The sequence below is a fragment of the Oncorhynchus mykiss genome, chromosome 19 (genome assembly GCF_013265735.2).
Source record: "Oncorhynchus mykiss isolate Arlee chromosome 19, USDA_OmykA_1.1, whole genome shotgun sequence".
NCBI lineage: Eukaryota > Metazoa > Chordata > Actinopteri > Salmoniformes > Salmonidae > Oncorhynchus > Oncorhynchus mykiss.
Window position 1 is genome coordinate 31641268 of NC_048583.1, and position 144179 is coordinate 31785446.

General features: G+C 43.8%; 3 protein-coding genes across 8 annotated transcripts in view; 1 reads left to right on the top strand and 2 right to left on the bottom strand.

Annotated features, from left to right (window-relative positions):
- Positions 1-12394: 12394 nt before the first annotated feature.
- setd3 (SET domain containing 3, actin histidine methyltransferase) lies at positions 12395-76340 on the bottom strand. 4 transcript variants are annotated; one of them, XM_036954643.1, is made up of 13 exons: positions 76135-76340; positions 55286-55395; positions 55007-55099; positions 49808-49956; positions 47251-47323; positions 40777-41033; positions 23807-23865; positions 23005-23119; positions 22307-22381; positions 20639-20805; positions 17111-17196; positions 16217-16374; positions 12395-16078 (listed from the first exon to the last, which is right to left on the bottom strand). In XM_036954643.1, exons 2-13 carry the CDS (start codon positions 55386-55388, stop codon positions 15410-15412), a joined length of 2004 nt encoding a protein of 667 aa, XP_036810538.1. In that variant the 5' UTR covers positions 55389-55395; positions 76135-76340; the 3' UTR covers positions 12395-15409. The 4 variants fall into 4 exon arrangements, with proteins under 4 accessions (XP_036810538.1, XP_021429584.2, XP_021429586.2 ...); XM_021573909.2 differs by having other exon boundaries at positions 16217-16377; XM_021573911.2 differs by having other exon boundaries at positions 16217-16377; positions 55286-55418; positions 76135-76284.
- A 222-nt stretch (positions 76341-76562) lies between these two features.
- LOC110497653 (cyclin-K) lies at positions 76563-83462 on the top strand. 2 transcript variants are annotated; one of them, XM_021573913.2, is made up of 10 exons: positions 76563-77120; positions 77374-77455; positions 77715-77846; positions 78103-78208; positions 78632-78689; positions 78926-79095; positions 79895-80112; positions 80244-80277; positions 80417-80488; positions 81592-83462. In XM_021573913.2, exons 1-10 carry the CDS (start codon positions 76924-76926, stop codon positions 82191-82193), a joined length of 1671 nt encoding a protein of 556 aa, XP_021429588.2. In that variant the 5' UTR covers positions 76563-76923; the 3' UTR covers positions 82194-83462. The 2 variants fall into 2 exon arrangements, with proteins under 2 accessions (XP_021429588.2, XP_021429587.2); XM_021573912.2 differs by having other exon boundaries at positions 76584-77120; positions 78605-78689.
- An 8282-nt stretch (positions 83463-91744) lies between these two features.
- Positions 91745-144179, bottom strand: part of ccdc85ca (coiled-coil domain containing 85C, a) — a 57797-nt gene continuing 5362 nt past the window's right edge. Inside the window, exons 2-5 of one of the 2 annotated variants that reach the window (XM_036954646.1) lie at positions 112158-112237; positions 109957-110061; positions 96052-96243; positions 91745-94471 (exon numbers count right to left, since the gene is read on the bottom strand). In XM_036954646.1, the coding sequence (XP_036810541.1) occupies positions 94382-94471; positions 96052-96243; positions 109957-110061; positions 112158-112237 (467 nt within the window). In that variant the 3' untranslated portion in view covers positions 91745-94381. Of the gene's footprint in view, positions 94472-96051; positions 96244-109956; positions 110065-112157; positions 112238-144179 lie in introns of both variants that reach the window. The other variant, XM_036954644.1, reaches the window with a different exon arrangement.

Below are 144179 nucleotides of genomic sequence, written 5' to 3' on the forward strand. Positions count from 1 at the left end.
GATGCTATATGATTACAGTGAAACTATACATCTCTCTCTCTCTCTCTCTCTCTCTCTCTCTCTCTCTCTACTTCTCCCTCTGTGATGCTATATGATTACAGTGAAACTATACATCTTTCTCTCTCTACTTCTCCCTCTGTGATGCTATATGATTACAGTGAAACTAACTCTCTCCCTCCAAGCACTGTGGCGGTCAAGACATTTTGTTAGCCAGTGATTGTCAAGCAAATAACTGCCGGTCTCATGGTAGTTGACCGTCAATGAACAAGAACACATTTAGCATCTCTTTCCATGCATTGCCTACAAGCCGCTGATCAATGTGAAAAAGTCTCATTTAATACACTGTCACAATAAAACCATTCTGTATTTTAGACGGGTCTAAAGAAACATGATATGAAGAAAATGTAGTGGATTTCAGGAGAACAGAAGAGCATCCTCTGAGTTGTCCTTATGGAAGGCCCTGATGTGGCTATGTCATATGGCTGTAGGCTCCACTAGTTCATCTAGCAAACAAGATTTGTTTAGAATTCTGTGGCATTATTTTTTTTATTATTTGATAGTATGAAGAATACAATTGAACATAGCTGAATAAAATTAGAAAGGATATTTTCTCCTTTTAAAATGATAAACTTGGATTAGCTAACACAACCTGCCATTGGAACACAGGAGTGATTGGTTGCTGATAATGGGCTTCTGTACACCTATGTAGATATTCCATTAAATATCAGCCGTTTCCAACTACAATAGTCATTTACAACATTAACAATGTCTACACTGTATTCCTGATCAATTTGATGTTATAATGGACAAAAAAAATATGCTTTTCTTTCAAAAACGAGGACATTTCTAAGAGACCACAAACTTTTGAACGGTAGTATACATCAATTCTTATTAGCCAATGCCCGTCAAGTGATCGGGTTCTTCTCACAGGCATTTCAGCTAAGTAGGCTACAAGTGAAGACAGACACATTGGGGACGCAAAATTTGCCACTGATGGAATACCGAGGTGTATATTGTTAGAAGACGTATCCATATTCAGCATACTTTGTGTCAGCTAACAATATTTATTTAAATTTTAAGAGCAGCAATGAGCACACAGCAGTAAGTGCAACTGTTCCAAAATGCATTCAATTAGCGGGAAAATACTGTTCTCAAAAGTGATCGCAAATACAATTATGCATGTATGCTTTATTACATAGGTGCATTTTTATGGTGTAAATTATCTTCCCCAAACTTGAAACTCTGCGCCCTCTTTGTATCCCATATAGGCTCTACACCGGTTGTAAAGCGGATTAATATGCTTAATTTTAAGAAGTTATTTGGTCACGTTAGTTGTGATACAAAACATATAGGCCTATCTGCTAGGCTACAGGGCTACAGGTGTGCCCTGTTTCTTGTGTTACTGTACACACTGCAAATCATTCACAAGTGATAATACCCCATTGTCACCCATCAGACTATTCTTAATTTAAATGTTGTCTTTACATACGCTAAATAATATATGTGTGTAATTCGTTTTGATTTAGAATAGACCGTTATCATGTGCCTGTCTCGTAACAGGTGCATGGGAAGAAAAAAAATATGTAATCGATGCACTTAAATAGTGAATGAAGAACGCTTTTCCCATGGTTTATTTTCATGCCAGCCAGGTAGGCTATACTCCTGTTGTAAAGCGAAGCAATGTGCTTAATATTAGGAACGTTGATAAATAAATATAGTAGGCTTAACCTATAGAAAGATGATGGTATCCTCCTCTTTTTAAGAGGCCATCACTGTTTTTTCATGCAATTGCATAGCCTACAGAAATTTTGCACAACATTACCTCATGGGCTCTCATGAAGTGCTTGATTTGATTTTCGAAAACATTTGTAGTCAGAGTGATTAGAGGGACAATAGAGTGCTGAGTACAAGTCAGATAGCAAGTTTGGTAGCCTACTAATGACCATCAGCAGCATCAGAGCTTGGAGAAGCCTAATTACTGTGAATAAACGGTCACATGGAATTTGACTGCAATTATGACTCGTGACCGCCAGTATGGCGCTAATACGTTCACTGTAACAGCCACACTCCTTCCCTCCCTCTCCGGGAAACTTTATTGGCATGGGAAACATTGCCAAAGCAAATGAAAAAACAACAAACACTCTTGCTGTCTCTGCTATGCCTCAGTGACTGTAACACCACTAATTAAAGCTCTTTGACTCCACCGCTGCCCTCTCCTGGTCAAATAAACCCTTCTGGTGAGTTCACAGTCCTCTCTCCTTCAAGAGAATAGAATAGGACCAAATATATGAACATAACAAATGTGTGAATATACCAAATGAATAGACACAGACATGGGCTCATAGGCATACCCACACACACACACACACACACACACACACACACACACACAGCAAGTTTATTAGAGTCCCCATCCAGCTCTGTTAGTTTACTGTTGGTCCCATGCCTCTCCTACTGAGCAGCAGAGGTAACACTGTACTGTATGTTCCCATAGAAAAGGTTATGATTCAGCCCATATGAAAGCACAGTTAAATATTAATGACATAGTGAATAATAGATGGGTTGTGCATGTGTGTGTGTGTACAGTTCAGCAGCCTGCCTGGTAAAGTAGTCCTTAATCAAGCAATAATGAGTGCTAGGCTATATGTCAACAGGGCCTTGTAATGCTGCCATATCAGCAAGTAGATAATGGGAGAGAATTAGGATCACTTAGATCCAATTCAAATATTCAATGAAGACACTGTAGCGAGAGTGGTTTGGCTTCGATTGTCATAACCTCAATCAGGGTGTGAACTTGCGGTCCTCTCCAGTCCCTCCCTGGGCGATCGCCTCTAGTCTGTCCGTCCAGCCGAGCGTACTCCTCTGGCTGCAGAGCGTCGGCCCTCTCCACTCCTTGTCCTCTCCCTGTCCCTGCTCGTCACTCTGCTAGAAGTAAAGAGACGACAAAATCACCTCATATCAGGTCTGATCCCCTCACATCTCCACTCCTCACTCCACACACACACACACACACACACACACACACACAGCTGGGCCTGGACGGTGTGCTGGGACGTTACGGGGCCAGGCCCACGGTAAAAGGCCAGCGCTGTCCTGGTGTCCCTTCTCATCTCCATCAGTCCCCAACCCTGGTCCCTGACCTAGAAACCACAGACCTGGCTGCCACCACCGTACAGCACCGTGTATATGTGTTTGTTTGTGTGTGTTCGTGCGCATGTGTGTTTGTGCGCGTGTGCACGTGCTCTCCTCTCTTCCCTCCTGCCCAAACCCCCACCCCCCAACTTTCTGTCACCGCTGCCCCTCTGACCTGTTCGGGGGCGAATCGAAACGCTATACGAGTTACCGTGGTGACAGGCGATGGTCATGGCTGCTCAGGTGGACGGAGAGTAGCGGGGGGGAAGGGGATGTGTATGTGTGTTGGGGGCCGAGGAGGAGACGAGATGGCTTGTGGCACGGTGGCTCTCCTGCCTGCCCAGCAGCCTGACTGTCAGGCCCAATGTCTGCACCAGAGGAGAGGGATGGAGGAACTGGAGAGAGAGGGAGAAGCAGTAGAGGATAGGTAACACGGGAGGGATGGAGGTCAAAGAAGGGATGAAGAGCGAAGGTGATGGAAGGTTGGGAAGATTGGAGGAAGGTGGAAAGGATAGAGCGATGGAGTGGGGGGGGGGGGGGGTAACAGAGGATACCAGGTCTACCAACCTGACATCAACCCCTCTGGGCAAATTCCGACCACAAGCCTATGATCACTCCTCTGTCCCCTCTCTCTCGTTCTCTTTTAATACCTATCTCTCTATTTTACAGGGCATTAAGGCAGCATGGCCTCTGGAGAAGCCCTCTCAGGGGAAGGCTGTGGCCTTGTTAAGAGTGGACACTAAGACACTAAGCCTCCAGGAGCTCCATGTGGACCTGTCTGACACGCATCCTGAGAGAGAGAGGGGAAAGAGAGGCATATAAAATACATACGCATTCACACACACACACACAAATACACACGCAAACCGAAACACACAAGCGTACACACACACGCAAACTGATACACACGGGTAGATACACACACTCATAGTCACACAAGCCCATGCACACACAAACAGAAACACACACATAGAAACAAAAGAAATACACAGAAACACACAGAGTAGAGAATAGGGAGCCCAAATAGTGTTTACATTTAGATACATGGTTTTCTTGGTCCAAACATCACTCTGCTCGACAGACCAAGACTAAATTCAGTTTTATTTACAAGAGGAGAGAGATTACACTTCTGTTATTGCAGAAACACAGAGGGGAAAAACCTCCACAGATGCGCACACACACACACACACAAATGATATTACAGCAAGCCTGCATCAGATACGATGAAGTATTTCCAGGGGATCTCGAAGCAACAAAGTCTATAAACTATATAATGCCATCAATAAAAACATGGAGGAGCGTTTTAAGAGCATTAGAAAAGTTTGATCTGCTCGGGCGAAGCCTCCAGGGACTTCAGGAGCTGGAATTATTTATCAAAATGAAATGTCATATTAGTTTGTCTCTTTCTAATTAGATTTGGGCTTTCATAGTGGGTTTGTTTTTCATCTTGGTGGCAGTTTCAGTTGGACGAGAGCAGGGATATGTAGATTACACACACTAATGTTATGTAATGTGGAAGATATACATTAAAACCATGTTTCTGCTTAAAACAGTAATGTACTTTAGGCAAAAACTAGAATCAACGCTGTTTCCACGTCATTTCAACAACAACAAATGTGATATGATGACGTTGAATCAATGTTGACAACTGATTAGATTTGCAAAAAGTAAGTAAGGGAATTTCCAACTTTTGACCTAAATCCAAATACATGGTGATTGTTTTTGTTGATTTCGCGCTGAATTTACGTTAGTTGACAACGGAACAAAATCTAAATTAGAACTGACGTCTGTACCCAGTGGGTATTATGCCATTGTGACAATCATAGAACCAGATACCCTCGTAGGAGGTCCATCTGACCACACACGCAACCCATATCTCACAGAGAGGACAGCTCCTCATGGCTAGCCCTGTGTGTGGTACAGGAAGCACCATTACAAACACCAGCTCACCAGATCCATCAAACACCAACACCGCCAACCACCACAGTCACATGCAAAGAAAGGACACCCTGATGTGTGTGTGTGTGTGTATATATATATATATATGTATATGTGTGTGTGCACGTGGTTGTATGCCATACCACAGGATGTCGCTAGCAACTGAAATGGGGAGAACGCGCTCGCGGTAATGGCTGGAGCGGAATACGTGGAATGGTATCAAACACATCAAACACATGGTCTTTGATGCCATCCCAGTGGCGCCGTTCCGGCCATTATTACGAGCCATTCTCCCCTCAGCAGCCTCCTGGGATGCGTACATTATGTGCGTGTACCTGCGCGCGTGACAGGGGACGGTGGCGACGGTAAGGGCAGACACAGATGTCCTTTGAGTGCAGACACACCTTGTTAAGGGTATTAGGATCAACACAGTGATTGATCTACGTGTCAGGTGCCTAAGTGGAGCGCTGGAGCCGTCCCTACACAACCTCATTTTACTCTACAGGGTCAATTAAGACCCGGGAAGGGAGAGTTGGAGAGGAGGGAGGGATAGGGGAAAGAGGGGTCCAGACAGGTGACGCAAGAATGACAAACACACTTGAAACACTGAGGAGTACTTTGTTGTTTTCAGGTGCCAGTAACCACACAAGGAGAGAAAAAGAGACAGACAGAGAGACAGACAGTGAGACAGAGAGAGAGAGACAGACAGAGAGACAGAGAGACAGAGAGCGTGAGAGAAGGACAGCGCTCACTATGACAACACTAACGCAACTGGACTGACAAAGGTGGTTTTAGATGGGCTAATGAACTATCTTAACCATGACAGTCCCTCAGTGATAGCAGTTCCCACAGTCATTTCTCTCGGTGATTTCCTTCCGTGTTTCCTTTCCATGGCTGTGCAGCAGAGTCCGCTTCACAGACACACTTGTCACTCCCATACATCTCTATTCACAGACCCACAGCGAGCCTGTGATGTATTGAGTAGTAGAGTGTGTCTGGTGGATGTTAAATATAGATGCTACTGGATGAGAGCGTAACGTAGCTGAGAAAGCCTGATGAATGTTAGATTGGACAGGATATTGGCCCCTACTTATTCCATCGCTATTAGACTAATAGACCTTCATTTGATACTGATCACCCCTTCTATTCCATTCCATCACCAGCACTTCCACGCTACACACAATGGGGAAACAAGAGTTGAAATAGAATATAATGCAAAATAGAATAGAATAGAACGTAGAAATGCACCGTTAACCAACAGTGGACGTAATGGCCCCATTACAGAGGGAAACATTAAACAAGACTTTTCTTCTGGTTGCTCTGAGGTTTATTCTACCGGCTACTAAACTAGAAACATCTGCAAAAGCCTGATCCAAAGAAAAGCCTGATCCAAAGAAAAGCCTGATCCAAAGAAAAGCCTGATCCAAAGAAAAGCCTGATCCAAAGAAAAGCCTGAAGACAGAAGTTAGTCTACAGTTACGTTGGTCTACAGTTACGTTGGTCTACAGTAACATTAGTCTACACTACCGTTGGTCTACAGTAATGTTGGTCTACACTACCGTTGGTCTACACTACAGTTGGTCTACACTACCGTTGGTCTACACTACCGTTTGTTTACAGTTATGTTAGTCTACAGTAACGTTAGTCTACAGTAACGTTAGTCTACAGTAACGTTAGTCTACAGTTACGTTAGTCTACAGTAACGTTTGTCTACAGTTATGTTAGTCTACAGTAACGTTTGTCTACAGTTACGTTAGTCTACAGTAACGTTTGTCTACAGTTACGTTAGTCTACAGTAACGTTTGCCTACAGTTATGTTAGCCTATAGTTATGTTAGTCTCTCCTCTGCATGCATGCAGCCCAATGCAGAGAGAATTCTCCATCAACACAAACAAATGAGCCTTCTCTTCTGGGCAGGTGGGAGCTCTCCTCCTCCTCCTCTCCCCTTTCTCCTTGAAAGGAAGGATGGCAGGGCCTGGATAGGGTTAACCCATTCACCCCTCTTCTCTTCCTCCTCTCGCCTGCCTTTCCCTTTCTCTATCTATCCCCCTCACTCCCTGCATCCATTTGCAAATGATCTCGCTTGTCTGCATATTGTCACTTACAGCCTGCCCGGCCATTCATCAGCTGTCGGCTTGCCGTGCGCTCTCCCCACCCGCTCTCCCTCTTCTCCCTTCCCCCCTCCTCTCCAGCCGCGCTCCTTGTGCCCAACACATTTATTTGTTCCTTCTCTGACCTGGAGAATAGGGGTCTCTCTCTCTCTCACAGTCACACTCTCCTTAGGTACTCCTCCCCTCTCCATCGTGTGTTTCTGGGGCACAGCTCAACCCGATAATGGAGAAGGAGCAATCTTGAAAAACAAAAAAAGGAAAGGATGAGAGGACAACTGTGAGAGTCAGTCCACCTATCCTGGTTGAATGTTGAGATTATTTTGTTGGCCCCCCCTCCATACCCTCTCCTACAGCCCGCTCGTTTTCCTGTGAGAGGGTGTCTCACTGTTGGGGGAGGGGGGGGGGGGGGGTCTGTGGAGGGTGTACAGACAGATGACCTGAGTATGTTTCTGTCGGGGTAGGTGGGGCGGGGGTGCGGGGAAGCACGGCAGAGGGAGAGACGTCACACACTCTGGATTTATGGGCCCTTATCAGCATGCCATTTGCATCTGTGTTCAGCTGAGTTGCACAGGCCCATTTTCTCTAGCCCTCCATCTCTTTTCATCTGCTCTCTCTCTCAGTATCCATCTCACTCTCTCTGTCTCCATCTCTATCTCTCTCTCAATCTCACCCTGACTCCCCCTCTCTGCTCATTCAATTCAATTTCAATTTAAGGGCTTTATTGGCATGGGAAACATGTTTACATTGCCAAAGTAAGTGAAATATATTTTTTAAGAAGTGAAATAAACAATTTACAGTAAACATTACTCACAAAAGTTCCAAAATAATATTAGACAAATGTCATGTCTATATACAGTGTTGTAATGATGTGCAAATAGTTAAAGTACAAAAGGTAAAATAAATCAACATAAATATAGGTTGTATTTACAATGATGGCAACCAGTGAGGAACAACCCTTTTCTTGTGGCAACAGGTCACAAATCTTGTTGCTTTTGATGGCTCACTGTGGTTTTTCACCCAGTAGATATGAGAGTATAGCAAAATTGGATTTGTTTTCAAATTCTTGTGGGTCTCTAATCTGAGGGAAATATGTGTCTCTAATATGGTCATACATTTGGCAGGAGTTTAGGAAGTGCAGCTCAGTTCCACCTCATTTTGTGGGCAGCGTGCACATCGCCTGTCTTCTGCTGAGAGCCAGGTCTGCCTTTGGCGGCCTTTCTCAATAGCAAAGCTATGCTCACTGAGTATGTACATAGTCAAAGACGTCCTTAATTTTGGGTCATTCACAGTGGTCAGGTATTCTGCCGTTTGCATCTGCGTTCAGCTGAGTCGCACAGGCCCATTTTCTCTAGCCCGCCATTTCTTTTCATCTGCTCTGTTTTTTTGTAGTAAATTCTTTAATGTTTTTAGTAAATTCTTTCCAATGTGTCAAGTATTTATCTTTTTGTTTTCTCACGATTTGGTTGCGTCTAATTGGGTAGCTGTGCTGGGGCTCTGTTTGTGTTTGTGAACAGAGCCCCAGGACCAGCGTGCTTTGGGGGCTCTCATTCTCATCCGTCTTCCATCTCTCTACCTCTGTCCCCCGTGCCCATTTTGTCACCCTCTCTGTTCGTATCCTTGTTTATTTTCTAATTCTCTTTCTCTATAGTCATACCACCAACACCACACTCACTGCCCCTTACTTCTGTGTGACTCCCCTCCCCCTCTAACCATTCCCACTGCATTAGCAAAGACAATGCATCTATTATACATGCAGTGGTTTCACTGTTGTAAAATAACTAATTCCAGTGAGGGGGGGGGGGGGGGGGGTCATCCCATGGATCATTAAGCTATTTGATTTGGAATTATAGGACCCCTGTATGTAAACTATTTTATTTTAACATTATTTGATACAAATATTGAATTTGGCCTTTACTACTATAGCCCACAGAAACGCATAGAATAGCACATTCATAAATGCCCCAAACATTTATTTTAAAAAAGTAAATAAATCATAAGGAATAAAGTTCAGACTTTTACTCAAGTATTATTTTACTGGGTGACTTTCACTTGAGTCATCTTCTACTTAGGGATCTTTTCTTTTCCTCAACTATGACAACTGGGTACTTTTTCCACCACGGCTGAACCCGAAAAGATGTTTACGTTAATTAGGTTGATGCATGGGTGCGTCAGCAGACTCTGAAGGACTAAATGCAGCTTGCTGTGGAGGAATACCAAATCAGCTCCAACTCCTGCAACTTGGGAGGGTGGCCCTTCATTCCACCAGAGAGGGAGCATAGGGTTGCTTGCATGTGTGTGAGCTTTTCCGTGTCCATGTAACAGAAGGACACACGGTGTATCTTGATATCACTTCCTCTCTTCCTCCACCTTGTTCAATTCATTCCTGGAATCCCCAAGTTGCCCCTTCTCTCCATCCCGATTTATCTGTGTTCATACAACGAACACCGTAGGGGTGAATCCTGCTACTGTAGTAGGTATCATCTCACCTGTTTAAATCTTAAAACAGGAAAGAGAGCGGGAAAACGTACCCACCCACTCTCCCTCTTCTTGCATTTCAGGCACTCCGCTCCCTCTCTCCCACACATTATTCACACCCTTTTCACCTCACAATCCTCTGCTTGCCAATCACTTTCTCCACATGTCACTTCCATAAGGCAGGCAGATGGAGACCCAAACCGGGCCGGTCACGCTAGGCCAGAGTCCCTCCAACCCCCCCTCTTTAATAATAAATGGACACTTCCATTATGAGCTCTGATGCTGCCTTCAGGCTCAGGCAGGCTCACTCATGCTACGGGATGGGGGGGGGGTTGGGTTGCGTCGTTCCAGAGTTTGGGATGAGGTGAAGGAGGGATGAGCGGTAGGGGATAGCACCAAACTATCCCCCACCACATTTTATTTGACATGAAAATAGAGCTCTTTGGCCACACACACCAGTGGTGGGTTTGGCGTCAAAAAAACATAATTACATGCGGAAAAGTACCTCATACCTCCTGCAAAACGTGGTGGTGGATGTTTGATGTTATGGCGCCATTTTGCTCCCACTGGTCCTGGGGCCCTTAAAGGTCAACAGCATCATGAATTTGACCGAGTACCAGGACATTTTACACAAAAACCTAGTTGCCTCTGCCAGGTGGCTGAAACTTGGCTGCAAGTTGATCTTCCTGCAAAATAATAACCCCAAGCATACATAAAATAAAAAATAAAAAGATTCAAAGAAATGGTTAATTGACCACAAAAATCAACATTTTGCAATGGACATCTCAGTGTACGGACTTGAACCCCATTGAAAACCTGTGGATTGAATTGAAGAGGGCAGTCCAAGTGCAGACAAACGATATCAAGGATCTGGAAAGATTCTGTACGGAGGAATGGTCTAAGATCCCTCCCAATGTGTTCTCCAACTCATAAAACCTTTTAGAAAAGGCTGTGTGATGCAGTACTGAAAACAGGAAAGCCAATCATCTTTAGCCCTATATTTGAGTTTTATTATCACTTAATACAATCTCTTTCTCTGAGCAATTGTATTAGTATAAAATACTACAATTTCCCCAGTTCTAGAGCATACAATACAGCTCAGCTCATCTTTATCAAGGGTGCCAATCATTTGGGACGAGGTTGGGGTGGGTTAAGGGAGTCTAAGCCACAAGACAATACATTTATGCTGTTCTCTCACAGAGCTCCATCGGTAACCCTTACATATAGTAGTTATTTTTTATTGTATTACTATTTTTTTTTTTTAAACTCTGCATTGTTGGTTAAGGGCTCGTAAGTTAACATTTCACTTTTAGGTGTATTCGGCGTGTGATAAATACAATTTGAACACGTAGCTACTGTAAAACACTGTGTGAGACAATTACCTACAGGTTAACCTCTAGTCAAACTGTACCGGTAAGCGTGGACAGACAGCGGTTGATAAGCAGTAGTGGAACTGGTTACAGAAGCGCTGTGGGCTGAGCAGTCGCTTGTGCTTTTAGCACGGTACAATCCTATCATCTCTTACTCATGTGGTCGCAATAGACTCACAACCCTGAGTGCAAACAGTAAACCGGTTTCCGCCGTGGAGTCAATTGTCTGTGTGCGGTGATACTGTAACATACAAGCAATGTCTCAAGTGTGAGTGTGTGTGAATGTGCATGCCTGAGTGTTGAGTGTCTGTGTTCTTGTGTCCGTCTGTATGAATGCATGCATGCGTTTGTGTATGGGTGAGTGAGTGCGTTTGTCACACTGGGCTCTGAAAAAGTGATGGAATTAGGGCCCGCCACCTGCGACATTTGAACTATGACCTCTGCCCCGAGTCAGCTGATCAGGACCCTGGAAAAAAGGCTTTCCACTGGCCCTCTGATAACCCAGATACGTGAACACAGGCAGAACCCGTTACTGCAGCACACAGCCCTCTACTGTACACCAGCCATGTTACACTGTAGGACATTTAGCACGTTTCAACTCCGTGTTTCAAACGTTCTCTTAAAATTGCACTGATGACATGCTCCCTACACATGACCCCATTATCCCCAACCACAGCAATCACCTGATCCCCCCCCTCCTATCCTTCACCACCCATCCAAAACCTCCATCTCTTCTTCTCCCACCCCCACCTCAGACCAGGACACAGGAGGCTATTGGTAAATAAACACTTGCATGACAATGGGCCCTAGCGTTGGGCTGGGCTGTGGTGGCTGCCATTGTATATTTATAGGGAGTTGAGTTCATAATTCATGGCGAAGGATTACTTTGGAGTCGATGGTCCCAGGCCTTCTATCCTCTCACGCTCTCCTCCTCATGCTTGCTTCCCCCTGCTCTCCCACTACAGTAAGCTACTGACACAGAGAGCACTAACAATACTGGACATGTGCAGGACTGCCGCTCTCTCCGCTGCCCACCCCCATTATAATAATATATTCAAGGATTAAAAGGGGGGTTTTATCTTGGAGCTCCCATGCATTATGAATGGGGAATTTCAAAATTTAATTGCCCCGAATTAAATGATTCAAGATAATGTTTCTTTTATAAATTCGTAATAGGTCCAGGGGGCAGAGAGGGGGGGGGGGGAAATACATTAAATAAAACTTCCCTCCCCAACAAAGGAAAAGAGAAAGAGAGTGGGGGAAAAAAAGGGATGCTGACCTTGTGCCCCTGGAGGAGTGAGTGTAAGGGCTGTTTGGAGAAGAGAGCAGGAGGAGGAGAGAAAGAAAGAACAGGGCTGTACACGAATAGGAGGTGAGAAATTAGAGTCACTTTAATCTGTGGCGCTTCCATGTGGACAGTTTCATGACTATTCTGTGTTGTCCATCGCAACCTTCTGTCACCATCACACGGGACCAACCTCAAACTACTGCAATGTGGTGAGCTGGACTGATCCTAGATCTGTATGTTGTACAGTGTAAGAAGTATTGTGCCAACTTGTCACTGTACTTACACTGCGTTTAAGGTAAAGGTTAGGGTAGTCTCGTAGGGACATCCTTTCAAACCTGGTCTTGTTGCCAGAATGTGAGAAGCCTTGGTTCCCCGAGACTAGAGTTGCTGTCATGTACAGTAACAATGAATCATTTCAACAGTTACACTGTACTTACAATAATCATCATATGGTCACGAGAACCCTGCAAAAGTCTAAACGTTACCACCAACTATCACTGTCAGAGGAGTTAGCTAAAGCACAGAGTACAGATCTTGGACCAGGCTTGTAAAGGTAGCCCGAGTGCTCATCTGTTTGTGCCATCATGCCAACTCCTTGTCACTCATTGGCTTGACAATGACAGCAATGGGGTTGGGCAAGAGCACAAACAGACCTGGGACCAGGCGAAGAGGCGAGCTGGTGAGGACTTTGTGGCTAGATAGAACAGGGTGCTGAGAATTGCTTGGAGAGTGTGATTGGTTAAATCAGTAGGAAGAATTCTCAGTAACTGTACACTACACTAACTGGAAACAATCTTTAGAGAAGCAGCAGGTAAAGACTGGTAGAGAATCGTACAAAATGGCAAGTAGTGGTAGTAGTCCAGTGGGAGTCAATCAAAATACAGGAACAAACCCGTCCATGATGAGAGGTCGGAGTGCGACAAAGCACAGTATGCAGCAGGAAACAAGGTGATACTTCAACAAAGGTAGAAAACGAGCCCCTTTTATAGTTGCGTTATACAGCAGAATAGACTTCGGAGCAACTCTCGTTTTGCAGTTGGTAACAGCATGAACAGATAGACAAATTAGAATTAAGTAGCGCGAGCTAACACTTTGGAGAAAGGCGAAAATAAACTGCTTGTGCATGGCCTATTAAAAATGGCCGCTCAAATCCGTCCGTCCGTCCGTCCGTCCGTCCGTCCGTCGCGCGGGAGAGACGAGTATGCAGCCGCCAATGAATTAGCTCCCTGTGCCGACATGAACCGCTGTCTGCTAACAGATGAAATGACAATAACAGCTACTGTACTGGAGTTACGGGGTTATTTAAGAGCTTAGGCATCTAACGGAGAGAGAGCTAAACTCCACATCATGTTTCGATAGCCATTTATTGGCTAACACAAAAAACTAACTAAGCTGAACATAGAGCAGATGTCAATACAGACAAAAAAAAAAAACTAAGCTGAACATAGAGCAGATGTCAATACAGACAAAAAAAACAAACTAAGCTGAACATAGAGCAGATGTCAATACAGACAAAAAAAACTAACTAAGCTGAACATAGAGCAGATGTCAATACAGACAAAAAAAAACATACGTTGAAAATTTGCGATTGGATCAGAGACCTCTTTATTAACGGGTTGTTTGTCTCGTTTCTGGTGTGGAGGGAGGAGTAACAAAAATAGTTTGCACCGTTTCAGGATGTCGAACTACAAAACCAGCATCTAAGTGAAATGAGCAGAAGTCCTTTGTGTGAACCACGTCTTGTCGTGTCTCGCTGAAGGTTCGACTTCGTCACCATTCTGAATTATGGCTCTCATAATATGGACTAGCGTTAGTCATATTCTTCATCACAACAGAAACTCATCCTTGGGTGATTCAATTTGCAACTTGAAGAGCTGAGGTACATTCATAATAAAGTTTTAAATGAAGAAAAAAAAAAAGAAGACCCAAATCACCTGATTTTAGCCATCAAATTTCACTCAATCAACACACATATTATCCTTTCCATTACATTTCAAATGGTACTTCATACTCTTGAGTAAAGAAATAAAATACTGATTGTTCCCAGAAGAAGTGCACAGGACATTTTGTGCCAGCAGTTTCCTTCAGTTGTATTTAAAAAGCTATTGAGTAAAACCAGGAAGTGCAGCGCGAGAAGAGAGAGAGGGGAAGTGATGATCTCAAACAGAGAACAAAGAGCCAGAGAAAAAGATTGTGAAATTATACTAGGTGTGTATTAAAAGGTGCAATATGCAGAAATCGCTGCGCCATTTCCTGGTTTCAAAAATTCAGTAATTTCAGTTTGTAACAAAACAAACCGCTGTGAAATATCTTATCAATAACCCCAAAAATTGTATTTGTACTAAAGCGAAAGTAAAAGACTCAAAAACTAAACTTAAGAATAGGAAACATAGAAATAGCGTACATAGAACTGATCTAACACTTCTTAAACTTACTATCAATGAAAATGACAGATCTAAAAATCCCATTGCTATGTGAATTTGGTCAGGTTTCCCAAAAAGTAACACATATTGCAGCGTTAAGATAAACTACAGTAATAAACTGACAGAGGTAAAGGGTTAGGATGAGATTTTGGCTTGCTCGAGACTAAATTAAATACAATTCAAATCTAATTTCTTTCCTTCTGTTCAACCTACAGTAGTGGAACTGAAACCAGGGTCGTCCCCTGCCATTGTTGATCCCTACCGTTCTCTCACAGCTTGTATGTGAATAAAGTCAATGTAAACCAGTAAAGCACTGTTCAAACCTCAACAACAAAAAGCCAGTTTTTCATGTAAATGACAAACTTCTAATGCTCAGACAGAAGGCCGATGGGGGAGACACTGACTGGCAGTGTGCAAGCAGTCGGGAGCGGTTGGTAGGTAGAAAGGCACTAATAACAAAGCCATGGAAGGAGGGACGAACCAACGAAATGGACAGATAGTGAAAAGTTCTACCATTTAAAAATTCAAATTCTGTTTTTTATTTTTTATTCTTAGCTCCTTTATTTCTGAGTCACTTTAGAGAGACAAAAATAAAGAAATAGAAAAGGGCTGACTGACTGGCTGACTGCTGCTCTTCTTCTGCAATAACGGTTAGCTAGATGATGATTCCATCTATTCAATGTTGACTTTGGGCTCGTCTCCAGTTCGTTCCGCACTCAGGTCCAAGTCCACTCCCAGTGAGAGAGAAGCAGTAGCCTCGTCTCCGTTCCTGGTTTGGCCTTCCTGTTCCTGGGTGGTTGCAGGGACAGCAGTGTCAGGCATGGTGGAGTTAGCATCCACATTATCCCCCTCCTGAGCAGGGCTAGTGTCCTGGGCTTGGCTAACACTTCGGCCTGCGTCTGAGGAGATCGGGCTAGCGTCTCCAACCTGCAGGACTGGGCTAGCGTCCGTACCATTCCCGTTGACCACCACCTTCCCACCATCCCCGTTGACTATGAGGGGGGCTAGATCCCTGGCTGCGCCCCCGTGTCCCAGCTGCTGTACCTGAGCCAACACCTGCTCCACCGCTGCCTGATCGTCTCCCTCCTCGTCCTCCTCCTCTAGTTTCCTCAGGATGATTGGCAGTTTGTCGTCGGCTTCGGCATTCTCCAGCAGGGCGATGTCGCTCTCCTCATAGCGGGGCAGCGGAGCGCCCTCCTCCTGCTGCTGCTGGAAGTGCAGGCGCTTGGCCTTGCCGCTGGCCACCACCTTCTCTAGGATCTGCTTCTCAGCCAGGCGCAGCTGGATGGCAACGCGGGAGTGGAGAGAGAGGCCGGGCTTCTCCAACGCACACTGGTCATCCTGGAGGACAGGGAGGTGGGGCGACATTGGGCAGAGGGTAAGCAAGTGAGGTAGAGGGGAAGGGAGGGGAGACAAAGTGAGTCAGCAAAGAGAGAAAATAAAACAATATGGCGGGTGAGCCATGTTGTCCTTACTGACCTGGGAGCTGGTCTTGTAGGTCTGGAGCAGCAGGGCAGCCCTGGTCTCCAGGAAAGTCCACAGTTTGATCTCATTGTCCCAGCTCACAGGGAACTCGGTGTTTCCCAGGGTGAAGATCTTATTGATGGCATGTTCTCCTACCAGGTAGTCCTTCAGCTCTTCTGTGGCGAAGAGGGGTTAAAATGGCAGCGAACCAGAATGTCAGGACCAATACGATTACGCAGAGGAAACAACATCCAGCTCAACTCATCTGGTCTTTAGAGCTAAACATATAACAATGTTTTTTTTATTTTTTATTTTAAGACGTCAATTAAGCTTGGTGACATTAATTAAAACCTTGAACATTAGAGTTAAGATAAAGGGCTGTTATTCTACAGGCCGAGTCTCCAGGTATTTAAACCGGTAGCCAACTGCTGTCTTCGCAATCTGCCTTTCGATTGGAGCAATTACATAAGGCTTGATTACCCCTGAGAGGGAGACATGAAAGGATCGGAGGTTGAGTGCCTAATGTGTTCACACGCCACACACACACCTGAGACAATAGTATATATATATATATATATATATATATATATCTGTGTGGCCTGAGGTAGAGGAGGCCTGTCTCCTACAGAAGCTGTAGTATGCTAGCCAGGCCAGGGTTCAAATACAATTTCAAATCGTTCAAATACTTTGAGCATTTGCTTTAGCCTGCCTGGAGAGCTACACGGGTAACCTCGATCAAGTCAAGTATTTGTATTATTTCAAACTGGATTTCACGTCCAGGTATCACTCTTAACCTCTCCTCGGCCGTTGCTTGCATCGTGCCTTAGCGTGCGACAGGCCTCGTGACCGTGCGGGGATCCATAGGCAAGGTCCCGAATCGATGCTAGCATTTACGCTTGCGGGTCTTACCCTCGGTCATACAGAAGACTCTGAGGAAGGCCAACAGCTGGGCAGAGATTGGAGGATCGCTGCAGTGCAGGGCAAAGATACTAGACCTGATGAGAGTGGAGAGAGAGGAAAGAAAAAGTGAAAGAGAGACTGTACAGTCACAGCAACTTCTCTATTTCCCATTACACACACACACACACACACACACACACACACAAGGCTCTGTCAGAGCTTCAATCTGCGTTTGTTGCTCAGCAGAAAGCCTTAGTTGAACTGAAATTGGTACTTAATGCAGGTAAAACCAAGTACATGTTATTTTCCAAATCACATAAAAAGCTATCTGATGATTTACGTATTTTGAAAGGTGCCCTCATTGAGGCTGTCCCCACCTAGAAATATCTGCGCGTCTGGATTGAGGAAAAGCTACGTTTCAAAAAAACATGCTGGCGAGTTAGTAAAGAAAATGTATTCAAAATTGGCTTCTTCTTTAGGAAGAGGTCTCACTTTTCGTTAAACAGCAGAAAAATAATTATTCAGTTAACATTCATTCCGGTTATTGACTATGGCGATAATCTATATCAGTGGTCGCCAACCGGTCGATCGCGAATGACTGGTCGATCTTCAAGACATTCCTAGTCGAACACCAAATATTTCTGTAGAAAAACCAACGAACGATAAAGGCGTGCGCTTCTTTTTTTTAAATCATGTTGAGTTGTTGCCGGTAGGTGCACTTGATTCGAAAGTCCTGCGCATCGGGTAAGCAAAGTGTTCCCATGAGACAAACTCCGCCTACCAGCAAATCGGTGACTAAAGAGAGTGCACCAACTGCGCTGCCCAATCGAATAGCTCAAATCACCGTGGCTACAGATCTTCCGTGACCCTGGCCACAGCCAAGTTTAATAGGCTACTAGCCTACGTAAGATTTAATAACTTTTAAAATCATGACCACAGAGAGACTGTTAATGAATACAGCAACAAGATGCTGTTTTTATGAGTGAGTTCATGTTTAAGTTTAAGTTATATATTCAGCACTGTCACTGTTCTTATTCAACACTATATTTTGTTATATGCTCGGGCTGCAGCTGCAACGAATGAGTAGCCAAGTATCGACAGCCCTGCCCTTTTATGATTATTAGCAGCTCGTCGTGACCATTTTAATATGAAGGAATATTTCACTTTCTCTGGTCATAGGAACAACATGAATTTGTGCCTGAGGCAGATGCGGTGCGACTCGACTTTCGCCATCAGGTGGAAGACGGTGTCCCCTCTCTCTGGTCAGTCTCACCGGAGGAAAGGAAGGAGAGAGCAGGTGGAAGACGGTGTCCCCACTCTGGTCAGTCTCACCGGAGGAAAGGAAGGAGAGAGCAGGTGGAAGACGGTGTCCCCTCTCTCTGATCAGTCTCACCGGAGGAAAGGAAGGAGAGAGCAGGTGGAAGACGGTATCCCCTCTCTCTGATCAGTCTCACCGGAGGAAAGGATGGAGAGAGCAGGTGGAAGACGGTGTCCCCTCTCTCTGATCAGTCTCACCGGAGGAAAGGATGGAGAGAGCGGTTGAGAAAAATCTCTTTAAACGGCCAATCCGACTCTGGCATCCTTCTAGAGCTCAGACTTCTCGACCTGAAGATCACGGACGTGGTGATTCGACCTCGTTGACCATCAGATGCAGGTACCGTCAGTCCGGTAAAATAAAATGGTTCATTATTTAAATTCATGCTACAGTGCCTCACAAGTGCTAAACCAACTGATCTATTTTGTTATCAACGCTCGAGTTTTGAAATATAATATGGTCTGATTAACAATATTGGCAGGCCAATCATATAGCCAATATGCTGTGATTATGTACTAGGCCTGCTGCCCAAACCTCATTCCCACAAACCTGTTTGAGGTTAATGTACATAGAAAATATCTGAGCAGTAGATATCAGCTTGCTTTCTGACTGCGAAAGTGACCTTGACTCAGAAAAGGTTGGTGACCACTGCTCTATGTGAAAGCAGCGGTCACTGTATTGAAGCCATTGGACGCCGTTTATCATAGCGCTTTATTACGGCCGATGTGTACAGAACAGAACTTTGCATTTTGTATGAGAATGTGGGCTGGCCCTCGTGGTCTCGTAGATCGCTGCGTTGCACTGTTTTCGGTCTATGAAGCCCTCTTGCATAAACTTCCCCCAACCTTACCTCATTGTGAACCTATAGATGTACGGGCTACCGGACCGGTGCTCAGGGAGGGCGAACTCTGCACATCTATCTCCACTGGGTTGGGTAGATCTGCTTTTCGTTTCACGTGTGGTGTGATAGACAATGTACTTTAAAATTGAAGGAGTTGGTGCCTCCAGGGCATTTCGGATGGTTATTAGGGTACCTTTCACTGAATAAAGTGTCTGTTTATTATTGGGTTTGGCTTTTTGTGTACATGTCGTTTATACTAGTGTGTTTTAAGGTGTATATAAATGTGTAGTTGAATGAGTTTATTGTATATTGCGGCGCTATACGGGGCTCATCTGGAAAAGAGACCTGGGTCTCAGCATCGACTCCCTGTCAAAATAAAAGGTTCAAATACAAAACTCACAAAGACAAAAACGTCCACAGTGATCCCCGTATGGCGCGACGCATATAAAACCCTGACCCGTAGGTTAAACTCAGTGACGGGGCTTGGCAGGTACAGTTTGTGTTAATGGAGGTTAGTGGCCCATGGCGAACTCAGATGTTTAGTATAGCCGCCACTGGTCCATGGTTAACCAAGACCCACTCACATTTAGCATCAGCTGAGTGGAGGGCAAACCCTGATCCCCCGAGGCATCTTTAACATACACTTAATCAATTACAAGTAAAATCTTTCATTACCGCGGGATATTCCTGGTGTTTTAACCGTGCCGCTTGTAACGGAGAGAGAGAGAGAGAGGGGAGAGAGAGAATATAAGAGGCAGAAAGAGAGAGAAGGGAGGGAGGGAGGTACCACTTGGGCAGGCTAGGCTGGCGGGTCGGTGTGGGCGCTGGTTCCTGTTCCGGCCCAGCAGAAAACGTTGCAGTGTTGTCTCAGAGTAGGCCTCTATACCATGTGGGGGGGTGCGTTTTTCGACCCACAGCGGGCTCTGGTCAAAAGTAATGACCGCATTAAAGGAATGTTAAACCCCTTCCTGGATGGCCTAAAGACAGGAAGCACTCCAGGAGCACGGTTGGCCAGCCCTGGAATAGTGCACCATTTGTGATGCAGCCTTCATGTCACAGTGCAGCTGTTGTTTTCAGAGTAAATTCTCCTCTCCTGTATGTAGTGTTGTGATAGCGATGGGCAGAGAGAGAAGTAATGTAATAGTAATGCTGCGAGACTAGAGCCTCGGTAATGTGTTTGCAGTGTAATAATGGTCGGCCATGTCCTGCCAATTGTCACATTGATCAATTCACTGAAATTCTGGAAAATATTGCCCTCCTGAAATTACCCGTCTCTGACATAATGGAGAGAGATAATTTGTTTTCTCTCGCGCCACCCCCTCCTTCTCCCTCCATCCCGCCGAGGGAATGCCTGTGTGCGTGCGCGAGCCTCTCTACTTACGAGGGGATGCCAGCGCGAGCCAGCACCTCCGCCTTCATGGCGTACAGCCGTTCACTCTTGGACACGCCCAGTTTGATCTTGACCCTGTCGTGGGCGTTCTCCTGGAAGAAGAAGCCGTTGTGGATCACAAACTCAGCGTTGGACCGCGTCCCATAGAATATGTAAATCTGAGGACAGACGAGAGAACAGTCACTCACCATTAAAAGGGGAAGTTCAGTATTTTACAACTTAATGTTAGATGTTTTTTCTCCCTGAAAACAGGAAAAACTGTATATATAATTTTTTTTTTTTTTAAACTGCCACTACAAACGTTAGTATTTCATTGGCTGGCAGCTGAAGTCAGCTGAACTTCCCCTTTATCATCCGATTCGAACTCAACCTCTAGAAGGTTCCTGTAGATTGGATCATTTGGATGTAAGCAATGTGGTGAACATTCCACCCACTATTCCTCTGTACCATTTTCCATCATAATCATGTTATCATTTCTGATCTAGTGGAAGCTACACATGGGCACAGAGAATCCCCACACCACTCCACTCGCGGACGGCTCCAACATATTACATCCACATTTACAGATAGCAGAAGGAGTGTGAGAGGTAAAGGAGAGCGAGAGACGGGGCAGGGGATAGAGAGGAGGAGTGATAAAGCTTAGGAGGGAATGTAGCTTAGTGGTTTGTGTGTCTGTGAGCTCAGGCAGGTTCCACGTCCAAAAAAATGGCACCCTATTCCCTATATAGTGCACAACTTTTTTTTTTATTTTTTACCAGGAACCATAGTGCTCTGGTCAAAAGTAGTACACTAGATAGGGAATAGGGTGCTATTTCAGACACATCCTCTGTGAGCTCTGGGGCACTTCGGCCGGACGGTGACATCTGCCGGAGGAATCATAGGATCAAGAGGCTCGACTCCCCATCACCCCCCCACCACACACACACACTTCGCTGTCTCTAAATCTTATCAAATAATTCCCATTCTAAAAAGAGAGAGGTGGAGATGGGGAGGAGAGGGAGCTGTAGAAGTTGGTGGAGTCCCGATTATCCACCCCTCTCCCAAAGCACAGATTTAACAACTGTGGAAACTCCCTCCAGCCAATAAGTGAGGCATGGCCCAGCTAACTCACACCCAGCCTGACCTTCTCCCGCTACCTGACATACTTAAAACAATACCTTTATTTAAACTAGGCAAGTCAGTTAAGAACAAATTCGTATTTACAATATTTACAAAACCCTCCCCTCACCCGGACGACGCTGGGCCAATTGTGCGCCACCCTATGAGACTCCCGACCACGGCCTGTTGCGATACAGCCCGGGATCGAACCAGGGCCTGTAGTGACGCCTCTAGTACTGAGATGCAGAGCCTTAAACCGCTGCGCCACTCGAGAGACATAACATCAACACTGGACACCAGTCAGTCATCCAGTCAGGAACCAACCACCTTTAAATTGATATACACATCCATGATGCAATTGGATCGTACGCTTTGTACATAACCCATAATAACTCAACATTATGTACAGGACAAATATGTAAAGTAGGTAAGCCTTGTTCAAGGCAGTACGGCCCACAGGATCCTGTCCCATCTCCTGTTTCTTGTCGCGTGAGGTACATCCCCCTGGACAGGACGCTAGTTTTGTATCGTAGCTAAAGAGTAAACGGCGCTCAGACCCACCTGGTCGTTCTCTTTGTAGTCCTGCAGAGCCACACACTCACACCGGTCATCCTCCAGGTTGTAACCAGTGGTGATCTGTGACACACACACACACAACAGGCAAATTGCAGTTCACGGATTGATTAGTGACAGTACAGATCGCCACGGACACACTGCAACATCATTTACAGATCGCCACGGACACACTGCAACATCATTTACAGATTGCCACGGGCACACTCCAACATCATTTACAGATCGCCACGGACACACTGCAACATCATTTACAGATCGCCACGGACACACTGCAACATCATTTACAGATCGCCACGGGCACACTCCAACATAATTTACAGATCGCCACGGACACACTGCAACATCATTTACAGATCGCCACGGGCACACTCCAACATCATTTACAAACTAAACATGTGTTTAGTGAGTCCACCAGATCAGGTAGTAGAGATGGCCAGGGATGTGCGTGAATTTGACCATTTTCCTGTCCTACTAAGCATTCAAAGTGTAACGAGTACTTCTGGGTGTCAGGGAAAATGTACGAAGCAAGAAGTTCTCTTTAGGCATGTAGTGAAGTACAAAATAAATCGTAAAGTACAGACACCCCCCCAAAAAAATACTCAAGTAGTACTTGAAAGTATTTTTACTTTCCACCACTGCGTTTCAGCCGTGTTAGTGTATAATAGCGTGTTTGTAGTACTCACCAGACCGTTGGTATGGTTACACATGTCCCAGAGGGGGATGAGGGCGAGGGTGACGCGGCTACCGTCCTCTGTAGGAATCTGGTTCTGACGGGTCATCACCGAGGAAACCGCCCATCTATAGGGGTCAAAGGTCACGGTCAGCCAATTATCACATCAGCAACCAGACCCACTTTCCTGGACTAACCAATCACAACAAGGGCCCTGTGATTTCCTGAATAGCTGTTGGTTAGAGCCTCAGGTGGTCGGGACATTAGTCCTAAAATCATAACCTTAACTTTAGTAACATTTGAAGTGCGCGAAACTAAGTGTTTGTCCTAGTGACCACGGTTGTGGAGGTACAGTAGGCGATTGAACAGTAACATCATCTTGATTATTAATTGAAGACCAGGGCATCCAATAGACTTTAATCTGTGATCTTGTTATAATGATGTTGAGGAATGCGGGGAGAGCAGTCATTCTAAAAACGACATTCCAAACTGGGCTAACAGCGGTTCCTCCAAAAAGCCTTTGGAGCCACGGTGACAAGATAACACACGCCGTCCCAGGTCTGCGTCACACTCAACACAAATGGGAAGATGAAAAGAGGCCGCCGATAAATGATTCCCTCAAAACGAAAGAGCGAGGAGAATAAACGCTCCGTTTAAAAAATCCTGGACGCCGGCAGTTGTTCTACATTCTCAGACTGTCTAACAGGCACGGACGGACATGCGCCGCGCGCACACAAAAAGTGGGGTGGAGGGCAAGCATTTCAAAATTAGGCCGACGCGGGCACACACACACACACACACACACACACACCAACCTGTAGTCGTCGTACGTAAAGGCGTCCTTCAAGGGCAGTTTACTGGTGGTCGGATGAGTCTGGAAATGAAAGGTTAGGAGGAGAGAAAAAGAAGGACAGACGGAAGATGGGAGAAGAGAGAGAACACAAAAAATTAAAATCATAAATCAGTGTGGAATTTGGTTATGCAGCTGATACTAACGAGAGTGTGTTAGTGGTGTGTGTAAATGTGTGTGAGGGGTGTGTTATTGAGCGCCATGCGTGTGTCTGTTAGAGGGGTGCGCACGCGCGCATGTGTTAGCGTCCACGGTGCAAGCTAGGATCAGGATGGCGTTAGCCCCCCATACATCACTGTCAACTTAATTTGTTGTGCCCAGCAGCCGTCATAAATCTGCTTCATCAATTTGGGTGACAGAGAGCCACCAGTGACACAGGAATCTACATTTAAAGCCACACACTGGACGCCTCCAAGGGCTCATTTACAACCTAGCAGGAGCTAGAGGGAGGGGGACTAGCACACTTCACGCCTAGAAAGACAGCGCGCGCGAGCAGAGAGAGAGAGCGCGAGTAGAGAGAGAGAGCGCGAGCAGAGAGAGAGAGAGAGAGAGAGCGCGAGCAGAGAGAGAGAGAGAGAGAGCGCGAGCAGAGAGAGAGAGAGAGAGAGAGAGAGAGAGAGCGAGCGCGAACAGAGAGAGAGAGCGAGCGCGAACAGAGAGAGAGAGCGAGCGCGAACAGAGAGAGAGAGCGAGCGCGAACAGAGAGAGAGAGAGAGCGCGAACAGAGAGCGAGCGCGAACAGAGAGCGAGCGCGAACAGAGAGCGAGCGCGAACAGAGAGCGAGCGCGAACAGAGAGCGAGCGCGAACAGAGAGCGAGCGCGAACAGAGAGCGCAGAGAGAGAGAGCGCAGAGAGAGAGAGAGCACAGAGAGAGAGCACAGAGAAAGAGAGCGAGCAGAGGGAGCAGAGAGAGGGAGCGCGAGCAAGCTTCGACAATGTACAGACTCAGTGAGCATTGCCTTGCTATTGAGAAAGGCCGCCGTGGGCAGACCTGGCTCAACAGAAGACAAGCTATTTGCACACTGCCCACAAAATGAGGTGGAAACTGAGCTGCACTTCCAAACCTCCTACACAAAGAATTAGAAAACAAACCCAATTTTGATAAACTCCCATATCTACTGGGTGAAATACCACAGTGTGCCATCACAGCAGCAAGATTTGTGACCTGTTGCCACAAGAAAAAGGGCAACCAGTGAAGAACAAACACCATTGTAATTCCAACCTATATTTATTTTCCCTGTTGTACTTTTAACTATTTGCACATCGTTACAACACTCTATATAGACATGACATTTCAAATGTCTATATTATTTTGGAACTTCTGTGAGTGTAATGTTAACTGTTCATTTTATTGTTTATTTCACTTCTGTTTATTATCTACTTCACTTGCTTTGGCAATGCAAACATATGTTTCCCCATGCCAATAAAGCCCCTTGAGATAAATTGAGCGAGCGAGGGGGCAGAGAGAGCGAGCGAGGGGGCAGAGAGCGAGCGAGGGGGCAGAGAGCGAGCGAGGGGGCAGAGAGCGAGCGAGGGGGCAGAGAGCGAGCGAGGGGGCAGAGAGCGTAGCACCGGGGTCTATTAACGGTGCTTCTTGAAGCTCTTTCTCCTGCCCCCAACATGCAAAGGGAGCTGCAGTAAAAATAGACTCGAGTTCAGTAGGAAACCCAGAGTAAGACATTGTAGCGAAGGCTCTCGCTCGGTTACACACACAACCACCTCGTGGTGTACGTGTGGTGGTAGGTCATTAACACAACGTGTCTGACTGATCGGCCCGTTTACCCATCGGTCTCTTCAAAGTAGTATTCCGTGGATTATAATAGGGAGTGTTGAGGGAGTTGACATACACAGGCTAGGCTGGTTAAGGTAAGAGCGGTCACATCATCTTTCTCCCACTGGGCGGATGGCTGGTGTGGCAGGGTGGGTGCGTGTAATAGAGACAGTCTGGCAGTGACACTGATTCATCCCTACAGTAAAGTGAGGAGAATCACGCTCACTGGGCCACATGACGCGCACTGTCCAACCCTAACCTACAACCCCCCCCCCCCCAGTACCTCAAATAAGCCTAAAGTTCAATAGAAGGTGCTACTTTAACTCTTAGACACTCAGACGAGGGGTTGACAGGGTGTTCCCAAATATTGAGGCACGGTGATGGGATAACACCCCAGCAGCTCCCTCTTCCTCCCCCCACCCTGGTTGTGACTGAGAGGTAGGGGTGCGGAGGAGCAGTGTTGAGCCTCGTCCTGCTCCGACATCCATTAAAAGATAAGAGTCTCGGCTGGCGGATGGATCCTAGCGGAGAGGAGGGGCGTCGTCGAGCCCAGCAGCCATACCTGATCCCAGGCTGGGGCCTGTCTGCTGCCTGACTGTGGACGTGACATGGAAGGGCAGGAGAGGAAGAGGAGAAGCACACATTGATCGGGCACTGCGCCAACCGGTGTATTTACACGTATAGCCTTTCAAAGGGGTTGGGATCCAACCTGAAGTAAATGTAGCAGATATTTGCCTTGTAGATTTTTTTGCCTTCGTCCAAGATGAAAAAGTTACCAGAATGGTAAATCCCGACCGTTGTGAATGTAAATAAAGAACATTTTTCCCGCCATGTTGCAGTGTATGACGGCGGGATGCGCCCCACACGGCGTGGGTCTCCATCGTTCTCATTTGACTCGTCAGAGAGGGAGAGAAGGTTAGACAGATGGATACCTGGAGCGCCTCAGAGAGGAAGGGAAACGACACCACCGGGACACTAAACCATTTCTCATCTCACACACACACACACGCTCCAAGGTTACTTTGCATTCGCTGCATACAGAGGTCACCTTATGAGATCCGCACACACAAAACTACAAACACACACACACACACACAGTCCCCACTGGAAGGGAGAGGCACTCTGCTATGCTTCACTTAGAAAGACATGTAGAACTGACTGACTGTGTGTGTGGATCACAAGGAAGGGGGGCTGGGATGGACTGGACAGGGAGGGAGAGAAGAGGTTTTTTTTTGTCAGTCTCCAAGCCACTCAACATGTACGGAAGGTACAATCAGGTCAATTCAATTCAAAGCCAATGCGACAAGCTAATTTTCCAGCCCGGTCATCTGCGGCCGGCCCGCTTTAGAAAAACAGAGAGAGGCTGACGTTGACAGTAGTCATTACACTGACACCAGCCCCCAACCTGAACAGAGGACAGGAGAGAGGAATGAGAGACGGGGGAGGGGGGCAGAAGAGGGATGAGTGAGGGAAGAAGGAGTAGAGGAGAGCAAAGGAGAGGGAAAGGATGAAGAGGTGCGGCAAAGATGACAAAATAATGAAAGAGTGAGCGTGGAGAGGGGGTGAAAGGAGACAGTGGAGAAGAGAGGAAATGTGGCCAGGACACACACACACACACACACACACACACCAAGCCAACCGAGAAGGAGAGTTCACAAAGTTAGGAGGAGACATCTCAACACATCACCTTACTTTCACTGTTCAACACCACGGCCATGAGGTGTCTGGGCTTCCGGCACAACTCCATCACCCCACAAAAGGAATAACATATTAGAGATGCTGCTGTTCCCCCACATGTTCTTTTACAATAATTAGAGTAATTTACATTTCTTGTTTTTTTCCCCCAGTTTTTCTGTTTCCTGATGTTTGCTTATTAAAGTCTTTGGGTTTTAGCAGCAGTATATAACACCTATATGCTATTATTATAACATGGGCGGGAAAACAACTATGCTCATGGCATCAGTATTACATTCTACTATTTTACCTTCATATCACCATATACAACCCACCACTACCACCTTGTGGTCATTGTTGGTACTGTCTTTATATAGAGGCGACTAGGGGTGTAATCTTTAGTCCAAACTGTTGCTAACGTAAAACATTTTGCAATGAAAACTAGAGTTTCTATTGGTCAGATTCAGTTAAGACCCTCCCTGTTTTGTTCCGTTTACCTCTGTTTGGTTCCTAGTGACGACACTCCTGCTGTCAAGACCACAAAACAAAACATTTGTCAAATAGCAGCCACTTTATAATTCACTATTCTCCTTAATTCAGTCAAATGCATGAAAGCAGTTGCTAAGCTACACTACTGTCTTGCTAGCACAGACTGGAATATGTTCCGGAATACATCCGATGGCATGGAGGAGTGTGTCGATGAAGTAGTCCCCATAGTGACCGTACATACATAAACCAGAAGCCATGGATTACAGGCAACATCCCCACTGAGCTAAAGAGTAGAGCTGCCTCTTTCAAGGACTGGGACACTAACCCACACGCTTAAAATAAATCCCGCTATGCACTCCGACAAACCAATCAACAGATGTGGCAGGGCTTGCAAACCATTACAGACTACAAAGGGAAACCCAGCCACGAGCTGCCCAGTGACACGAGCCTACCAGGCAAACAACACTTAAGCATGCATGAGTGCACCAGCTGTTCCGGACGACTATGTGATCATGGTCTCAATAGCCGATGCGAGTAACACCTTTAAAAAGGTGAACAACTGGCAAGTGTCTTCACTGACATTTTCAACCTGTCCCTGACAGAGTCTGTAATACCAACATGTCTCAAGCAGACCACCATAGTCCCTGTGCCCAAGGTAACCTACCTAAATGACTACCGACACCTAGTACTCACATCTCTAGCCATGAAGTGCTTTGAGAGGCCAGAAACCCTAGACCCACTCCAATTTGAAGACCGCACCAACAGATCAAAAGATGATGGAATCTCTATTGCACTCCACACTGTCCTTTCCCTCCAGGACAAAAGGAACACCTACATGAGAATGCTGTTCATTGACTACAGCTCAGGGTTCAACACCATAGTGCCCACGAAGCTCGTCACTAAGCTAAGGAACCTGGGACTAAACACCTCCCTCTGCAACTGGATCCAGGACTTTAACGGGCCGCCCCCCAGGGTGTAAGGCTAGGTAACACCACATATGCCACGCTGATCCTCAACACGGGGGCCCCTCAAGGGTGCATGCTTAGTCCCCTCCTGTACTCCCTGTTCACCCACGACTCCGTGGCCAAGCATAACTTCATGATGAGGTTTGAGTCTTCCATCAAAACAACAGTGGGTGGGCCTGATAACCGACAACGATGACACAGCCTATAGGGAGGTCAGAGACCTGGCAGCGTGGTGCCAGGACAACAACCTCTCCCTCAGTGTATCAAGACAAAGGAGCTGATCATGGACTACAGGAAAAGGAGGATCGAGCACACCCCCATTCACATCGACGGGGCTGTCATGGAGCAGTTTGAGAGCTTCAAGTTCATTGGTGTCCACATCACCAACAAACTAACATGGTCCAAACACACCAAGACAGTCGTGAAGAGGGCACGACAACACCTATTCCCCCTCGGCAGACTGAAAAGATTAGGCATGGGTCGTCAGGTCCTCAAAAAGTTCTACAGCTGCTCCATCGAGCAGTTGCCTGGTATGGCAACTACTCGGCATCCGACCGCAAGGTGCTACAGAGGGTCGTGCATATGGCCCTAGTCAGACCGTTCTCTCTGCTACCACATGGCAAGCGGTGCCGGAGAGCCATGTCTAGCTCCAAAAGGCTCCTTAACACCTTGTACCCCCAAGCCATAAGACTGCTGAACAGTTAATCAAATGGCCACCCAGACTATTTGCATAAACCCCCCCCCCCCCGTCTGCTTTATGCTGCTGCTACTCGCTGTTTATCATCTATGCATAATGACTTTACCCCTACCTACATGTACATATTACCTCAACATGTACCCCCGCACATTGACTCGCTACAGGTACCCTCTGTATATATAGCCTCGTCCTTGTTATTTTATTGTGTGACATCTTTTTTTACTTTTAGTTTATTCAGTAAATATGATCTTAACTCTTCTTTTTCTTAATGCTGCATTGTTGGTTAAGGGCTCGTAAAGTAAGCATTTCACAAAAAAAGGTCTCCACCTGCTGTATTCGGCGCATGTGACAAATACAATTCTACTTTTGATTTGAGCCACCCACCTTCAACTGAGAACTAAGAAACATTTCATCAAAAACATGTCAACACACCAGTCCAGATGAGCCAAGAGACAATGACAAACGCCAACTATTGCCATGATGAATATTTCATATTGAGGTCTCATCTCGACAGTAATGTGAAATGCGAATGTTTTTTCCTCTTCTCTAATTGAGTTATTTAAATGACAGAAACAAAAGCGCTCGAACTAAAGAAAGTGAAAATAATTTAGAGAAATTTAATTTTTTTATTGCTCCTCCAGTCCCTTTGCTAAGAAAGGGGACGACAGAACCTAAAGAGAGTCGTCTGGTCCACGAGCCCAAATGTCACCCTACACAGTGCACTACTATTGACCAGCGCCCTATGGCTCTAATGCGTTTGAGACGCAGCCCTAGTCATCATTGGTTTGATCAAAAGGGAGAGCTGGAATGAATACCTCATCATGTCAGTTAATAACTTTAAATTAGCATACTGGGAGAGAGATTTGCATCACAATATCTGCCTTGCGTTTCTTCGATTTCATAATAAAACTGTAATCACGTCGTCTCTCCGTCTTCTTCTCTGAAGCTACCTACAGCTGTCTACAGATAAACCTTTCAAACCTAACGGCTAGAGAGGAGCGGTACCGGTATTAACCCCTAAGTAGTCGACCATTCAACCATTATGAATTTTATATCTACAGTAGGAAGCCTGTATTTTATCATGCCACTCATGTGGACATTTCAGTCATAGGTTGCTTGAGAACGTTGTGAATGACACCGACTCTCCCCCCAAAATGTGAATAAAGATCATAAAAATGTGTTGTATATATTGTGGTAAATATCACATGTTACGGTACTCACCCACAAAGACAGTCTGTATCCCAAATGGCACCGTATTCTCTATAGTCACTACTTTCACCAAAAGATGTACACAATATAGTGAAGTGCAATAGTAGTGCATCCACCAATCACACAGGAGCTGTTTTCAGTTCAGACTAAGAGCTTTAGGAGAAGAAACAGCTCCTCCTGTTGGTAATGCGATGGTCATACAGGACAGGAACCGCCCATGCCTGCCCCTCTCTCTCTGTGTCATTAGCAGCTTATCAGGTCCTCTGAAATTGGGTGCAAGAGTCGATTCTGAAGCTGCTCTCCTCATTTCCCTACAGCTGGGAGCCTCTTCAAACCCAATCCCTCTCGCCGGGCACCCACTGACAGACAGGTGGACGTGCAAAGACCGAGAGATGGAAGGACAGAGAGATGTAAGGACGGGAAAGAAGAGAGAGATAGGGGCAGACAGAGAGAGACCTGACTGACTTTTAACAAGAGCCAAAACAAACCCAGCACAGAGATTTACTCTGTACCTGGCTTCAAGGTGAACTTTATACAGCTGTAGCAATAGCTCTTTCTTTAGGAGATCAATCAAGGCTTTGGATCTGCGAGTTTGACGACACTAAGAACTGGGATCTGAATTGAAGGTTCCAAAGTTCACATGAACACCGTCTGGCACAAAAATATATCACAGAAAGAGTCAGAATTGTTAGAAATAATTCTGTGGGAAAGTTAACCTGAGCATGCCCAAATTAAAGGTAGTCATCTGAAAATTAAACCATGTTTATAATTATCCTTAAGGTCTATATGGAGTTAAGGCTTTACTTGAAAAGTTTAAGTAGGAAATTGGAAGAATTTCAGCTTCAAAACAGCTTCAGTAAATCACATTTCATGGCTTTTTGAAAATAGTTCACAGAATTTGTTTCGCTACTCACAGCTGTCGTCCCCCAGTGTCCATTATGAAGAAAAAGTGTATTGCGTTGTATTTGCGTGTTCTACTTTCCTGTAGAAATAGGGGGTGACTGGGACAGGCAATTTTAACATCCATATTTTCTTGTTTTTTTTGTTTTTTTTTTGGGGGGGGGGGGGGGGGGGGGGGGGCTAAAACATGCACCTTACAGGGCTCCCGAGTGGCGCAGCAGTCTAAGATACTGAATCTCAGTGCAAGAGGTGTTAATACAGTCACTTGTTCCAGGCTGCTTCACATCCGGCCGTGATTGGGAGTCCCATAGGGCGCCGTATAATTGGCCCAGCATCGTCAGGGTTTGGCCGTCACTTGTTCTCAACTGACTTTCCTAGTTAAATAAAAGGTTAAATACAAAATAAACTAGGCCTACTATATTTATTTCTCAACTGTCCTAATATTAAACACATCGCTTATATTTACAACAGGAGTATAGCCGACCTGTATGGCATGAAAATGAACCACGTGAAAAAATTGTCCTCATTTACTATTTAAAGTGCAAAGATGACATGTATTTTTCCCCACTGCCCCTGTTTCGATACAGGTGCGTGATAATGGTCCACATACAGTGGGGAGAGCAAGTATTTGATGCCGATTTTGCAGGTTTTCCTACTTACAAAGCAAATAGAGGTCTGTAATTTGTATCATTATAGGTACACTTCAACTGTGAAAGACGGAATCTAAAACAAAAATCCAGAAAATCACATTGTATGATTTTTAAGTAATCAATTTGAATGTTATTGCATGACATAAGTATTTGATACATCAGAAAAGCAGAACTTCATATTTGGTACAGAAACCTTTGTCTGCAATTACAGAGATCATACATTTCCTGTAGTTCTTGACCAGGTTTGCACAAACTGCAGCAGGGATTTTGGCCCACTCCTCCATACAGACCTTCAGGTTTCGGGGCTGTCGCTGGGCAATACAGACTTTCAGCTCCCTCCAAATATTTTCTATTGGGTTCAGGTCTGGAGACTGCCTAGGCTACTCCAGGACCTTGAGATGCTTCTTACGGAGCCACTCCTTAGTTGCCCTGGCTTTGTGTTTTGGGTCGTTGTCATGCTGGAAGACCAAGCCACAACCCATCTTCAATGCTCTTACTGAGGGAAGGAGGTTGTTGGCCAAGATCTCGCGATACATGACCCCATCCATCCTCCTCTCAATACGGTGCAGTCGTCCTGTCCCCTTTGCAGAAAAGCATCCCCAAAGAATGATGTTTCCACCTCCATGCTTCACGGTTGGGATGGTGTTCTTGGGGTTGTACTCATCCTTCTATTTCTCCAAACACGGCGAGTGGAGTTTAGACCAAAAAGCTATATTTTTGTCTCATCAGACCACATGACCTTCTCCCATTCCTCCTCTGGATCATCCAGATGGTCATTGGCAAACTTCAGACGGGCCTGGACATGCGCTGGCTTGAGCAGGGGGACCTTGCGTGCGCTGCAAGATTTTAATCCATGACGGCATAGTGTGTTACTAATGGTTTTCTTTGAGACTGTGGTCCCAGCTCTCTTCAGGTCATTGACCAGGTCCTGTCGTGTAGTTCTGGGCTGATCCCTCACCTTCCTCATGATCATTGATGCCCCACGAGGTGAGATCTTGCATGGAGCCCCAGACCGAGGGTGATTGACCGTCATCTTGAACTTCTTCCATTTTCTAATATTTGCGGCAACTGTTGTTGCCTTCTCACCAAGCTGGTTGTCTATTGTCCTGTAGCCCATCCCAGCCTTGTGCAGGTCTATAATTTTATCCCTGATGTCCTTACACAGCTCTCTGGTCTTGGACATTGTGGAGAGGTTGGAGTCCGTTTGATTGAGTGTGTGGACAGGTGTCTTTTATACAGGTAACGAGTTCAAACAGGTGCAGTTAATACAGGTAATGAGTGGAGAACAGGAGGGCTTCTTAAAGAAAAACTAACAGGTCTGTCAGAGCCAGAATTCTTACTGGTCGGTAGGTGATCAAATATTTATGTCATGCAATAAAATGTTAATTAATTACTTAAAAATCATGTGATTTTCTGGATTTTTGTTTTAGATTCCGTCTCTCACAGTTGAAGTGTACCTATGATATAAATTACAGACCTCTACATGCTTTGTAAGTAGGGAAAACCTGAAAAATCGGCAGTGTATCAAATACTTGTTCTCCCCACTGTATTATTTATACATAAACACAAGATTAAATTTAAGAATAGTCTGATGGGTGACAATATTAACTAAAGTGGCCAAATAACTTCTTAAAATTAAGCACATGAATGCACTTTACAAGGTGTATAGAGCTTAACTGGTATACATAAGCAGCGCGTGAGTTTGGGGAAGATCATTTTCACCATAGAAATACACCCTTATCATAAAAACATTACATGCATTATTGCATTTGCGGTCAATTTTGATAATGGTGTTTTCTGCTAATGGAACATTTGAGCTTATAGCCAGCCTACTGCCATGTGTGAGCATTGCTGCGCTTATGTGAAGAAATGGCCTAATCGTTTTTCAACATTTTAAGCTAAAAGTTCTGATCTGTTGCATTAGCCTCATTGCGTAATTTTTTTTTTTATTGATGCTAGTGGTTGTATTAATTTGGGATCTATCGCATCCCACAACTGTCCCAGACTATGTTTGGAATATTTATTTCTCGCACAGAATAGGGTGACTTTTATACTATGGGGAACAGTAGATTAACATTGGCTAGTGCTTTTGCTGTTCCTAAGGCCTACTCATCTCGTTGGCTGACGAAAACTAAAGATGGACAGTTCTTCAAATATCGTCAAGATGCACCTCCGAATTGGATAAGGACGCGCACAGTTGTGTCCCCGATGTGTCGGTCTTCACTTGTAGCCTGTGAGAAAGACCCAATCACGTGATGGCCATGTGAGTGAGATATGATTCGGAGCGCTCAGCATTCAGGGAGAAGGGCACAACGGCCACAAAAGGCATGGATTTTTTTAGGGTGCATTACGGCTACATAAAATGATATAAAATTCTAGGCATTATCAAGTGCTTGTCAAATTGTGAATGAGAGACTGATGAAGTGTGTACAGCCTGCGCAAAAAACAAAGCAGAGCTCATACCTTTCAAGCGACTTTTTTCAAATCATTAGTCTCAAAATGCAGCCTTACAATGTATTAAACATCTAAACGTAAAGCTCAACGTTTGTAGAACACCTAAAGTTACATTAAGTCTAAATTAAGCATATAGGAGTACCGATTTGTGTTAACCGCTCAACACAGAACAGCCGTAAGTGCGCACTCCCCCAAATCGATTGGAGAAAAAAATCCTTTATATTTTATTCAGGCTGGTACAGGTACATTGATTTTTTTTTTGTTGACTTTTTAAAATGTAGAGGTTCCAAACTTCTGCATCAGTGACTTGTAGGCTGTGTGGAAGCCAGGACATGCTAAATATGTTTATGTTAATTAACTGTCAATTACCGTGAGACAGTTATTTGCTTGATAATCACCAGCTGACAAAATTGTGACCCGCCACAGCCCTAACTGTTTCTTAGATAGAAAGACGAGAAGAGTGTTTAGAAACAATATGTGAAAAGTCCAAGTGTCTTTTTCAAATTTACTCCTCAGTCTACCCATGGCAAACACACACACAGAAGAGAATGTCTACACACAACATACGTTTCAAGATTTTTGCAAAGTCAGCAGCAGAAGTTGTGCAAAGCCCGTACAGGCAGGCAGTATCGCATCCTACTTCCTGATCAACAGTTGTTGCAATCTCAGGGTCATGGGAGTGTTGCACAATGTTGCAATCATGAACAAAGCTTTGTTGTAGGTGCAATGAAACACAACTTTTACTAGAATATCCCAAATGACAACGCATGGACAGAGCCCTCCCACTCACCTGGGATGACCTTGTAGGAGTCTATAGAAAAACTACTTAGAATAGGACTTTCTTTAGCAAGCCTGTGTGTGTGTGTGTGTGTGTGTGTGTGTGTGTGTGTGTGTCAGATTCTGCTGGACATTTGACCAGCAGCATTTTAATTTAATGAGTTATGAGAAATGAAATGAGAAATGAAATGAAGAATGACAAATCATTTTACTCATCTTAACAGAACATGTAACTCGAGGATGCAACGCATCGAGGATGCGATAGATCCCAAATGAATACAACAACTAGCATCAATAAAAAATAAATTACGCAATGAGGCTAATGCAACAGATCAGAACTTTTAGCTTAAAATGTTGAAAAACGATTGGGCTATTTCTTCACATAAGCGCAGCAATGCTCACACATGGCAGTAAGCTCAAATGTTCCATTAGCAGAAAACACCATTATCAAAATTGACCGCAAATGCAATTATGCATGTAATGCTTTTATGATAAGGGTGTTCTTACCGAATTCCGATTTGCACTTTGAAGATGCCACATTTACTTTTCCTCAGGCAACAAGACGAGTAATGAACATCAAAAATTCTCTAGCCGATGTCAATCTAACATACATAGTTTACCTATTCTAAATGGTCAGTTTTCATTCTGGGTGAGAAATAGCCAATTCCGATGGCACGATAGACCTCAAATTCATACAACCAGTAGGCTACAGTACATTAAAAAGCAATGAGGCTGATGCAACTGACCAGAACGATAAGATAAACATTTGTAAACTATTATTTCTTCACATCATAAGCACAGCAATGCACACAAGGCAGTAGCCTACACTTGAATGTTCATTCCATAATGCAATTAGTGGGAATATACCGTTCTCAAAAGCACACCGCACATGCCAGCAGTTTCACCTGACAGATTACATTCTTTTTTTTTAAAGAAGGGAGATCTAAAGTTGCTACAAATGTCATGGGTTGATAATATGACTAGGATTGGGCCTTTTGGCTACTGGACAATGAAAGAAAGTTTAAGGAAAAAAATATATATTTATAAAACAAGGGCGGGACTGGAAAAAATGTGCGCATGTCTCTAACTGAACAAAAAAATAAATGCAAAATGCAACAATTTCTAAGATTTTACAGTTATAGTTATAGTTCATAAGAAAATCAGTCAATTGAAATGAATAAATTTGCCCCTAATCTATGGATTTCACAACTAGGAATAAAGATGTGAATCTGTTAAAAAAATAAAATGGGGGCGTTGGTCAGAAACCCAGTCAGTATCTGGTGTGACCACCATTTACATCACAAAGTGCGATGCATCTCCTTCGCATAGAGTTGATCAGGCTGTTGGTTGTGGCCAGTGGAATACAATGGCTCTTCAATGGTTATTGCGAAGTTGCTGGATATTGGCGGGAACTGGAACATGCTGTCATACCAGTCGATTTAGAGCATCCCAAACATGGGTGACATGTCTAGTGAGTATGCAGGCCGTGGAAGAACTGGGATATTTTCAGCTTCCAGGAATTGTGTACATATCCTTGCGACATGGGGCCATGCATTATCATGCTGAAACTGCAGATGAATGGAATGACAATTGGCCTCAGGATCTCGTCGCAGTATCTCTGTGCATTCAAATTGCCGTAGATAACATAATTGGGTTCATTGTCTGTAGCTTATGCCTGCCCATACCCTAACCCCACCAGCACGGGGCACCTTGTTCACAACGTTGAAATCAGCAAACCACTCGCCCACACAACGCCATACATGCAGTCTGCCCGGTTGACACTAGGATACAGTTGACACTAGGATTCATCCGTGAAGAGCACACTTCTCCAGCGTGCCAGTGGCCATAGAAGGTGAGCTTTTGCCGACTGAAGTCGGTTACCAGGCTGAACTGCAGTCAGGTCAAGAACCTGGTGAGATGGATAAGCATGCAGATGAGCTTCCCCGAAGACTGTTTCTGGCAGTTTTTGCAGCCATTTTTTGTTGTGCAAACCCAGTTTCATCAGCTGTCCGGGTGGCGGGTCTCATACGATCCCGCAGGTAAAGAAGTCGGATGTGGAGGTCCGGGGCTGAGAAAGAAGCTTTTTGTGCATATGGAACATTTCTGGGATTTTTTTTTTCAGCTCATGAAACATGGGACCAACACTTCACATGTTGCGTTTATATTTTTGTTCTGTATATACGGTATGCCAACAGTGTGCAACAATGCATCATTTATCATAACCATCCCAGATAACCAATCCTAATGGCTTCATATACAGTGCCTTCGGAAAGTATTTAGACCCCATGACTTTGTCCACATTTACGTTACAGCCTTATTCTAAAATCGTCCCCCACCCTCAATCTACAAACAATACCCCAAAATGACAAAGCAAAAATAGGTTAGAATTTGTGAATTTATTACAAAAAAAAAAAAAAAACTGAAATTTCACATTGACCCTTTACTAAGTTCTTTGTTGAAGCACCTTTGGCAGCAATTACAGTCTCGAGTCTTCTTGGGTATGATGCTACAAGCTTATCACACCTGTAGTCGGGTAGTTTCTCCCATTCTTCTCTGCAGATCCTCTCAAGCTCTGTCAGGTTGGATGGGGAACGTTGCTGCACAGCTATTTTCAGGTCTCTCCAGAGATGTTAGATCCGGTTCAAGTCCAGGCTCTGGCTGAGCCACTCAATGACATTCAGAGACTTGTCCAAAAGCCACTCCTGCGTTGTCTTGGCTGTGTGCTTAGGGTCGTTGACCTGTTGGAAGGTGAGCCTTCGCCCCAGTCTGGAGGTCCTGAACTCTCTGGAGCAGATTTTCATCAAGGATCTCTTCATACTTTGCTCCAGTCCCTGCCGCAAAATACATCCCCACAGCATGATGCTACCACCACGCTTCACCGTAGGGATGGTGCCAGGTTTCCTCCAGACGTGACGCTTGGTATTCAGGCCAAAGATTTAAAATCTTGGTTTCATCAGACCAGAGAATCTTGTTTCTCAAACTCCAAGCAGGCTATCATGTGTCTTTTATTGAGGAGTGGCTTCCGTCTGGCCACTACCATAAAGGCCTGATTGGTGGAGCTCTGCAGAGATGGTTGTCCTTCTGGAAGATTCTCCCATCTCCACAGAAGAACCTCCCTGACCAAGGCCCTTCTCCCATGACTACTCAGTTTGGCCGGGCGGCCAGCTCTCAGAAGAGTAATGGTGGTTCATAACTTATTCACTTTAAGAATGTGTTCTTGGGGACCTTCAAAGCTGCAGAAATGTTTAGGTACCCTTGTCCAGATCCGTGCCTCGACACAATCTTGACTCGTAGCTCGAAGGACAATTCCTTTGACCTCATGGCTTGGTTTTCGCTCCGACATGCACGGTCAACTGTGGGACCTTATATAGACAAGCGTGTACCTTTTGAAATCATGTCCAGTCTTTTGAATTTTACCACAGGTGGAATCCAATCAAGTTGTAGAAACAGCTCAAGGATGATCAATGGAAACAGGATGCACATTTCGAGTCTCAAAGAAAAGGGTCTGAATACTTATGGAGTATTGTGAGTAGATTGATGAGGGAAAAAATGATTTATTCAATTTTAGAATAAAGGCTGTAACGTAACAAAATGTGGAAAAAGTCAAGGGGTCTGAATACCTTCTGAATGCACTGTATTTTAGAGTAAAAAACATGTAATAACAGAATAAAATACAACACTGAAGTGATAAGCATCTCACATCTGGAACAATTATTCTCAAAGAACAATCACTTGAAATGGGGCTCAATTCGAGAAGTTGAAAGACATTTTCAGGGTTACAACCAAACTCTGTCTTTTCAATAGACAGGTGTTCGATTTACTTTCAGACCAGTTTCTTGTAATGTTCTATACGGATTAACAATTCTACATTGAACACTGCATGGGGATGAATTATGGCCACAGCATCCGTTTGATCCGGAAGTCTATTGACACACCAAAATGTGTCAGTTTAAGCTAGAGATATCTGTTTTCATGCATGGGCTGCGTCTCAATCCACCACATCCGCCTATGTCAGCCTTGCGCATCTGCAGTCGAAGGTGGCTGAGCTACAGTGGTGTTTGTCAGACCAGGAGACGGGTTTTAATGACCGACGAAAATACGCTCCTTCTTTATCAAACTAATATTTGTGCATATTCTCAGTGTGGTAATAGCCTAGGCTAACCAATTCTAAATGCCACAAGCAATTTCACAAAAGTAGGGTCGTCACTGAGGTAAGTTGCCACAGCCACAAAGTAATAAACCCTGCTTCTACAATTTTGCATCTAAAAATCTGATTTTAACCACACTGTTAAACTTATGGCTGACCTTAAATTACAACCAAAAAGCACATTTTTGTTTATTAATTTTTAAAAAGAGCCAATTTTGACTTTGTGGGTCCCGTAACTAGTGACAACCACAAAGTAGCCTAAACAGAAAATTACACAAATATTCCAAAACTGCAGCTCATTGTTGGAACACATATTCCCCTAGTCCATTTCGAATTTGTGATAAAACTATCATTTCACATGGAATGTCGCTTGCGTATCCCATCAGTTCAATAAGTTTATATCGACAATTATTTCTATAGGCACACAGCACGCATGTGTAGAGCAAGCAGTCGGAAAGCAATTGAGCGAGTGAGGGATGAAGGGGAAAGGGATTTAGGAGGCAGAACTGTGTGATGCTTGGCTTGGTTTATTTTTTGTTGTGTTCCGCAAATGCACATGTACAAATGGAACACTAGAGCCAGAGCAAATTAACGTCGTCTTCAAGACAACATTTTGACCAAATAGCTATCCAGTTTTTTTTTATTTTTATGTAAAATAATCTCTGGTTAAATCGAGTTCTAACAGTCCGAGTACTTGATTACTCATGCCATTCAACATGTGTAACGCGCTGAAGCCCGCCTTCCGTTGCCTAATGCATTTGAATGGTAAAAGGGAAGCACGCTTCAATTACCACCTGAGAAAGAAAAAATGTTTTGCTCTTTTTAAAATCATGGCCATCAAAACTGTTTTTAACACACAATTGCATTTACAACTGTTAAGCAATGGTTGAGCTTATTAAAAGCAGGTTTCACTCCAGCAGCAACGAATGAGCTGTTTGAAAAGTTGTAGCAGCAACTCTTGCGCTGTCAAATGTAAATATATTTCCATCAATTGGTATTTCAATCAAGGCTAAAAGCATTATTTTGCAATGGGATTTTCCTGCATCTCCCAGGCAAATATTTTGGGATCGGACCAAAAGCTTACCGGCTAACGGAAGCCCTGGTGTGTGAAAAGCAAGCGACTGAGTATGAGAAGGAGCAAGTGAGTGAGTGTGAGAGAGAACAAGTGAGCAAGCGAGCGTGAATACCCATCTGTCATTCACCTGGATGACCTTGTAGAAGTATGCGTACTGCCGAGCGGTGTTCTTGTACTGGCTGAGGACGTCCTGGATGGCCTGAGTGGACAGCAGGTGGCGTACTTCCTCCTCCTCGTAGTAGAGAGGGGTGTCGTAGTCCCCGGGGAGGGTCTTGATGTAGGGCAGCCAGGGGGAGGAGGGGTCAGCCCGCTCACACAGCAGGTGGAGGGCCAGAGTCACATTACCCATGGCCTGGAGAATACGGTCCTGGCTGTACAGGGGACCTGGGAGGGAGAGAAGAGAATTTACATAGAGAACAGTGTGTGTGTGTGTGTGGACCCTAGGGGAGGACAAAGCACAAGGGGTTTCAAATGTCAGAGCTCAAAAGCCTTGTTGTCAAATTAAAATGTTATTTGTCACATGCGCCGAATACAAAAGGTGTAGTAGACCTTACAGTGAAATGCTTACTTACAAGCCCTTAACCAACAATGCAGTTTAGAAAAGTAAGTAAAAAAATAAAAATAGATTAGTAAAAATGTAAATAACAAATAATTAAAGGAGCGGCAGTAAAATAACAGTAGCAAGGCTATATACAGGGGGTACCGGTACAATGTGCTGGGGCACAGGTTATGCGAGGTAATATGTACATGTAGGTAGAGTTAAAGTGACCACGCATAGAAAATAAACAGAGTAGCAACAGCTTAACAGAGGGGGAACAATGCAAATAGTAGCCATTTGATTAGCTGTTCAGGAGTCTTATGGCTTAGAAGGTGGAAACTGTTAAGAAGCATTTTGGACCTAGACATGGCGCTCCAGCACCGCTTGAAGTGCGGTAGCAGAGAGAACAGTCTATGACTAGGCCTTCCTCTGACACCACCTATAGAGGACCTGGATGGCAGGAACCTTTGCCCCAGTGAGGTACTGGGCCGTACGCACCACCCTCTCTAGTGCCTTGCGGTCGGAGGCAGAGCAGTTGCCATACCAGGCAGTAATTCAACCGGTCAGGATGCTGCCGATGGTGCAGCTGTAGAACTTTAAGGATCTGAGGACCCATGCCAAATCTTTTCAGTCTCCGGGGGGGGGGGGGGGGGGGGGGGGGGGCCTGTGTCGCACCCTCTTAACGACTGTCTAGGTATGTTTGGACCATGATATAGTTTGTTGATGATGTGGAAACCAAGGAACTTGAAGCTCTCAAACTGCTCCACGACAGCCCTGTCGATGAGAATGGGGGCATGCTCGGTCCTCCATTTCCTGTAGTCCACAATCATATCCTTTGTCTTGATCACGTTGAGGGAAAGGTTGTTATCCTGGCACCACAAGGCCAGGTCCCTGACCTCCTCACTATAGGCTCTCATCGTTGTCGGTGATCAGGCCGACCACTGTTGTCGTCAGGCAAACTTAATGATGGTGTTTGGGAGTCGTGTCTGGCCATGCAGTCATGAGTGAACAGGGAGCACAAGAGGGGACTAAGCACACACCCCCGAGGAGCCCCCGTGTTGAGGATCAGCGTGGCAGATGTGTTGTTACCAACCCTTACCACCTGGGGGTGGCCTGTCAGGAAGTCCAGGATCCAGTTGCAGAGGGAGGTATTAAGTCCCAGAGTCCTTAGCTTAGTGATGAGCTTTGAGGGAACTATGGATTTGAACACTGAGCTGTAGTCAATGAATAGTATTACAGTTACTGTCCAGTTGGTAGGATATTTGTGATCGTAGCTCATGTATTTAGTTATCCAATGATTGCGAGTTGGCTAATAGGACTGATGGTAGAGGCAGATTACCCACTCGCTGCCGGATCCTTACAAGGCACCCAGACCTACGTCCCCAATATATCTGTCTCCTGCCAATGATGGGGATGTGGGCCATGTCGGGTGTCTGAAGTAAATCCTTTGTGTCTGATTCATTAAAGAAATGTGTCCAGTACGAAGTGAGTAATCGCTGTCCTGATATCCAGAAGGTATTTTCAGTCATAAGAGACAACATTATGTACAAAATAAGTTTCAATTAATGCGAGGAGGGGGAACACGCACAATTGGTTATGAGACTGTAAAAACGGCAGCCATATTCTCCGGAGCCATTATTATGTTTTTTTAATGGTAGGATCTTTATTTACTCCACGTGCAATAGGTCTTCCACCAACAAATTGACTGATATGTCCAGTTTGTCTGTATGTAACTGAACTTACACATTATTGGCAAAAACACAGTATTTTTTTTTTTTAAATAAAAGTTCGAAATATGCTTTATGAGCAATTCATGACCTTAGGGTGGTTCCAAAAATAATTATCTGCATTTCCTGCACTTGTGTTATTTCCACACTGTGCCATGCAGGGCTGCAAGATATGGGCCAAAAATCTAGGCCTAATTAATTGGTGAACTGTTGGAGTCATGGAAATAAAATGATTATTCTAATTCTATAGTTGGAATATTGTTTAACATGACAGCGAATTAGTAAGTCAGGGAGAAACTTGACAGGGTAGGAACCAAATGTTAGTGTTTCCAGGTGACCCTAATTAGATTTTACATTACACGTTTTCTTACCTAATGTAGCTAGCTAACATATTGATGCTTCGTCTATTCCTATGATTTAGAAGACACCGTTGCAGAAACAGAGATGATCCAATCGCTGATGACTGTTTTGTACAACACCCCTCGTTTTAAATGTCACCACAAACAACTTCAATGGTGGCGGTCTGACTGAGGTATGTGGCGAACGATAGAGCAGCGGAAGAATTCAGTTTGACTCCTCAGGCAAACGTTTGCTCTGACTTAGTACATTTAGCAAGCTACTAGCAAGCTAGCTAGCCAGTGATTAGAGGCTAACAAGATTTATTTTAGCCACAACTTGCTAAGAAAAGACAAACTAGCAGACAGTAAGATAACATTACATTAGTTTGTGTTTCCCAGCATTGAGCAATTTCAGGTCTGCTGAGTGCAAACTTGAACTTTCTGAAAAATCTGTGCAACTTCCAGCACTCATTTTACTGTGAACACTGAGGCTGTACCTGTTTTAACAGTGGCCAAGTAGGATACTGTGGCTATTTGATCATCATTTTTTTTTTACAAATGTTTGAAAATGCATCCCAACAAATATTAACATGGAAATAGCCGTTCTATCACTCAGCCTACTCTAACAGCCATTGTGTGGTGTTCAATCTAGGCCTACATTCCATGAAACCTTAGGGGGAAAAAACATGTAGGGCTTGACATTAACCTGTTTATCCACTGGTCATTCAGAAAAGGTGACTGAAAATGTTGTGTTGTTTGATGCAAGAAACCAGTTTACAAATGTTGTGTCTTTGGCTTTGCCGGATTCAGTGATATGACATGCTATTCTATAAAATCCTTTCTCTAATTAATATTACCTGATTGAGCTAATCATGTAAATGTAATTAACTAGAAAGTCGGGGGCACTACGAAAGAGTGTTAATAGAGCTGTTATCTTCTGAATAAACTCTTAAAGACCTAGTAATATTTTACATCAATAGCAGTCAATATTAATCTTCACCTTATTTCAGTCTCATCTGAAAGTTGTAAATGCTTGGATATCTTCACGAACCCTGGCTAACAAGTTGAATCAGCAATACAAAATTGGGTTTAATTATTTATTTAGTAAATACCTATCACACAGAATTACATATACACAGAATGCAAATTATGTCATACAGAAAACGTCCCTGGTGGACGGAGCCGACATGGCTGGTTACACAAAGGAAAGGGGGTTGGGTTTGAGTGAAAGAGCAGGAAGACTGAGGAACAAAGGGAGAAGCTGTGCTATCGTAAATACAGCATCTTATGCATTCTAAATGACCGCCCATTTGGAAAAGGAAAATGCAATAAATATTTACTATGAGCTGCGCTTTGGTAGGTTGGCCGTAGATGCTGGCCGTGTTGGCCAACAGAGATCTTCCTGTCCTCGGAAGAATGTGACTGGTGGTAAATTGGATACGTTGTAGTATCGTCGTTGTGTGGTAGACGGGACAGGTCATCCGTTTTTTCCTAGCCCACGTTTACAGCTGCTGTTGCTAACTCAACGGCTAGGATGTCTCCCTTCTTTAGTGAATAAGAGTTCAAAGTTTATACCATTCACAACCAAAGCTCACGCTGAGGTTGGCTTAGTTCTGTAATTGATATATTAGTCCTTTTCAACGTATGGACTGTCGTAGTATCGTCCTCAGAACAGATAGTTACATTTTCGTCAAAGCTTTATATAGTGGAGGGAGAGAAGGGTGTGTTTCATAGTTTATAACCCATGTCTCTTCACAGGGGCGGGCCACTGACTGCGCAGAGCTCTAACTTTATGAAAATCCAAATCTCTCATTTGGAAGCTAAAATTACATTTAATCTTTTCACAAATAGTTTCATATTTAAACATTTAAATTGCACAACATTTCCATGTGAATCTGATAACTAGAATGTGTAGACTTTCCCAGATACAGTTTAGGTCATCCTGTCATCAGTCATAATGTCTCAGATGACAACCGTACCAACGCATATTTTCAACTGGTTCTATTTGCCGAAATATGGTTCCTTTCCCCCCACTTGTTTGATGTTCCCCGATTCTTCTCTATGTTCAACAAAGGCTATTCAAGAGTCCTTCAGTAGAGTCAGAGAGAGAGGGAAGGGAGAAAGGTATTTATAGGAGGGTCGTAAACCTTACCCACAGGCCAACGTCATGACACAAAATAAAAATGCATTATTATTCCAATACCTATTGTCTACAAGCCCGTCTCAAAACACAACACTGCCCATTTAAGACAAAAAAAGCTCTTTATCCGACTCGCTTTTCAAAGATGTCTAGAAATGTACAAGCTATGCGCTCTTGAAGGAAGCAATCTCTCCCCTATTGCCGACTACAAATCATCTATAACTGGGCTAACAACTCACTAACTAGCAAAGGATAAGAACAAAATGTACACGTGGCTACATGCAGCTCTCGCTTAGATTCAAAACAAGCGTATCTACTCACGCCCGCTCATGCTGTAAACACGGTCCAGTTCAAAGTAAATGGCACAGGTTCATATATGGCAATAGACCATTTGCATATTGGCCAACTGCAGCTCTGATTGGTTATGCAGCACTGGTCTGTGTAGAGTACGGGCTGAGTCGTACATGTCAATGCAATAGAATCCTACTCCGATCCGTTCTGCATACAACAAAATCTCTTGCATAGTTTGTTTTGTTTCGGTATGTTGTATTGAAAGTGGCTAATATTGTGTTGATTTTAATCACAATTGCCACAGTAAAGGGAAACGTTGACAGTGTTAACAGGGAAAACTCTAGAACAGTGGTCACCAACCTTTTCTGATTCAAGATCACTTTGAGACAAAGTGAGACAAGGGAGAGAGCAGCAGACAGCCTCTCAAATTCCCTCCGCTCTCCCTTTCCTCCACTGACACTCACCAAATAGGGGCACAGTCTTCCAGCTGATGGCAAAACTCGAGTCGCACCGCATTATTTCTGCCTCATGCACAAATTAATGTTGTTACTCCTATGAGCAGAGAAAGTGAAATATTCCTTGATTTTAATAAAAGTCCCAAGCCTAATAATAACAACGCAGGTCTATAGAGACTTTCCTACTCATTCATTACTGCTGCACTGCTTGTAGTAGCACTGAGTGGAAATAGGAAGAACGTGCATTTTTTGGCTTATAAAAGTGTTGAATACGAGGTGTTGACAGTGATGAGTAAGAACAAACATGAACTCAGTCATAAAAACAGCATCTCTTTGCTGTATTCATTGACAGTCTCTCTCTAGTCGTGGTGTTAAATGTTTTGAAATCTCACAGTATCAACTTGGCTGTAGCTTTCTTTTATGGTTGCTACGTTACTGCAGACATGGTCTACTGAGGCATTCGATTGGCCAACGGCAGGCCTATAGTGCACTTGATTTGCTCTCTGGGTCCACAGGCATAGTTTATACCTTCAGACACATGAAATGGTTCAAAATGGCAACAGTCCGCCTACCCAGCGCAGCTGAATCGGGTGCGCCTACCGCCAACAGCCCGAGATAAATAAAATAAAAAAAAATAGGAACACAAGGCTTTTATCGTTGGGATTTTTCAGAAATGTTTGGCGATCGACTAGGAATGCCTTGGAGATCTTCCACTGCTCTAGAAAGTTGACTAAAGTTTAATCTCGTGCTTCTCTCTGTCGGCTGATATTTCTACTGTGCAGTCCTGGGGAAGCTGCACGGCAGTCTCGAGGCTACTGCATGCCCGCGCGCAGCTTAGAGGGAACATTGCTTGTGACTCTGTGGTCGAGCACCTGCGCTCTCCTTGAATGACAGGGGAAATGGCTTGGTGTGGGAAACAGCATGTGTGTGTGTATTGTATTTTATATATATAAGTTGCGTATTACTTTAAACATACCAAACATTGAAATACTGTTATAGAAGTGAAAGTAAAAACACAATACCGGTCTGTGTATCAATACCGCTATATAGTAATATCCGGTATACCACTCAGCTCACAGCCCACTCACTATGGGGCTTACGTTGTCACTCACCCAGGACAGAGTTCTTGGCTGATTCCACAGTCATCAGCATCTTCCTGGGGATCCACAGAAACAGCTCCTCTGCCTGAGGAAACAAATGCTATCAGAATGGACAGTGGATTTCCATGCTTGAATTACATGGGTGAATCTAAAGTTTGGCCCGTGATTTTAGTTCACCCCAGGCTCATTTTAATAATATTATTCATTGTACACTTAGTGAAAAATCATTCAAGAGTGTTAGCTACATCATTGAATAAACTCCCACCAACTCACAGAGAGGAAAGGGAAGAGAAAGGGCAGAGCCCTGTAGTGTTGCACGGCATACTGAAACCTCAGTACTTTTTCGATATCCCCCCAAAAGAAAGTTAGGTGCTAGAATTTTTGCTACGTTCAGTATCTGTGTATCTCACGTGATTGAGAGGATCAAGTCTGTCTATCAGCGCAGCTGTTTTATAGCACGAAGAGCAAAGTGCCTGCTCCACTCATTCCTTGCTAAAGCCGTCTGGGCCGTAACCTCCCCACTCACGCTGCACAGAAATGAACACACTTAAATAATGCAACACGGCATATAGAACATGGAAACTGTTCATTACTGTTCGCAAAACAATGTCGATACAAGCTAGAATACTTTTACAATGCAACACGGCATATAGAACGTGGAAACTGTTCATTACTGTTCGCAAAACAATGTCGATACAAGCTAGAATACTTTTACAATGCAACACGATACTGGTATCTTCCAGCTTTAACTTCCTTGCTAGCTTACAGTTGAAGCAATGTCAATTCACTACCCTAGTACCATAACGCAAAATATGTGGATTTCGAAAGCTGATTGTCACCAAAAACGTTATAAATTCACTCCGTCACCAAAAAGTCATTAACTTGCTTCATCTCCCTCGCCTCCTGTCTGGTTCCCACATTCTGCCTCATGAAGTCAATACTTCTTCTATGCAAATGTTGTGGATGAGTACAATAAAATAAATGGTTCTCCTAGCAGTTGCTAATAAAATAATAAAGTCCTCAAATGGAAAGGATTGTCATCTGCAGCCCCGTGAAATTAGCATATTATATATTTTGTTTTAAGCCTTATTTTACCAGGTACGTTGACTGAGAACACATTCAGCAACAACCTGGGGAATAGTTACAGGGGAGAGGACAGGGGAAATTAATGAGCCAATTGGAATCTGGGGATGATTAGGTGGCCACAACGGTATGAAGGCCAAATTAGGAATTTAGCCAGGACACCAGGGTTAACATCCCGACTCTTACGATAAGTGCCATGGGATCTTGAGCACTGAGAGCCAGGCGTTTAACGTCCCATCTGAAAGACAACACCTTACACAGGGCAGTGTCCCCAATCACTACCCTGAGGCATTGGGATATCATTTTTTGGGGGACCAGAGAACAGAGTGCCTCCTACTGGCACTATAACACCACTTCCAGCAGCATCTGTTCTTCCATCCAGGGACCAAACAGGACCAACCCTGCTTAGCTTCAGAGGAAAGACAGTAGTTGTATGCTGCTGGCCAATAACTCAAATGCATGCATTGCACACACTCCTATTGAATAATATGCATTTGCCTGTATTGTGATTTACCCAGTTTATCAATAGAGATATACAAATAAATGATAAACCTTTGTTGTTTTGTAGCTAGGTTGGTTAAGGGAAAGGGGGCTAACTAGTCAATTGTACAACTGAATGCATTCAACTGAAATGTGTCTTCCGCATTTAACACAACCCCTCAATCAGAGAGGTGCGGAGAACTGCCGTAATCTACGTCGTCGGCGAACAGTGTGTTAACTGCCTTGTTCAGGGGCAGAAAGACAGATTTTTTTACCTTGTCAACTCTGGGATTAGATCTAGCCAGCTTTTGGTTACTGCAGCAACGCTCTAACCACTAGGTTACTGGTTAAAACAAAGTGATTGCATAATTGATTATTTAATGCATAGATGGCTGTCTCAAAAACCAAAAAAAAAATTGACATCAAAATGTTAAAATGTAATGATATTGAACTCAAAAGATGTCCAAAGATTTAACAGATCAGTAGTTGAGTTTGTCTGGATCAAGATCCTTTCTGTGACTTTGGCTAATAAGTCTTCCTTTGTTATGGTATCATTTTGGTATCGAGTAGCTTGATACTAAACCTGGTATCGGTATCAAAGTCATAATTCCGCTATCATGACAGCAACAGAGCCCTGGGCTTCATACAAACAACTCGGCCTGTTTGATCGATCAGACCTAAACAGCAGCCATTTTAGAACATCAATAATGAGGGCTAATTGGTGGGTCATTATGAGAAGAACACCAATAAGAGAGAATTAAGCCTTGTTTCCTCTGTTGAAATGTAATCAAGGAGCTGATCTATCTAGATCGTCTATGGAGGAAGCCTCAGGTCAAGGCCTTTCTCATCCTTAAAAATACCTTGGAGTAATTTTGTTAATCAGTTCAACTTGTACAATAAGAAACTATGGTTTCCATTGCAAAACGTTTTGCTACGATGTGCACTAATGATCAAGACCCAAGTTATTTTGCCATGGACACCGGCCGATCCGGTTGTAGCGACCCACCTTGATGTCCTTGGTGGCCCTGAGGCCGAAGCCCTCGCCAGCAAAGTTGGCGATCTCAAAACCCTCGCAGGACGCTCCACTCTCCTGAGCCCACGCCATCAGTGTCGGGAAGAACTCCTCTCTGCTGCCCTCGAATATCACTGAGATACCTGGGAAAGAGACAGAGAAACACACACATACACAGTTATGATCAAACTCAGAGTTCTTCCTATTTAATCTATATAGGCCATGGCTCAAATCCAGCTGTGTGTGTGTGTGTGTGTGTGTGTGTGTAGTAATCATAGTTTTATTACCATTTTCCATTAGGAAAATGTGGCGCCGGACAACGTGAGGGGGAAGATTTTAAATTTACCGGTCATTTGAGAAATTTACCAGACTCATATGCATTGGGTGCATAACCCATTACGGCATCCACCCACAGAGCTTAGAATGACAGAAATCCAAATTACATTATGTTTATGCATCTTAACAGAACATTTACATTATGGTAATGCATCTTAACTTCTTTGGAAAAGGGTGTGGTATTTTGACGTCCGGATGAAAAGCGTGCCCAAAGTAAACTGCCTGCTACTCAGGCCCAGAAGCTAGGATATGCATATAATTGGTAGATTTGGATAGAAAACTCTAAAGTTTCTAAAACTGTTAAAAATAATGTCTGAGTATAACAGAACTGAAATGGCAGGCGAAACCCCGAGGACAAACCCCCCCCCCCCTCGAAAAAAAAGATTTCAATGGCTGGCACATTTATAATAGGGCGAAATCGTGCCTGATTGCAGTTCCTAGGGCTTCCACTAGATGTCAGTCTTTAGAAAGAGTTTCAGGCTGGTTTTTGGAAAAATTTGCCAGAAATTGTAGTTTTGCTAGGTGGCTCCCATTTTGGCTGTAGTGTTTCCAAGCGCGTGAATGAGAGCACGTTCTTTGGTATTTTTCTCCGGTAAGACAATAACGACGATTCTCTGTCTTAAATTTTATCGTTTATTTGCGTATTAGGGTACCTAAGGTTTGATTATAAACGTTGATTAACTTGTTTGCATAAGTTTATTGGTAATGTTTGGGATTCATTTTGTATGCATTTTGGAGGAAAACCGAGTGGATTATTGACTGAAGCGCACCAGATATACCAAGTTTTTATGGATATAAAGGACTTTATCGAACAAAAGGACCATTTGTAATGTAACTGGGACCTTTGAGTGCCAACAGAAGAAAAACTTCAAAGGCATATATCGCTATTTCAGACTTTCGTGTCGCAACCCCCTAGTTGAAAATGATTTGTTATGCATTTGTGTGCTGAGCGCTGTCCTCAGATAATCACATGGTTTGCTTTCGCTGTAAAGCCTTTTTGAAATCTGACACGGCGGCTGGATTAACAACAAGTTAACTTCTTTAGGATAGGGGGCAGCATTGGGAATTTTGGATGAAAAGCGTGCCCAAATTAAACTGCCTGCTACACAGCCATAAAAGCTAGAATATGCATATAATTAGTAGATTTGGATTAAAATAAACTGAAGTTTCTAAAACTGTTTGAATAATGTCTGTGAGTATAACATAACTCATATGGCAGGCAAAAACCTGATAAATCCAACCAGGAAGTGGGAAATCTGAGGTTTGTTGTTTTTCAACTCTTGCCCTATCGAATACATAGTGTCTATGGGGTCATATTGCACTTCCTAAGGCTTCCACTAGATGTCAACAGTCTTTAGAAACTTGTTTGATGCTTCTACTGTGAAGTGGGGGCGAATGAGAGGGGAATGAGTCAGAGGTCTGCCGGAGAGCCACGAGCTCAGTCTCGCGCATTCATGTGAGAGCTGTTCCATTGCATTTCTACATACAAAAGAATTCTCCGGTTGGAACATTATTGAAGATTCATGTTAAAAACATCATGAAGATTGATTCTATACATCGTTTGACGTGTTTCTACGGACTGTAAAGGAACTTTGACTTATCGTCTGCTCCTAGTGATCGCACGTCGTGAGTTTGGATTGTGTACTGGAACGCGAAGAAAAATGAGGTATCTGGACATTATCGAACAAAAACCTTTATTGTGGAACTGGGATTCCTGGGAGTGCATTCTGATGAAGATCAAAGGTAAGTGGATTTTTATAATGCCATTTCTGACTTTTGTTGACTCCAACATGGCGGATATCTGTTTGGTTTGATTTGTCGTCTGAGTGCCGTACTCAGATTATTGCATGGTTTGCTTTTTCCGTAAAGTTTGTTTGAAATCTGACACAGCTGTTGCATTAAGGAGAAGAGGATCTAAAATTCCATGCATAACAGTTGTATCTTTTAGCAATGTTAATTATGAGTATTTCTGTAAATTGATGTGGCTCTCTGCAAAATCACCGGATGTTTTGGAACTATTGAACATAACGTGCCAATGTAAACTCATATTTTTGGATATAAATATGAGCTTTATCGAACAAAACACACATGTATTGTGTAACATGAAGTCCTATGAGTGTCATCTGATAAAATGAATCACTAACTTTTGATGATCATCTATATTTCTGCTTTTTGTGACTCCTCTCTTTGGCTGGAAAATTGTCTGTGTTTTTCTGTGACTCGGCTCTGACCTAACATAATAGTTTGGTTTACTTTTGTCGTAAAGCCTTTTTGAAATCGGACACTGTGGCTGGATGTACAACAAGTGTAGCTTTAACATGGTGTAAAATGCATGTATGTTTGAGGAATTTTAACTATGGGATTTCTGTTTTTAATTTGGCGCCCTGCAGTTTCACTGGCTGTTGACGAGGTGGGACGTTACACGTACCCTAGAGAGGTTAAGCTTTATTTTTGATGAATTGCACTTGTGATTTCATTAAAGTTTAATATTTATAGTAATTTAATTTAGGCGCTAGCGTCCCACTGATCCGCAAGAAGTTAACAGAACATGCAACTCATCTAATGAAAGCAGACAATAAAATGTCATTTTCTAGCATTTGTTAAAATGGAATTTGCAGGAAAACGCGCCATTCTAAACAGCGCACCTGGGAAAACACGCCATACTAAACAGCGCGACCGGGGAAAACGCGTGAATTCTAAACAGCGCACCTGGGAAAACGCGCCATTCTAAACAGCGCACCTGGGAAAACGCGCCATTCTAAACAGCGCACCTGGGAAAACGCGGCATTCTAAACAGCGCACCTGGGAAAACGCGCCATTCTAAACAGCGCACCTGGGAAAACGCGCCATTCTAAACAGCGCACCTGGGAAAACGCGCCATTCTAAACAGCGCACCTGGGAAAACGCGCCATTCTAAACAGCGCACCTGGGAAAACGCGCCATTCTAAACAGCGCACCTGGGAAAACGCGCCATTCTAAACAGCGCACCTGGGAAAACGCGCCATTCTAAACAGCGCACCTGGGAAAACGCGCCATTCTAAACAGCGCACCTGGGAAAACGCGCCATTCTAAACAGCGCACCTGGGAAAACGCGCCATTCTAAACAGCGCACCTGTGAAAACGCGCCATTCTAAACAGCGCACCTGTGAAAACACGCCATTCTAAACAGCGCACCCGGGAAAACAACATTCTAAACAGTGCACCTGGGAAAACAACATTCTAAACAGTGCACCTGATAGCGGTTCCATATGTGAAAGCGATGAAAGAGGGGGAATCTAAAGAGGCAAAAACTAGGATAGGTTGCTATTATGACTAGGATTCTGCCTTTGGCTTTTGGAGAACTAAATAAAAGTTGATATGAATACCAATAGAACAGGAGAGAAAGGGCATAGCGGTGGGTCCAATAGGGAAATAAATGGAAAGAAATGTAAAAATGGTATAATCACTCCTGTCTATAAAGAAATACACTTCAAAATACTTCACCAGAAAGCATGACTTAGCGAAAGAGCCAAAGAGAAATCGAGGAAGTTGCTGCGGAATGTTTCAAATCACAAGTTCTTAGGCCCATGCCTATTTGGGAAGCGTGTGTGGCAATAGGCCTAGCTGACTATTGAGTTACGGATGTCAGTGAAAAAGCATTTAACATGTGTGAAGATAATGTTTGAGTATAATTTAAAATGTTGAGACAAGAAGAAGGGGGGGGGGGATGTGGTGAAGATATAGGGGAGTCTAGAACGGCTCAGCTGCCTCCCACAAATTATTGAGCATCCATTGTTTCCTGTGAATTGTTTGCCCATTCTTATTTATTTATCATCAACTCTCCATCACGTGTCACCAGCAGTAAATGTACCATTAATCCCGGTCATTTGGTTATTTTAATATCTGTTAAATCATGCATTACAGTCATTTACCGTTCTCATTCTCGGAGTGGAAACGTTTGCAGAGTTCACAGCCTGCTACACTTGTAAGAAACAAGCTTTTCAATTTTTTCCATTGTCTTTTGTTTGGAGTGCTCCATGTGAGCAATGAGCAAGTATCTTGTTTCTCTGTCCTGATAACGTTGAGGGATCGAGCGCTTCAGGATGCATAGAGGTACCTGGTCTGCTGTGCAGAAATCTAGGAAAGCCTTTGTTATCCATTGAGAATAATAATATATTAAAAAACTGCAGTTCCTCGCAGCAAGCTATTTGAAAAATCTTTCCAACAATTCTGATAACCACCCATCCTCAGCGTAAAAGAGCAATGGAAGTTATAGGCCTACTGCTGCATTGGCCTATAGGCTATGAGTTCCATGCGCTCATTTCTTTAGCCGCTAATGGATCCTGCTGTATCAAGGTGTCCATATGGCAGAGGCAGGTTGGTTGACTTAACTTTTTATTCAGATTTTTATGCTTAACCACATGAATGATTTTCATAAACAAAAATGTTATTGAATTTAAACTATTCAACTAAAATGCACATAAGAAAATCATAACTGACCCGCAGAACGGTAGAAATGAATAAATTGTAGAACTTTAAACTCACACGCCGCCTATGAAGTCTTAAAATACTTGCCTCATAATATGAAATTTTAAAAAATCAAGTTTGAAACAATGAAGCGCTGACAGCCTGTTGCCTACACATGAATGGGAGGTGCGCTTCAATTACTAGTTGAGAAAAAAATGTTGCTCTTTTTAAAAATCATACACCAAAACTGTTTTTAACACTCGATTGCATTTTAAATTGTTGCGCAACGGATTGGGCTTCTAAAAGCCCATGTTTACCTCCAGCAGCAGCTGAGGAGCTTCAGGGGAAAATCACACTTTTCATTTATTTTGAGCCGATTGCCGGCTAAAGGAAACCGGTGTTCCAACATACCTTTCTGTTTCTTCCGGATCTTCTCCACCAAGCCTCGTATCTGGACGTACTCCTCCCACTCTTTCCCTGGAGAAGGGGCAGCACTGCTGCATTCTAACGGGACATACATAAGTAACATAAGGCAATCACATTGGGGAAACAGGCCCTGACACTGATCAAGCCTAAGAACATTCCATGGACACAGAATCTCCATTGAAAATGCTTAGTCTTATGGGCCCCTTGTCAAAAGTAGTACACTATATATAGTATAGGTTGCAGGGTGCCATCCCGGCTACGTACTCTGTAAGAGCTCCGATATGAGGTTTATCATCTCTCTGGGGGAGACCACAGCCATGGCGCCTGTCCCCGACTTCTGAGTCTTCACTCGACTCTTCTTTCCCATGGTGCAGCTGGACAGAGAGTGGGATAGGGACTGGGTTGAGAGAGACAGACAGCACAAAGTCATTCACTCAACTAAAGCATATTCTTGGGAGAGAAGAAACATTACAAAAATCACTCATCTCTGTTAACCCAGAGGTAAAATCTTGTGTAATTTGGTCAGCTGCGCGATTCACTTCGGTGTTCATACATGTTAGAAACTGAAAGTGGTCACCCTCACAAAAGGAAAAGCTTGGCCAAAGTCCCCCCTTCCCCACCTGCCACCCCTTCCGGACCGTGTAGGCGCACTACAGACGAAGCAGTTTAGGCACCGCCTTCACCCAATCCTGACACGTCCAGATAAACAGTGACAAAAATAAAAATGTAAAAAATAAGCTGGATTTTCAGATCTCGGCAAATCCCATTTATCTCTCGGTCAACAAGCAGAGTCTGCCCACGGGAGATTACGAAATCACATTTCTAAATCAATTTTTTTTTAGTCCATGGTCATACTCACTAGTCGCCACTAAACAGAAGGAAAAAAAAATAATTGAAACTAGGAGGGAAAGACTACGTAAACACGTCCAATATGAAATGTGCTTTCCCATAGGGCTGATAGGGTTGAAGTTATTTTTAATGGCACCTACATTCATTTTTATTAACTTTACTGTCATGTAGATAAGCTTTACCTAATAGCAGGAGTGTTTACTAATGGTTATAAACTGTGTGGTTCCTGCCCTGAATGCTGACAAAACATTTATTTTTATTTTATTTTGTATTTATTTTTATTTCACCTTTATTTAACCAGGTAGGCTAGTTGAGAACAAGTTCTCATTTGCAACTGCGACCTGGCCAAGATAAAGCATAGCAGTGTGAGCAGACAACACAGAGTTACACATGGAGTAAACAATTAACAAGTCAATAACACAGTAGAAAACAAAGGGGGAGTCTATATACAATGTGTGCAAAAGGCATGAGATAGGCGAATAATTACAATTTTGAAGATTAACACTGGAGTGCTAAATGATCAGATGGTCATGTACAGGTAGAGATATTGGTGTGCAAAAGAGCAGAAAAGTAAATAAATAAAAACAGTATGGGGATGAGGTAGGTGAAAATGGGTGGGCTATTTACCAATAGACTATGTACAGCTGCAGCGATCGGTTAGCTGATGTTTGAAGTTGGTGAGGGAGATAAGTCTCCAACTTCAGCGATTTTTGCAATTCGTTCCAGTCACAGGCAGCAGAGTACTGGAACGAAAGGCGGCCAAATGAGGTGTTGGCTTTAGGGATGATTGCTCTAATTACGTTGGTAACCAGTTTATAATAGCAGTAAGGCACTGCTAAAGGCTGTGTCCAGGCAATCTGCGATACGTCATGCCTAAGAACAGCCCTTAGCCGTGATATATTGGCCACATACCACACCCCCTCGTGCCTTATTGCTTCATTATAAGCAATTGTTCTGCTAACTGGTTTGTCTATTAAAACGGTCTACATCTCCTAATCTTTTTTTTTATTGAATAACCGAAACATACAATATACTTGCAGTGAAGCCGCTCAACAACTACATCACACCAGTCATCCAACAGACACCCACTCAGAGCGACACACAGAAGCATCTAGGGTCAATGCCCTGCTCAATGGCATGTTGACAGATCTCGCACCTGGCCAAAAAGCATGAACCCGAGCCCTCCAAGATACCCCCCACAGTTCCCCATTAGCTGTCCCTCAACCATTCGAGACCCCTCCCAGTCTCCCCCAAGAACAAAAAATACAATTAATTCCATTCCCCACCCCCAAGAACCCCCCAATAAAATGAACTAAAGAGAAAAAAGAAAACAATGCAAAAAAAACACAAAAAACAGAGGACATCAAGGACAACTAAAATCATTACAGCAATGCCAACTGTATATGTTTGTGTGCATGTCTGGCACTATTACATGTATGTGTGTGTTCTTGTATGCGTTTATTTGAATGAGTGTGTGTATATTCATGTGTACAAACACCTGCACGGCATCAGCCTTCGTGTCATTCAAACGTACTTTTTATTATGTTTAATTGTTTACTTTCATCTTTGACCATCATTCTTTCTCCCACACAGCAACTCCACTCCAATTCCACATCCCAACCCTCAGCTTCCCTCAGCCCATCCCACCTATCTCTGCTGGCCACCCTCTTCGGATTTCTACACAACATACATATTTCAACTATGCTGTCATGTCTAACGTACAATTTCAATCTACCTAATCTAATAGAATCCACAGTTTGCGAATTGAAGATTAATAATTTTACTACGAGTATTAGTAATTGACTGACACGGTCTTTAAAAAAAGAAAAATAACAATAATATTTAACTAGGCAATTCAGTTAAGAACAAATTCTTATTTACAATGACAGCCTACCGGGGAACAGTGGGTTAACTGCCTCGAACAAAGGCAGAACGACAGATTTTTAACTTGTCTGCTCGATCTGGTAACCTTCCAGTTACTAGTCCAATGCTCTAACCACTACTCTACCTGCCGCCCCGGTCTCTCCAGATCTCCTAACAGTACTATTTCTAGGGTCAATTTTAGATCAATGCTATGCATTTTCAGCCATTCCTGAACCTGAGACCAGAAACAGGATACCTGAGAGCAATACCAAAATAAATGGTCTATTGATTCTGTATCCTCACAACAAAATCTGCAGAGCTTTGATGATTTTATGAACCAAATTATCAACATTTTGTTGGTGGCAAGAATTCAATATAATAATTTTAGCTGAAAAGCATGTCTTCAAAGTCTTGAATCTTGCATTGTTTTATATATCAAACCATACACCCTGTACAATGGAATCGGTACATCAAAAATCTCTTCAACTAGTTTGCAATCTGTATGGCACAGTTGTCAACATCCTGGTCCTCAAATGAAGCTGGTATACTTTCCTATTTATGCTATTTTTATTTCTGCACCAGTTTTGATCCTTTATATTGGGCAGACAAACCAGTTCCCTACCTCCTCCCGCTGCCACATGCCTCCTCCATTTTTGGGGTAACACTGTAATCAATTGGTTGTACTCTTGGATTGAGCAGACCTTTCTGTACATTTCTGATAACTCCGTGAAGGACATAACTCTACTCTACCATTCCAGTTTACAAAGCCCTTTTCAAAAATCTTTCCCATAAATACAGGTATTTTATCAACCAGCACATTTGAGTTCAGCCATAATATTTGTTCTATCTTATCAGGGGGATGAAATTGAAATTGTAGCCAGCTCCGCATTGCTTGTTTGAAAAAGGATAATTTTCAATTAATTGAAATTGCCATGTCTCAATCTGCAAAGGCAAAAAGGCCAATTTTAAACAATGGATGAGCTTTTCTTAGTAGTCTACTTGAGAACCATTTAGGGTTAAAGCAAAACTTTTGAATAAGTGAAGCTTTTAGAGAGAGGTTTAGTGATTTTATATTTAACAATCTCAACCCACCCAATTAATCTTCATAATATTGATAGGCACGCTTTATTTTGTCTGGTTTAGTGTCCCAGATAAAGCAAAATATTTTTTTGCTCATATGATTTGAAAAACAAAATCATCAGGAGTATGCAGCGCCATAAGTGAGTAAACTGAGATAAGATTAAGGAGTTAAATCAGGGCAATTTTTCCATAAATAGACAGGTATTTACCTCTCCACAGTTGCAGGATCTTGTCTATTTTTCACAAGTTCTCTAATGAAATTCATTGTGGAGAGCTTATTTATATATTTTGTGACATGAATACCAAGTATGTCTACTTTACCATCAGCCAATTTTATAGGTAAACTGCAGGGTAATGTAAAAGTTGTACTTTTTAAAGATCCAATATGTAATATTGTACACTTATCATAATTAACTTTTCTGTACTCTGGACTAAAACCTATCTTCAATGAGACATTGCAGGGATCTAGCTTGCGGACTTAATATAAAACAGGAGTCATCGGCATACATGGACACCTTTGGTTTTAAGCCTTGGATTTCTAAACCTCTAATGTTGTTATTGGATCTGATTTTAATATCTAGCATTTCGATGACCGTAACGAATAGATATGTTGACAGCGGACACCCTTGTTTAACTCATCTTGACAATTCAAAACTCTGAGAAGTAGCCGTTATTTACTATTTTACACCTGGGGTCACTATACATTATTTTTACCCATTTTATAAGAGAAACACCAAAATTGAAAAAAATCCACGCATTTATAAATAAAATCCAGTCTTACTTCATAAAATCCGCTAGAAATACCAGGCCTAGCTTCTTAGATGTTTCATAATGTTCTATTATGTCTAGTAGTTATCGTATATTATCTCCAATGTATTGTCCATGTTAAAAAAAAAAAAAAAATGTCTGATCAGGATGATCAATACCTGGTAAAAAAAAAAAAAAAATCTGAGTGCTATGAATTTCGCTAGTATTTTTGCATTGAAGTGTGAGGGGCCTCCAGTTTTTTTAGATATAAATATCCAGTATATTTGCCATCTGGGTCTTGATTTAATAATGGAGAAATCAGACGTTTCTGCCGAGTACCTGACAGATTGTTTTAACTACTAAAAATAGTAGTCTTAACAATGGTGCTTTTAGCATATCAAAAAAGGCTTGATATACCTCTACTGTTATGCCATCAAGCCCTGGGATTTTTCCAGACTGAAAGGATTTAATTGCCTCAAAGTACTTCCTCTGTAATTTGGCATTCGCACTGACCTTTCTGTACATTTGTTAACTTTCCATTTTTTATATTACTTGGAAAACATTCCTTAACGTAATCGCCATTCAGTGGGAAAATGAGATGGAAAAGAGAACATCTGCCTAAAACATTTAGCTTCCCATTTTAAAAATATCATTCAGAGAATCATAGATAACTCAGTCTTCAGTAACGAGTTTCTACAAAATCTTTTTTTTAGCGTTCCTGTAATGGAGATTAAAGAAGAATGTGCATTTTTCTCCATTTTATTATTGATGAATATTGAATGACCTATGAAGGTACATTTAAACGTACCCCAAACAATAAGGGGATTTGCTGAACCTATATTATACTGGAAATATTCAGTTATAAATTATTATTTTTTAGTTAAAAATAAGTTGTCCTCCAGTAAACTTGGATTAAATTTCCAATATCCCCGGCCACATGGAAATTCTATAAGAGTAATGTGAAGGCCAATTAGATGATGATCCGATCGCATTCTGTCCCCTATTAAAACTGTTTTAACCTGATGCAAGAGAGAAAGAGACAAGAAAGTAGTCAACTAGCTTGATTAAGTCTCCATGTACTTCTCACTAGGTCTGGGTTTTTAAGTCTCCAAATATCCACTATTTCTAATGTGTCCATAATATTTGTGATTTCCTTAAGGTCACGGTGATTATAGTTTGTAGCGAGATTACCTTTACAGTTCATTGAGGTACTTAACCTCGTGGCTAGGGGGCAGAATCTTCACTTCTGGATAAATAGCGTGCCCAATTTCAACTTCCTGCTACTCATGCCAAGAATATAAGATATGCATATTATTCATAGATTTGGATAGAAAACGCTCTGAAGTTTCTAAAACTGTTTGAATCATGTCTGAGTATAACATAACTTATGTAGCAGAATTTATTTTTTTCCCCTCTCTGTTCCCTGAATTGTCTTTGCCAAGGGATATTTCATGGGAACTTGTTTTCAGTTCATACTGCTTCCACTAGATGTCACCAGTCTTTGGAATTTGGTTGAGGTTATTCCTTTGTGCAATGAAGAAGTATGCCAACTAGGAACTGAGGACACTTTTGTGAGTTGCGCAAGACGTGAAAAGCAGCGCTGGTTTGTTTTCTTTCCTGTATATAATATAGATTGCCCAATTTGATTGATTAACATTTTAAAATACCTAAAGTTGTATTACAAAAGTAGTTTGAAATATTTTGGCAAAGTTTATAGGCAACTTTTGAAATATTTTGTAGTGACGCTGCGTTTTTTGTAAGCTGTTTTTTTCTGGATCAAAGTCGCTTTATAAATGGACATTTTGGATATATATGGACGGAATTAATCGAACAGAAAGGACCAATTGTGATGTTTATGGGACATATTGGAGTGGCAACAAAATAAGCTTGTCAAAGGTAATGCATATTTTATTTTATTTTTTCAGCGTTTTGTGTAGCGCCTGCAGGGTTGAAATATGCTAGCTCCTTTGTTCACTGCTGGTGCAGGCTATCAGATAATAGCTTCTTATGCTTTCGCCGAAAAGCATTTTTAAAATCTGACAAGTTGGCTGGATTCACAACGATTGTAGCTTTAATTGAGTATCTTACATGTGTGATTTAATGAAAGTTTGAATTTTATAGCATTTTATTTGAATCTGGCGCTCCCCATTTTCCCTGGTAATTGGCCAGTTGAGACATTTGCATCCCACCTATCCCTAAGAGGTTTTAATTAACCACGTAAAGACTGATCCTTTTTTATAATCTGCTAAACTGTTACAATTATAACTGGCTATACTTATTTCACCCCTTACCATAACTAGATACTATTCTCAGTCTAAATTGACCATTATTATTGCTTGTAAAGTTACTGCCATCAGAGGTATTGTGACGGTCAAAATTAGAGCTTTCAAATGTCTGATACTTAGAATTTAAGAAAGAGGTTCTAGCAATATTTGTTGTATTCCCTTGCCTGTTTGCCTGTGAGCCAATGCCACAGATGTTAGAAAATTGAGGCAAGATATTATGTGTGTAGTAAATCTGAGTAGGTTGATGTGCATGATATTGGATGTGATTTAATGAGTATGTACGATGTCTGTATAAGAGTAAGACTATAATATGTGCTGTCCAAATAAATACATGAATAACTCAAGTCAATTTACATGGTTGAGTGTCTGTGTGTAACATGTAGTGCATATAGCCTTAATATTCATGATGATAATTGTAATCCATTTCGTATCACTGTCATAGTTGCATCTTAATTACCTTTAACATAATTGAAAAACACATCCCAGAATTTCCATAGCAATTGACGTTTCACATGATCATGAAAGAGACCTTGCATTACTCTAAAGATGGCTTCACTACAGTACAAATGTATTCCGTACAATGGTTGTCGTTTTCCCTTGCTTGTAAACAAACTTGTAGACATATAAAGATAGAAGAACAAGAAACATTATCAATAAATTATAAAACAGTTTGACAGAGAGAGGTGAGAGGAAAAGAGAAAGAGTGAGAGAATAGAGTGAGATCAGGTAGGTGTGTGTGTGTGTGTGTATGTATGAGTCTATGTGTAAACGAGCATGTAATTGAGTACATGTGTGTTCATATCCACTTCATAGTGTTCAGATATTTTTACAATTCCCATACTTTATTTTTTTCGTAACCTGAAGTAGGTAGAATTTAGCACAGCCATGGTGTTATGGAACTGTCTCGGAATAGCTGTCCATCTATAAAGATTTGTCCACAATGAGAAAGGCACGCTTACCCTTCTCCCGCTGTTGCCCCTGTACCGGATACAGTCTCTTACGACGTTCGCTTATCTCTCTTGGAAATTGGTCATGGAGACCGAATTTTGTCCCTTTAAGCTCCCTTCCCCTGCTTTTGATCAGCTTCTTTTGTTGGTAGTGTTCAAATTCTGCGATGATCGGTTGGGGACCCTTGGTCTTGTCGCTGCGAGCTCAATGTCTGTGTACTCGGTGGAAAGCCACAGAGTACACAGATAGGAAGTTTCAAGGAGGATTGTATGAATTCTCTGATCGCGCCCTGGATGTGTCCGCAGAAATCCCTGAAAAAAATAGATTTTCACACATGCTACAACTTTGTATGTCTAGTATCATCCTGTTTTCCCTGAGTAGACAATCCATATTGGAATCATGGATTTTAACCATGGCTGTAAGTGCCTTGTTCTCGCCTTGGAGCGTGAGAATTTCACTCTGGCTAAACTCCAAACTCCCCCTCAGCCCTGCTACCTCCTCACACAACTTTTCTAGTGCAGCATGGATTCTAGCCAGAGCACTAGCCTCTACTTTAACGATAAGTAAATGCAGATGAAACTGTGTAATATAGTGTAAAGCTGTTGGTACTCATCGATTGCCCTCAGGATCTCCTTAGTATCCAGGTTGGCTCTTTACTGCAACCAGTTGTTTTACGAAAAGATAAATGAGTCTTTCCCACGACAACGACAGGTGTCTGTAGTACAGCCAGCTAGCACTTGCGGAATCCATGCAAAAAACATGTTTGGTACTCGTATTTAATTAATAGCGGTTTCATTTTAATCTCCTAATCTTTCCAAATGTTGTTTGATGCTCAAGCAGCTAATCCGCTAGATGCACATTTTCTTTGCATGCTAGTAAATAAATAAATATTTAAAAAAGGTTGGATGTGTGAATATTCATAAATTTTTCAACAGCAGTCAACAACATTGTTCTGGCTCTGAGGCCCATAATATGCTAATGTTGTGTCAAATGGATATTATGCCAATCGTATCCAGCCTGGCATAATTTGATACGGAATATTTTCTTAAAATGTAAATAGACTAACGCTGATAAATAGGCTATGGACATGAGTGTATGTTTCCATTTTAATAATTGTCAATTTCATCTTCATACTATAGCATAGCAGTCTCTCCCCTTCATTATTTCACTGTCCATTCATTATATTATAGCCTGCTGTCGGAAAGCCTATGGTAGGCCTAAGTTTAATACTTTAAGGAAAGGAGAAATATTTGCTTGTGTCTGACACACGCTGGTGGCTTTCATTGATGGGTCCTTTTGCCGGGGTGTGAGTTTGCTGATTCGCTCTATAGGCCTATATGTTAATTTAGAAAGTTTCCTAAAGTAGCCCGTCTGGACTCTCTCTCCTTAATAAGGATCAACCGGTGACTTAACCTTGTAAAAGGTCTATTTTCAGTAAAGGCACTTTCTCACCAAGTCCGTTATTTTAGTCTGAATAATTAAGAAGAAGAAAATGTATACAAGTGTGTCTCGTTTATGACGCAGTTCACACCAATTACGAAATATCCGGCAATTATTTATTCAGAACACGTTCGATTTTAGCATCTTTACGCATGCGAAAATAAGCTGTTTACCAATAGAAATTGTTATCTGGCACACAGCCACTGACAGGACTGTGGGTTCGTTGTGCGTGTTAATTAACACATCTCGCTCTGCCTGTTCTTTGCGTTTGCAATGAATCAGTGCAGCAATGTTTCAATTTAGCCAAAGTGATCACACCAGAGCTAGGCTACACGTTGCTCTTGCCAATGTAGCTATTTAATAGCCATTCAGAAAGCCAGGCGATCGTTCAATTATTCTCTCCTTGAATAGGCCGAGGTCTAATAGTTTTAATTGCCCGAAATAAGTTTCAAACTATATTGCTGTTCATTGTCTATACACTGAGTGTACCAAACATTAACTTTCCAGTACAGACTGACCAGGGGAAAGCTATTATCCCTTATTGATGTCACCTGCTAAATCCACTTTAAATCACTGTAGATGAAGGGAAGGAGACAGTTAAACTCTCTGGGATATGTGGGGCGGTAGCGTCCCACCTGGCCAAAAGAAAGTGAAAATACAGAGCGCCAAATTCAAATTAATTACTGTAAAAATCAAACTTTCATGAAATCACATGTAAGATACCAAATTAAAGCTACACTTGTTGTGAATCCAGCCAACATGTCAGATTTCAAAAAGGCTTTTCTGCGAAAGCAAACGATGCTATTATCTGAGGATAGCACCTCCGTAAACAAAGAGAAAAGCATATTTCAACCCTGCAGGCGCGACACAAAACGCAGAAATAAAAATATAATTCATGCCTTACCTTTGACGAGCTTCTTTTGTTGGCACTCCAATATGACCCATAAACATCACAAATGGTCCTTTTGTTCGATTAATTCAGTCAATATATCCAAAATGTCAATTTATTTGGCGCATTTGATCCAGAAAAACGCTGGTACCAACTCGCGCAACGTGACTACAAAATATCTCAAAAGTTACCTGTAAACTCTGCCAAAACATTTCAAACTACATTTGTAATACAACTTTAGGTATTTTTTTACGTAAATAATCTATAAAATTGAAGATGGGATGATCTGTGTTCAATACAGGAGGAGAACAAACTGTAGCTATCTTTCTGGTCACGTGCCTCTATCTAACAGTACACTTGAAGTGACCCTCGTTCTGAACAGGGCTACTTCATTACACAAAGGAAAAACCTCAACCAATTTCTAAAGACTGGTGACATCCAGTGGAAGCAGTAGGAACTGCAAGAAGGTCCCTTAGAAATGTGGATTCCCAATGAAAAGAGAGTGACCTGAAAAAAAAAATCTGAATGGTTTGTCCTCTGGGTTTCGCCTGCTAAATAAGTTGTTATACTCCCAGGCATGATTCAAACAGTTTTAGAAACTTCCGAGTGTTTTCTATCCAAATATACTAATAATATGCATATCTTATCTTCTGGGGATGAGTAGCAGGCAGTTGAATTTGGGCATGCATTTCATCCGGACGTGAAAATGCTGCCCCGTCACCAAGAAGTTAAAGAATCATTTTTAAGCCTTGAGACAATTGAGGCATGTATTGTGTGTGTGCCATTCAGACGGTGAATGGGCAAGACCAAATATTTAAGTGCCTTTGAACGGGTATGGTAAAAGGTCCCAGGTTTGAGTGTCTGAAGAAGTGCACGCTGCTGGATTTGTCACGCTCAACATTTTTCTGTGTGTATCAAGAATGTTCCATCACCCAAAGGATATCCAGCAAACTTGACACAACTGTATGAAGCATTGGAGTAAACATGGACCAGTCAACATGGGGGGAGGGGAGGGCTCGTTCAAGAACTAGAAAGAGGGGGAAGAGACAAGCTAGTGGAGATGCGTGATTTGTGCAAATGAACAGTGAAGAAGACAGAGAGATGTGCAAGTTGGAAATGAATATATTCATTAAACGCATCATTCGTATAACTTATATATTATAGGCCTGCTAATGTGAATCTGTGTGACCACGTGCTATAGGGAAAAAATATAAAAAATAATCCGCCAGATAAGGCTGCGTGCATGTGTTTCTACTGTCTAATGCTTGTCAATTTCATCTTCCAGCCCATCACAGCTGTCTCTATACATCCCCTTAAAACTTTCCTTATCAATCTTTAGGACAGGCTACATTGATTTAGCATTATCCTATAATGTAGACTTTTTGATATCCTACAGAAGGGACTTAAGGTAAGGCTAAGGCAAGGTTTTTCATATGTTTTGGGGGAAAAACAAATGTGATTTGCTTATCTGTCTGAGTGAGATGTGCTGCAGGAGGCTTTGATCGATGGGTCCTTTTAGGTGGGTGTGTGAATGAGTTCACTAATTCTCTATGTCCATTCAGAAAGTTTCCTAAAATAAGCCTGTCTGGGCTGCATCTCTTTAGTCAGAAAAGAAACTAGCAGGGTCAGCATACAGTATGTGCGAGGAATGACGAATGACAAATTTCCTCTCTTATTAAAACGGGGCACAACTGAATGAAACGTGGCCAAGCTCCTTTTATGAATGCACCCATAGGATGCTTATCCTAATATTTTCAGTAGCATTATATTTTCCCAGTAGTATAGGATTTCTCTCATTACTGCGTCCTCTCCAGCCACTTTGAACAACATATTGCCACTGAGAATGACCGCAGCAGTGTTGGTGAAGTTATGCGAATTGTTTGGAAAGTGGAGGGAAAAGGCATCGTAATTGGTGTGAATGGTTAAGTGCGTAAAAATCTGAATCTGTACTTTTTTCCGGAATTCCTCTCCAATCTGACATTACTTAATTTGTATACTACACTAATATTTGAGATAATAATAAAATGCTACTATGATAACGAAGTGTATTGGTAGTGAAGTTGCAGAGAAAAGCCACGTGTTTCTTTTGAGTCCAACGGTTATTTTGAGTCAAACGGTTATGTGGTTGACCGTGTACATTAGCCTGGCCAATTACCGTAACCTCAAAATTCCAAGACCGTCACAGCCCTACTTTCCCATTGCAAAACGTTTCGCCACAGTGTACACTTATGAATAAAACTCAGGCAACAGTAAACATCCGAGCCTTAAATGTTTCACCTTTATATAACCAGGTAGGCAAGTTGAGAACAAGTTCTCATTTCCAATTGCAACCTGGCCAAGATAAAGCAAAGCAGTTTGACACATACAACAACACAGAGTTACACATGGAGTAAAACAAACATATAGTCATTAATACAGTAGAAAATAAGTCTATATACAATGTGAGCAAGTGAGGTGAGATAAGGGAGGTAAAGGCAAAAAAAGCCATGGTGGCAAAGTAAATACAATATAGCAAGTAAAACACTGGAATGGTTGATTTGCAGAAGAATGTGCGAAGTAGAAAAATAAATAATGGGGTGCAAAGTAAAATAAATAAATACAGTAGGGGTAGAGGTAGTTGTTTGGGCTAAATTATAGATGGGCTATGTACAGGTACAGTAATTTGTGAGCTGCTCTGACAGCTGGTGCTTAAAGCTAGTGAGGGATATGTGTTTCCAGTTTCAAAGATTTTTGTAGTTTTTCCAGTCATTGGCAGCAGAGAACTGGAAGGAGAGGCGGCCAAAGGTAGAATTGGTTTTGGGGGTGACCAGAGAGATATACCTGCTGGAGCACGTGCTACAGGTGGGTGCTGCTATGGCGACCAGCGAGCTGAGATAAGGGGGGACTTTACCTAGCAGGGTCTTGTAGATTACCTGGAGCCAGTAGGTTTGGCGACGAGTATGAAGTGAGAGCCAGCCAATGAGAGCGTACTGGTCACAGTGGTGGGTAGTATATGGGGCTTTGGCGACAAAACGGATGGCACTGTGATAGGGCCGCTTCCAATTTATTGAGTAGGGTATTGGAGGCTATTTTGTAAATAACATCGCCAAAGTTGATGATCGGTAGGATGGTCGGTTTTACGAGGGTATGTTTAGCAGCATGAGTGAAGGATGCTTTGTTGCGAAATAGGAAGCCAATTCTAGATTTAACTTTGGATTGGAGATGTTTGATGGGAGTCTGGAAGGAGAGTTTACAGTCTAACCAGACACCTAGGAATTTTTTTAGTTGTCCACATATTCTAAGTCAGAACCGTCCAGAGTAGTGATGCTGGACGGGCGGGCAGGTGCAGGCAGCGATCGGTTGAAGAGCATGCATTTGGTTTTATTTGTATTTAAGAGCAGTTGGAGACCACGGAAGGAGAGTTGTATGGCATTTAAGCTCGTCTGGAGGGGTGTTAACACAGTGTCCAAAGACAGGCCAGAAGTATACAGAATGGTGTCGTCTGCGTAGAGGTGGTTCAGAGACTCACCAGCAGCAAGAGCGACATCATTGATGTATACAGAGAAGAGAGTCAGCACAAGAATTGAACCCTGTGGCACCCCTATAGAGACTGTCAAAGGCCTGGACAACAGGCCCTCTGATTTGACACACTGAACTCTATCGGAGAAGTTGTTGGTGAACCAGGCGAGGCAATCATTTCAGAAACCAAGGCTATCTAGTCTGCCGATGAGGATGTGGTGATTGACAGAGTCGAAAGCCTTGGCCAGGTCAATGAATACGGCTGCACAGTATTGTTTCTTATCGATGGCGGTTAAGATATCATTTAGTACCTTGAGCGTGGCTGAGGTGCATCCATGACCAGCTCTGAAACCAGATTGCATAGCGGAGAAGGTGAGGTGGGATTCAAAATGGTTGGTAATCTGTGTGTTGACTTGGCTTTCGAAGACCTTAGAAAGGCAGGGTAGGATAGATATAGGTCTGTAGCAGTTTGGGTCAAGAGTGTCCCCCCCCTTTGAAGAATCTCTTTGGGAATCTCAGACGACATGAAAGAGGTTGAACAGGCTAGCAATAGGGGTTGCAACAATTTCAGCAAATAATTTTAGATAGAAAGGGTCCATATTGTCTCGCCCGGCTGATTTGTACGGGGTCGAGATTTTGCAGCTCTTTCAGATCAGCTGACTGGATTTGGGAGAAGGGGAAATGGGGAAGGCTTGGGCGAGTTGCTGTGGGGGGTGCAGTGCTATTGACCGGGGTAGGGGTAGCCAGGTGGAAAGCATGGCCAGCCGTAGAAAAATGCTTATTGAAATTCTCAATTTTAGTGGGTTTATCGGTGGTGACAGTTTCCTATCCTCAGTGCAGTGGGCAGCTGGGAGGAGCTGTTCTTATTCTCCATGGACTTCAGTGTCCCAGAACTTTTTTGAATTTGTGTTGCAGGAAGCAAATTTCTGCTTGAAAAAGCTAGCCTTGGCTTTTCTAACTGCCTGTATATATTGGTTTCTAGCTTCCCTGAAAAGTTGCATATCACGGGTGCTGTTCGATGCTAATGCAGAACGCCATAGGATGTTTTTGAGTTGGTTAAGGGCAGTCAGGTCTGGAGAGAACCAAGGGCTATATCTGTTCCTGGTTCTAAATTTCTTGAATGGGGCATGCTTATTTAAGATGGTGAGGAAGGCATTTTTTTTAAGGGGGCGCTCTTTTAATTTTTGGATGAAAAAGGTTCCCGTTTTAAACAAGATATTCAGTCATGAAAAGATGCTCGACTATGCATATAATTGACAGCTTTGGAAAGAAAACACTGACGTTTCCAAAACTGCAAAGATATTGTCTGTGAGTGCCACAGAACTGATGTTACAGGCGAAACCCAGATAAAAATGCAATCAGGAAGTGCTGCATTTTTTAAAACCGCCTCATGGCAATGACTCCTTATATGGCTGTGGAGGAGCTAGGAGTCAGCTTACCTTTTACACGTTTTCCCCAAGGTGTCTGCAGCATTGTGACGTATTTGTAGGCATATCATTGGAAGATTGACCATAAGAGACTACATCTACCAGGTGGTCGCTTGGTGTCCTCCGTTGCAATTATTGCGTAATCTCCAGCTGCAGTATTTTTCCGTTTTGTTCTGATGAGAAGCCAGCTGCCACCACTGATAGATTATCGAATAGATATGTGAAAAACACCTTGAGGATTGATTCTAAACAACGTTTGCCATGTTTCTGTCGATACTATGGAGTTAATTTTTAAAAAGTTTGGCGTTGTAAGTGACTGCATTTTCCGGTATTTTTCTTAGCCAAACGTGATGAACAAAACGGAGCTATTTCGTCTACACAAATAATATTTTGGGAAAAAATGAACATTTGCTATCTAACTAAGAGTCTCGTCATTGAAAACATCCAAAGTTCTTCAAAGGTAAATGATTTTATTTGAATGCTTTTCTTGTTTTTGTGAAAATGTTGCCTGCTGAATGCTAGGCTTAATGCCATGCTAGGCTATCAATACTCTTACACAAATGCTTGTGTAGCTTTGGTTGAAAAGCATATTTTGAAAATCTGAGATGACAGTGTTGTTAACAAAAGGCTAAGCTTGTGTTTCAATATATTTATTTCAATTCATTTGCGATTTTCATGAATAGGAAACGTTGCGTTATGGTAATGAGCTTGAGGCTATGATTACGCTCCCGGATACGGGATTGCTTGTCGCTAGAGGTTAAGCATGTACCAGTTTAGGTCACCTAGCAGCACAAGCTCTGAAGATAGATGGGGGGGCAATTAGTTCACATATGGTGTCCAGAGCATAGCTGGGGCAGAGGGTGGTCTATAGCAGGCGGCAACAGTGAGAGACTTGTTTTTAGAGAGGTGGATTTTTAAAAGGAGAAGTTTAAATTGTTTGGGTACAGACTGGATAGTAGGACAGAACTCTGCAGGCTACACAGCCCCCTTTGGCCGTTCTATCTGGTCTGAAAATGTTGTAGTTAGGGATGAGTTTTTGGTGGTCTTCTTAAGCCAGGATTCAGACATGGCTAGGACATCTGGGTTGACAGGGTGTGCTAAAGCAGTGAATAAAACAAACTTAGGGAGGAGGCTTCTAATGTTAACATGCATGAAACCAATTCTATTACGGTTACAGAAGTCATCAAAAGAGAGCTCCTGGGGAATAGGAGTGGAGCTAGGCACTGCAGGGCCTGGAGTCACCTCTACATCACCAGAGGAACAGAGGAGGAGTAGGATAAGGGTACGGCTAAAAGCTATGAGAATTGGTCATCTAGGACATCCGGAACAGAGAGTAAAAGGAGGTTTCTGTGGGCGATAAAATAGCGTCAAGGTATAATGTACAGACAAAGGTATGGTAGGATGTGAATACAGTGGAGGTAAACCTAGGCATTGAGTGATGATGAGAGAGACCTTGTCTCTAGAAACATCATTGAATCCAGGTGATGTCATCGCATGTGTGGGTGTTGAAATTGGAAGGTTTGGATAAGGTATAATGAGCAGGGCTAGAGGCTCTACAGTGAAATAAGCCAATAAACACTAACCAGAACAGCAATGGACAAGGCATACTGACATTAAGGAGAGGCATTCTTAGCCGAGTGATCATAAGGGTGAGTAGTCAGGTTGGTTGGTGTCACGGCGATTTATGAGCACAAACAAAAGTTAAGTTTGTAATGTAATGACCACTGAAGGCCGTGAGAGACTGCAGAATCTAAACTGGGCCAATCAATACCTTTAACAGAGGGAGTTGATGTTTAAGCTCCAAGGCATAGTGGGCACATTTCACATGGAAATCAAATGCGTGTAAAAATCGACAGGATATTTGTGTTAATATTGCCTCTATATCAATCCCACATTTCCTCCCTCTACTCTTGGCAGTTCGGAGGTGCACCAGGTTGGCATATCATATACAGTAGCTTTCTCCAAGCGAAAAAGCTCCAATTTATACAAAGTTAGCTGAAGCCTAATTACACTACAAACCAATTTTTTTCAACTGCTTTAACACCAACTGAGAGGACAATGTTTCACCACAACAGACTATTACGATATTAGCCTAATATTCTGTAGGCCTACTGGTTGTCTTTCTGCAGGTCAACACAAGCCTTTCCTGAGAAAACTATGAATAATCACACTAGTCTGTTGTGTCATTCCGAGTATGGGTCTTCATATACTGATGGGTACCGGTAGTTCTTGGCTGATAGCCTAGTCCACACTTCAATGAGGACAAGGTTATGCAATGCTTCCACCTGCCTGTTATAAGAATAATCTAGATTCTATTGGCCTAACCAATATCTGAGTGGGAGCATCCTAGAATGCTCTACTCACTTTTCAGTCTAGTAGTGAGAGAGACTGGTACAGTATCTTATGTAAAATAAAACAGGCAAAGGCATTGCCATGGTAACCTGCGGCTCTGCCAGATGAACACAACAACCTCAAGCAGTCGGCAGAAACAAACATGGCGTCATACAGGGAGAGGAACTACAGTACAATGCCTGAGGTTTAATGTGATGTCCTCTACTGACAACACCGTAGCAGTAAAACTTTTCATTACATCAACAGTGCACTACTTTTGCACAGAGCCCAGGGTTCTGGTCAAAAGTAGTGCACTGTAAAGGACAAAGGGTGGCATTTGGGATGCAGATATTACCTCTCCAGCAAGAAACAACCAGGAGAATGAACCTTAATCTGCTGTCAAATTAAACATCACCAAGGTAGCTTTTTTTCTGTAACAATACAGTGTTAGGTTGCTATGTGTTTCACACCGGCATAGTGATGGCTTTAAACAGCTCGCCAGGGCGGTGTAGTGTCAACATGCAGTTAGTATTATATATCTGGACCTTAGACTATTTGCACCAGCCATTTTAGGAGTCATGTTTATCCACTCTGCAGCTGCCTCGCTCCCTCATGTCCAGCTTTTCTTTTCTTCTCTCTCCCCCTCACTCTCTCCTCCCCTCACTCTTTCTTTGTCACCTGCTATTCTTGCAGCTACTGGCAAAAGCCAAAGAAATCAGTGACTCAACCACCGGTTCATGAGTCCAAAGCCATGTTTGGCAGTCAGGTCGAAACTCTGACCATTTTCCAAAAACACATCCACTCTGAAGGAAAATAAGTGGGCACTGAGTGTGCCTGCCTTTCACAGACAGCAGTACCACTGTATAGCCTACATGTGCCAGTTGAAGTAGGGTTGATGCTGCCACACCCTTTAGGCTAATTCCAGCTAATATTGGGGAGGGAGGAAAAATAAGAGCGAGAGTGTGGGACGGCTACTTGATGAGGCCTTCAGCTACAGGAAGAGAGCAGTGCTGAGTGCTGCCTGTCACTTTATGGCTGCGTCCCTTCTGGCACCCTATAGTGGGCATGGTGCAATTTGAGACGGACACTATGGCCTAGCCAAGCAGCAGGGTAGGGTGCAGGGCCAGCCATACAGGGAGGACTTCTCCTCACATGGTGTGTGTGACCTCCAGCGGACCTGCCATCTTCCTGTTCCTAAAGCTAAGTTCACGCACACACCATGTGAGAAAACAGACTCATCCTGAACCAGAATCTGTGCTTAAAAGGAGACATTGAATATGAACATTCTCCTTTAAAGCACAGGAAGCAGCCACTCAACATGCCATTTCTCAGCTTAATAATGTCAAAATACGTTAGGCACTTACCAAAGAAAGGCGTTTCGCTGAGCAACTATGGTCATTAGGGCTGTTATGGCCGGTGTGTACTTCCAAGAAAGGTCTAAATAAAAAGTCACATGCAACTGAAAAAGAAAGCCTTGTCTGGAATGAATCTAAGTACTGTTTTTGACCAAGTGCGCATGTGTCAAATCCACCGATTCTGCACCTCCTGTAATATTAGTAATGGAATTAAAACACAGTAAATAAAGAAATAAAGTCACTGTAAAAACATACCCTACATTGTCTACTTACATTAAATATTATTGCGTTCAGTGTAGCGGCGGTGAAACAGATTGATATGACATCCATACACTGTTGTAGGTTATAAAATCAATGACCTTTCCTGCTGCTGGATCAGCCAACCAGTAAATGATGATTTTATTGGAGGTGCAGAAGAGTTGTATTTGACACATGCATACTTGGTCAAAAACAATACTTAGATTCATTCCAGACAAGGCATTTTTACAATTGCATGTAACTTTTTTGGAAGTACATACAGGCCATAACAGCACCAATGACGATAGTTGCTCAGCAAAACTCCATTCTTTGGTACGTAACGAGCGTATTTTGACATTAAGCTTGAAAAGCTGGTCAATGGCAAGTTGAATGGCTGCTTCTTGGGCTTAAAGGAGAGTCGCCATATTAAATGATCCTGTAAACCCAGATTCTAGTTCAGACTCATCTCTACTAGACTGGTTCTGATTTTGTCGGTTGTGGTCAGATTTTAGAACACCGAAACATGTTCACACACATCATGTGACAGAATCTGAGACCTTGACCTAGATTTAACATGTTGAATCTTTCAAATCTGAGTTTAAGTCAAAGGGACAACAGTGGCTGGAAGAATAAAAACAGGTAATCCTTCCAAAAGCATTCAGGGGGTTATGAACTGAGAAACTGGGATTGGAAATAAATAAATACATGTGAAAAATATGAAAATGTCTGAAGGAATCACTTCTGTGATACAGCTAAAACATGACTGTTGCTGTCTGGGATTTCAGACAGCTCAGATCCCAGTCAAACAGTAATAGGCTAAACACCAACCCTCTTCTTCCACTCCAATGGACAAAGGCTTTGACCCCCTTTCAGTGGTTTTTGGCCACTAGCATGCCATTGGCATAGTTCACCTGCCCTGGCCCCTGACACTGTTTGAAAGGTTGCCAAGAATCCTCCACCAACACAATCGAGTATGCACCCATAGACAAACCAGAGGCGTATTCATTACGCAGATTCAGTTGCAAAACATTTCTTAAACGGAAGCAAACAGAACATACCTGACTTTGTCCAATCGAAACTCTTTTTAAGTTGCAAAGCATTCCGTTTTGCATCTGTTTGGACAACTGATTACACCCCAGACCAAATGAAGCATCAAGGAGCCAAAGTTCCAAACCCTTACCCTACCACAGAAATTGAGGAGTCTTAAAGTGACAGTTCACTCCAAAATCAATGTTTATTGAATGTTTTCGGACCCTCCCCTACGAGATGAATGCAAAAGATATGCACGGCTAACAAATAAGAACAAGAATGTAGTGAGAGTCTCCTATGCATTTTGAATTGAGGCGTGTAGCTGGATCTACAAAACCAATTGTGGGACCTGGACTGGCCTTCACAACAGACCACTTTTGAGGTCCCACAATTGGTTTCGTAGATCCAGCTACACGCCTCAATTTAAAATGCATAGGAGACACACACATGCGGGCATTCTTGAAGACAGCTAGTTACCTACATGTTTTAACTTAAATAATAAACAAAAAATACGACACATTACTAACGTTAACAGTCCAACTCAACTGGTTAGATTGTTCATCTTGTTAGAAGGATTGTGGAGAATATAAAATGGGCTTGGTTTCTTAAATGCTCCCAAGGAAGCTTGTTGCGATAACGTTGGCTCTAAAGTGGCTGACAGGCAACAGCTGACAGTGAAATACATTATCACAGTCCCACTGAGCTAGCTAACTGACGTTAGCTTCCCTACTAGGTTCGTCCTGCTGAATCACGCCCATCCAACAAGCAATCTAATTGGACTAGCTATCTGGCTAGGTTAGCTCACAGTCGTGCTTGCAGCGTAGCGGACGAGTCCATTCATTTGCCTCGTCCAATAAACACATCGTGGAATGTGATTAGCAAACGAGTAGGCTCTCACGCTCGTTTACTGTGAACTTTGAAAAGGGAAGCCACCAGTAAAACGAAATCTGGTTGAAATGCTAAATTATAAAAAACACATTTGAAACACGCTAGCTAGCTTGGCTCGCAAATTCGCAAGCGACGTTCGCACCGCAACGCAATAATGTCAGGTGAAAATGTCAATGGAAAGCAGAATTACTTGTAATATCAAGCAGTTAATTGCATGCTAATAATATGTTTGGCGAAACCAAGTTACCGTAAATGGAGTGCAGTAGTTCCTCTCCTGTCAAACTGTGCACAATCCTCTTCCACACGGTAGGCGAGCGAAACCAAACATGATGTTGATTTGGGCGAGCTATGCCTGGAACACCGTTTTCTAACTATGTGATTGGAGCGAAAACGTTCTATACCAACATCAACAAAGTTATATTTCTTGATTTGTATTGGCTGTTGATAGGTGTGGGCTGCTTCATTTGTCTGCCAATTGGTTAAAAATCCAACTGGCTTCGAAAATGCAACGTTTTTAACGGGTTCTTTATACGGATTGGTTGAAAGGATCAGGTTTGCCGCAATTCCATTGGTCATACGAACAGTCAGTTGGCCACTCGCGAATGGAACGTTTGGCTTCGCAACATAAACACAAAACACACCCCTTCGTGGTTTGTGATTGGAAGTTTACTTTAGGGACTGAAAATTTCCATAAATGGTTACGATTCAGGCGACATGATTTGTTGACAAAGATGGCAATCGACGATCTTGAAACGAACAACGTGTCCGCCCCATTTGATTGTTTCATATTTTGATGAATTAGATATGGCGCGGTACACGTCAATACGAGTGTAGCTATTTTAATTGAATGGATGAAATAATTGTACGATTTCTGCAGCTAGCTGTAACTAGCGAGGTTATTCAAGTGAAAAAGAGATAGCATCGCTGTGCTACATCCCTTTCATCGCTAATTATTGTCTTAGGAAGCTGACAACAGGGTACAGTGTGCAGGGGCTAGTTGGCTAGCGAGGCTTCTACAATTTAGCTAGTATAGTTAATGAAAGAATACAGGGAGAATTCGATCCCTGGAAATCCAGCTGCAAGTCTGGATCACATCAAGCCATGTTGGTACTGGGACAAGAAGGACCTGGCTCACACACCCTCCCAGTCCGAGGGCCTGGACCCGGCCACCGAGGCCCGGTACCGGAGAGAGGGGGCTCGATTCATCTTCGACGTGGGCACGCGCCTGGGACTGTATCCTTCCTTCATTGATTAGCAACGAACACACACCAACTGTGTGCAAATATGCATGATCTGGTGTCTCTTTTGATGGGTTGGTTGTGTTGGCAGCCAGGAGAGTAAACTGGTGCAGCGTCATGGTTCTGTTAGAATAATGCATTGTTTGTTATTTCACAAGTGCCAGATTATATTCAGATTGATCAATGCAGCATTTTATTATCCACGTCACGGTTACAGTAACTCTTCAGTTCCTTAACCCTGTGATCAGACACTATGACACGTTGGCTACAGGGATCATATACTTCCATCGCTTCTACATGTTTCATTCCTTCAAGCAGTTCCCCAGATATGTAAGTATTCACACTGTATCTACACCTCTTGCTTTTGACTAACTCAAGTTTAGATCCCTGTAATATGGATAAGTCGGGTTGATTTGACTGATTTAGCTTTTGACCAGACTTAGCTATGTTAAAGATGGTTTAGATGAGCCTTTTCCAATGGAAGTCGTTGTCACCGGTTGAAAAGGCCTTCCCCTGTTCATCTGTGGCTGTGTTATATCTCCTTGCCTCGGCTGTATATACCCAGTTGACGAATGTTATGTCACTACAGGTGACTGGGGGTTGCTGTCTATTCCTGGCCGGTAAAGTGGAAGAGACCCCAAAGAAGTGTAAAGACATTATCAAGACGGCTCGCAGCCTGCTGAATGACATACAGTTCGCCCAGTTTGGAGATGACCCAAAGGTGAGTGCCTCATTAAAGTGTGTAAACTTTGACAATTGCCTGGATTACAAGACGGTAATACCTGCATCTATGTTGGTACTATAATATGGAGGGAACCCCGTACATTGCATTAAATCTATTCATTTTCAGTTGCTAGTGTAAGGTTTTGTGACCCCTGACCAGGTAGTGAATTATATTTCCCTCCCTGGGAAGGACAGGGTCTGTATCCAAAACACTTCATGGTCACAATATTGTCCATGACTCTGTTCCTGTACAGGAGGAGGTGATGGTCCTGGAGAGGATCCTGCTGCAGACCATTAAATTCGACCTGCAGGTGGAGCACCCATACCAGTTCCTGCTCCGCTATGCCAAGCAGCTCAAAGGTACACGGATGCATATGCTTGATTAGTGTTGCAAAATTCCACTAGCTTTCCTAAGATTCTCATCTTTTCAAGAAATCCTGGTTGGAATATTCCAAGATGGGAATAAGGAGGAAATCCGGGAATCCTCCAACCGGGAATTCTGGGCGTTTTGGGAAAGTTTCCAAAATTTGGCAACCCTGATTTATGCTATGATCTATGATGGGCTGGCCTGGTTACCTGTTCACTATGGTAGCTGGAAATGTGCTGCAAAAGACAATGTGAAGGGGGTCGGCCCAATGATGTGAATCAGGCACTACAATTAATCTACAATGATATAATCCTAATCTGATCTAGTCTATTATTACCCTGTCTGAATGAAAACGACCCCTAAACTCATCCACCTCTTTCTGTTCACAGATCTGAAGTATTTCCGATCTGTTTCAGGTGATAAGAACAAAGTCCAGAAGCTAGTTCAGATGGCCTGGACCTTTGTGAATGACAGGTGAGCAGTTACACAAGCCGAACATGGAATGCTTAAATTGGCAGAACCATGGAAGAACAGTGATATCCATGTGTGTATTATAATGCAATCAGTGCTGATCTAGGATCAGGTCCCCCTTATTGATTATGATTTAAAAGGCAAAACTGATCCTTAATCAGAACTCCTACTCTGAGAGGCTTTATTAATATGTGCCCTGTAATTGATGTACACATGCGTCTCTCCTCTCCTCCCCCCAGCTTGTGCACCATGCTGTCCCTACAGTGGGAACCAGAGATCATAGCTGTAGCAGTCATGTACCTGGCCGGCCGGCTGTGTAAGTTTGACATCCAGGAGTGGACGTCCAAGCAGTCTTCACGGCGATGGTGGGAACAGTTTGTCCAGGATGTCCCAGTGGAGCTGCTGGAAGGTGGTACTGGCTGTTCTCTCCTTCTCTATCTCTCTCTCTCTCTCTCTCTCTCGAGCACTTCTCTGGTTTCGTCATTTGTGTAAGGCTGTTTTTAGACTTTAAAGACAAAAGTATGCCTCTTTCAAAGGTCTCTTTCACACCACTTTGATTAACACTTCATTTTGTGGGCTGTTTGCTTATTGCAGTGTTATAGAGCCCCACAGTGGAGGAGATATAATACCCATAACTTAGCGGTCAAACAGGGAAATGGTTCCAATAATTTTTCCAAATCAAATTTATTTATAAATCCCTTCTTACATCAGCTGATATCTCAAAGTGCTGTACAGAAACCCAGCCTAAAACCCCAAACAGCAAGCACTGCAGGTGTAGAAACACAGTGGCTAGGAAAAACTCCCTAGAAAGGCCAAAACCTAGGAAGAAACCTAGAGAGGAACCAGGCTATGAGGGGTGGCCGGTCCTCTTCTGGCTGTGCCGGGTGGAGATTATAACAGAACATGGCCAAGATGTTCAAATGTTCATAGATGACCAGCAGGGTCAAATAATAATAATCACAGTGGTTGTCGAGGGTGCAACAGGTTAGCACCTCAGGAGTAAATGTCAGTTGGCTTTTCGTAGCCAATCACATTCCACCATACATTTTTCCCCATAGGGGATTTTAGAAACATTTAAAATAAGGGCTGTGTTTTGTGTTGGCTTACGCTGGCGTGATGTTTTGATAACCATACTGTGGTACTCTATCATTTACATCCATACTTATGAAATGCACTTCCCATTAATGACTTCCTCCTCTGCTCCATAGACATCTGCCACCAGATCCTAGACCTGTACTCCCAGGGCAAGCAGCAGATGCCCCAGACCCCCAGCGATAAGACCCCGCCTATCCCCGTCCCCACCCCTACCCCTCAGCAGCTGCAGGCCCTCTCCCAGCCCCCGCTCCCCAGCCCCCCTGTCGCGCCACCACTCAGCAAGAAGGTCTCGCCCCAGACCAGCCCTCCTCGCCAGCTCAAACGAGCCCACGTGAGTCTGACACCCAGTTTAAAGGTTGTGAGGGCAGGCACCATGCACCATGTTATTTTCATGACCACAGGCACTAAATTGAGCTGTTTTCGTTTTTGACACCCATTTCCCTTGTTGATGTCGTTGTTTAGGTATTGTCTCCTAAAGAAGAAAGCCAGGCACCTGGTGAGCACAACCTTTTCTCTGGCTGAGACAGTAGATTAATATATTGGAAGCGTATGGCTGCCAATATTCATTTTAAAAGGATTCATAACAGTAGGTATGTTAGAGTATGACTTATTGTCTCTCCATCTCTCTTCTCCAGAGCCAGTGGGCTCTAAAATCCCGAGGCTGGAGCCTCCCATGCCCCCTCTACCCACATCACAACCCCCCTCAGGTGAGTCCCCTACCCTGGTCCGCTCACAAGACGACCACGCTAGTAGCCAGATTCACTAAGCCTCTACACCAGTGCAACAACTTCCGCACCTGTTGATTTCCAGAGGGGATATCCGTAGATCGAAATGTAAAAGAAAACTCAAGGAAATAAATCCTATCCTGAAGTGTTATGAAGACAGGCCCATGTCCATTAGCCTTATTGTTTTTCCTTCTGCTATTCTCGTATGGGAAATACTTATTGCACCGCGTAAGAATTGATTTGGTGTAAATGCTCCACAGATCTGTCCACTCCACTCCCTACTGTAACGTCTCATGTTGCTGAATAGATTGACACATGGCATTCCTGCTAAGTGGTTGAGAAGCCCTCTGGATGCGTCCCAAATGGCACCCCATTTCCTACATAGTGCACTACTTTTGACCAGAGCCCTACGGGCCCTGGTCAAAAGTAGTCCACTACAGTAGATAGGGAATAGAGCCAATTGGGACACAGCCTCTGAGAAGCCCCTGGTCCCCTCCAGTCTGTCCCCTCAGCCCCCGAAGGAGCTAGCTGAGCTGGGGAGGAAGAAGTGGTTAGCTGCTGGTATGAACTGGTCTGCTCTGACTTCTCCTCTGATTGGCTGAGAGAACGAGAGGCGTCTAGGCCAGGTTTAGACCCTCGGCGACAGGTTAGATGATGCAGAAGTACTGTATGATGAGCACTTATTAGATTCGATATCAGACTTGGTGTAGGGGATTCCCTGTAAACCTGCAGGTTAAAATCACAAGCTTTTACATAGTTAGGGGATACTTAAGCAATAAGGCTCTAGGGGGTGTGGTATATGGCCAATGGTGGTATATGGCCATGGTGGACAGGATATAACCCCATCCTTCTGCTACTCTACTGTATGCCTTGTCTGACCTCTCTACCTAATCTGATAATGACCTTATCAGCTGTTAAACTACTCTGCTTTTCGAAACAGCACCGTTCGCTAGACAGCTTTGTTTACGTGACCCGTCTAGGAAGGGGGCTGTGTTTGTTAGCGGTTAAATGGCGCCTTTGTTAGCGGTTAAGTGGTTTGATTCAGTTGTTTCTCTATTGGTTCTCTAATTCTCTTTTCCCTGTAGACCGCAAGCCTCCAGCCTCCCACCCCTCCGCCCCTCTCCCAGGAGAGACAGACCCAACTGGGGCAGGAGGCCCAGCGGAGCCCCCTAAAGGACCTCCACCTCCCCCCCACTCAGCCTCCCTCCACCAGCCTCCCCCGCTTCCCCACCGCCCCCCTCCACCGCCCCCGTCCAGCTACATCATGGGCATCCCCACCTCCAGCTCCTACATGTCAGGAGAGGGTTTCCAGAGCCTCCAGTCGATGATGAAGACAGAGGGGCCGTCCTACAGCACCATCCCCCCATCCTATGGCCCTCCCCTGGCCTACCACAGCCACGTCTACCCCCCTAACGCCCCGCCGCCTGGTCCTCCACTTTCTGCCTCCTACCCTCCACCCAACCTCCCTCCACCTTCCCCCGCCTACCCCCCGCCGGGGTACAACCACAGCTACCCTCCCCCGCCCCCTCATTGCATGCCCCCCGGACACGGGGAATACCCGCCTGTGATGGGCATCCCTCCCAGCAACTATCCCCCACCCCCTGGAGGACAGGGCCAGGTACCCCCTCCGCTGCCCCCTGGCATGCCCCCCATCGGTGGCATGAGTCAGGGGGCGTGGATGAGGTGATGGGGGTGAGACTGGATGTGCCAAACCAACACTAGTCCTATTACAGCAGACAGGAGTCTCCAGTGTTACTGACAGACAGCTTTAGTGATGGGGAACACAGTTAACGCAAGGCCAGTTGGGGAGACCGGCCTCATGTACTCCCTCTAGTTTTCTGAAGCTGTCATCTTACGGTTGCAAAATTTAAGTACTGTTCTCAGGTCATCCAGAAATCCCGGTTGGAACATTCCTGGAATCGTAAGGAATAACCAAGGAATCTGGACTCCAACCTGGATTTCTAGAAACCCTGGGAATTTGGGGAACGTTACCAGAATTTTGCAACCCTACATCTCCAACAAGCCAAACAGCACAGCCACACCTCATCAAGAACCAACCATTAACTTCCATTGCACAAGTTAGTTAACGTGAAATACATAATGTGGTGTGTTTGTTGTACTATGGCTGTTTTTATATTAGCCTTTTTAGTAACATGTTTGTCATTTTTTTATATGAAAACTTTTAGGTTAGCTTGCTGTACAAATGTAGGAAAGAATGGTCGGGACCAAAAAGGAAAATGGCAGCTCCACTCTAACCATTCCATGGCTTGGATGTACAGTATCTTCCACATGCATTCCTTTCTGTTTGGAACACACTACTAAACCAGTATTATATTCTAATGTCAATGAATAGTCTACCATTGTAGCATTGTGCATGGACTGGAACATAGACACACTTGCATGATGCACACACAGGACAAACACACACAAGAAACTCACACACTTTAAATAAACACACCTTTATGGGTGTTTGGACGTTTTATGTTTTGTTGTTGAAAAAAAAGTATGTTTAATGCTTGCACATTCTTAGGAAAAAAAAAGGTGCGATCTAAAACCTAAAAGGATTATTTGGCTGTCCCCATTGAAGAACCATTTTTGGCTCCAGGTAGAACACTTTTGGGTTCCATGTAGAACCCTTTTCACAGAGAGTTCTACCTGGAACCAAAAGGTTTCTACCTGGAACCAAAAGGGTTCTGCAATGGGGACAGCCATGGAATCCTTTTGAAAACCTTTTTTCTAAGAGTGCAGCACTGCCATGAATTAATGGTTTAAAATGTACTTTTTTAAATGTTGATGTTGTCTTTTCATTATACCTTGTGAACTTCCATTGTTATTTAGTTTGTTTGTAATATGTGAAACGTTACTCTAAGCAAAGTTACTTGGCATTAAACATGAGTTTTTTTCTAAAGTTGTTCAATTATTTTTTTCAATGTGTGACAATAAAAATATACAAAAAGAATCCTATTGTGTACATGATTCCTATAGTCTTTCACCCACGCTTCCTGTCGTTAGATGGATTAGCCAGTTGGGGGCATCCTTGTCAAGCCACTTAAATTGAGGCCCAGAATGAACACTTTAGTAAAGGCATCCTTCCACCCTTAAATTTGATCAAGGTTGCTTGTTAGCCGTCTCTTCTATTTATCAGTGTACTACTTAAGTTGTTGTGGGGGGTATCTGTACTTTACTATTTTTACTAAACTACATTCCTAAAGAATGTACTTTTTACTCCATACATTTTCCCTGACACCCAAAAGTACTCGTTACATTTTGAATGCTTAGCAAACAAAAAAATGACCAATTCACACACTTATCAACATCCCTGGTCATCCCTACTGCCTCTGATCTGGCGGACTCACTAAACACGTGCTTTGTTTGTAAATTATGTCTTGAGTGTTGGAGAGTGCCCCTGGATATCTGTAAAAATAAAAAACTAACCTCTGTCTGATTTGCTTAATATAAGGAATTTGAAATGATCATACTTTGATACTTAAGTATTTTTTAGCAATTACATGTACTTTTGATACTTAAGTATATTTAAAACCAAATAATGTTTGACTTTTACTCAAGTTATACTTTACTGGGTGACTTTCACTTTTAATTTAGTCATTTTCTATTAAGGTATCTTTACGTTTACTCAAGTATGACACTTGGGTACTCACTGCTATTTATGTGTAAGTATGTGTATATACAGTACCAGTCAAAAGTTTGGACACACCTACTCATTCAAGGGTTTCTTTATTTTAACTATATTATAAATTGTAGAATAATAGTTAAGACATCAACTCTATGAAATAACACATATGGAATCAGGTAGTAACCAAAAAAGTGTTAAACAAATCAAAATAAACTCAGCAAAAAAAGAAATGTCCCCTTTTCAGGACCCTGTCTTTCAAAGATAATTCGTAAAAATCCAAATAACTTCACAGATCTTCATTATAAAGGGTTTTAACACTGTTTCCCATGCTTGTTCAATGAAACATAAACAATTAATGAACATGCACCTGTGGAACGGTCATTAAGACACTAACAGCTTACAGACGGTAGGCAATTAAGGTCACAGTTATGAACATTTTGGATACTAAAGAGGCCTTTCCACTGACTCTGAAAAACACCAAAAGAAAGATGCCCAGAGTCCCTGCTCGTCTGCGTGAACGTGCCTTAGGCATGCTGCAAGGAGGCACGAGGAGTGCAGATGTGGCCTGGGCAATAAATTGCACTGTCAGCACTGTGAGATGCCTAGGAGAGCGCTACAGGGAGACAGGACGGACAGCTGATCGTCCTCGCAGTGGCAGACCACTTGTAACAACACCTGTACAGGATCGGAACATCACACCTGCGGGACAAGTACAGGATGGCAACAACAACTGCCCGAGTTACACCAGGAACGCACAGTGCTCAGACTGTCTGCAATAGGCTGAGAGAGGCTGGACTGAGGGCTTGTAGGCCTGTTGTAAGGCAGGTCCTCACCAGACATCACCTGCAACAACGTTACTATTACGAATCCCTTTTGGTCCGACAGTCTAGGGGGGATGGTAGTGAGACCCGTAACATAACTCATGTAAATTATAGCCGTGACAAAGTAAGTGTGAACGAAATAACCAGGACAACCGAAATAATACCGTCAAACTCAGGGTTTATTTATAAACACACGGTAATGGGGGGAGCAGGAAAAAGGGGCTGAGCTGGACCCAAGGAAAGAAACAATAAATATACAAAAACACCCCTAAGTTAGACTAGCCTACTTTAATAACAGCTAACTAACTAACCAAAAATACAGTGGGTGGTCCGCCCAGTTCTAACTAGTGTGTTTAACAAAGTTCACCTACGGGTAGTGTATGCCCATGGGCGACTTGTCTTGGTTTCCCCCTTTTCCCACCAGCAACAAACAAACACCATAACCAAAACAATACTCACAGGAGATGAAAGTGATTTGGAGGTGCTCAAACAAAAGAAGAGGTTAATTAATACACAGAGAGCGAGTCAAACACAGAGCTCTACCAACATGGCATTAACAAAGAGATTGAGCTACTGAAATCTATAAAGACCAGCGATCTACCCACATGGCATTAACAAAGAGATTGAGCTCCTGAGCAAACAAATGATGGGGTTTTTAAACCATGGGGAAGGAACTGTGATAGGGTAGGAAACAGGAGGAGGTGTGTCTTCTGATTGATGGGTTGATTGTTGACTGATTGGGGGAGTGATGATGTTCACCTGTGAGGGGAGACGGAGAGAAAAGAAACACACAGGATACACACACAGGATACACACACAGGATCCTTGTATCCGTAACAGTTACCTATGAGAACAAACCCACCGTCGCTGGACCAGACAGGACTGGCAAAAGTGCTCTTCACTGACGAGTCGCGGTTTGGCCTGTACTCTGAAGCGGGATCGATTTGGAGATGGAGGGTCCGTCATGGTCTGGGGCGGTGTGTCAAGGCATCATCGGACTGAGCTTGTCGTCATAGCAGGCAATCTCAACACTGTGCATTACAGGGAAGACATCCTCCTCCTTCATGTAGTACCCTTCCTGCATGCTCATCCTGACATGACCCTCCAGCATGACAATGCCACCAGCCATACTGATCGTTCTGTGTGTGATTTCCTGCAAGCCAGGACTGTCAGTGTTCTGCCATGGCAGGTGATCTCAATCCATGGGACCTGTTGGATCGGAGGGTGGGGGCTAGGGCCATTCCCCACAGAAATGTCCGGGAACTTGCAGGTGCCTTGGTGGAAGAGTGGGGTAACATCTCACAGCAAGGTCTGGCAAATCTGTTGCAGTCCATGAGGAGGGGATGCACTGCGGTACTTAATGCAGCTGGTGGCCACACGAGATAGGGACTGATACTTTGATTTTGACCCCCCGTTTGTTCAGGGACACATTATTCCATTTCTGTTAGTCATATGTCTGTGGAACTTGTTCAGTTTATGTCTCAGTTGTTGAAATTTGTTATGTTCAAACAAATATTTACACATGTTAAGTTTGCTGAAAATAATCACAGTTGACAGTGAGAGACATTTCTTTTTTTTGCTGAGTTTATGTTGGGTAGGTTACTTTCTAAATGTAATCTGTTACTTACTAGTTACCTGTCCAAAATTGTAATCAGTAAAGTAACTTTTGGATTACCCAAAATCAGTAACGTTATCTGATTGCATTCAGTTACTTTTAGATTACTTTCCCCTTAAGATGAATTAGAAGAAGACAAAAATGTGTGTAATTGAGTGACATCTACTGCAGGATAAATCAATGTTAAAGTTGACATAATTGGCCATACATTGATGTAAAATTTTACTTTATGGGTTGGTTATGTAGCCTTCTTCTAACCCATCACATGCTACCACATATAATAATACGATTAAATTCTATCTTTACATTAAAAAACAAAGTCTATCAGAATTCCAGTCATTCCAATAAATGTTATACCCCTTGATCTTCAAGAATAGGACTTAGAAATATGGTAGTATAGATTAGCCAAATTGTTTTACCTGAGCATAACCCCAAAACTAAGAACTTATTAGCCAGCCCTACTCTGTTGTTTATGATTTTGTTGTCATGGAGGACTGATTGGGCTCAATGATTTGAGTTGAAAAATAAATGCTACGCTCATGGAATGGCATGCTTTGAGCACTACTGAAAAGTGCTATTTACATGTGAAAAATGAATGCCATATGCTGCATTTGCTATAGGCCTATTGTTGACCTTTTTGTTGGTGCCACTTTGATACCTTGATGATATGCAGCTGTTTAAAGGGCAAATCCACTGATGAAACAATAACAAAATGATCGCCCAGCCTCTGTTTTGTGAATATATGTGTATGCATATATACATACAGTACCAGTACTGAATGAACACTTTAGTAAAGGCATCCTTCCTCTCTTCCTTAAATTTGAAGGTTGCTTGTTAGCCATCTTTTCATCTTCTCTTTTTATGTGTGTGTGTGTGTGTGTGTGTGTGTATGTGTGTGTGTGTGTGTGTGTGTGTGTGTGTGTGTGTGTGTGTGTGTGTGTGTGTACAGTTGAAGTCGGAAGTTTACATACACTTAGGTTGGGGTCATTAAAACTCGTTTTTCAACCACTCCACAAATTTCTTGTTAACAAACTATAGTTTTGGCAAGTCGGTTAGGACATCCACTTTGTGCATGACACAAATCATTTTTCCAACAATTGTTTACTGACAGATTATTTCACTGACAATTGACTGTATCACAATTCCAGTGGGTCAGAAGTTCACATACACTAAGTTGACTGTGCATTTAAACAGCTTGGAAAATTCCAGAAAAATGTCATGGCTTTAGAAGCTTCTGATAGGCTAATTGACATCATTTGAGTTAAATGGAGGTTTACCTGTGGATGTATTTCAAGGCCTACTTTCAAACTCAGTGCCTCTTTGCTCGACATCATGGGAAAATCAAAATAAAATCAGCCAAGACCTCAGAAATAAAATTGTAGACCTCCACAAGTCTGGTTCATCCTTGGGAGCAATTTCCAAATGCCTGAAGGTACCACGTTCATCTGTACAAACAATAGTACCCAAGTATAAACACCATGGGACCACGCAGCCGTCATACCGCTCAGGAAGGAGACGTGTTCTGTCTCCTAGAGATGAACGTACTTTGGTGCGAAAAGTGCAAATCAATCCCAGAACAGCAAAGGACCTTGTGAAGATGCTGGAGGAAACAGGTACAAAAGTATCTATATTCACAGTAAAACGAGTCAACCTGAAAGGCTGCTCAGCAAGGAAGACGCCACTGCTCCAAAACCGACATAAAAAAGCCAGACTACGGTTTGCAACTGCACATGGGGACAAAGATCGTACTTTTTGAAGAAACATCCTCTGGTCTGATGAAACAAAAATAGAACTGTTTGGCCATAATGACCATTGTTATGTTTGGGGGAAAAAAGGGGGGGCTTGCAAAGGATAGTCCCACTAAGCGCAAACCAGATGGGATGGCATATCGCTGCAGAATGCTGTAGTAGCCATGCTGGTTAAGTGTGCCTTGAATTCTAATTAAATCAGCAACAATGTCATCAGCAAAGTACCCCCACACCATCACACCTCCTCCTCCATGCTTAACGGTGGGAACCACACATTCGGAGATCATCCGTTCAGCTACTCTGAGTCTCACAAAGACAAGGCGGTTGGAAATCAGACCAAAGGACAGATTTCCACTGGTCTAATGTCCATTGCTCGTGTTTCTTGGCCCAAACAAGTCTCTTATTTTTATTGGTGTCCTTTAGTAGTGGTTTCTTTGCAGCAATTCGACCATGAAGGCCTGATTCACAGTCTCCTCTGGACAGTTGATGTTGAGATGTGTCTGTTACTTGAACTCTGTGAAGCATTTACTTAGGCTGCAATTTCTGAGGCTGGTAACTCTAATGAACTTATCCTCTGCAACAGAGGTAACTCTGGGTCTTCCATTCCTGTGACGGTCCTTATGAGAGCCAGTTTCATCGTGGTGCTTGATAGTTTTTGCGACTGCACTTGAAGAAACTTTCAGAGTTATTGACATTTTCCAGATTGACTGACCTTCATGTCTTTAAGTAATGATGGACTGTCGTTTCTCTTTGCTTATTTGAGCTGTTCTTGCCATAATATGGACTTGGTTTTTTATCAAATAGGCCTATCTTCTGTATACCCCCCTACCTTGTCACAACACAACTGATTGGCTCAAATGCATTAAGAAGGAAATAAATTCCACAAATTAACTTTTAAAAATGCATTCCATTCATGAAGCTGGTTGAGAGAATGTCAAGAGTGTGCAAGGCTTTCATCAAGGCAAAGTGTGGCTACTTTTTGAAGAATCTCAAATATAAAATATATTTTGATTTGTTTAACACTTGTTTGGTTACTACATGAATCCATGTGTGTTATTTCATAGTTTTGATTTCTTCACTATTATTCTACAATGTAGAAAATAGTAAAAAATAAAGAAAAACCCTTGAATGAATAGGTGTCCAAACTTTTGACCCGGACTGTATATACAGGAATCACCAAGTTACACTTTCATCGACATTCACAACTGACAAACACACCAGGGGTTAAAAAGAAAGTATACTTCAATTTTATTCAAAAAATTTGAAAGCGGCTTACCTCAGTTGTCACATTTTAAATTTGCTAAAATAACAGTCCAATTTCAGCTACATACAGCTTGTGAAAAACATATAAAGGCATGCTAGTTCATTGTATGCTACAGGAGTACTACGTATGTATGTACATAGCACTGTATATCCTAGGATACCTTAAACTATGTATCACAGAAAAAGAGGCTGAAAAAAAGGACATCACCGGTTCAACATAGAGAGAATAAAGAAGCAATGTGTTTGAATGTAACAATAGGAAAATAGTCAAACTTTTAATCATAACTTTGTGCTTTCAAATGAACAAATATAAAAGTCAGTCGTTGCGTGTAGACTTATCTGTTTAAGAACAAGGTCACTTTTGCAAAAGTTTAATTTGTGAAGACTTTGAGTGTGTATGGACACTTTTTCATACAGTTTTCCGTTAGGAAACTCCTTAGTCATCAATGCCGGACGATTAAAGACGACACTGTACAGAACAGTGTATGCTTTTATCGAGGTCCTCGATTCAAACAGAATTATCTTCATATATCAGGAATATACCTCATATATTATATATGAAGCTTTTCCTTGTTGATTCCTGCTCATTTTGTTCACACAGCACTTACACTGTACGTTACGAGACCGGTCAAACACACAGTCAGTCTGTCACTGTTCAAAGTCACCTGCTGCATCCAGACTCCTCAACAACACTGAAACACAGCGGATACATCCCAAATGGTAACCTATTCCCTATTAAGTGCACTACTTTTGACCAAGGTAAATAGGGCTCTGGTCAAATGTAGAGCACTAAATGGGGAATAAGGGGACAGGCTGGCTTTGCCCAAAATATATTTTGCTATCAATACAGTATATTCTCTCCAATTAGAATGCTTTTTACCCAGAATTCATGGGGATGTGTAAACGTACATTTATACACAGCCTTATGTATAACACAAAAAAAGGGTATACATTTATTATACCCCTATATAGATTGACAATGTGTCAAACTCAATTCAGATTAATTTACCAATCTGACAGCAAACCTTTAGTTCAGATTTTAGAACACATATCCGAGAGAATGCAGCAAGTGTCTTTTAACAGTTCATAACTGCCTATTCAGACCACAGACTAGCCAAGAGAACTCATACAGTATATAAGACTCTTATGAGTACTCATATACATTATTCACTGGCCTTACATATGCATACAACTCAGCTCAGCTATCAGACTTCATTCGTTTTACATACAACTCCTGAACCCCTATAGGTAAGATATCATATACACAGTCATACACTATATATACAAGAGTATGTGGACATCCCTTCAAATTAGTGGATTCGTCTATTTCAGCCACACACCAGTTGATGACAGGTGTATACAACTGCGCACAAAGCCATGTAATCTCCACAGACAAATATTAGCAGTCGAATGGCCTTACTGAAGAGCTCAGTGACTTGCAACATGGCACCATCATAGGATGCCAACTTTCCAACAAGTCAGTTCATCAAATTGCTAGAGCTGCTAAGTCAACTGTAAGTACTGTTATTGTGAAGTGGAAATGTCTAGGAGCAACAACGGCTCAGCCGCGAAGTGGTAGGCCACACACGCTCACAGAACGGGACCGCTGAGTGCTGAAGCGCGTAGCGCAAAACAATTGTCTGTCCTCGGTTGCAACACTCCAAACTCCCTCTGGAAGCAACTTCAGCACAAGAACTCGTCGGGAGCTTCATGAAATAGGTTTCCATGGCCAAGCAGCCGCACACAAGCCTAAGATCAGCATGTGCAATGCCAAGCATCAGCTGGAGTGGTTTAAAGCTCGCCGCCATTGGACTCTGGAGTAGTGGAAGCGCGTTCTCTGGAGTGATGAATCACACTTCACCATATGGCAGTCCGACAGACGAATCTGATTCTGTGCTTGCAACTTTGTGGCAACAGTTTGGGGAAGGCGCTTTCCTGTTACAGCAATGACATTGCCCCCATGCAAAAGCAAATTCCATACAGAAATGGTGTGGAAGAACTTGACTGGTCAGCACAGAGCCCTGCCATCAACCCCATCGAACATCTTTGGGATGAATTGGAACGCCGACTACGAGCCAGGCCCAATCGCCCAACATCAGTGCCCAACCTCACTAGTGCTCTTGTGGCTGAATGGAAGCAAGTCCCCACAGCAATGTTCCAATATCTAGTGGAAAGCCTTCCCAGAAGAGGGGAGGCTGTTATAGAAGCAAAGGGGAGACCAACTCCATATTAAAGACCATGATTGTGGAATGAGATGTTCGACGAGCAGGTGTCCACATACTTTTGCTCATGTAGTGTATGTTATTACTCCTAATGACATCCGTCTGTTATGTTGCTATAACTCTTAATGACATCCGTTATGTCATCTGTTATGTCAGTCTCATGGCAATGTTATGTAGCTTATCTATTAGCCCTCACCATACAATACTGAGAAGACTCAAATACACAGCAATCAGCTAGGAGGTACCACAGAGTATAGAACACAGCTATGAAGCTTCATTTAGCTACGCAGTGGGGGAAAGGGGAGGGAGAAAGGGAAAGGGGAGGGAGAAAGGGAAAGGGGAGGGAGAAAGGGAAAGGGGATACCTTGTCAGTTGTACAACTGAATGCATTCAACTGAAATGTGGCTTCCGCGTTTAACCCAACCCAAGAGCGGTGCGGGGGGCTGCCTTAATCGATGTCAACATAATTGGCGCGTGTCAGTGGATTGTACACTGAAGTCCTACTATAGAGATGACAGCTATGAGACTTTATAGAGCAGACATAGGGACTCTAGGAGACTTCATTGTGCACACATCGGGCCTAACACATCATAATGTACAGGAGCCAGCTAAGACACCTTATAAAGTATACATCGGACCAAGCTAAGAGACCTCATGTAGTGTACATAGTCTCCAATGAGACTTCATAAGGTATGGTCCCTATAAGAGCTCATTGAGGAAAAGTTAGGACGGGTCAAAATAACAGCTGTTTTCAAAACCGTTTCAAGGATTGTCATACATTAGAAATTCAGATTTTGAATTCAAAGTCCACTTCCATCTAGCAAGATCCTGACGTTCTAATCCATGATCAATCATCAGAAGCCACCTTATATTATGCATGAACCAAAACCTCTCCCTCGACTTAAGGTTTCAGTTAATAGTCTGACAGGCTAAGCTTTCAAGCCTGGTCCGAGAACTGTTTGTCCTATTGCCAACTCCATTGCAGACATTGTCAAGTCCTGTATGGCTCAACTGGTAGAGCATGGTGCTTGCAAGAACAGGGTTGTTAGTTTGATTCCCACGGGGGACTCTTATGAGAAAATGTATGAACTCACTCCTGTAAGTTGCTCTGGATAAGAGTGTCTGCTACATGACTAAAATATACACATTTTGGCTTGACAATTCTAGGAGTTGGCAGGAGAGCATAAACAGACCCTACCCAGGCTATAAGCTTTCTGCCTGGGAGGAAACTTTCGAAACACAGGGTATGAAACTGAACTCAGTGTTCCACTTTCTGTACTTAGTTACAACGTGTGCATCCGAAATGGCACCCTCATGCCTATATGGTGTTGGTAGAGGGAATAGGGTGCCATTTGAGGCGCAAACAAACACGGTCTTAAATTATAACTTTTTTTTTAAACAGGGCTATGTTTTGTTACACATAACTGAGTTGGTGCTAGAATTGAGTTGAACACTTTGAAATCAATTCTGTCTACACTTGAACACATACTTCCTGCTCAGGCAAAAGGGGACGACACTATTAAACAGTAGGCTGCAGCAGCTAGGTTTCAAGTCATGCAAACCTATGGCTTGTGACTATACACCGAAGGAAATTACATCAGAACATTTCCAGGATTTTTCCTCATATTTAAAGTAGGTTGTCAGTCAGTTGTCAGTCAGTGGCCTGTGGAGAAGTCATGGAAGCAAAGTCAAGAACAGAACAGGGCCTCCAGTAGAATAGTCCGTCCTAGAGTGGTTGTCAGTCCTGAACACTTGGTAGGTGAACATTTACACAAACACAAAAAGAGACGTTGGGTGGAGATGGTGTAGTACTCTAGCTCAGTACTGTCGTGACTGGTTGGGACTGTCAGGTGTAGTACTGTAGAACAGGTCACAGGTATAGTAGCTCAGTACTGTCGTGACTGGTTGGGACTGTCAGGTGTAGTACTGTAGAACAGGTCACAGGTATAGTAGCTCAGTACTGTCGTGACTGGTTGGGACTGTCAGGTGTAGTACTGTAGAACAGGTCACAGGTATAGTAGCTCAGTACTGTCGTGACTGGTTGTGAGGTTGTAAGGGAGAGTTTAGTTGGTAATGCATGCCTCGTACCTCTATCCTCCCTTCATCTTCCTCTTCTTCAAAAACACACCATAACTGTCAAGTGACGGTGGCGATTCAAAATGTAGAATAGTCAGGCATTGAACAGAAAATGAAGGCAGATGCTCTGTTGTGCTGTGGAGGCGATAGGACGGCCACCTGCTGTTTCGAACCATTCGTCGCCACAGTCTGTTTTGCCCTAATCTGAAATTGCCTGTAGCCACTACCCAGGTCAGGTCACCATTCCAATATCCACCAGGGCATGAGGTTAAGGGAGGCCAAAGATGGATATCACAGATGCAGAGGCAGTGGGCTGGGTTTAGGTTAGGGTTTGTCTGGATCATCTAGCCACGGTCACAGTGCTGAGAGAGTAGGAGAGGGTCAATTGAGATGTGTCCCTTTGTCCAGTCAGTGCTGAGGATCCATTGTTGTTGTTGTTTATTTATTTGTCTGTCCGTTTGTCTCGTTTGAGTGCTGGTTAATGTCGTCCTAGGGACTACAAAGGCCCTTTGAACTGGTTCCCAGAGAGATGCTGGCGGATTGACGGCTTGGAGCCCGCAGCGTCACCCAGTTTACGCCACACCACCTGAGAACACAACACAGGACAGGAAATGGGGGGGGGGGGGGGGGGGGGACACAAAACACTGTTACACAACACTGTCATACAATGGATATACTAGCTACAGCATATCCAGCCCTTTAAGATGAGTGAGGGCCTCTAGAAATGCCAGGTGGAAGGGACATTTAGTACTAATTACACTAATAAGGTTTGAAAACACTGTTACACAAAGCTTTTTATTGTAGAACATTTTATTATGACCAGTGTGTTGTTGGGGTCTACAAAGGGAGGTCACAGAGACTGGAATCCATCAATCCAGCCATCCAATAACGGCCTACAAAAATGTATGTTCCACATAATCTGAGCACACGATTCAACCGTAGGGACAAGACAACAGCTGTAAAACACATGACTCCCAGCTCCGAGATGGACTATGTAACATAGACCTCACCAGGATGTTGGTGTATTTATCTCTTTATGTTTGATGGGATACTCCACTATAAATGGTTGCGTTGTGCCTCCATGTTCTCTGTGTCTCTTCCATGTACAGAGCTCTGTCCGGAGAAACCAACAGGCATCGCTTAGTGCTGAAAGACTAGAAGGGCCTGGGGTCGTCCCTGCAAGAAAAGTGTCATCACACGAGTCCCAGATGACCCCACTCCACTGTCTCAGGCTGTATGGTTGTGGCCCAAATGATACCCTATTCCTTTTATACTACACTAACCCTATCGGCTCTAGTCAAAAGTAGTGCCCTATAAAGGAAATAGGATGCCATTTTGAGCCTACACCTGTGGGGGTGGAAGTAGGATGTGATGTTGAGATGAGAGAATGGGGAGGGGCCTGTAGCTTCTATTCCATAGTCCAATCCTCCTAGCCTTCCGATCCTATCCTGCCCTGTCCTGCCCTATCCTGTCCTATCCTAGGCCTGGAAGGTGTATATAGCATGGAGAATAGAGCTCGGAAGCTTAAAAGGCCTCAACAGGAGCTTCCATTGTTTCTCCCAGTGAAGTTATTTTAATGGTGCAGACAAGTGCGTCGTTAATACTACGGCTCCTTTATGGGAGCCTCCAATTAAAGCAGCTGGAAGCCAGGGGGTGAAAGGGGGAGGAGAGGTGAGAGGGAGGGAGGAGGGAGGGAGGGAGGGTAATTGTGTAATAATTTAAACACTGCCCTCCGTCAAAGTGATGGCATGCTTGTGACTCTGACAGGCAAACAAACAGAAATGGGGAGGAGAGAGAGAGAGAGAGAGAGAGAGAGAGAGCGAACGAGAGAGAGAGAACGAGAGAGAGAACAAAAGAGAGAACGAGAGAGAGAGAGAACGAGAGAGAGAGAGAGAGAGAGAGAGAGAGAGAGAGAGAGAGAGAAAGCTGCAACTTGACAGGCCCCTCGTATCTTCATCTAGCTCTCATTATTAGCTTTTTGGGATAGGAGAGGGAGAGAGGAAGAGAGAAGAAAGGAAACGAGTGAGGGAGAGACAGAAAGAGTATAAGAGAGAGAGAGGGGGATAAAGGGATATAGGGATATATATACTGTATATAAATATATATATAGAGAGGGGGGGGGTTAAAGGGATGAGAAAGGTCGTGTGGGAGGAGAGAGTTCCTTACGTTACACATCTCCCTGACGATGGCCTTCTCCTTCTCACTGAGGTCCTTGTCATAGTCTTCAGGGATTTTCTTCTCTAGATTCTCATGGACCTCGAGCACCTTCATGGCATGGACCACAGCCTCGGTCTTCTGGCCCACAGGGAGGTAGTCTGCTGGGGGGGATGGCTCACCACTAGGGGTCCTACCGGAGCCCTGGAGAGAGGAAGGGAGAGATGGTCAGAGTGGTCACACACATGTACTTTATTTTCAGAGATGTGAGCAATCCAAATTAATCCCCCCACCTCCCTTCTCTCTCTCTGGGGTACTATAGTTCACCGACCCAGACCCCTAAAGGAGGGCAAATCCCTGGTTTAATCAGCTCATTACAACTCTCATCTCCCCTGGTCTTCCCTGACCCTGGTCAAACTCTCTACTCCCCTGTGTCTCTCCATCTCTGGGTCACAGCTAATACAAAAAGAGGTCGTTGAGAGAGAGGAGCAGGGGCCCAATCTATCCAAGCTCTATCCTATTCATTCCCAGCTCTTACTGTCCAAGCACTTAGTTATCCCTATCTCTGGTTCTATCCCAGCTTTGCTCAGTCACAGCCTTCTGAGCACCACTCTAGCGTTAGATCCTCAACCATCCCAACCAGCATTCCAACACCGGTGCCCCTGAGCAGAGAGAGAGAGGGGGATAAAGGGATATGGGGATATATATACTGTATATAAATATATATATAGAGAGAGGGGGGGGGGGTTAAAGGGATATAGGGAGAGAGAGAGGGGGGGGGTTAAAGGGATATAGGGAGAGAGAGAGAGAGAGAGGGGGAGTAAAGGGATATAGGGAGAGAGAGAGAGGGGGGGTAAAGGGATATAGGGAGAGAGAGAGAGAGAGAGAGAGAGAGAGAGAGAGAGAGAGAGAGAGAGGGGGGGGGTAAAGGGATATAGGGAGAGAGAGAGAGAGAGAGAGAGAGAGAGAGAGAGAGAGGGGGATAAAGGGATATAGGGAGAGAGGGGGGGGATAAAGGGATATAGGGAGAGAGAGAGGGGGGGATAAAGGGATATAGGGAGAGAGAGAGAGAGAGGGATAAAGGGATATAGGGAGAGAGAGAGGGGGGGATAAAGGGATATAGGGAGAGAGAGAGAGAGGGGGGTTAAATGGATATAGGGAGAGAGAGAGAGGGGGGATAAAGGGATATAGGGAGAGGGGGGGGTAAAGGGATATAGGGAGAGAGAGAGAGAGAGAGAGAGAGAGGGTTAAAGGGATATAGGGAGAGAGAGGGGGGGGAGAGAGAGAGAGAGAGAGGGGGGGAGAGAAGAGAGAGAGAGCGAGAGAGAGAGAGAGAGAGATAGAGAGAGAGAGAGAGAGAGAGAGAGAGAAGAGAGAGCATGAAGAGGAAGAGGGAGAAGAAGAGTGTGACCGGAGTGTGAGTGACACACACACATAAAGCTGAGAGTGCAATAACAACAGGCCCATAGTCAATGGTGTAGGCAGGCACCTGCTGTAGAGGCATTATGGAAGAGGAGGGAAGTGAACCTGATCGGGCTTCCAGTCTAACATTACAGAGTTGGTATCAATACCCAGTATCAATACTCAGAGAACACTGACACAGACACACCATACTTATGTGTGTCCCAAATGGCACCCTATTCCCTGTATAGTGCACTACTTTTGACCAGGGCCCATATGACTCTGGTCAAAAGTAGGGCACCATGTAGGGTAGTGTTTCCCAACCCTGGTCCTCCAGTAACCCCAACAGAACACATTTTTGTTGTAGCCCTGAACAAGCACTCATTCAAGCCTCATTCAGCGCATTGAGGGCTTGATGATTAGTTGACAAGTGGATTCAGGTGTGCTTGTCCAAGGTTACAATACAAATGTTTACTGTTGGGGGTACTGGAGGCCCACCAGGGTTGGGAAACACTGATGAAGGGAATAGAGTGCCATTCAGGTCGTAGCCTGAGCATAGATGATAAGAACATTTGAAAGAAAACATAAAGAGAGGCTCTAAAGGACACATATTTTCAACCAACAATTTTTACAAGATAGAGAATCACTGCTTCTGCGTCAGAAACAACTTTGATTGACTTTGACATTTGATTGATTGCTCTCTTGTTATGTGAGAAAGTCGGGACATTGCCTCAGTCAGTGCTACAGAGGTGGGATCACGATCGCTGGGCAAATTTTTTCTTGTGACGGATGTAGGGGGATGTAGGGGGTGGGGGCAGGGCGACCCCTCTACAAATTCAACGTCTGATTTTGATTTACATTTGGTGAAATCAATTAAAAAATGTCACCATGTCATTGGATTTTGGGTTTTAAAGTTAGGTGAAAAAAAAATGTTGATGACTTTTTTCAAATCCAAATACATTTTTTTCACGATGACTCAGCGTCATCACATTGATCAACTAAAAAATGTTATGATGTGGAAACAACATTGATACAACCGGTGGGCTCTCTCTCTACCAATCATAGGTAGCCCCTGGCAACACGTATTGAAGTAACACACAAGTTATGTCAAACAATAAGCAAATATAAAGAACAATATAAAGAATAATAGTACAAATATTTTGAGCATCTTAAATGTAATGTTGGGCAAAAAGGTCAACTCAGCTCCATCCTTCATTGCATCAGATGGCTCATTCATCACAAACCCCACTTATATTGCCAACTACTTTAATGATTCTTTCATTGGCAAAATGTGCATGACATGCCAACAACAAACTGAATCTGCACGTCCAAATTATGACCAAATTATGAAAGATACGCATTGTAATTTGAATTCCGTAAAGGGAGTGTGGAAGAGGTGAAGAAATTACAATGACAAGGCACCTGGGTCTGACAACTTGGATGTAAAATGACTGAGGATGATAGCAGACTATATTGCCACTCCTATTAGCCATCTCTTCAATCTAAGCCTACAGGAAAGTGTGATCCCTCAGGCCTGGCGGGAAGCAAAAGTAATTCCACTACCCAAGACTAACAAAGCACCCTTTACTGGCTCAAACAGCCCACCAAACAGCCTGTTACCAACCCTTAGTAAACTTTAGATTTTTTTGGTGTTTTACAAGAATCAAAGATATTTTACAGTAAACAAATTAACAACTGACTTTTAGCATGCTTACAGTATAGGAAAGGGCACTCACCATGTATCACACTTACATAAATTACTGATGATTGGCTGAAAGAAATGTATAATAAGAAGATTACGGGAGCTGTTTTGTTAGACTTCAGTGCAACTTTTGACATTATTGATCATAATCTGCTGCTGGAAAAATGTGTGTGTTATGTCTTTACATCCCCTGCTATATTGTGGATTGAGAGTGACCTGTCTAACAGAACACAGAGAATGTTCTTTAATGGAAGTCTCTCCAGCATAATCCAAGTAGAGTCAGGCATTCCCCAGGATAGTTGTCTAGGCCCCTTACTTTTCAATGTTTTACTAATGACCTGCCATTGGCATTGAGTAAAGTCTGTTTGTCTATGTAAACTGATGACTCCACATTATACACGTCAGCTACCCACAGCAAGTGAAATCACAGCAACACTTAACAAAGAGCTGAAGTCAGTTTTAGAATGGGTGGCAAGTAATAAGCTAGGCCTAAATATTTCAAGAACTAAAAGCATTGTATTTGGGACAAACTATTCACTAAACCCTACACCTCAACTAAATCTTGTAATGAATATTGTGGAAATTGAACAAGTTGAAAAGACTAAACTGCTTGGTGTAACCCTGGATTATAAACTGTCATGGTCAAAACATATTGACACAACGGTAGCTAAGATGGGGAGAGGTCTGTCTGTAATAAAAAAGCTGCTCTGCTTTCTTCACATCACTATCAACAAAACAAGTCCTACAGGCCCTAGTTTTATCGCACCTGGACTACTGCCCAGTCATATGGTCAAGGGCCACAAAGAGAGACATAGGCAATAAAGCAGTACGGCTGGCCCTTAAATGTACTCTGAGAGCTAACATCAATGGCATGCATGTCAACCTCTCCTGGATCAAAGTAGAGGAGAGATTGACTGCATCACTGCTTGTCTTTGTGAGAGGTATTGACATGCTGAAAGCACTGAGCTGTCTGTTCAAACGACTAGCACACAGCTCAGACACCCATGCAAAACCCACAAGACATGCCACCGGGGGTCTCTTCACAGTCCTCAAGTCCAGAACAGACAACACAGAGCCAAGACTACATGGAACTCTATTCCACATCAAGTATCTCATGCCAGCAGTTAAATCTGATTTTTTTTTAAATGATAAAACTACACGTTATGGTACAACGCGGACTGTGAAGAGACACACACATCCAGGCACACACTCACGCATACGCACACACACGCTAGCACACGCACTCTACATACACGCACATTGTAACATCACCATATGATGCTATTATGCATTTTGTATTGTAGATATATGTATTGGTGCAATGGTATATGATGTACTGTTTTATTTGGTTTTTGTGTGTGTGATCAAATCAAATCAAATCAAATCAAATTGTATTTGTCACATACACATGGTTAGCAGATGTTAATGCGAGTGTAGCGAAATGCTTGTGCTTCTAGTTCCGACAATGCAGTAATAACCAACAAGTAATCTAACTAACAATTCCAAAACTACTGTCTTATACACAGTGTAAGGGGATAAATAATATGTACATAAGGATATATGAATGAGTGATGGTACAGGGCAGCGTAGGCAAGATACAGTAGATGGTATCGAGTACAGTATATACATATGAGATGAGTATGTAAACAAAGTGGCATAGTTAAAGTGGCTAGTGATACATGTGTTACATAAGGATGCAGTCGATGATATAGAGTACAGTATATACGTATGCATATGAGATGAATAATGTAGGGTAAGTAACATTATATAAGGTAGCATTGTTTAAAGTGGCTAGTGATATATTTACATCATTTCCCATCAATTCCCATTATTAAAGTGGCTGGAGTTGAGTCAGTGTCAATGTCAGTGTGTTGGCAGCAGCCACTCAATGTTAGTGGTGGTTGTTTAACAGTCTGATGGCCTTGAGATAGAAGCTGTTTTTCAGTCTCTCGGTCCCAGCTTTGATGCACCTGTACTGACCTCACCTTCTGGATGATAGCGGGGTGAACAGGCAGTGGCTCGGGTGGTTGATGTCCTTGATGATCTTTATGGCCTTCCTGTAACATCGGGTGGTGTAGGTGTCCTGGAGGGCAGGTAGTTTGCCCCCGGTGATGCGTTGTGCAGACCTCACTACCCTCTGGAGAGCCTTACGGTTGAGGGCGGAGCAGTTGCCGTACCAGGCGGTGATACAGCCCGCCAGGATGCTCTCGATTGTGCATCTGTAGAAGTTTGTGAGTGCTTTTGGTGACAAGCCGAATTTCTTCAGCCTCCTGAGGTTGAAGAGGCGCTGCTGCGCCTTCTTCACGATGCTGTCTGTGTGAGTGGACCAATTCAGTTTGTCTGTGATGTGTATGCCGAGGAACTTAAAACTTGCTACCCTCTCCACTACTGTTCCATCGATGTGGATAGGGGGGTGTTCCCTCTGCTGTTTCCTAAAGTCCACAATCATCTCCTTAGTTTTGTTGACGTTGAGTGTGAGGTTATTTTCCTGACACCACACTCCGAGGGCCCTCACCTCCTCCCTGTAGGCCGTCTCGTCGTTGTTGGTAATCAAGCCTACCACTGTTGTGTCGTCCGCAAACTTGATGATTGAGTTGGAGGCGTGCGTGGCCACGCAATCGTGGGTGAACAGGGAGTACAGGAGAGGGCTCAGAACGCACCCTTGTGGGGCCCCAGTGTTGAGGATCAGCGGGGAGGAGATGTTGTTGCCTTAATGTGTTTGGACTCCAGGAAGAGTAGCTGCTGCCTTGTTAGCAGCTGATGGGGATCACAACAACAACAAAAATCCACCCACCATAAAAAGTGTATATCAGGCCATGTCATTGGGTGTGACATGAGAGAGAGAGAGAGAGAGAGCCAGCAGCATACCACACTGCAGAGATGTTACAGTTTTTCTCAATTGCTAAAACACTAAAACCCATTGGCTGAAAAAAGTTCTCAGTTGCCTGAACTCATTTAGCTAATTATGCTGTCTGTTGTCAATACCTTAAACCATTTCACATGGTAAAACACAATTTGCAGATCTCACTTAGACTTTTCAGCAAAACTCTAAACACATTCTCATTCTCAAAACACATTCGGCACTCTAATGCACATGTCATCCATACTGGTAAACACAAGTGGCAACAGTCAAATATAAATAGAGAACATATGTAATTGATTGAACACAACCACTCAAAATTGATTTAACCTGTTTCAAATGATGCGACACAACCAATATAAGCCAGTTCAGAGAGCAAACAGGTTGTTGAAGGTGGGAAGGAGAAAGTCTGAGAATGGATACTGTAGTACAGTGCATTGTAGGCTGTGTACTGTACAATGGACAAATTGTATGGCCCTGAACATTGTGCTTTCCATTTATTAACAGTACTGACTGCTCAATAGATTTTGACTGGTTGCAGGTTCATATCAACAAAGAACACGAATTACAGTATCACAGAGACAAAGGACAAGTTTGTGAGATGCAGGGTACAGTACTGTAAAAATAGGGGTACAAATCATCAGTCAGTCAGGAAAGCTAAGGCCAGCTTCTTCAGGCAGAAGTTTGCATCCTGTAGCTCCAACTCCAAAAAGTTCTGGGACACTGTGAAGTCCATGGAGAACAAGAGCACCTCCTCCCAGCTGCCCACTGCACTGAGGCTAGGTAACACGGTCACCACCGATAAATCCATGATTATCGAAAACTTCAATAAGCATTTCTCAACGGCTGGCCATGCCTTCCACCTGGCTACTTCAACCTCGGCCAACAGCCCCGCCCCCCCCCCCCCCCGCTGGTCCTCGCCCAAGCCTCTCCAGGTTCTCCTTTACCCAAATCCAGATAGCAGATGTTCTGAAAGAGCTGCAAAACCTGGACCCGTACAAATCAGCTGGGCTTGACAATCTGGACCCTCTATTTCTGAAACTATCCGCCACCATTGTCGCAACCCCTATTACCAGCCTGTTCAACCTCTCTTTCATATCGTCTGAGATCCCCAAGGATTGGAAAGCTGCCGCAGTCATCCCCCTCTTCAAAGGGGGAGACACCCTGGACCCAAACTGTTACAGACCTATATCCATCCTGCCCTGCCTATCTAAGGTCTTCGAAAGCCAAGTCAACAAACAGGTCACTGACCATCTCGAATCCCACTGTACCTTCTCCGCTGTGCAATCTGGTTTCCGAGCCGGTCACGGGTGCACCTCAGCCACACTCAAGGTACTAAACGATATCATAACCGCCATCGATAAAAGACAGTACTGTGCAGCCGTCTTCATCGACCTTGCCAAGGCTTTCGACTCTGTCAATCACCATATTCTTATCGGCAGACTCAGTAGCCTCGGTTTTTCGGATGACTGCCTTGCCTGGTTCACCAATTACTTTGCAGACAGAGTTCAGTGTGTCAAATCGGAGGGCATGCTGTCCGGTCCTCTGGCAGTCTCTATGGGGGTGCCACAGGGTTCAATTCTCGGGCCGACTCTTTTCTCTGTATACATCAATGATGTTGCTCTTGCTGCGGGCGATTCCCTGATCCACCTCTACGCAGACGACACCATTCTATATACTTTCGGCCCGTCATTGGACACTGTGCTATCTAACCTCCAAACAAGCTTCAATGCCATACACCACTCCTTCCGTGGCCTCCAACTGCTCTTAAACGCTAGTAAAACCAAATGCATGCTTTTCAACCGATCGCTGCCTGCACCCGCATGCCCGACTAGCATCACCACCCTGGATGGTTCCGAACTAGAATATGTGGACATCTATAAGTACCTAGGTGTCTGGCTAGACTGCAAACTCTCCCTCCAGACTCATATCAAACATCTCCAATCGAAAATCAAATCAAGAGTCGGCTTTCTATTCCGCAACAAAGCCTCCTTCACTCACGCCGCCAAGCTTACCCTAGTAAAACTGACTATCCTACCGATCCTCGACTTCGGCGATGTCATCTACAAAATGGCTTCCAACACTCTACTCAGCAAACTGGATGCAGTCTATCACAGTGCCATCCGTTTTGTCACTAAAGCACCTTATACCACCCACCACTGCGACTTGTATGCTCTAGTCGGCTGGCCCTCGCTACATATTCGTCGCCAGACCCACTGGCTCCAGGTCATCTACAAGTCCATGCTAGGTAAAGCTCCGCCTTATCTCAGCTCACTGGTCACGATGGCAACACCCATCCGTAGCACGCGCTCCAGCAGGTGTATCTCACTGATCATCCCTAAAGCCAACACCTCATTTGGCCGCCTTTCGTTCCAGTACTCTGCTGCCTGTGACTGGAACGAATTGCAAAAATCGCTGAAGTTGGAGACTTTTATCTCCCTCACCAACTTCAAACATCAGCTATCTGAGCAGCTAACCGATCGCTGCAGCTGTACATAGTCTATTGGTAAATAGCCCACCCATTTTCACCTACCTCATCCCCATACTGTTTTTATTTATTTACTTTTCTGCTCTTTTGCACACCAATATACATGACCATCTGATCATTTATCACTCCAGTGTTAATCTGCAAAATTTTAATTATTCGCCTACCTCCTCATGCCTTTTGCACACATTGTATATAGACTCCCCCTTTGTTTTCTACTGTGTTATTGACTTGTTAATTGTTTACTCCATGTGTAACTCTGTGTTGTCTGCTCACACTGCTATGCTTTATCTTGGCCAGGTCGCAATTGTAAATGAGAACTTGTTCTCAACTAGCCTACCTGGTTAAATAAAGGTGAAATAAAATAAAATAAATACAAAAAGAGGAGGAAGAACAAAAGAGAGCAAAGAGCAAGGCAGAGTAGTAATTTCAGATCAATTTTGAGCTACTATGATAGAACATGTTTTCGTTCATCAAAAGACAATGACCGAAAAATATGAATTTTTTTTAGATTAAAAATGTACTTCTCCCTGAGAATTGTATGTTTTGAACAATGTGTTTTCTATTTTTCGGTGTATTGTTTACTGACTGCTTGAGAGTGTATATCATTTTGATCACTTTGTTTATGATTTGAGAGCCGTGTTTGATTTTGAACACAGGTAAAACTGTTTTGAGGCGAATGTTTCATTTTGCAAGAGGAGTCAGAGGTTATGTAAATAGTGCTTGAAGATGAGGTTTTGTGTTTAATGTTTTCAGGAAATGGAGCAAGGTTTCAGAAATTGTGTTTTAGCAATTGAGAAAAACTGTAACACCAGTGTTCTGGCAACATTTCCAATCAGGCCATCATTCCATCATGGCCACCTAATCATCCCCAGCTTCCAATTGGCTCAGTCATCCCCTCTCCTCCACCCTGTAACTATTCTCCAGGTCGTTGCTGTAAATTAAAATGTGCTTTCCGTCAACTTACCTAGTTAAATGAGAGAGAGAGAGAGAGAGAGAGAGAGAGAGAGAGAGAGAGAGAGAGAGAGAGACAGAGATACAGAGAGAGAGAGAGAGAGAGAGAGAGAGAGAGAGAGAGAGAGAGAGATGTTGCATTATTCAAGGCATCACCTGTGTGTTTGAAGTGAGAGTTCAAAGTCATGCTAATCAGGATAGGGGTCTAGAGTATGTATGTCTCTCACTCCAGAACACACACACACACACACACACACACACACACACACACACACACACACACACACACACACACACACCGACACACACACACACACACACACACACACACACACACACACACACACACACACACACACAGGCTGTAGCTCATGCCACACACTCTTAATTGTTTTCTCCTTCCTGTGGATGAAGAGTACCTGAGTGGTTAGTGGTTACCATGACGACTCTAGATGTCTTTTATCACGACCAATCAGAATACTGATTAGCTAAACAAGACTCTTCTTTTTCTTCTCATCTCTCTCCTTATTCTCTCTCTATAATCTCTCTCCCCACCTCTCTCCTTTAGTCTCTTTTCCATCCTTCCTCACATCTCTCCTCTCCTTCCCAATCTCATATGCACTCTCCCTACCCTCTTCTCCTCTCCCTCCCCCTGTTCTCCTCTCCATGCCAAGGTGAGAGCTGGAAAGTGGGATGAACATTTCAGGATAAAAGAGAGGGAAAGAACAGAGGGAGTCTTTGCCCTTCTAAAAGGAGTGATGCTAATTTAATTAGTGGTCTCAAAGGGATGTCCAGGGCTGGCTCAAGGCATAAGAGGTGTCCAGGGCTGGCTCAAGGCATAAGAGATGTCCAGGGCTGGCTCAAGGCATAAGAGATGTCCAGGGCTGGCTCAAGGCATAAGAGATGTCCAGGGCTGGCTCAAGGCATAAGGGATGTCCAGGGCTGGCTCAAGGCATAAGAGATGTCCAGGGCTGGCTCAAGGCGTAAGAGATGTCCAGGGCTGGCTCAAGGCATAAGAGATGTCCAGGGCTGGCTCAAGGCATAAGATATGTCCAGGGCTGGCTCAAGGCATAAGAGATGTCCAGGGCTGGCTCAAGGCATAAGAGATGTCCAGGGCTGGCTCAAGGCATAAGAGATGTCCAGGGCTGGCTCAAGGCATAAGAGATGTCCAGGGCTGGCTCAAGGCATAAGGTATGTCCAGGGCTGGCTCAAGGCATAAGAGATGTCCAGGGCTGGCTCAAGGCATAAGAGATGTCCAGGGCTGGCTCAAGGCATAAGAGGTGTCCAGGGCTGGCTCAAGGCATAAGAGATGTCCAGGGTTGGCTCAAGGCATAAGAGATGTCCAGGGCTGGCTCAAGGCATAAGAGATGTCCAGGGCTGGCTCAAGGCATAAGAGATGTCCAGGGCTGGCTCAAGGCATAAGATATGTCCAGGGCTGGCTCAAGGCATAAGAGATGTCCAGGGCTGGCTCAAGGCATAAGAGATGTCCAGGGCTGGCTCAAGGCGTAAGAGATGTCCAGGGCTGGCTCAAGGCATAATATATGTCCAGGGCTGGCTCAAGGCATAAGAGATGTCCAGGGCTGGCTCAAGGCATAAGAGATGTCCAGGGCTGGCTCAAGGCGTAAGAGATATCCAGGGCTGGCTCATGGCATAAGAGATGTCCAGGGCTGGCTCAAGGCATAAGAGATGTCCAGGGCTGGCTCAAGGCATAAGGGATGTCCAGGGCTGGCTCAAGTCATAAGAGATGTCCAGGGCTGGCTCAAGGCATGAGATGTCCAGGGCTGGCTCAAGTCATAAGAGATGTCCAGGGCTGGTTCAAGGCATAAGCGATGTCCAGGGCTGGCTCAAGGCATAAGAGATGTCCAGGGCTGGCTCAAGTCATAAGAGATGTCCAGGGCTGGTTCAAGGCATAAGAGATGTCCAGGGCTAATATGTCCAGCGACATAAGCAGTCGCTTAGATATCCAGGCTGCTAGGTTTTATTTAAAAAAAATGTGGGGTCCCAACTTCCTGTTGAGAGTTAGAATAATAGAATAGACAAGGTGCAAAGTTTAAATTTGGTTGTGCATCAGCAATTATCTTCACCCCATGGCAAAATGGGTAGAATTACAGTAAGTTAGCTTTAAAACTGCAAAAAAATATACATATCTTCCCCATGGAAAAATGAGCAGAATTTCAAAATTTTTTAAAATAACATTGAGACATTTTCCCTACGCCCTGTGGCAAAATGTCTACAACTGCATAAAAATTGCTTTAAACCTGAAATGCTTCTCTCCACTGTCAAGAGCAGGGCCAGGTGTGGGAGGAGGGGGGGAGGTGATGTCATCTGGTTAAACACAGAACCAATAGAGAGACAGGTGAAGTCTCAGGGCTGTAGAAGAGAGAGAGAGAGAGAGAGATGGATACAAGAGAGAGGTAGGTGGCAATAAGGAAAAAGAGAGAGCTTGAGTGGAATGGAAGAAAGACTGGATTTGAGACAGAGACGGGTGGTGAAAACTAGGGGGGGTATTAAAGAGAGAGAGAGAGAGAGAGAGAGAAAGAGAGAGAGAGAGAGAGAGAGAGAGAGAAGACTCCAGATTCAGTCTCCAGCTCAAGGCTGGGTTAGAGAATCAAAGACAGGTAAACAGTGTGAGGGGGTTGGAAGGTAGGGTTAACATGAGGTATTGTTGTTGTAAGGTCTACTTTAGTACTCAGTGTTATTGGGTAAAGTCTGAGTTTGTGTTTACATGAAAGACCTGAGGTTATTGTCTCTTAACTCTTAGACTCAGGGTGGAATATGGAAGAGGCGGGGCTGGAGTGAAGGTGCATATTACTGGAGGCTGACATTCGATACTGCAAAGTGTGATGATACACCTTTAAATGTGGAGGAGCTGGAGAGGGTTTGGAAGTGAAGTGTGTGAAAGTCCAGTTCAAAGCAGGTCTGTGAAGTGGTACTGAGGTCAGCCACAGACCAGCTCATTTCTGGAGAGAAAAAATGTTCATTGGTAGCACTGGTGCTCCAAACTTACAAAAGTTAGGAGCGCCACATAAAATCTAAGAGCACCAGAAATATTTTGTCATTGATTCAGATAAAGCCTACAACGGGCCTATATGAATCCTAATTACTTTTGAAGCACATCTCATGAAAAATACATCACTTTTCCTTTCCTTTGTTTGTTTTTTTAATTGTTCTTTTTTTATTTCCCTGCAGTGAACCCACTCAACATTTACATTACATTCAGTCATCTAACAGACTCCCAGCCAGAGCGACCCACAGGAGCAACCAGGGTCAAGCAATCCGCTCAAGTGCACGTCGACAGATCTCCCACCAAGTCAAAACGGGGACCCGAACCAGCGACCCATCAGCCACCGGCCCAAGCTCCCAACCGCCAGGCTACCAACCATCCAAGATCCCCCCCCACAGCTCTGAGAGCTGCCCCTCAACCACCCAAGTGTTTGCATATATAGATAAAGTTAGTAGGGCTGACCCATGGGGCGGCCTAAGATCACCATGCGCCATGCCAAGCGTCGGCTGGAGTGGTATAAAGCTCACCGCCATTGGACTCTGGAGCAGTGGAAACGTGTTCTCTGGAGTGATGAATCACGCTTCACCATCTGGCAGTCCGATGGACAAAATTGGGTTTGGCGGATGCCAGGAGAACGCTACCTGCCCCAATGCATAGTACCAACTTTAAAGTTTGGTGGAGGATGAATAATGGTCTGAGGCTGTTTTTCATGGTTCGGGCTAGGCCCCTTAGTTCCAGTGAAGGGAAATCTTAAAGCTACAGCATACAATGACATTCTAGACAATTCTGTGCTTACAACTTTGTGGCAACAGTTTGGGTAAGGCCCTTTCCTGTTTCAGCATGACAATGCCCCCATGCACAAAGCGAGGTCCATATAGAAATGGTTTGTTGAGATCGGTGTGGAAGAACTTGACTGGCCTGCACAGAGCCCTGACATCAACCCCATCGAACACCTTTGGGATGAATTAGAACGCTGACTGCGAACCAGTCCTAATCGCCCAACATCAGTACCCGACCTCACCTCTTGAGGCTGAATGGAAGCAAGTCCCTGCAGCAATGTTCCAACATCTAGCGGAAAGCCTTCCCAAAAGAGTGGAGGCTGTTGTGGTGGCAAAGGGGGGACCAATTCCATATGAATGCCCATGATTTTGGAATGGGAAGTTCGACAAGCAGGTGTCCACATACTTTTGGCCATGTCGTGTATGTGTTGAGTGCATGCTGAGAGAATAAACAGAGTGGAGGAACTGTGTGCTGCCTGCTTGAGTGACAGCGGGCGGGACTTGGTGTGTGTGGCCCAGGAACTGGAAGCAAGCAGTCGTGGAGGGAGAGAGAGGACTCCATGACACATTTTTCTAACTGCACAGGTGATCCCAAACTAAAACTGCAGGTCGCCAGCAGAATATTTTGTTGCATATGCGACCAAATTGGTCGCACTCTAGATCCCTGCACATATAAACACACACACACACACACACACACACACCAGGAGTGGTTTAGCAAACTATACGTACATTCTGCCCGGCGTCCTGCTGGTACTGTGTGAGAGAGGAGAGCTGAGACTCAGAGTGGTAGAGAGACAGACCCTTCCTCAGACTGTTCAGATCACCACTGTTAGCCTGCTGAGATACAGAGAGAGAGAGAGAGAGAGAGAGAGAGAGAGAGAGAGAGAGAGAGAGCGAGAGAGAGAGAACATTTAGAGGAAAAGTGCACACAGAAGGCAAAGAACAGAATATGTGCTGCCGATCTCCTCTGGCCGAGAGATAGAAGCACAACCTTGTAACAGCAGTTGTTCAGCCAGTTCAGTTCATTTATACCCTGTATATCAGTGAAAGTGGCCAGCATGTGTTTTGAATCCTCCTGTCTGGCATACAGTAAATGGCAATCCCTCTGCCTCAGGTCACTGTGACATTAGATGGGACCAAAAAGTCAATGAACATTCCCTCCTGCCTTTACATATGTCACATATCTGTGTCTGTCTCATTGGACAAGGTAATACAACAGAGACAAGGCAGGTTTTAGTGGATAAATCAAATCAAATATATTCCCTTGGAGATAAAACTGTATAGCAGGCTTTGGAGCGGTATGGCCTCTTTCTATGTACGTGTGTGAGGTCATTATGATGAGCTCACTCTAAACGGTGTGTCTTTTAACCAGTGATTTTACTCTTTGAAGACATCCTTAGTTTTCCTTTTACACTTTCATTGCTTCTGGTTTGCGTTTACTTCTTTCATTGTATTGTTTTCATTTGAATGCACTTAAAATAAAGCTTGGTTGATCTAGATTCCACACTGTCTATTTTACCCTCTGGGCTACGTAAGGAAAGCAAACCAGGCATAGAATGTTTCGTTTGATTCAGACATCGGTATCTGTTCAGTGTTATTTTGCATTTATCTGACGCTAACAGCAACCCTTCAGTTCAGCTCGAAAAAAAACAAACACACGCACACACACACACACACACACACACACTCCTTATGGTTAGACTCCCTGATTGGTCTGTGCTACCTGCTACCCTGAGGGATGGATTTTGTGTTCTTTGTCAGTGTTCTATGTTCTCTTTGTGTGGAGTGCAGAATGAGAGATCAACATGTTGTCAGCCCCAACACACAGAGCGGTAGCGTGTCGTCTTTGGGGCTGTTGGAGCAGCACAAATGCCCTGTGTAATCCCTTTTTCTGGAGTGTGTTTGTGTCACTACATGGACCTTCTCGCTCAGTCTCTCGCGCTCGCTCTGTTCTGATTGGTGTTGTGTGCTTTCAGCTCATTTGGGATTGGCTCAGTGGGATTACAGTACCGTCCCCATAGTGAAGGCTGTTGTAATCACAGAGCTGTATATATGGGGATATGTCTACATCAACAGGACACTCATAACTGAATCCCAAATGACACCCCTATTCCCTATTACAGTAAGTGCACTATTGGCCAGGGCCAATTGGGTGGCATTTTGGGACACAGCCTACACTTCTAGCTGATGCCATAATGATGCTCTCTCTGATTGTTACAATGTTAGTAAAACTCTGCACTAACTCTGCACTCCCTTCTACTCTAGTGTGTAGGTGTCCATTCATGTCTGTGTGTGTGTGTGTGTGTGTGTGTGTGTGTGTGTGTGTGTGTGTGTGTGTGTGTGTGTGTGTGTGTGTGTGTGTGTGTGTGTGTGTGTGTGTGTGTGTGTGTGTGTGTGTGTGTGTTCTAGGATCTCCCAGTAGAGGGTAGAGATACTGAGAATCGGTTTGTCTGTGTGTGTGTTGTTGCTCTTCACCGATTCCTTTCGTGTGAAATCAGACGGCAGACAGAATGACAATGAGAAGCCATGAAACATTCAGTCCTTGTGTGATTTCTCCTGCCCTCCCATTGTTTTAACCCAATCCATTATTGAAGACCACTTTCCCTGTGATACTGAATTATTCAATTAACCCTATCATCCCAGCAGGTAGAAGCTCTCTCTCTACTCCCCATCTCCCCTGTGTACTCGATTACTCTGCAATATTTAGCTTTCGCTATTCGCTCTCTTTCATCTCTCACATTCTCTATTTATACGTTGAAAAATACACTCGTGTCTCTGCTGCTTCCTCTGTCTCTCCCACGAGAGAGCTTGGGTTTGAGAAAGTGAGAGGGGGAGAAAGTAAGAGAGAGACAGAGGGCGAAGAGAGAGAAGAATATCAACGGAGGGGTGATCGTTTTCCCCATGGTAATAAAACAGCAGCAGTGTTTTACCTGTGATAGCAGCTGCTTGTTGTCATCCTCTAGGATGCTGACCTTGGTCTCCAGTTGTCTCATGTAGTTTGAAGATGGATCTGGGAGAAAAAGAGGAAGAGAAAACATCATGTACAAGAATGTCAGTCAGTGTCCCAAATAGCACCCTCTTCCCAATATACTGTTAGTGCACTACTTTTGAACAGGCTCCATATACGGTGTATATATATATATATATATATATATATATATATATATATATATATATATATATATATATATATAGGGAATAGGGTGCCATTTGGCACATACCCAGTGTCAAATCTGAACCACATGTCTGAAACCTTGACACATTCCTACTTCTCTCACCAACCCATACATCGTTTATTAGACCAAAACACATGCGGGCCCACAGTTTCACTCCAGTGTCTTGTAAATATCCATTGGCCTGTGTTTAATGTGTTGTCTGGTGGGCTCTGGGTCCCTCTGATTGGCATGTTTGTGTGATGCTCAGCAGTCCACTCAGCCTTAACCCTCCACTAGTCCAGTGCTCTATTGTTGACTCTCCCATGGGGATTATGTTGTGCCTAAAACTCCAGTAATCCTAAAATGGCTCTCTTTCATTTCCTGTAAACCGCCGATCCCCAACAATCAATACTGGACTGCACAGCTCCTTTACAGAGATTTCAAACCAATCCATCAGCTAAAGCACTGGGATTATTTTGGTGGCACGAAAACCTCGTGGTTTTCATGATTTAAATGGAGACAATCTGCAATGGCAGCAGTTGTTAGGCCCCCTACATGTACGCTCACACAGACACACACACACACACACACACACACACTGCTCTGTCATCCATCTCAGTAGTTTCCCTAATAAGAGGGGGGGCAGCATAGGGGGGAGTGTGTGCGTGTGTGTGTGTGTGTGTGTGGGTGGGCGGGTGGGTGGGTGTTGACCATAGTGATGACTGATGACTGAAACTTAGCGAGAAGGGATCATTCTCTACTCTATCCTTCTCTTCTCTGTTCCTCCATAACTCCCTCTGAAGGAATGAGACAGGGGAAAAGAGGGGGGAAGAATGATGGATAACAGACAGAGAGAGAGAGAGAGAGAGAGAGAGAGAGAGAGAGATATGGAGGGCTAGACAGTGGAACCAATGCCAAGGTGTCTAATGGTGTAGCTGGTAGACGTACAGATGCGAGGGCTGTGACACGAGCTAGAGTTGATCTCCTCTACCCTCTAACCACTGAGTTTATGACTAGTAAATCGCAACAACCCATTTTAAGCGTTTTGCTGAATAGGGGTTGCGTCCATAAATGGCACCCCAGTGCCTTCAGAAAGTACTCCGAAATATCTCATTTACATAAGTATTCACACCCCTGAGTCAATCATTAGTAGAAGCACCATTAGTAGTGATTACAGCTGTGAGTCTTTCTGGGTACGTCTCTAAAAGTTTTCCACACCTGGATTGTGCAACATTTACCCATTATTATTTTCAAAATTCTTCAAGCTCTGTCAAGTTTGTTGTGATTATTGCAAGTCAACCATTTTCAGGTCTTGTCATAGCTTTTCAAGTAGATTTAAGTCAAAACTGTAACCAGGCCAACATTAACCGTCTTCTTGGTAAGCAACTCCAGTGTAGATTTGACCTTGTGTTTTAGGTGATTGTCCTGCTGAAAGGTGAATTCATCTCCCAGTGTCTGGTGGAAAGCAGAGTGAACCAGGTTTTCCTGTAGGATTTTGCCTGTGCTTAGCTCCATTCCGTTTCTTTTTTATCCTGAAACTCCCCCGTCCTTAACGATTACAAGCATACCCACAACATGATGCAGCCATCAATATGCCTGAAAATATGAAGTGGTACCCAGTAATGTGTTGCTTTGGATTTGTCCAAAACACTATGTATTCAGACAAAAAGTTCATGCTTTGCCACATTTTTTGCTGTATTACTTTAGTGCCTTGTTGCAAACAGGATGCATGTTTTGGAAAATGTTTTATTATGTACAGGCTTCCTTCTTTTCACTCAATTAGGTTACTATTGTTGAGTAACAAAAATGTTGTTGATCCATCCTCAGTTTTGTTCTATTAGAGCCATTAAACCATTGATGTCATGGTGAAATCCCTGAGCGGTTTCTTTCCTCTTCAGCAACTGAGTTAAGAAGAACACCTGTATCTTTGTAGTGACTGGGCGTATTGGTACAGCATTCAGTGTAATTAATAACTTCACCATGCTCAAAGGGATATTCAATGTCTATTTTTACCCATCTGCCAATAGGTGCCCTTCTTTGTGAGGCATTGGAAAACCTCCCTGGTCTTTGCGGTTGAATCTGTGTTTAAAATTCACTGCTCGACTGAGGGACCTTACAAATAATTGTATGTGTGGGGTACAGAGAAGAGGTAGTCATTCAAAAATCATGCTAAACACTATTATTGCACACAGAGTGAGTCCATGCTACTTATGTGACTTGTTAAGCACATTTTTAATTCTGAACTTATTTAGGCTTGCCATAACAAAGGGGTTGAATACTTATTGACTCAACTTAAATTGTTTATTATACTGAACAAAAATATAAATGCAACATGCAACAATTTCAAAGATTTTACTGAGTTACAGTTCATATTAGAAAATCAGTCAATATAAATCAATGAATTAGGCCCTAATCTATGGATTTCACATGACTGGTCAGGGGTGCAGCCATGGATGGGCCTGGGAGGGAACAGGCCCACCCACTTGGGAGCCAGGCCCACCCACTGGATTTCCCCACAAAAGGGCTTTATTACAGACAGAAATACTCCTCAGTTTTGTCAGCTATCCGGGTGTCTGGTCTCAGACCATCCTGCAGGTGAAGAAGCCAGGTGTGGAGTTTCTGGGCTAATGTGGTTATACATGGTCTGCGTTTGTGAGGACGGTTGGACGTACTGCCAAATTCTCTAAGACGATGTTGGAGGCGGCTTATGGTAGAGAAATGAACATAACATTCTCTGCTGGACATTCCTGCAGTCAGCACGCCAATTGCACGCTGCACATTTTTTTGTACTCAGCACAAGGTGCACCTGTGTAATGATCATGCTGTTTAATCAGCTTCTTAATATGCCACAGCTGTCAGGTGGATGGATTATCTTGGCAAATGAGAAATGCTCACTAACAGGGATGTAAACAAATGCATGCACAAAATTTGAGGGAAATAAGCTTTTTGTGCGTATGGTAAATGTATGGGATCTTTTATTTCAGCTCAAGAAACATGGGACCAGCACTTTACATGTTGCGTTTATATTTTTGTCCAGTTAATTTCTAAGAAGTTCCACTTTGACATTATATGGCATTGTGTGTAGGCAACTTGTGTCTCCTCCACCACCAGGTGTCAGTATATGATACATAAAACCAATGACAGAGCTCAGTCATTACTGGCCATGAGACTGGCTGTTTGTCTCTGTCTCAGCTGTAAGGACCAGAGGCACAGACAGACAGATACAGTAGTGATTAACTTGACTCATCCGCCAGTGAATGACGCAATGGTGTTTTCATAGTAAAAACCACAGGATGGAGAGAGTGCAAGGGAGAGAGGGGCAGGGAAGGAGGAAGAGCGAGGGAGAGAGGCAGAGAGGTAAGGGAGGTAGAGAGAGGCAGATAAATAGCTGAGAGACAGACAGTTAGACGAAAAGGCAGACAAGGAGAAACACAGAGAGTGAAAGGGGAAAACTGGGGAGACAGGCACAGGCAGTGAGAGAATGAGAGAGAAACACTGGGAAGGAAACAAAGAGAAAGTGAGACAGGTTAGAGAGAGAGAGAGAAACAGAGAGAGAGAAAGAATCACAGAGAGAAACAGAGAGAGAGAGAAAGAGAGGGAGCGGCAGGCAAGGCTCCTGTGGCTACAGTAAGCCTCTTTGCCTTCCTTGTGACCGCTCTAATCTACCCACAGTGGTCAGCTGACCTGTCCTGTCCTGTACCCTGCAGCCAGCTCCCAAGCCGATTACTCCACCAGGCAGGCAGACAGGCTGTCCGTCAAAAGGGCCTAAGGCCTAGATGGTAGTCCCTAAATTTGCATCCCAAACAGCGCCCGTATTCCCTACGTAGTGCACTACTTTTGTCCAGAAGAATAGATTCCTGAGTTCCGTTCCAATCTAGAACCACGGCCATTCGAATCGTTCTGGTTCTACTGAGATAGAATCGCCAGGCGTCGATCACACGTCACAGTATTGCATAGACAATCAGCGAGACTCATACAATGTAGCCATGATGCATCCTCACAATGGACGGTCATATTCGCCCTGCTGGCATCTTTAATCCCATTACTCTTATTCTCCCATACGGTTGTGTTGTATAACCTGTGACAGAGCTGTATCCTCGCAGCTATACAGAAATACCTCAGCCATTATCAGACTAGGGATTACAGCAGGAAAGAAGGAGAGAATAGCAGAAATTCATTTTCATGGGAGAGATGGGACGTGAAGAGGATTACCCAGGGAATATCTTTACTGAGTGAGTATAACACACACACACACACACACACACACACACACACACACACACGCACACACACACACACACTCATACAGAGGTTTAGAAGGAGCATGTACAGTGCAGAAAAAAAGCACTAGGACGTTGACAGAAAAAACACACCGTTGCCAACTGACCATGTTTTCAGTCACAAGGGATAACTCTGCAATCTTACTATTCTCTTGATTTCAAGATGGCACGTGCAGACACATAAGCCTGTAATGCTGTCTGTTCCCAGATCTATGCACACTGGTAATGTCCAGGCGTCTATGACCTGTAGAAAGTCAACTTTGTGAGGTGAAGTCTCCACAGACTAGTTGAGACGGAAGGAATGCTTCATAAGTGTATAGTTAATGAATAGGAGGCCGGGGGGGGGGGGGGGGGGGTAACCAGTGACTAAACCTTACAGGCAGACCTCCAGTTATGGAATCAATTACAATCAAATTAGCTCGCCTCGCCTCCCACACTACTCCTTCCATTATAAAAACACTAGTAAAAACACAGTCCTACTCTACCTCTGGACACACACACAACCGCATGCACGCATACGCACATACACACACACAATTAATGAGGCTATAACATAGGGTTACTGTACACCCCTACTCTATCTTCAGAGCGCTCCCCTTAGAGCAGCACAATAAAGAAGGCTTTGAGCTCCCTGATTGGGACTCACTAAGGAATGATTTCAATTACAGTGAGGGGGAGGGAGATCAGGGGCCTGACCCTGGAAACGCACTCTCTCTCTCTCTCTCTCTCTCTCACACACACACACACACACACACACACACACACACACACACACACACACACACACACACACACACACACACACACACACACACACACACACACAGCTGCAAGGTAGCTGCGAGGCAGACCAAGGAATGATTTCAATTACCTAGTAGGTGGAGTTAGAGAGGCTAGTGGGAGAAGGGAAAACACACACATGGACACACACACGGACACACGGACACACACAGGGGCCAGTGGGGCAGGCAAACAGTGCAGTATTGTTCCGCACCCCTCTGCTCCACTCTCCGTCTGTTCACAGGGTCGCTATAGTAACATGACCTGGCCAGGGTCTCTATAGTAACCTGATCTGGTCTAACTCTAAGAGGCCCATACGGTTCTGATGACTGAGTTGCAGCCTCACACAAGCCATACACAGGAGAGATGAGTCTGAGAAGAACAGGAGAGATGAAACAGAGTTGAAAAGAAGACACAACTGACGATGACATACAGGCAGATTCTGTATGCTTGGTAAATAGTTGGACAAATATGCTCAAAGTAGATTGAAATAGTTAAACGCTACACCCACAAATACAACCAGGGCATAATTAAAAAGCCAGGAGTGTTGACTCAGCAAACCAGGCTGGATAGCAGGGATACAGTAACAGAAAAACTTTGCTGACCAAAGCTGCAGACAAAGCCTACTGAATTACACCGAATTACGGAGTGTGAAATGGAACTGTAACAAACAACAATATATCAGTAGCATAGAGCTGTCTGCATCATGTAAATACATCTAGGTTTGAGAGGGGGACAGAGGGGGACAGAGCGAGACAGACAGACAGACAGACAGACAGACAGACAGACAGACAGACAGACAGACAGGCAGGCAGACAGACAGGCAGACAGACAGACAGACAGACAGAGCGAGACAGACAGACAGAGACAGAGACAGAGACAGACAGACAGACAGACAGACAGACAGACAGACAGACAGACAGACAGACAGACAGACAGACAGACAGACAGACAGACAGACAGACAGACAGACAGACAGAAGACAGACAGACAGACAGAGGCCTGCATTGCTTGCGAGGCTAAGCGAGCCGTTCCATTTCTGTAAGGATTTGAACGTTGAACCCTCAAGACCCAGATAGATAGATACAGTATATGTCCTGAGGATTTACCCTTCCACAGTTCTATCACCATAGCTCATTTGGCCCTCACACCACACACACCTACACACACTCACACATTCACACATTCCCTGAGGGCTCATTACAGAGAGTGGTGGGACCTGACCTGGAATGACAGCCATAACAGAGAGACATAAAACTACATGTGAACCTTGCAGGGCTGATAAGGTCAAACACACAGCCACACCCAGTTACATAAGCAGCATTATAGAACAACTTCTTAAACAGTAACTGTGTGCCGTACCCGGGCCAGTGAGTCAAATGAATGACTGAGCAGCTTCTACTCTGGAGGACACAGCCTGCCTCGGGATACAGACACAGACAATTCTGATTATAGGATACACATACACGCACATACACAGACAGACACACACCGACTCTCTAACACACACACAGACACACACCAACTCTCTAACACACACGCAGCCTACAGACGCAGACACAGACAGTGCTGACCGAAGGACAAAGGAGAGAAGAGAGGAGAGGAGAGGAGAGGAGAGGAGAGGAGAGGAGAGGAGAGGAGAGGAGGGCATCCTACAATTACAGTCCGTCAGCAGCTGTCCACTTCCTGCTAACTCTTATGGATGGGCCGTACCGTCTGCGCTGCCCCAGACCTAGACAAGGTAGAAGCTGGAGACAGAGGTGCAAAGGTGCAGTCTGAATACACTCAGGAGGGACATTTTATAGGAGAAGACAGTGTATACAGAATGCAAAGAGGAGAATACTGTATGTGCTGCCGATCGCCTCTGGACAAGAGAGAGGAGCACAAGCACAGAAAGAAAGAAAGAAAGAAAGAAAGAAAGAAAGAAAGAAAGAAAGAAAGAAAGAAAGAAAGAAAGAAAAAGAGGGAATCAGGGTTTTAGGGATGGATGGATGGAGAAGAATAGAGAGGAGAGAATGGAGAGAGGTAGAGAAAGGGGAAAAGGTTGGTAGATTGTGTGGGGGAGAATTCCCATGTTGTTTGGTTAGTCTATACAACGTTAGTCACACAAGCTGTGGATGGAGGTGGTTGAGGTGATGGAGAGTCTGCTTACATGACAGGCCCCTTGGGGACAGCAGTGTCAACAAACACTTCCTCTCTACACTGCTCGACCGCACTGAGAACCACAGGGAAGGAGGAGGAGTGGTAAAGGAAAGAGGGAGCGAGGGATAGAAAGATGGAGAGAGTTAGAAGGAAGGAGATAGGGAGAGACGTGCCCTTGTGCATCTGTCCATTCACAGAGGCGCTGTTGTCACTATCAATCTCTGTTTGAGCTGCAGAGAGCCAAGTAATGAGGCACAGTACTGAGTTAGAGCACGCACGCACACACACACACGCACACGCACACACACACACAGAGCTAGGACCTTTCTCTCCTTGTCTCTACTCTCATACCCTCTTCACTCAAAGACACACACAATTACACACCCACCAACACCCCGTGGAAGGTGGAAGACATCCAACAACCTGACACCATAATCTATCACCCCTTCTCTCCCTGTTTTTCATAATGCACCACTAGACCCGGACAACAACTTCTAATCTGCTATTTGAATAGATTTCCATGAGAGACAAGTGCTCCTGTGTGTGTGTGTGTGTGTGTGTGTGTGTGTGTGTGTGTGTGTGTGTGTGTGTGTGTGTGTGTGTGTGTTTGTGTGTGTGTGTGTGTGTGTGTGTGTGTACCTAGATGTAACCTAGATGTTATCTGAAGATGCTGCTTCAGGGAACATGCAAATTCTAACCATACAACTCCAGCTACAGGATGTTTGCTTACCTACATCACAATTTAATGACATCACCGGATCGCTCAAGTCATAACGGTAACTGTTCAGTTCACTCGCTTCGGGAATATAATCTTATTATCAGAGAGGTAGTAAGATCTTTTAGAACAGTGTTTGATCGGTGTTAAAATAATTTGAACGTGGGAGTACATTTCGCTAGTTCAAATCTAAAACTAACCTCCCTGGTCAGGTCAGTGCCACTATCAACCATCTCTCTATTGCGTGTGTGTGTGTGTGTGTGTGTGTGTGTGTGTGTGTGTGTGTGTGTGTGTGTGTGTGTTATAAACCCACACACTGTGGAGAGGAGCAGAGGGTATTGTATAAACCAGGCCATGGCGCTGATGTGCTCCGATCAAGGGCATAGTTGGCATCACAGACATACAGTTAATACACACACTCACACACAACCACAATAGATTCAGGTCAAAAGTGTCAAAAGAATCAGGGAGATTCAGTAGGGTACAGTAAGGTACAGTAGGGTACAGTAAGGTACAGTAAGGTACAGTAGGGTACAGTAAGGTACAGTAAGGTACAGTAGGGTACAGTAAGGTACAGTAGGGTACAGTAAGGTACAGTAGGACACAGTAGGGTACAGTAAGGTACAGTAGGGTACAGTAGGGTACAGTAAGGTACAGTAAGGTACAGTAGGGTACAGTAAGGTACAGTAAGGTACAGTAGAGTACAGTAAGGTACAGTAGAGTACAGTAAGGTACAGTAGGGTACAGTAAGGTACAGTAAGGTACAGTAGGGTACAGTAAGGGAAAATAAAACATTGAGCGATGCCCTGACAACCCACTTGGCTACAACATATTGTCTTTCTGCCTGTCTGCGGTGTCTGGTCAAGCAAGCTCATTCCCAAGGTTCATTCCCGCTTCACTCCTCTCTCCCCCTATATAAGAATATAATAAAGAGATCAGTGCCTGGTTCATGTTACACACCTTTATGCTACCTAAGTCTCTCTCTTTCTCCCGTTCTCTTTCTCTTTCTCTCTGCATTATTGTGTACATACCTGCCCATAACAGGTCAGGTGTAAATCCCCTGTGTTATTTAGCAGGCTTCAGTAATCCACTAATCCAACAATATCCGAATACATCACTACAAAATAGGCCTATCCCTGATCGGTATGTGTCTTTATTATAGCTCTTAAATGAGGGAGGACTCATCTAGCATTGAATAAGTTGTTTTCAAAAGCACACAATTCCATCAGTGTTTAGGCTACATGCACACTTTGTATGCAGTATTCAAACCAGTGGAGGCTGGTGGGAGGAGCTATAGGAGGACAGGCTCATTGTAATGGCTGGATTGGAATTAACGGAACGGAGTCAAACATGTGGTTTCCATATGTGTTAAAAGGTCCAGCCATTACAATGAGCCTGTCCTCCTATAGCTCCTCCCACCAGCCTCCACTGATTCAAACATAGGCATACAGTACAGTATGATGCCTGTGTGGATATTGTGCAATGTGCAAGAAACCACATCCCTTTAATCCGCACAGAGTCGTGTGAATAAAACCTCTTCCTGGTTGTTTCCCTGTGCACGTACAGTACATAGTACACGTTGGATACATGGTGATTTGAATGTGATCCCATTCTGCGTTCCCCTCGGTGTGTACAGTGGTGTCGTGGTGCCTGGAGAAGTGGGTATAATCTAATTTTACCCTGTGTGAAGAATTCTATGAGAAACAGTGACATGCACTCTGACTGACCTAAAAAAATCCCATATTGGTTTTTCACAGTCAGGACAACCCAAGCTGTATTGTGAAAGTAGGCTAATAGTAGTTCTACTATAGAGTCCCACAGTGGAGTTGTCATAATACCCATAAAAGCTAGCGGTCAAACGAGGAAATGGTTCCAATAATTTTCCACCATACATTTTTCCCCATGGGGGATTTTAGAAACACTTAAAATAAGGACTGTGTTTCGTGTAGGCTTACCCTGGCGTGATAACCATGTAAATTTACCTCGGACAAGATTACTTTAACAATATATTCGTCTCTATTTACCCTCAGATTAAAAAATGCTAATCCCTGCAAGCTCCTGCACGTCATCTCTAGCTGATACCTTTGCTAACAGGTATGTCCATTTAAAACTTGCACAAGACAGTTCACATAATTGTCAATTTAAAGAAATGTATAACTATTTATTCATTACTACATTTAGCTAACATTAGATAGTTGCTCCAGAGATTCTTACCTTTTCTTCGATGAGAAAGTCTCGTCCAGATCAACATCAGAAGAATGAATGGTGGAAAAATGATTGGAACCATTTCCCTGTTTGACCTCTAGGTTTTATGGGTATTATGACTCACACCGTGGGACTCTATTGAAACAGATAAATGAGGCTGTCAACTGATTCAGAAATTCCCAGGTTTCAGATTTGTCCCAATTTCTCCAGGTTTTTGCTCTCAAAGTCACAGAAAAACAACAGAATTGTATGTTCTAAGTCCATAACAATGCTTGAAACACATCAAGAGGCCACTTTCGAGGTCTGGGGAAAATCTAAGATTATTCAATTTTTGAGTGTAGTTACCCTTTAATTAAAGTGTGCAGGCACCTAGCACTGTTTGGTTAGCAGTGTTTCTGTTGCACATGAGATGGAGTTTGCAAACAAAACGGCCACTGAATTGACGCAAATACTCATTCTGAGAGGTAGGCATAGGTTACTTTGTGGCTCGTTAACATTCATAGAGTAGGTTTTGGGAAAGCTTTATCAACTACCAAAAGCCCTATCATTAGCAGCGTCACTGTGTTTTCCCTGTTCCTTAATTGTTTGACACCTGGAAGTTTTACTTCATATCATGAGGCATGGCTTACCTTGCTTCAAAGTAGTCTATAGCCAAAATCCCACCATAAAAACGTGGAGGCAATCATTCTTTATGAAGACTTCCTCATATGAGTTCTCGTTTTCTTTCAACTTTCTTTCATTGCCTAGCAACCAAAGGCATTGTCCTAGTTATGTTACCAACCATGATAGTTGTCGCATCTTTAAATCCCCCTCTTTGTACATTCCGAAGAGATATTTCCATCTTTGCCCATGAAACCACTCGCATGTGCTAATGTACATTTTAAAACAGTGTTTTGGAACGTTCAGGCGCAGGCCTACGGCCGTGTGTACATTGCTGTGCCTAATATGTGGAGAGATAATACGTTATCACCATTTTAAGCTAAACATTCTGGTCTGTTCCATCAGCCTTATTAGTTGATGCGCATCAGTGGGGATTAAGAAGTGAATATACGCCATGCCCACTGAAAAACAAGTAGGTATACAGTCTATACCTGCGTAAAACCCCCACTACACCACTGGTGTGTAGCTAGCTATTAACCTGACTTCTCACAGTGAAGGTCCCTGTAGTGAAGCTCTACAGTGCTCTTCCCTAACTGCTAAGTGCTAAAGAGCCACATGAGATATCTAACGGCCGTGGCGCTAGGCTCATTAGCGTTATTAGCGTGAAGGTTACAGGGAGTCGATAGGCACACGCTAAGGTTAGGCCTCCCTATAGAGAGGGACCTAGGATAGCTAAACTACGGCTGTGCTCCATTCCGTCCTTTCTGCTAGGGTTCACTCCACATGGCAGATCTGATAGAACTATGGACTGGGTAGGTGAAAGCCAATGAATATGTCAGAATCTAGGCCTGTTGTTTCAAAGTCCTGTATCCCCAGAAGAGGAACTAACTGGGGCCTCCGGTTGCTTTTAGGCTAAGGCACAGATCTAGGATCAGTTTAACCTCCCCAAATCCTGACTTGAGGTAATACTACACAAAACTGACCTTAGATCAGTGTCTAGGGATAATGTGAGTGTATGCGTCCCAAATGGCATCCTATTCCCTATATAGGACCCATTCGGCTCTGGTAAAAAGTAGTGCACAGGGAATAGGGTCCCATTTGGGATTCACCCTATGAGTGTTAGCATGGCCTTGGTCCCGGTTCAAGCTTAACGCTAACTGGCTTTAGATGGGAAACGGCCATTTTATCCCACAGTTTTTTACACATACAGAATCTGACTGAAAGCTGTAAGGATCTTACAGAGCAAAGCATTGGATTCGCTGGTAGGCAGGGGCATATGCTGTTTCACCACTATAAAACTGCATTTACAACTCTCTACTAGCCTGGTCCCTGATCCTCGTGTGCTGTTTTTGCCAACTCCTATGACAATGACCAGAGTTGACGAAACAGCACAAACAGATCCGGGACCAGGCTAGCTCTCTATTACTACAACAAGGCTGAAATGTAGCACAATGTTTCCCCATCTAAAGATGTTACTTTTTATTTATTTTACCAGGTCACTCATTGAGAATCAAAGCAGTCTTGAGTGTGTCAACTGTAGCACCCTGCAGGTACTTGTCCACACTGACCCCGTTTTTTGTTATTTAACCTTGAATTGAACTAGGCAAGTCAGTTAAGAACAAATTCTTATTTACAATGACGGCCTACCCCCGCCAAACCCTAACCCCGACGACACTGGGCCAATTGTGCGCCGCCCTATGGGACTCCCAATCACGGCCGGTTGTGATACGGCCTGGAATCGAACCAGGGTCTGTAGTGACACCTCTAGCACTGAGATGCAGTGCCTTAGACCGCTGCACCACTCGGTAGCCCACAAAGACAACAATCGAGATGAATGCTGACCGGCACCAAACACTTTGTGTACTAACTCTGTCATAACAGCATCATAAACACACCTAGCTAAAGCAAACACTTAGATATGATGTACCACTCCCCCCATAGCAAGGAAAGCAGGAGATAAAGAGAGTTGCTCAAATGAAAGGCTTTGAGATGGCTAGCCTTTCTGTATGTAATGAACAGACAGGAGAAATAGTGTTTCACTCCCTGGTTAGATTTCATTACATTCCTGGTGGCTTGTTTATCAGTTCACGTTTGGAGGTGTAATTAAATTAAAATGACTGAGTGCCAGGGTCTATAATCTAACTCTACTTTTCCAAATACCTTGGTACATAAACACCCAGCGTGGAGTAAAGTATTGCCCCAAGGCCTTCTTCCTTCATCTTCCTGTCGCTCCATTCAAACACAGGTAAACAAACAGGCCTCAGTCAGCCAGTCAGGACTTGACTTAAACGTGGAAAAATAAACAGTGGAATAAAAAGAGAGATCGTCGGAGAAACAACATGGAGAGGAGACGGAATATCAAGGCATTGACAAGAAGGTATCCGAGCAACAAACCACACTGTTTGACTTCAGGGCCTGGGTGCTCTTTGGCTATATTGGCTTCATCTGCTTCCTTCCATTGTGTGTGTGTGTGTGCGTGTGTGTGTGTGTGGATGTGTGTGTGTGTGCGTGTGCGTGTGTGTGTGCGTGTGCGCGTGCGTGTGTGTGTGTGTGTGCGTGTGTGCGTGCGTGTGACCAGATCCCTACTGCCTAGAGCTAAAACTAAGCATCATTACCAACACGGACTCACTGATCTTCCACATGGAATATTACATTGAAACCCCTCAAAATGTACCTCCCATTTTTGTGGCTTGTATGGTTTCAGTTGATATCTAAATAACAGTCAAAACTGTTTAGGATGAAAGTTGCTCGAAATCCTAAAATGAGCCGTTCGGAAATCAGGATGAAGGTGTATTTAGAAACAAGTTCACTTCCACTGGGATAAATGTCATTTTCAAACAAGGGTAATCATTAGACTAATACCAGAATGGGTGACAGTAGACGTTGGTTTCACAACTGGGCAGAGACGGGGGAAGATACTACGGACATCCTCCGATGCAAATTAGACGAAGACGATAAAGAGAAAAGGAGAGGGGGATGAGAAGAAGACACAAAGAACAAGAGAGAAGGAGAATGACCCATTTCTATCAGAAAGGATTTATCGATGCTCATGAGCTCTTTTCCAAGTCACTGTATCCCTGTTACAGGAACATCTCCCTTTCAGCTCATTTTCAATGAACAGTGCATATTCCACCTTTGGTAATTGTGGGGGGTTCTGAAATAATGGGTTAACATCAACATAAACATATTGCAAAGGCTTATGAGGGTTCCCTGAGTATCTTTGTAATTCCAAGCCTGTTTTTACTGTCGTACTAGAATAAGTCTGTCCGCTTTCTCCAGGTATTGTTAATCACAGTATCCTGTACAAGTACCCAGACTCCCCCTCAAGGAGGGCTGTGTCCTCTCCAAAACAGAGAGAGAGAGTGTGTGCCCTGGGAACATGGGATAAGATAGCAGCATTGGTCCTATGTTTAATGTGAAAGATGCTGACCCACACACACACCGTAGAGAGGGCGACGGGCAACCAGTGACATATGGCGTGTGTACATTGCGAGTGGTGTGGTAATTGCTCAAACTCCACATCTACCTCACATTCCAGAGATACTTTCCGAGTTGTTATTTGGAACAGTGCCAATCAAAAGCAAAACTGGGCTGCAGCTTCACATAAACTCAGCAAAAAAAAGAAACGTCCTCTCACTGTCAACTGCGTTTATTTTCAGCAAACTTCACATGTGTAAATATTTGTATGAACACAACAAGATTCAACAACTGAGACATAAACTAAACAAGTTCCACAGACATGTGACTAACAGAAGTTGAATAATGTGTCCCTGAACAAAGGGGGGAGGTCAAAATCAAAAGTAACAGTCAGTATCTGGAGTACTGCAGTGCATCTCTTCCTCATGGACTGCAACAGATTTGCCCGTTCTTGCTGTGAGATGTTACCCCACTCTTCCACCAAGGAACCTGCAAGTTCCCGGACATTTCTGTGGGGAATGGCCCTAGCCCTCACCCTCCGATCCAACAGGTCCCAGGGATTGAGATCCGGGCTCTTCACTGGCCATGGCAGAACACTGACATTCCTGTCTTGCAGGAAATCACGCACAGAACGATCAGTATGGCTGGTGGCATTGTCATGCTGGAGGGTCATGTCAGGATGAGCCTGCAGGAAGGGTACCACATGAGAGAGGAGGATGTCTTCCCTGTAACGCACAGCGTTGTGATTGCCTGCAATGACAACAAGCTCAGTCCGATGATGCTGTCACACACCGCCCCAGACCATGACGGACCCTCCACCTCCAAATCAATCCCGCTCCAGAGTACAGGCCTCAGTGTAACGCTCATTCCTCCGACAATAAACATGAATCCGACCATCACCCCTGGTGAGACCAAACCACGACTCGTCAGTGAAGAGCACTTTTGCCAGTCCTGTCTGGTCCAGCAACGGTGGGTTTGTTCCCATAGGTGATGTTGTTGCAGGTGATGTCTGGTGAGTACCTGCTTTACAACAGGCCTACAAGCCCTCAGTCCAGCCTCTCTCAGCCTATTGCGGACAGTCTGAGCACTGATGGAGGGATTGTGCGTTCCTGGTGTAACTCGGGCAGATGTTGTTGCCATCCTGTACCTGTCCCGCAGGTGTGATGTTCGGATGTACCAATCCTGTGCAGGTGTTGTTACACGTGGTCTGCCGCTGTGAGTACGATCAGCTGTCCATCTTGTCTCCCTGTTGTGCTGTCTTAGGCGTCCCACAGGACGGACGTTGCAATTTATTGCCCTGGCCACATCTGTAGTCCTCATGTCTTCTTGCAGCATGCCTAAGGCACGTTCATGCAGATGAGCAAGGACCCTGGGCAGCTTTCTTTTGGTGTTTTTCAGAGTCAGTAGAAAGGCCTCTTTAGTGTCCAAAATGTTCATAACTGTGACCTTAATTGCCTACCGTCTGTAAGCTGTTAGTGTCTTACTGACCATTCCACAGGTGCATGTTCATTCATTGTTTATGGGTCATTGAACAAGCATGGGAAATACTGTTTAAACCCTTTACAATGAAGATCTGTGAAGTTATTTGGATTTTTACGAATTATCTTTGAAAGACAGAGTTTATAACATATCACATTTATAATCACTTACATGGAAGGAAAAGTACTTCATACTGGCTAAACTTTTCATTGATTAAATACCATCACCTTGGCATACAACTTTGGAGTGGTACAGATCTAGGATCAGCTTTTCCTCCCTTAACCATTAGTGGGTGAAATTCTTCACCTTACACCGTTCGTGTCATATACTGAGTAAACTTTGATCTTTTTTAATTGGATTGGATAGTTCATTCATTTTGAGACAAGTAAAGAGAGGTAAACTTATATTCAGATAGATATGCTGGTGTCATAAACCTGAAGCATTAGATGAGAGGCCTGTGCTAATCATTCAAAGAGAGACCTTTGTCCCCTGGCCCTGCCTAACCCTGCAGCCTAACCCTGTGTGTGTGTGTGTGTGTGTGTGTGTGTGTGTGTGTGTGTGTGTGTGTGTGTGTGTGTGTGTGTGTGTGTGTGTGTGTGTGTGTGTGTGTGTGTGTGTGTGTGTGTGTGTGTGTGTGTGGCCTAACCCTACCTAGTAACCCTGTCTTATCTAGGGGCCTCCAGGCAGGAGAGGATAGCCTGTGAGGTTAGCCTCTCACTCTGTACCTCCTGTGATAGTGGAGTTAAGAGGCAGGAGGGGAGGGAGAGGTGAGAAATAAAGACTGTGTGAGTGTGTCAGAGAGAAAGAAAGTTTGTGCTGGTTTCTCCACTCTGCGTGTGTCAGTCTCGGCGTTAGCCAGCCCATGCTCAGGGTCCTGTAGTGATATAGTGGGGTGACGTGATGCTTCATTCACCCATTCACCATGGTGGGGCTTTGAAGAGCCCCCAACCCCTTTGTCCGCAAAACAATAGTGTCGGACAGATGGCCCGGGCAGACCCAAGCAAGACTCTCACACACACACACACCCCTCTAACCCCTCCAACCCGGTTCAGACAGTGACAGGGGTACAGCTTAACCCCCCTCCCCCCCGTCGCTCTGTCTGGGATGATCTAACAGGCTTCTCAATCACAGAAGCCAAACAATGATGATTAGCTAACAGAACACAGAATCTCTAGACCGAATACTAGCATTTCTACATTTCTATTCGGATACCACACACCCCTTTCAGGGAAGGTGTGACCGCGGCAGGTAGCCTTGAAGTTAAGAGTGTTGGGCAAGTTACCGAAAAGTTGCTGGTTCGAATCCCCGAGCCGACTAGGTGAAAAGTCTGTGGATGTGCCCTCGAGCAAGGCACTTAACCCTAAATGCTCCTGTAAATCTCTCTGGATAAGAGTGTCTGCTGAATGACTCAAATGTAAAATGGCTGCTCTTCAGGTGAGACAGCGAGAAAAGGGGAGGGAGCGATAGAGAAAGAGAGGATGAGACAGATCCGGTGGGATTAAGAGATTGGTCAGATTAAACCAAGAGGCCAACTGCAGGCTCAGGAGAAGCCAATCTGTTTTTTATTGCTTTTGACTTCCTTCATATTTCACACCAAACACATTGAATAATCCTAACAAAATGGGGATTGCCCCTCGCAAAACTGGGGTTGACCCTAGCAAAACTGGGGTTGACCCTAGCAAAACTGGGGTTGACCCTAGAAAAACTGGGGTTGACCCTAGCAAAACTGGGGTTGACCCTATCAAAACGGGGGTTGACCCTAGCAAAATTGGGGTTGACCCTATCAAAACTGGGATTGACCCTATCAAAACTGGGGTTGACCCTATCAAAACGGGGGTTGACCCTATCAAAACTGGGATTGACCCTATCAAAACTGGGGTTGACCCTATCAAAACTGGGATTGACCCTATCAAAACTGGGGTTGACCCTATCAAAACTGGGGTTGACCCTAGCAAAACTGGGGTTGACCCTAGCAAAACTGGGATTGACCCTAGCAAAACTGGGGTTGACCCTAGCAAAACTGGGGTTGACCCTAGAAAAACTGGGGTTGACCCTATCAAAACTGGGGTTGACCCTATCAAAACTGGGGTTGACCCTATCAAAACTGGGGTTGACCCTGACCCTATCAAAACTGGGGTTGACCCTATCAAAACTGGGGTTGACCCTATCAAAACTGGGGTTGACCCTATCAAAACTGGGGTTGACCCTATCAAAACGGGGGTTGACCCTATCAAAACTGGGGTTGACCCTATCAAAACTGGGGTTGACCCTATCAAAACTGGGGTTGACCCTATCAAAACTGGGGTTGACCCTATCAAAACTGGGGTTGACCCTATCAAAACTGGGGTTGACCCTATCAAAACTGAGGTTGACCCTAGAAAAACTGGGGTTGACCCTATCAAAACTGGGGTTGACCCTATCAAAACTGGGGTTGACCCTATCAAAACTGGGGTTGACCCTATCAAAACTGGGGTTGACCCTAGCAAATGGCCACTTCTAGCCCCGTATTTCTTCCCCTGCTATACCTGATTCATGGATGAATTGGTTCTCTCTTTCTCACTCTCTCAAAAACACATCACTGTCTTCCATTAGCCACTAGTGGAATGCTTGGCAACTGATGTGAATCAGAATGACCTAAAACAAATCTATAAATAATCCCGTAACAGACAGTCTGTCACATCAAATGGAGGATTTGGCCCTGGTGACTGCATGGTGAGGTTATTCAACTCATTGACCCTGGTGAGGTTGCTCATCCATCCACATGCTTACATAACAGGCCCTGCCATCCTGTCTGGCTGCAGTGTCTTGTGGAAAAGCCACTCTGAATCAGCCACACCCTCTTGGGGTTAAAAGCCAGCAACACCCTCTATAGTACGGTCTATACCATTCATACTTACAAACTCAAACATACACACATACCTCTCGTTCATTCACCCTAGCCCTTACTCTCACCTACTCTCTTACCTCCTCTCTCCCTCTTTTGTTCTACCGGTCCTCTAGGATCAATCAACCGGCAGATAATTGTTGGTTGCTATGGCATTCCCACGACTACCACCTCCTGGCCATGCGAGACCAGCCAATCCCAGCCTCCCGCTCCCCTTTGACCCCCTTTTCCCTCCAATGAGGTCACTTTCCCCATGAGAGAGTGAGAATGAGAGAGAGAGAGAGAGAGAGAGAGAGAGAGAGAGAGAGAGAGAGAGAGAGAGAGAGAGTGAGAATGAGAGAGAGAGAGAGAGAGAGAGAGAGAGAGAGAGAGAGAGAGAGAGAGAGAGAGAGATTTTGAATGTGGAAAAGAGGTAGAGAAAGAGGGATAGGGAAAGATGACGAAAACAAAATGTCCCCTGTGAAATTCTATGCCTCCATATGACTAGCTAGCTAATTAATTCAATCTGAGCAGCCCACATTCTACTGCTAGAGAGTGGAAAGTTCCATAACATCCATATATTTCTTTACTTAACGCTGAGTTCATATTTCCTGTAGGCCCTCTACAGTGCTGTGGCTGCTGTGACTATTTCCTAGCTGCCTCAAACTCTACAGGTGTGTGCTCATGTAACGGAATGCTTGGGGATTTGAGAATACACACGGCTTCCTGTTGTAGTGTGACACTAATGAGCGCTGTTGAGAAGAGCCCATGTTGTCACAATGTTTTTGTAGGGTTTCCTGGGTGTGTCCCTTTCACACGGTGAAACCCAGTGAAATCCAACTTCCTCTCTGGTCTGCGGAGGAATGTGGTGGATCCTGACACGGCAGCTTTTTTGAACACACACAGATCTAGGATCAGAATAGCACAAAGCCTGTGTCTGTTTCACCAACTTTCTTGTGTTATTACTCTGCTAAGTATTCTTGTGGCTCCCACAATCAAGAAAGCAATGTTTCCTGCCATACACCAGAACGGTCTTCCGATAAAATTGAAATTGTCCAGCCTACCATTAGGAAAACATTGCTATAAATGAGCCATCCTGAAAGTATAGAACGTTCCTCAGAATTGCGATATGAAAAGCAATTGTGATAGTCATATAGTTTCCATCTCAAGAGTCGTGTTTGGATTTAATGGGTTTCAAAATGATAAAAATCAATTTCAATATATTTATATTGCCCCCCTCCACTTCCACTGTGAGACAGATGGAAATGAGAAGAGATTCAGTTTCCTGAGTTTGACAGCTCTGGGAAAATGCATGAAGCGATATTAAAACAATATTGAAGTCATAAAATAAATGATTGTGACTTCTGGCAAGGCTCTGATATGAATCTATTATAAAAGTCTTTCAAAACCAAATGTTGTTTAGCTCAGTAAAGGAAGAGTTCCTCTGGAATGGTCTCCGGCGATGCACACACACAAACGCACGCGCACACATGCAGAGACACACACACACACACACACACACACACACACACACACACACACACACGTGTGTGTGTGTGGGTAGATAGAGAGGGAAGTGGGTCTGACCAACTAGCTACATTGCAAGCTGATCAGGTCCTGTTCTGTCAATAAGATTGTAAGTGATGACCATAACCCTAACAAGCCCTTAGTGTTACTGCATCAAATCATGGATCGTGGAGAGAGAGGGACAGTAGGAGGAGTTTGAGGAAATAGAGATAGGGGGGTTCCTGATCCTTTCTGCCATTTGCACGTCTCGGTAAGTCTCACATTGAAGGAAATTATCCCAGCCGAGTCGCTTTTCTCGGATCCTTGATCAACAATCCTATTCTGAGACACTTCATGAATTCAGATCCTGATGATCTATCACTGTCTCACCGAGCCTGCCCAAGTCTCAGTGTCTGGTCTGGGTCCACAAGACGCCAACTAAAGTCAAAAACACCCCAGTAATCTGCAACCCAAGCCTCCAGCCTCCCCGTTGGCTCTCACTCCATGTCCATCTGTCCAACCCAGACCTTCCACATGCAGACACTGTGGGCTGAGACCAGCGTGTGTGTGTGTGTGTGTGTGTGTGTGTGTGTGTGTGTGTGTGTGTGTCCAATTACTGACCAAGGGAAAACCATAGAGTGGCCCTCTACAATCAATCAGTCAATATACACCTTGTTTCCTGAATCTGCATGGCTTAAATAAAATAGGTTACTCACCCTTCAGAGGGTAAACATTCTTAACCTGTCTTTCATTGGCTCATACATACCCACAAAGGTCTTCCTTATGCAGTGTCATTATCACAACAACAGAGACAAGCGCTTTCGCTTCTCTCCCTGGGCTATAAATCATTCTAAGCAGACCGAGCACTAACCATGCTAGCAGTAACAATAACACATGCATACATGCACAGGGCCAAGAGGCAGTTCGTTCACATAAACAATAAGTAGAATCTCAGGGGAGTAGAACTGAAACTGATCCATTCATCCATCCATTCATCCATCCATTCACTGGGACAGGAAACCCAAGCTCCCCCGTCAACAAACACACAGCCGTCCTCAATGTAAACAAATTACCCCGCTTTGTCTGTGGAATAACAAACTGTATTTGGACCGGACAGCCAAATAACAGGCTTATCACACTTCAATTACCAAACTGAAAATAAACCAAAGGCAACTTTTATTCAGATAGTCTTATGTAGTAAATATATGTTGACAAATGGACATGTGGAGACAAACTCCCCATCTAGGTCCTCTGTCCCAGAAAATGTTCTGGACATTGTGTGTCTTTCAATTGTTTACAAAACTCTCCAAGAAAACTCTATAACTATCTGAGATGTGTATTTCTCCCTCTACAAGTATTCACAAGGTTGCAGTCTCCAGTCTATTGTTAGTGGCTGTCTGAGCTGGGAATGGACAGGTTAATTACAGACTGTTGTAGCAGTCAACACCAGACCAGCCAGGCTGTTTCTGCAACCCAAAAGGCACCCTAGTCCCTTTATAGTGCACTATTTTTGACCAGGGCCCATATGGCTCTGGTCAAAAGCAGTGCACTATATAGGGAAGAAAGTGACATTTGGGATGGCCCACTCTGTATGTGTGTGGAGGGAGTGAAAACAGACAGTGTAACGAGTGCGCTGAGAGTCGGGGAGCAAGTTCAGGGAGTGAGTGTTTTAATATATCAAATAAACAATAACCACGAAACAAAATGCACCGACATGAAGGCTGAGTCAATAACACCGGAGGAAAGAACCAAGGGGAGTGACACATATTGGGAAGATAATCAAGGAGGTGATGGAGTCCAGGTGAGTGTCATGAGGCGCTGGTGACAGGTGTGCGGGATAATCAGCCGCCTGATGACCTAGAGGCCGGAGAGGGAGTAGACGTGACAGACAGATAGATTATTGTGTTCTTTATACGGCGAGGTCTGAACAGCAGGGAGTCAGCTGGAACTCTGAGAACCTCGGACTCAGACAAGGTTGGTTGACTCCTGCTCTTCACTGTGTGTCTCTTCAACTAGAGCTAGTGAGGGTCTGCTGGTCTACGGTGTGTTACAATGAAAGAAAGATCATGTTTTTTTGTTTCTTTCCATCATCTTCTTCGCGTGCACATAGCAGCAATTATGGACACCCAGGACACGCATACTGTACCTGTAGATATAGAACTGTGTACCCACATTGCTACATTCAGGGAAACCAGCTCACAACCTCAGCAGTTCTGATCAATTTATTCCGGAATCAGAATTCTGGGAAAACAACATCTGCTTTTGGTTGGTTCCGTTGGTTCCAGAACGTCCCATAGATGTTTGGCAGCCGGATTAGCTTTGATCTCCGTCGCAGTTTCATGTTACTGACCCAAAAACGCATGACTAAACAGGTAGTGACATGGTGTATTATACAACATAGACAGACATAGCTGTGACCTGGGTACGGATGACCTGGTGAGTATTGGGGCATAAATTATCCCAGTAGGCCATTCTTTCACTGAGGCGTGGGGATTACATGGTCACACGAGATATATGGCTTCCTGAAAGAGGGACAAGGGATTCAATGTGGGCATCCTAAATTACACCCTATTCCCTATATAGCGCACTACTTTTGACCAGAGCCGGAGCACTATATAGGGAATAGGGTGCCATTTGGGACGCAGACAATGACTCCCCTAGATCTCATGGAATCTTAAAGGATCCCAACAACCAGGAATGAGCAACATGACCAACAAACACTCTAAAGGCTTCATACTCATTTGAGATCTGTGCTCATACCTTTTGTGTGGAAATAATACATTGATGTCAACAGGAGATTTGAATGAAAATGTCAGTTATGTTCATGGTTCTGAAATAAAGATTCAGCCCGAAGAACCCAACTCCTGCACCAGTCAAAAGGCTGAGGAGCTAAGCCAAGCTAACAGTTACCAGATCCTCAGCCTCTATAATAGTCATCTGTTTTAATGGCATGTTAGAAAAGAGCTTGTCTGGAGATGCTCTTTCTAACCCCTCTAAGTGTGCCCTAACCCCTCGTAAACAGGGATGAAGTGGTCGGTGGGCTGGAGACCTGGACCTCTCTCTCTACCGCTGCTGGGGAATCCAGGAGATCCCATACACAGGGCTGACCGGGCGGGGCAACTCGGCACAGGGCAACTCGACTCTCTCTCTCTCTCTAGCCATGGGAAGTGGGGGCATAAACATCATCTGAAAGTTGAAATAGGACCCAAACTCCAATACGACCCCAAATGGGATGGCAGATTGAGCACCATCCATCCCTAGGTTGGCTGGCTGGGAGGTCTGAATGTGCTCATTCCTAGCCACCTTTTTTCTGGAATGTTCTCCTGTTTGAAATGTTCATGCCTCCGACGAGGAGGAGTAGTAAGGATCGGAGGAACAATGCGCAGCGTGGTACGTGTTCATGCTCTTTACTAAAACAAGCGAACACTGAAACCAAACAATAAACGACACGTGAAATAACCAACCGAAACAGTTCTGTGTGGAACACAGACACAGAAAATAAACACCCACCAAACAGTTCCATGTGGAACACAGACACAGAAAATAAACACCCACCAAACAGTTCCATGTGGAACACACAGACACAGAAAATAAACACCCACACCACACAAGTGGGAAAAGGCTACCTAAGTATGATTCTCAATCAGAGACAACTAACGACACCTGCCTCTGGTTGAGAACCATACCAGGCCAAACGCAAAAACACAACATAGAAAACGGAACATAGACAACCCACCCAACTCACGCACTGACCATACCAAAACAAAGACATAACAAAGGAACTAAGGTCAGAACGTGACAATGCCTGTAACTGAGGATTCCACAATGACTTACAATTGGACTGTCGTAAAGCAATAACAGACACACCTTGGGCCTGCAGTGTGCACATAAACACAAACACACACATCAAATAGGGCCGCTGCTGTTATAGCATTTTTTACACTAGGCTGGCTGGGTGGATAGTGTGACAGATTTGAAAAGCTTTTAATTTTATTGCTGGGTCTGGATGTGTATTGACTTTCCCACTAAGCCTAATCGCTGTGGGTTTTCGAGTTATTTACGGTACTAAGTGCTAAGGTGGGCTAAGTGAGTCCTGAGAAAAACACCCTCAAATTCAAAAAAATCTATAATTCTGTTCAAAACCAGTAATGACATGTACAGAAATAAATATGTGTTAGATCAATCCACACATACTGTATGTAAGTTCTGCGCACACCCACACGTACCCGCACACACACACACACACACACACACACACACACACACACACACACTATTTTGAGTCTGCCATGTTAATCAGCGTGACCATGTTCACCATGTTCTTATAGAGGATCACAATTCAACATTGTGATGATTATCATTTGGCTGGACAACAAAATCTGATTTAGGATAAATACTTCTACTGTAGATGAGGCCCATAAATAGACATCCATCCACATATGTTTCATAGAAATCCCAAAATGGTTTATTCTGAAGGATTGACAAGATTAACAATGCCATGTTTCACAAGAAAACATACACTAGGACTACGGTATTTACTGTTGATAGTTCAACCCAGGCCTTGGTCAAACACATTATGTACGAGAAAGGATTTGAGGTGCCATGGATTAAACCCTCTCCTTCTCCATCCCAGCCAGCCAGAGAGAGACAGTCACCACTCAGGCCTGAGTTACATCCAAGCCCCTCTCAGTCAGGCCTTTTGTTCTCTCTCTCTCTCTCTCTCTCTCTGCCGCTCTCTCTCTCTAACTCTCTCTCTGCCTCTCTATCTCTGCCTCTCTATCTCTGCCTCTCTCTCTGCCTCTCTCTCTGCCTCTCTCCCTCTCTCTCGATCTCTCTACAATTCAGCAGCGTCCAGGCTGTGGGAACCAAAGTAAGGGTGGGGGGGGAGAAGGGGAGGGGCACTGAGTGCAACAGGCAGAGAAAAGGGGTTCAGGGTTTGGACTGAGAGTGAGAACAAGTGCAACAGGAGGAGTGAGGAAAAGTAAAAGAGAAAGAGAGGGGGTGAGAGAGCGGGAGTGAGAGCCTGACAGGGAGTGAGAAGAAGGGCAACAGGGGAAGAGCGAGAGGAGAGAGAGAGAATAAATGACAGTAAATAAGTGAGTGAGCGAGTGAAAGAAAGACCCATTGATCAAAGTTTGGGGGTGGTGGGGTGGTGGTGGAGGAGGAGGAGGGCAGCTGGGAAGCAGGACACAGGAGCTGAACACAACAGAGACGGCTGAACAAAGACCTCCACAGCCCCATCCACAGAACTACACACACAGCCCCATCCACAGAACTACACACACAGCCCCATCCACAGAACTACACACACAGCCCCATCCACAGAACTACACACACAGCCCCATCCACAGAACTACACACACAGCCCCATCCACAGAACTACACACACAGTCCCATCCACAGAATTACACACACAGCCCCATCCACAGAACTACACACACAGCCCCATCCACAGAACTACACACACAGCCCCATCCACAGAACTACACACACAGCCCCATCCACAGAACTACACACACAGCCCCATCCACAGAACTACACACACAGCCCCATCCACAGAACTACACACACAGTCCCATCCACATAACTACACACACAGCCCCATCCACAGAACTACACACACAGCCCCATCCACAGAACTACACACACAGCCCCATCCACAGAACTACACACACAGCCCCATCCACAGAACTACACACACAGCCCCATCCACAGAACTAAACACACAGCCCCATCCACAGAACTACACACACAGCCCCATCCACAGAACTACACACACAGCCCCATCCACAGAACTACACACACAGCCCCATCCACAGAACTACACACACAGCCCCATCCACAGAACTACACACACAGCCCCATCCACAGAACTACACACACAGCCCCATCCACAGAACTACACACACAGCCCCATCCACAGAACTACACACACAGCCCCATCCACAGAACTACACACACAGCCCCATCCACAGAACTACACACACAGCCCCATCCACAGAACTACACACGCCCCATCCACAGAACTACACACACAGAGCCATACCACAGAGCGCACAGCTTTGCACCACAAACTATTTAGACTGTCTAATCACCTCAAAGCAGTGTGAAGTACACAGTTATTCAGTTATCCATTAGTTGGACAGCACCCATTCCTGATGGGCATTCTTCTTAAGTTTATTATTCCTGATTTATAATTATGAAATTATTAAAACAACTTGTAAAGAACCTAAAATAAGTGTGTATATACCGTATAGCATCCACAGAACAACAAAAAAGTGGATGAAGTGAAATTCCCACACTGTTGAGGCAACAAAAAAGAGCAAGATGGTGGGAGAAAGAACCCTTTTCAGAAAGAACCTTCTTCAGTCTCACAGGAGAACTACAGTAAGCTTTTAGTCCAGTGATACACATAAATAATCATAGAAACGGTGTCCTTGCTGATTGACTAGCACCTTGGTCGTGTACAGTAGATTGTAAATAATAGGTGGTGGGCCGTAGCAAGCTATCTGCTTTAGTTCTCGAGATGATCGATCTCTGTCAAGGGAGGAGCTGGTTTTTACCTATTGTGTATATTTATTCATTCGGAACACATTTCTGTTTGTTGGAAATGTCAATTCTTGCCATTTTTTTTGCAGAAAACGTACTTTTATATCCGCTAGCTGGACAGGAAAACACAACTTGTGTACTATCTCTGCTGATCACGTCTGCCAATCACGTTATCCGTATCTAAGGTAGTAGATAGCTGGAGACAGCTCGAGAGAGAGAGAGAGAGATCTCCGTCTGCCAATCACGTTATCCGTATCTAAGGTAGTAGATAGCTGGAGACAGCTTGAGAGAGAGAGAGAGAGAGATCTCCGTCTGCCAATCATGTTATCCGTATCTAAGGTAGTAGATAGCTGGAGACAGCTCGAGAGAGAGAGAGAGAGAGATCTCCGTCTGACAATCTGCTATTAGGTCAAGTATTATTTTATTTTTTGTCATCTAACTATTTAGTTATATTAACGTGATACCATCAATGCAAGCTGTAAAACGACTCCCAACTTAGAACGCAGCAACCTTAGTAGTGTAGCTAGCTTCTAGTTAGCTAGCTAGTTACAACAAGTTGATGTGTTACTAGCTAGCAGGAGCAGATAGCTTTATCGTTAGCTAGCATGTCTTTCCAAGACAAGGAGCGTTTTTAGATAGCAGTTTATTCAAAGTCAGAATTCAAAACTACAAAAATCTATAGGACAGGTAGTGTATAGCTAATATAGTCATCAAGGTAGGTGTCACGCCCTGACCTTAGATAGCTTTTTATGTCTCTATTTTGGTTTGGTCAGAGTGTGATTTGGGTTGGCATTCTATGTTCCTTTTTCTATGTTTTGTATTTCTTTGTTTTGGCCGGGTATGGTTTTCAATCAGGGACAGCTGACTATTGTTGCCTCTGATTGGGAACCATACTTGGGTAGCTTTTTCCCTCCTATGTTTTGTGGGTAGTTATTTTCTGTTTAGTGTTTTCTGCACCTGACAGGACTGTTTCGGTTTTGTTTATTCTCTTTGTTATTTTGTTATAGTGTTCAGTTTAAATAAAAAGTCATGAACACTTACCCCGCTTTGGTCTGATTCCTCCTCTTCAGACGACGACACCCGTTACAGTAGGACCCACTAATTTCATTCATGCTGACGAAATGCCACATAATCCAGCTCACAAACTCCATTATTGTGCTGTGAGGATTTATTGTATTCATTCTTGTCTCTCACTTTTGTCTAACATGATCTAGTCGGCTCTAATGTGTCCTGCTCCCAGAGATCAACCAAGTGCTATTCACCAAGCATGGGCTGATTCATTCACCTGTGAGGAGAACCATCCTATTGCAGTTTGAACTAGCCCTGCCGTCACTATTCAGACATTAAGACCGCATTTTGCCTGTTTTCTTTGTGGGTTTTGTCTGACACAGTCTCATGCATTTTAGAGTTGAAGAACTCCAACTATGTTGAAGACTAAATTCAATGTAGAATCAGTTTAACAGGTGGCAAACAGATGAATTGACTCTTGTAACATGCAGTGGTGATAATTACATTGTCCCCGTCAGGAGCCCAGGCGTTGGCCATACATGGTGGAGTTCTCATCTCTGGACCACACAAGCTTTAGATTGCATTCTGCTAAGGCATTTGTTTTCTCTCTACATCGGTCAGCTACATTGGTGACCAGGGTGGGATCCTTTCGATACGCCTATGGGGCCTGGGCACACAAATGCTCCTAGACAGAATACTGAAGCCTTCGTTGATGATAGTTGTATCGTCTCCATCGGAGGCCCGGGCTTTTGGCATCGATGGTAAAGCTCTCATTTCTGGACTGTAACATTGTAAGCTTGTGCCCTCCACGGCACTTGAAATACATTGATTGGTAGGTTACACTAGATTTAGATACTTCAAATACTGCCTGAGACACCTTTGCAATCTGTTTCCATACACATTAAATGGTGAAACACTATTTGTGACGGTGTTCTTTGTTCGAATGTATTTGCCTGAAACGTACATTATGGAAAACATGCCAGTGTTAGCTAGTGTTGATTTTTCAGTGTGACATTTCTAGTGTTGATTCGGGTGTTAAATTAACTCTGTAAATGTTAAATGAACATGGATTGGTGCAAAAGAACCCCAGTGTTGGTGTTAGTAACCAGTGTTAAACCTAAACCACGCCCATCACTATTTCCCTGCATAATCTATTTCAGGTTGATTTGTTTTTCTTGTTTGTTTAATATCTCTGTTTTTACATGTACATTGATTGATTAATTCATCTTATGCTACTCACATATAAAAACAGATTTTTCTAAACTAATTAAATGTGTTACTTGGACTTATTACCACTGAAATGGTTGTTCCAATTTAGATGGTTTTGGTAAAGTCCTATTTTAAATTTCCCTGTCAGGCAGTCATTCTGAATACAAATTGTGAGTGAATAAACATTTTAAATGTTGGCTAGCCAACTCTGGCTCGATCCCAATACGAATTACACATCACTTTTTAAGATAGCATAATGTGACTTGCAGGTAAACCTAGGGTCCCAAAATAAGGCCCTATTAAATACTTGTATTGTGTTGAATAATTACATTTGAATGAAAGCAATTTGTTTAGTATCTCACTTGGAGAAGGCCAAAGGACAAAAAAAAAGACTGCAACCATATATCTGTCACTAACAACTACAGTCAAGGGTGGTAACTCTACAATTCACCAGAAAGGCAAAGCACTCTGGGAAACACAAAAATAAGGCTTTACACTAAGCGGCGTGTTCATTTAACACTGAGAAGTGTGGATCTGTATAGACACAGGACCATAGTTCAATTTTATGAAAATGAATCGTTTAAACCATCTAAAGATGCATACTCACACTCACTGAATATTTAGTATTATGAAACCCAAACATTCATTTACCAACTGCTTGTTCTATAACCGTACAAGCTCTTTATCATTCTCCATACCTTTATATTCCAATGCATCCAACATTATGCATGCCCACCATGATACTGAGAAGCTGCTATTTGAGATCTCATCTGGTATTGGCTAATATGCATATGTCTCTTGTCGCTTTTAAACCTCCGTTCTAGCAGACATGACACACAGCTTTTTATCGACATGCTTTTTTGGGGTGTTCTATGCAAATGATATGATCAAATGTTTCTTTAAGCCTGCAGCTAGCTACTTGTAATGAGACAATCATGCCAAAACATGATTCCAAATGTAATTCACTAACAGAGCGATGGCTCATGAAACACTAGCTTCATGAGCAGGCACAATGACATTTACAGTATTAGCTGGCTGGCTAGGCTAGTCAACTGTAAACAGCAAACTGTAACACATTAAAATGGAGTTGGACCCCCCATTTGCTGCTATAACAGCCTCCACTCTTCTGGGAAGGCTTTCCACTACATGTTGGAACAATGCTGTGGGGACTTGCTTCCATTCACAAAAGCATTAGTGAGGTCTGGCACTGATGTTAGGCGATTAGGCCTGTCTTGCAGTCGGCATTTCAATCATCCCAAAGGTGTTCGAAGGGGTTGTGGTCAGGGCTCTGTGTGGGCCAGTCTAGTTCTTCCACGCCGATCTCAACAAACTATTTCTGTAATGACCTCACTTTGTGCACGGGGGCATTGTCATGCTGAAACAGGAAAGGTCCTTGGAAGCACAGAATCGTCTAGAATGACATTGTATGCTGTAGCGTTAGTATTTCCCTTCACTGGAACAAAGGGGCCTAGCCCAAAACATGAAAAACAGCCCCAGACCATTATTCCTCCTCCACCACACTTTACAGTTGGCACTATGCATTGGGGCAGATAGCGTTCTCCTGGCATCCGCCAAAACCAGATTTGTCTGTTGGACTGCCAGATCGTGAAGCGTGACTCACCACTCCAGAGAACGCATTTCCACTGCTCCAGAGTTCAATGGCGGCAAGCTTTACACCACTCCAGCCGACACTTGGCATTGCGCATGGTGTTCTTAGGCTTGTGTGCGGCTGCTCGGCCATGGAAACCATTTCATGAAGCTCCCGACTAACAGTTATTGTGCTGACATTGTTTCCAGCGGCTGTTTGGAACTTTGTAGGGAGTGTTGCAACCGAGGACAGCTCATTTTTATGCGGTACCCACTTCCGCACTCGGAGGTCCCGTTCTCTGAGCTTGTATGGCCTACCACTGCGCGGCTGAGCCGTTGTTGCTCCTAGACGTTTCCACTTCATAATAACAGCACTTACAGTTGACTGGGGCAGCTCTAGCAGGGCAGAAATTTGACAAACTGACTTGTTGGAAAGGTGACATCCTATGACGGTGCCACGTTGAAATTCACTGAGCTCTTCAGTAAGGTCATTCTACTACCAATTTTTGTCTTTGGAGATTACATGGTTGTGAGCTCGATTTTATACACCTGTCAGCAATGGGTGTGGCTGAAATAGCCGAAGCCACTAATTTGAAGGGGTGTCCACATACTTTGTATATATAATCTTATTTCAGTCTTTGGGAGAAAGCATTATTTCATCTTAACACACTGACAGCAGATCAGAGGCTATTTTTACATCTTAGAAGCAGGCCATTGGCTGCCTTCATCACAAGGGGTATCTACAGGAGTTCTGATTGGTTCCAAGTTTATTCAGTTTGCAAATTTGCCTGAGCAGACAGTGTTGAAATATACTTTTTTTCTGAGAAAAGGTTCATGAATTAAAGGTGCATGAATTAAAGGTGCATTAATTAAAGGTGCATGAATTAAAGGTGCATGAATTAAAGGTGCATGAATTAAAGGTGCAACAAATTTGACAATAAACATAAGAATATTTCCTTGTCATATACAAAAAGACGTACTCCTCCCTCGACCGATCAGCTTCACTGTTTTCGGGCATCTGCCCAGAGACCTTTATTTAACTAGGTAAGTCAGTTAAGAACAAATTCTTATTTACAATGACAGCCTAGGAACAGTGGGTTAACTGCCTTTTTCAGCAGCAGAACGACAGACTTGTACCTTGCCAGCTCAGGGATTCAAACTAGCAACCTTTCGGTTACTGGCCCAAAGCTCTAACCACACCTATATGATGAACTCACACATAGGCACACACACAAACACAAACGGCGTGCCAGATAAGGGGGATGTACAGTATATCACAGACACATACACAACTAGAAGAGGACCGGCTGCCACTTTAAGATGACACACACAGCTGTGAGAAAGCCTCCGTTGCCCGGGCCTTTTCCTCTGATGCAGCGGTGGAATTAATCTTGGGGATTTACAGTCAGGACTATTCTCAACAAGTGGGCTCTCTCATCTTACATATATCCCCACGC

What these genes read in the sequence shown, in the direction of transcription:
- setd3 (XM_021573910.2), bottom strand. Translation starts at nt 75,082, where the DNA reads ATGCAAAACGGAATGCTTTGCAACTTAAAAAGAGTTTCGATTGGACAA. An exon ending in GGGCCACCAAGGACATCAAG is followed by an intron (nt 47,324 to 49,807) that starts GTGGGTCGCTAC and finishes TTGTTTCCTCAG; the next exon opens with GCAGAGGAGCTGTTTCTGTG. An exon ending in GCTCGCGCTGGCATCCCCTC is followed by an intron (nt 17,197 to 20,638) that starts GTAAGTAGAGAG and finishes CACTCTCATCAG; the next exon opens with GTCTAGTATCTTTGCCCTGC.
- LOC110497653 (XM_021573912.2), top strand. Translation starts at nt 76,924, where the DNA reads ATGAAAGAATACAGGGAGAATTCGATCCCTGGAAATCCAGCTGCAAGT. An exon ending in GTGGGCACGCGCCTGGGACT is followed by an intron (nt 77,121 to 77,373) that starts GTATCCTTCCTT and finishes CCCTGTGATCAG; the next exon opens with ACACTATGACACGTTGGCTA. An exon ending in CACATCACAACCCCCCTCAG is followed by an intron (nt 80,489 to 81,591) that starts GTGAGTCCCCTA and finishes TTTTCCCTGTAG; the next exon opens with ACCGCAAGCCTCCAGCCTCC.